A 126,147-nucleotide genomic window follows, 5' to 3' on the forward strand; every position below is an offset into this window, starting at 1 on the left:
GGCTATCTGTGACTCTAGACGGTTGCTTTTTAGTAAGTTTAGCTACAGTGTCAAAGAGAAATCTAGGATTATGTTTACTATTACTGATTAAGCAAGAGAAATGTGCTGCCCTCGCAGCAGATAAAGTACACTCGTATTTCAATAAACACTTGTACCAAGATAGCTAATTTCCAATTTTTTTCCAATTTTGATTTTCATCATTTCAATTCCAGTCTCCTGCAGGCCTGCTGGAGAGCATGTGTCTCTTCATTAAATCAGGGTGTAGACGTCTTCAGTTGCTTAGCGCTGGTAGTAAGAGGATCCAGGAGACCAGAGAGGGCCACATTTAAAACAACAGAGCCTGTCGACAGTGAAAGGAGCAAAGACTTCAGGCAACTGATGGCCAAATGCAGCTTTAGTAGATGGACCGATGTGGCGAGTGGTAAATATATTTGTATTAACAGGACAAGCCAATGATGCTTCAAATTTAATGATAACTTTTGATTACATTAAATGTTTGGTTCTGTAGATGATTAGGTGCTTTATTGCACCTTTCACCGCCACTAGTGGTAGGTGATAATTAGATGATTGCGATTCACAAATTTAGGGAAGGAGAGCCTGTAAGCAGCACAGTAAGGAAGGGAGACAGTCTCAATCCTATAAAGCAAGCTATCAGTCTGATAGTCTATGCTGTGAGAAATTCCCTGGCTAGACACATTAAGTAGATTAGCTGACTCCAGATCCGCAACGGCCTTAAACCTAGCAGGCTCTCTAATCACCTGCGACCTGCTGAATAATAAATTCCTGGAGTCAAACCAACGTGGACACCTGTCTATATTTCTAGATAAAAGAGCGGCACCGTTCCCAGTCGGGTGAAGGCTATTCATTTTCAGCAGGTAAATGCAGCCAGTTATCAACAAGCCAGATCCCTGCTCCTCACAGTGACGAGCCAGTCAGCATTTCATTGAGGTCAGCCTACTGTACATCTCATCATTACCCCTCATGGGAAAGGGACCAGAGACAATTAATCAATGCCGACACATCTTTCTAATAATAACGAGTATATTCGAAAAAAAAATGCTGCTGCACACTGCTGAACCGCAAATATTTCTTTAATAAATACTTACATTCTGCTGACTGTCACAGTTTGATTGACATGCATCTGCACACAACCCATTTCCTGTCAGTAAGAAATGGTAAAGAATATTGATTTCTTGTATGCTACTCACAAAAAAACAGTATAAAAATTATTATAAAGTGCTCACTGTATACAATTAGTGTATGTCGTATGAAATTTGTATGCAGCATTAGAAGAATAGTGAATCAGTGAATTGTAGAAATGACACTGTATCTGTCTACTTTGTAGCTTTCAGTAATTTGGAGGAAAAAGGAAAAACTGTTGGGCAATGGCCCAACATTTGTCCTGCTTCTCTCTCAACACTCCAGAGACCATTACACCATTAGTGGAAGAGAGAGAGAAAGAAGGAAAGTGTGCGTGTGTGCGTGTGTGTGTGCATGTGCGCGCGTGTGTGCACGTGCAGTGAGCTCTCTGGGCCCATTACAGTGGTAGTGCAGGGCGACTACCAGGAGAATAGACTGCAGAAACAAGTGGATTAGGACTTTCTAACGAGGACAGGCAATACCTCTTGATGGATGACAGCCTTCATATTGTACCGCTGTGCTTATAGGATGTGTGTGCTGAGGGGGCATTCGGTGTATATGCGCATGTTAGTGTGTGATTAGGTTTGCGTGTGTATGGCTGTGTGTTGTGGTTTGAATGTTACTGTCTGTGTCAACGTTTGTGTCTGAAGAAAACTGTGAAAATGATGTCCTTGAATTTCTCATCACTAAAATAAGGTTTCTCCCTTCTATTTTTTAAAAAATTTTGCATCAAGGCATCCTCATTTATCCCCCTAAGTGGCACAAAAGACCATCTCACGGATGTCAATATAAATATTTTCCATGCACTAACGCTCCAAGCCTATTGAAAAGAAAAAACCCACAAGATATGTGTTGAACAGGGCGCCTGTGTTCGTCCAGTATCATTGACACATTCACTTGGTAGTACAATAGAGCCCAAAGCGAGGAGGCATGGAAGTGTCGGCTGCTTGTGTAGTCAATGGGGCCCTTTTACAAGCTATTTAAGGGGATAAAAAGCATGTCCTTTTCAGCGCGACACCGGTGTCAGTGTGTTTCAAAGACGCTCCAGGGCCATTTAGGAGCAGTGGCAGCGCCGCCCGCTTTGATTAAAGCGCTACAGTGCAGAAAAGGAGAAAGGCAACACTCTGTTAAGTGAATATGGAAATGACCTCCGCCATCCTCTTTTGCTCCCACGCCAACCTCTCCAAACATACAGAGCAGCATATGAGATGAGCATGTCCTGTTTCTGTTTATGTGTCAGTGCGGTAAAGGAGCGTGTCTGTGCATTTCTAGTTAAGATATAGCACACAAGGGAGGTGTGTGTGTGTTTAAGTTGCAGAGGAAGAGGGAGAGATGAGAGGAGAGAGAGAGAGAGAGAGAGAAGGTGATGATATGATTGGCCCTGCGGAGTGGCTATGACCGGCTCAAGTGTCTGGGTTTTGATTAATTAATATACTTCCAACGACAGCGGCCCCCTGACAGACTGAGAGCACGGCCAGGACCTCGGCTCTCCTCTCCTCCTGGTGGAGCCACCAGCATTACACACCAGAGACTAATATAACTAATATTGAAAATACATACACACATAAATTATCTCTCTGACTCTGCTGTTCTCTCTATAAATATTTAGTTTAGGGCAATATATTCACGCATGGACAGCATGGGCAAGATATATGCATTCAACCCTAACCTATGCACCTATGAAATGGTGATAAATTACTGTGAAAGAAATAGTCCCTTTATCTATCTCTGCAAAACTGCAAAAGCATACCCATATACGCTGATCCTCATCCATAACACAGATCACATATTCTAACATGGCTGTGTCCTGTACTGAAGGTGAGCTCATTTGCATGTGCGCTCTGTTACGTGCCATTGGCCCTCAAATGGATGTGTCCCACCATAGAAGATTCCAGTAATTAACCCAGCACAACATAGTTGTCAGCCGGTAATTGACCTAATTGTTTGGCTTGTCAGCTCCCTTTCTACATATTAAGCATTAAATATGCTGGGTGTCATTAATCAAAGGATTATCATGTATTCAGGGGAGGGTAGATGTACTGTGTCTTGTTCCTGTTTAGCAGTGTGAGATGTTATAGTGTCCGCAAGGTGTTGTATAACCCTACTTTTCTCCTTGTATTTTAATCGCCATAACATTTTTTACAAGCTTTAAGCCTTTAATAGCTTGTGAAAGTACTTATTTTATAGCCCAACAACACTCCATCAAATTATCCGCAGGGTTTACAGTGTGCTGTCTTTGCCAGGTAAAGTGGGGTTCTTTGAAAATTGTGTGAAATTGAATTTTGTTTAGCCTGGGTAAATCGCAAATCAAAATCTGTTATTCCCAAAGCCATCATCCCATTACTGTAAAGCTCCCCACTCTGGCCTTAATGTACTATCTATGAGTGCCGACATCAGCTTACCAGCCCTGATACTTTTCTATAGGCCCTTATGGAGGTGTGTGTTCATGTTTGTGTGTGCATGCGTGTTTTTACGTATATGTGTGTGTGTGTGTGTGTATGCGCCAATCGGCAGATGGCTCAGGTCCAATTCACAGCTGATTCACAGCTGAGGCTTATGTATTTAGAAGCAGATTGCCTCCAGGTTCCTATAAAAGGTGTTGAGCTGCCACTTTTATTGGATTTTTAAAGTGAGGAGATTACATCCCGTATATGTCTAATGGTTCCCCACACACTGCTTATTCAGTTTGGGCTCTCTCCTCCTCTGGTCAGGTTTTTGTATTGTCTAGAGCAAACGAGGAGGGGTGCGCTCCTTTATGCCCTATGCACACACTCAGTGCATTAATAACAATAACAATAAAAAGGTAATCAAATCTGTAAAAACAATATGTACTTAATGTTGGCCCAGGATCCACCGCTAAAAGCCCACCTCATCAAACTGCAAATTAGTCTCGGCCGTAACTTTATTACGGCCTGGCCCGGAGACGGGCAGCCATAAATAATTCAACTGCACTGTCTCTGGAAGCAGTGAGATTTAATTCTACTGAATGGAAAGTGTGTGTGTGAATGTCTGCGTGTGCGTGAATGTGTGAGCACTTGCTTAGATGCATGCAGGCCTGTGAGGTTTTGTTTGTAGATAGTGTGTGTATGTATTTGTGAAATTAGATGATTCCCCCACACATCCACTCCACACACACACACATACACACACACACACACCTCCATTAGCAGGCTTCTGGCTTTAGCCTCCCATTGCAGAGCATTCCCCACCAGGTAGCACCATGGCAACGCACTCAGCCGCATCCATCAGCAAGCCAGACAGCGCCCCAACCCTCCCAGCTACAACCACCTAGAGAGAGAGAGACACACAGTGTCTGTGGAGTAAAGGATGGAGAAGAAACAGAAGGAGGGATAGAAAGAAGAAGCAAGGAATGGGGAAGGTATCAGACATGCGAAGATAGTAGAGGGTAAAACAGACTTTAGATTTAGCATCTTCTAAAGGATCATTACAGTTAATTACAACTTGTTATCATTCCTATTGTCCAGTTTTCCTATTCCTACAATATACAATAATAAAATTGAACACATGGGCCTTATAAAATCAGTGTCAGACTGCAAAATATCAATCTTTAGGCATGTCGAATTGTGTGCTGAATGCATGATGAATCATAGTGCTACGACAGAAAAAAGAATATGAAAGCAGAAGCACGTCATCGGCTCACGTATTCCATCTGCACCACTCATATGTTTTGAAAATTCAGCAAAGTCACACAAATCTGTTTTTGTTTCACCTCAGTCGTTTTGGTTTTTGTGTGCGATGGACGTATTAAGGAGAACAAGTGTTTTTTCCCCCTAAATTTTATATAAAAACTGTACTTTACGAAATGTCACGCTGGCCAGTGCGCTCTGTTTCATTTCATGTCGTATTCTGATTGGGGGTTTTTGTAGACGTGGGTCATAGCAGCAATCACACTGTGATAATTTGCTCTTAAATTTCTGGAACTGTCAGATTTTTGCCTCCAGCTGTCTTAAGTCACCAAAGCTCCAAATGAATTGTCAGTGAATGTGTCTAACAGTGTGATCTCGGGCCACCTAGATGGATTAATGACCAAAGATTTTACCACATTTCCCCGACAATCGTAAAGGTTCATTTCTTTCCCCTCGTTTTCTGTCCGCTCTCTGATAACTGTGTTAAAAAATACCCATGAAGTTTTAACCCAAACTGACCGTTATGCATATCTATCACAATTTACAATCTGACCTCCTTGTTCAACTCTGATCTGTTGTACTTATCACATAGTTTTTCCTGTGCAATGAGGGATTATTACCAACATTTCAGTTGCATCCACTCCAAGTAACGTAGTTAAGATAAACAGTTGCCTTGTTGGACGTCACTGTAGCATTGCCACATTGTATTTATACTTAATTTGGTAAGTAAATTGTCATCATAACTGATAGAAACAATGGCCAAAGTTGTAATAATAAAATGATCCTTTAATGACTATTAAAGGAGTTTGTTTGGGTTTTTTTTATAAGCTAAGGTGCCATGAAATCAATCAGGGCTGCGTAATCCATCAATGCCAGAAAACAATACCATAAAATCAACATGTCACACTTACAGACTTCTCCATCTGACAGCACTCATACCCCGAAATTCTCCACTAGCTGTTTCTCATTGTGTCCGAAACCATGGACTCGCCAAATCACCATGCGGACAGCCGCGGTATGGAAGCGATGCCTCAGGACAGATGAAGGCTGTCTGCTGTCCATGAAAATGTCATCGCTGTACCTGCGCTATATATCTTCATTAACACAGCACAGATAGGCATCAGGGGAAATGCCCCCAGTTTGATGGGAATGCTCCAGTGTAGTGCGTTAAGCTCAATATGGAGCACAGCAGGCAATTTGAATTCATTGTGTGTGCAGCATCAACCTATTAATGGCATTTAGGTTTCAGTAACGCAAAGTCTCCCCAGTATTGTCAGCCTGTCTGCTGTGTGTGTGTGTGTGTGTGTGTGTGTGTAGTGTGTGTGTGTGCGCTTGCAATTGTTTGTAAGAGTAAGTGACAACAAGAGACCTTAACGTGGTGATGCATGATGTGGTATAGCAGCGGAGCACATTACCAGGCTGCTGTATTCTCTGACATCTGCACCTTGTTTACTGAGAGTGAGGGACCCTATCCTCTGGGTGGGGGTGAGGGGGAGGGAGTGGGGGCGCAAGGGGAGTCCCGGGTCTCGCTCGTAATTGAGGAGTCGAATGAGAAAATGTGGATGGGAAAAGTGAAAATAGTCATAGAGGGAGAGGGGTGGGTGAAATGTGAAATGGTTTTTCCCTGCCCCTCCTCTGTGTGTGTGTGTGTGTGTGTGTGTTTGTGTGTGGTTGTGGATGCCTTAAGAGAGCTGGATGGCAGGCGATAGCAGTGGCTGCGCTGAGGGGAATGCAGACCGGTATGTGTATGTGTATATGTGGGTGAGTCTTGAGTGATGTAACAGCAAGGCAATATCAGTGGCAATATTGTTGGTCTAAGAAGAGGCTTGAGTGAGCAGGACCTGGGGGAGTTTGTTTCTCCCTCTCTCTCTCTCTATTTCCTCTCTCTCTGTATGTGTGTGTGTGTGTGTTTGTGTGTGTAATGGGGCAACAGCTCTGTGGCCGCAAAGCGCAATCAGTTCCACCAAGCTGACATTCCACCGGCACCTGCCTCGCCTCGCCTCGCCTCCCTCCACCGCCGCCGCCGCCACCGCCTCCCACCCTGTGGCTCGCTGAGTCTCGGCGTGGATGCAGTGGCGCGAGCAATAAGTCCAATATTACTTGGGGATAAAAGCAGAATTAGCTACCTGCTGTGAAAAACGGGCACCGCGAGCCTTGATGGAGAGCCAGGGGGGTTCAGGAGGGAGGGGGGGGGGGTGCAGGGCTTTACAGATTGTGTGAGAGTATATGTGTTTGTGTGTGTTTGGGGGCCATTCTGATAATATCGGATCGCTGTGAGAGAAATGGCCTTACAACATCCCTTCAGCTTGTCCTTCTATAGGCTCCCAGATATTGACCCTCACTGCTGCACATCTATTGCTCTTCATTTCTTCTTACCTGTCGCTCTCACAGTTAAAGGATATTTCTGGTTTATTAAAGCTCTGGTCTTATTTTTGGTCTTATTAACTTTATTTCTATAATTTATGATAAGACGATACTTACCAAAATAATTTAGATCTGGGATCGTGGTGACATTGCTACTAAGTAGTGCGATGGGGCACAAGACACATTTGGACAGTCTGTAAAAAAGCCAACAGTTTATTCAGATTATGTACCATTTCATTTGGAGGTAAACTCAAAAGTGAGCACACTTGTAATAATCAGATTATGCTCCATGGATGTATTAAATGGGACATAAGATGCTTTTTGTGATTTCCAGTCATTTATATTTTGTTATGATGTCGGATGTTAAACATGGTTGCTGCCTGCAAGTCAAAAGCCTTCAGGAGCTAAACCGGCCTGTTTCAGCCAGAGGCTGAACTGAGGCGCTGCATAAAGGACCAGTATAAGATATATAAGGAAGTTTTTGTACTGTAAATCATGCAAAATATTCCAGTAGAACAAAAATATAGACGTGGAAATATGCATGATACGTCTCCATCTTGAGAAAACTCTCTCTGATAGTGTTACTGGGGGCTATCTGTGTGCAGAACCTTGACAACAGTAGATCAAAGTTGAACCAAGAAGTCAGTCTGTAAATTATGGATATTTGAAACAGACAGTTTGGGCAATAATTGAACTGTTAGTCTTCATTTTTTTTTCTCTTCCAAATAAGTTTGGCTACCCTGTGGGCAAGTTTAAAACATTTATTATCGTGTGACTCGTGACCCAGTCTGACTTCTTTTTTACCATCATCGTACTCCAACTTAGTGAGTACACTGTTGTTATCACCAATAGGGATGATGGCCAGAAGTTAAGAGAGGAGAATGAAAAGAGGCATCAGAGGGAGGAGAGTGAGAAGGATAAAAAGGTGAGTTGTAAAACAAGCCAGGCTGATGGAATCCAAAGACGACAGCCCGAGGGGCCTTTTTATGGCTCAGCAGCAGTGTTAAAAAGGCCATCACTTTGTGCCGAGTCCCCAGAGATGGACTGTGTCCTCTCATATTGGACATACCTGTCGCTAAATTCAGGCTTAGTCTAAGACAATGTAGCCAAGCCTTCCCCCCTAAACACATAAAACACACACTTCAGTGAAACCCCATCTGCTGTTGCCCTCGTTCAGGTGTAACAGCTCGTTTTCTAAAACAAGCCGTGGCCTGAGGGGAGGGAGGTTGGAGGTGTGATGTGGCCTATCGTTGTCCAGATAAGGGTAAATACAGTATAAAGGAAAGGAGCTGAAATATTGATGAGGGCCCGACATGGAGCCTGCAGCTCTGTAGCCTGGCTACTGAGGTGCTTTATCATCCTCGGCTGTAATTGAGCAGTAGGAAAGAGAGAGGCCCTCAGGGCAGCTTGCAAGAACCAGAAGCTATATTTCTGCTTCAACCGAGGACCTCCCATGATGCCTCACGGACTGAAACCGAGAATTGTAGGGAATATACTTTTCCATCTCACATTAATTGGACATCATTTGTCCTCCAAATGCTCCTAAGTCCATCTCTACAGGGACAAATTGAAGCATTGTGTCTAGATAGAGCCCCTCCTACATGAAGGCTGTATTGTAGTTTTCTTTCATATGTACTAATATGATCAAATTTGGCCAGTGAGTGGGGCAGGCAAAGTTTTGATTTCAACCTCATTTCCTCTGAATATATGGCAACCAAATGGGTTTCATTCATTTCTTGCAGAAACAAAGAAATTGCCTGGGCTGAAAACCGCTGGTGGCAGGACTGTCTATGAAACAAAATTGTCAGTCGGGCAGATACATTTTATTTTATGGAAATGAGATCTCATTTCTGCACTTACCCATTATCCCATGGCTGTTGGCTCAGTTTGATTCTGAGATGTACCCCAGACTCTTCAAATTGTAATTTTTCACTTTCATCAACATCAGATGCTTTGACATCAGGACACAGCCAGCAGCTCTCTCCTCTTTCCCTCCTTGCACTGTGACACTTTCAACATTGCTCTCATTTACATATTTAGCGTAATCCCTCCCCGTGGAGCAGCCCATGATAATGACCATGTTGTGAAATGAGCGGCAGTGCCCGTGCCAACAAGCCATGTGGGCACGGGGACACGGTGGCTTGCCAGTTGGCAGGGCGAAGAGGCTGCATGGGCCGATAACTATAGTCAAATAAGTCAGCGGCGGTGTTGGAGGATAGAAGGGTTGAAGGAGGAAAGAGGGAAGAAGAGATGCAGCGAGGGATGAGTAAACAACAGAGGAAAAGTTAGGAGGGGCGAGATAGAGATGGGTACAATGAGGAGGTATTTTTTTTTAAACACGAGGCAGCTGAGGGACCAGAACCTGCGCCCTGTGTCACTCCACTACACACTACCATTTAAATCGGTTAATTAGCACGAGGCTACATTGAGGGAGATTGACGAGTACGTTGCCATGAGACGACTTGGCTTCTAATTAAGACGAGCTCTGGGAAGGAGGGGGATGACTGTGTGTGCGAGTATGAGTGAGCGCACGCTCGCATGAATAACCTTTTGCATAAATCTGAGTTTTTGTGCTCGTGTATCTGTGTGTATACTCACATGTTGTGTAAGTACATGCAAGCGTGTATGTGTTTAGGGAGTGCGGGGGGTTAACAGTTGCACAGGAGAGGAGGGGTTGATGGGGGTTGTTGTAATCTGTGGGGGTACCCGTGTGAAACAAGCACGGAAGGTGGAGAGGGAAAATCTGTTATTTTGTGTAATTACCTCATAATTGTGTCTCTGACTGTCAGTGATTGCTTTGTTTATTAGAGGGAGAGGGGTAAATGAACTCCTGGTGCTTTGACTCATACCGTCTCTGCTATTCCTGGTGTCTATATTTGTCATCAGGCATTTTCTCCTCTTGGTCCTGTTTGTCATAGAAGAGTTGTTGGTATATATAGTCAAGTGATAAGAACATTTTTCCCTCAGTCTGCTTGACAGTGTGTGGCAAAGTAGAAGACATTTGTAACTCAGTGGTGTGCTGTCACTGTCTCATAACAAGTCTATTCAGGTATACCTCTAGTTATTGCATGAATTGAACTGTGATGTTTTGAAGATGAAATCAAATGAGCTACAGTTGTATGCATAAAATTATTTTAAGCATTACAAATCCACAGTTGGATTTCTCAGGAAATAGTGTTGATTCACTACAAGCTATCTGGATCAAAATCCAAAAAGTACTCACCACATAGAGCTCAGGTACCACATCTCAGCATTTGCTGTTATAAATGGTACAGCTTACGTATGTACTGTATATGCTTTTATCATCCTACGTGTAGTTTCCTCATTTTCTCGCCCACAGAATTTTCCTTTTACAGAGGAGAGGCCTTCCATACTTCCAATCTCAATAGCTTACATTTTACAAATGACTCATTCTATCCCTGCAGCATTGAGTTGTAAGATATTGTGAGTACACAATACAGAAGTGGAATGATAGAAAATAAGTATTGAGAGTAAGATCAGTCCTTGTTGTGAATTTCCAGCATGTTCAAGGCATTTCAGCCATGAACATAATCATGTGCTGACAAATGGCTTCAGCAAACTTCACCTTCAGATCGCTGAAATGCATCTGTTGTCCTCATAGTCCTATGTAAACTGCAACAATGGAGCTCCATTTGGTTCGCTCAGGCAATTTAACAAAGCACCAGACATGAATATGTGCATTTCTAGTATGGATGGGTTACCTGGGAATGAGCCATTGTGTCAGCGCCACATTGTCTGTGGAGTTACAGTAGGCATACTGAGCTCTGAAAGGGCTTGGCTCATTAGAGTGTTCAGTTTATGATGACACACAATGTGTTGTTGCTCCAACATGGAACATCAACCACTGAGAGTGGTTCAGTATAGGAAGCAGTGCTCTTTTCAGTTATGTGATTTTGAAGTGTTAAATCATCATATTTTATGTGCACTTCTGTAAAAAGCCATTTATACTACAAGCACTGCATAAGCAGAATTTTGTCTTAAATTATGGAATCCATGTGACTTTCTCTTTATTCTCTCTCCCTCCCTTTCTCCATTTTTTTTTCTCTTTCACACATTCTGATATAGATATGCTCAAAGTGAAAGTACCAAATGACCTTCAGCTGTCTCTCTCCGCTTCTCCTCTTTCTGTTGTCTTCTAAAAATAGACCCCCACAATCATCAGAGGAGTGCTGCGGCTGGCCCTGTGGGCACAAGCTTTGGCAAGAGGGTGCCAGAGATGAGCCTAATTAACTCATTGAGAAGGAGAGAGCAAGGGAAGGAGAGGTGGACGAGGTGGGCGGGGGGGGGTGAGGTAGAAGGAGGGAGGTGAGGGGGTGATGGGTGGGGGGGGGGGTGAATAATGACAGAGATGTAGAGGGTGAAATATGGAGTGGTACAAGGAGGAAGATGAGGAGGAAGGGGGAGAAAGAGGAGGAGATAATGAGAAGGAGGGGTCAGAAACAGAGAGAAAAGAGGCGAAGCAAGGTCTCTGGGGCAAGGATATAGTAGTGAACAAGGCAGAGGGAGAATGATGGAGAGGAGCACTAATTAGACGTACGACCAAAGCCCCTTCTCACTTTACATGGCAGTAGAGGGGGAATGGAAGAAAGGAGGGATGGAGATAGATGGGTCAGGCAGGCTGCAGCGCCAAGATATGAAAAGGAAATATGTAATCTTCAATATAGACAGCGAACCCAGTGACGGCAATCTAGCCAACTCAATTAGCGCACGTCTATAAAACAAACTGCTCTTAATCGGCTCTGTCAGACACTCATAGGCAAATGAACCGGCTGCTTCCTGTGGGAGGGAGAGGAGAGGAGAGGGAGAGAGAGATAAAGGCAAAGATGGAGACACCACGTCACCACCACTCCACCTGTCCTAGCACTTATCTGACGTCCATTCAAGGTCCTTAAAAAACATGTTTTATCCGTTCTCGCCTGCTTCTCTGCTCAGTATATTCATTTAGTTCACCTTCTCCTACACATTACGCTGTCTATCGTTTCTCACCCTCCCTGCTCTACCTCCTTCAAGATAAACATTCACAGTGACTATCAATTTACCCCCCTCCATGTTTTCCTCCATATAAAAATACTCTGCTTTTATACAATTATAATTTATATAAAAGCAGAGTATAATTATAATTTGTGTCCGATATGGTTTTTCCTCAAAAAGTTGTCACAGTTGTGTAAGTTGCATAATGGACCACGATTGGCTCCAAACCTTACATTATCATGTAGCTCACAACCTAATGTTCTTAAAGGACCTGCCAGTGGATTTGCATGTTTTAGCTCATTTAATACAAACCACTTTATATCACAGCTAACCATATTGCAAACCATGATGCTGTATTTTGTCCATCATTCCAGGCGTCCATTGCTTTCCATTCATTTCCATATTATATCAAATCTATCAACGCCCCTGAAACCACGGCAGTGAACATCACGTCTGCATTCTTTCTAGTTATAGGTATATTATTGTAGTGATGTAATGCAGTGCAGGCTTTTAAAAATGAATCTGGCTTTAAACTGCATTATCAGGCAATGATAATTTTATGCAGATTTGATCTTCATGGTAATGGAAGTCAATGGCTCTCTGGAACCGTAGGAAAAATACATTAAAGAATCTCATGTATATGACCGAAAGGTCGCAGTTTGATCTGTGGAGTGGCAGGATCAATCTGGATATGCAAAGTGAAAGAGCAGCGCTTGCCCCTCCTTCATTACCACCACTGAGGTGCACTTCAGTAAGACCCTTAACCCCCATCAGATCAGACCAGCTTCCTGGTGTGAGTGTGTGAGTGTGAACAGAGCCTTCCTAAAGCTTCCCCGTCTAAATAAAGTTTTTGTTTCTTGTTTTATTTATTTATTTATTTTACTGAAAAGGTGATAAAACATGCAGATATGCTAGTATGCAACTTAGTAAGTTAAATGTTGTCTTTAGTTTTATCTGATCTTCCTGGCCAGTTTCTACCACTCTGCACTGCTCCATGATGCACGTAACACCCCGGCCATATGTCCCCATACTAACCCTGCCTGCACTGCCGTCTTGTGTTCAGTGGCCCCTGATGAGTGTCCCGGCCCAGGCTGATTGTAATTACCAAACAGGAGGAGCAAGTAGGCTAATTAACACATTAACGAGTAGCAGCCAGCCGACAAGGGCCTACAGCACAGCCAAGCAAGGGTCTGACAACTTCATCCCCCATCTGTCACCAGGCACACACACACACACACACACACACACAGACATGCACCTGTGTGTGTGAATTTGTATGTGTGTTTCACGGGATACATGGCGTCCACCCCCTCCTGTACAGAGGAGGTGAATAGAGATGTTGATGGAGAGCGGTGAAGTTAAGTGCCTTTTGTTCATGAGACTGTCAGTACCCTCCCGATGCCCCCGTCCCACTGTGCAGGGGGGCCCCTGCCAAAGCAACGCCATACATCACAGTTGGTATTAGCCAGGTGGTATGGCTCTGTGTGCCAGGCCGAGCCATGCTGTGCTGTGCCACACTACGGAGAGGCAGACCATCTCTTGGAAGTGTTTGTGTGTGGTTGGGTTTTGACCAAAATGTTTTTTAGGGAAAATAATGTTTTTGTTGAAATTTATACTTTAATTTTGTCAAATCTTCAATAATAAACTGCATTCAGACCACAATATAACACCAAAGATAAAATAATTTTATGGGTGACAGGTCCAACCACAAGTCAGAAACATAAAAACAAAAGAAATATAAACGCCTCCATGTAGCTGTGGTTATTCTCTTCCTCACATTCCTTTTGCCTCTTACATTGTTTTATTATAACAAGGAGAACTCTGAAGGGTAGAAGAAGAAGGAAGGAGGCTACAGCACCTGTATAGCATTTTAAACAGATTTACACAAACCTCACACATCTTACTCACTGTGTTGGACATTGTCTCTTATTCTGTAATTGAAAGGAGGAAGTATCTTTGACACAATCCAGGCTCAACTGGAAGTTCAACCGACTTCAAAGGAATTAGAGTTAATCCTATTTTTTTCATTGTGCTGAACAGGAGCGTGCTAACCAGGTGCGTATCCTTCGCTCTCTGCCAGGTTCAGCCAGCTGGACACTGCTTGTCACCCCGGATCCAGGGTTCATTCGGGACTGGTCTCCATAGTGTTGTTTGGTCCACACCTGAGTACAATTGCTGTGTTCAGTCCTGCCCAAACGAATCGCACCAAGAGGGAAAAAGAGTTCGATTCAATGGGACTAAACATGTCATTTCTGAAGAAGAATTGTCCATTATGTCCGTTTCAGTTCTATAACCCCTCGTCCCTGCCAGACTGTGCCAGCTGTGTCATGCCACAGCTCACTAGGGTTAACCAGCAGCAGCTAACATGGAACACTGTTAGCTGGCACAGATTCAGACAGCTCACCATTATCGTCAAATTACATAGAGATGAATGCGTCTAGACATGTTGTATTGGACAAACAAGCACTGGAGTGATGCTAACACTCTGCAGTCTGCTGCACAATAAAATACAGGACGGCCAACAAGCACATAAGATACTCTCAGTGAAATTCATGCTTTTTTTGGACTGCAGCTCAGACTAATGCCAGGGTTCATGTTGGTCATCAGATGATCAGGATATTAAGGCAATGAGGGATAATGGGGAACATTTTGGTGCATTGCTGATACCTCATTTAGCATTCTGGGAATGGCCGCTGGGGTGAATTCAGTGTAGATAACGTTATGGGCTGTATGAACAGTTTTGAGTCATCTCCATTGCTTCACGTTGCCATTGTGTCCTCTCCTGTAGGAAAGAAAAATTGCGGTGAATACTTCACAAAGGTTGATGTTGTGGCACTGATTTTGTGAGAGCTGGGTGGATTTAATGGGGTTGACGCAGTGCTTTTTCTGTCCATCCCTTCTCATGTCTCTCTTCTCCATCCACACTTAGAGTCCAGGGTGCTGCTCTTCTTCTGTTGTCAAGACAACCGCACACAGCGGCTCTGCCTGTGTGTCCATTTGTCTGTCTGCATGTACCTGCCTGCCTATTTTATTTGTCTGGTACTTTTTAAACATCCAAGTACTTTGCAGACTGAGAGCAATATTTGGTTGCAGCTTGGCAACAGCATCACCGTGACTGTGAGGCTGTGTCTGACTGATAAAACGGTAAATTTGGAGGATTATGCTGATGATTATATAAATAGAGTATATGAGTTTCTTTCATTCATAAGTTGCAAATGTAAACTTAAACGGCATTCTTTTCCATGACCCTGTTAGAGTGTTATTGTGTCTGTGCCGGGGGTCTGCAGTATCACACTGTCTCAGCAAACAGTACGTTCTCCCCAGCGGCACAGCTATGCTTCACATCCAATTGGTTTGATTTCCTACCCACCCCCACCCCCCCCCCCCCCCCCCAACACAGCCTTCTGAAGTGTGGCGGATAGTCTTTTCACGCAGTGTAGACCCAGCACTCTTCTCATTCATCAGCTTGTGTATTTGCATTTTCAATTAATTGCCAGCGTCACGCGCGGCGACTGCGAAAGCAGCCCCAGCTTTGTGTGCGACCCTTAATTGCAATCATTACGCAACGCAAGTAACCCGCCTTTGAGTGTTCAATTGTACACTGGGTTTAATTATGGGAACGGAGTTAAAAGCATTACTCAACACTCTAATAGACCAGATACTGGAGCCGTTCTCTCTAAAACTGAATGAAATGATGGTCGAATGCTGAACTGGTAATTACTCACAGTTGTGGTTGCTGATTTGCATAGCTGCATCATTTACAAAGAGGATGTGAGCATATTTGAAAACACAGACGCCACTAATACAGTTTAAAGGAATATTCCAACATTTTGCCAAATTTGTTTATTACGTCTCACCGAGCACTAGATGAGATTAATATCAGTTTCATTAGTGTCCTGTCAGTACAGAGGTACTGAGGGAGGCTAACTCTCCCTGCTTTGTGCTAAGCTAGGCTAAATGTGTCACATATCTCTGTATCGAACACACAAAGATGAGATGAACATTTATCTTTACATCTCATTCTTGGAAGGGCAGCGAATGCATGCATATGTATTACAATACAATACATTTCAAAATGGTGAAGTAGTCCTTTAAACTTGGACACATTCTGGGTCTCATATCCATGCAGGCACACATACTCACAGGCAGACAGACAGATAGACAGACAGACACACACACACGTATTTATTCATATGCATGCAGGCACACTCTTACTCACAAATAGATTTGACTTCTTGCATGTGAGTGGTTAAGAACAAAGAGGCGACGTGATGCAGGGGGATGGAGAAAAAAAAAAAAAGCAATTATTCTGCACGGGGCTCTGTACCTGGGGTTAGAGCCTCGCCTCTGGAGTAAATAAGTCACTGTGAGAGTGTGTGCTCACGTCGCAGATCTTAGGAAGACGCACATACACATGGCATGCACACACATACACACACACAGAAGTGCATACTCCCAGGAGCAGGAACACAAATTCAATCTTGCATCTTGCTACAAATGCAGAACACACACACACCCACACACACACACACACACACACACACACACACTCCCCATCCTGCATCCTGTCACACAGATAGCCCCTGCGCTTCAGTAATGAAGCTCTGTGTGTTGCGTTCACGCTCGGCCACTGAGCCAATAACACAAAGGCTGCAGCAGAGAACCCTCTCTGCTCTCCCATTGGTGCCTCCCCCTCACCCCCCCCCCACCCCCACCCTTTCCTCTTTTATTTCCCATTTCTTCTTGCCTCACTCCCTTACTTCCACCTTCTGGAGCCCTGATAAGAAATCGTCCTGTCAGTACCAGAGAAGGGAAGAGAGGGAGATAGAATTAGTGTGTTTCAGAAAAAGAAAGACAGGGAGAAGAGGGAGCAATTGTGTACTTGTCAGCGTACAACCGGAGTCTCTGATATAAATCTTAATATCCTATTTAAGGCTTTTCTTCATCACGGGCCCTGATTTATTAGCGGGGCTTCCCCTTCAATTTATCAAAATAAACTATGAGCTCACGGTCGCGGCCGGCAGGTCAAATTAAAGCAAACAGCAGACTGTGGTGGAGAGAGAAGACAGGGTTGTCATGCAGGGAGACACACACACACAAGCACACATAAATACCCATACATATGTCTCTCTTACTATTCCTTTCTTCACCTCTGTCCTCTTTCTGTCTCCATCAATGGCTTCATGACAGGTGAGCCATAAATGGTTAAGCTCCCCAATAGCCAGAGGTTTTTAACCAACAGAGAGAGAGAGAGAGAGAGGGAGAGAGGGTGGGGGGGGGGGGGGGGGGGGGGGGCATAGATCTAAGACACCAGGGAGAGCTTTGTGTAAAAGCTGGATAAATTTGTTTAGGGATCTCCAGTGTATCAGTTGTGAGGAAGTGAAATCTGAAATCCACTCAATTAGTTCTGTGTATTTCTGAAAGAGGGGTGTGTGTGTGTGTGTGTGTGTGTGTGTGTGTGTGTGTGTGTGTGTGTGTGTGTGTGTGTGTGTGTGTTGGAGAGAGAGAGAGCAAGAGAGAAGGGATGCATTTTAATCGATGTGTGTGTTTTTCCTTTCTAAAAGGCTTTATTGTATTCGGTTGCTGTATATGGCTGCATGTGATTATGCATACGGTTCTTGTCTTGTGTTTTTGTTTTGTCATCATGGTGGTAAAGGTGCTAAACGCTCATTGTTCTGGTGTTTCTGATCTGATCCGCTGCTGTGACGTCCTTCGTGCTGGATTTCCTGTTGATGATGTTTTGAGTTTTTTCGTTCGGTGTGTCTGTCGGTGCCACTTTGTGATCATTCCTTTAAACAGATTGAGACCAGTTAATGAAGCCTAATTCAGTGTTACGTGTGTTTATTTTTGTTTGTTTTTAATTTTCTCTGACAACTTTGAAGCTTTAGAGAGTCAGAGAGTGCTGTTCATTCATTCCAACAGTCAATGTTGGTTTCTTCTAAACGTTCCCGAAACTTAACCAAGTGGTTTTTTTAACCTAAACCTAAACTTAACTTCAGCCATTGTAGATTACTAAACAGTGATGTGAATCATTTTTGTAACATCATATGCATTTCAGATGTCGTCTTGCTAATAGAGCCCCAGATCAGAAAACACTAATACTGTATGAGTCGTTTTGGAAAATAATGACAAACAGTATATTTAGTTGTTTGCTTTGGGGGACTCTGTCCATTTAGAAAGCTTGTAACCCTCATATATACTGTAGATATATTTACAGAGACTACATTAAAAGAGACTGTCCTCTCAGGAAAAATGACACAATAGGTCATAATGTCAGTCGCCTGTAGACGAAATATAGTTATGTTTGAGTGACAGATGCCATCTAGCAGCTGTAGTAATTATGACCCGGGGCTGTGGCACAGCTGACATGACTGTATGAGTCTACAATTCATTCATTCAGAGGAGGTGGGGTGGTTGGAGTCATTAACCCAACAGTGGACTTTGCCACAGGAGACCATTGTTCATTCCCTGTTTCCAACTGCAAGTCTCACATTTTCAACCACAAGTCTGAACATTTTTAAAAAAACGATAACTACAATCATCCCCCAACCTTCACCCCGTGGTTATTATTGTAGCGGTGAAGGTTGCCTAACTTTAAGGAAGTAGTAACTTTAACCCACATCGCATGTTTCTGTAACCTTAACAAAGTGATCATTTTAAGCCAAACCACGATCTTTCCCTAAACCTAACCAGACCGAAACCATCCAGGAAGCTGGTCTTTGTGTGTGTTTGGCAAGCAAATGCACACATAGCACACCGAGAGGGTTAGTATGGGGATTAATGGACAAGCAATGAAAGAGAGCAACAGAACAAGCAGGAGGAGACTGAGATATGAGGGAGAACTGAAGAGCAGGAGAGAAAGGTAAGGGACTTAAATGATACACGCGTTGAAAAAAAAGGGTAAAAATGGAAGCAAGAGACTTACAAATGGATAAAGGAAAGAGATGAATAGAGTGAGAGAGATGTAAAGTGAGATCAGTCTTAAGTTTAAAGTTTGAGACATCTTTCCCTTCCCTACACTTTTAAATGTATGGGCGTAATGTATATTTTGTATTTCAAATCGTTGAAACCTTTTTAATCATCAATCTAACGTTGGATCTTTAATTTGTCTCCTTGTGGGACAGTTGTGATTTCATCAGCCGTGATTTCCCTGCGGGCGAGATGCAGCATCGACTTAACCCACCGGTCAATCAGCTGTGAGGTAGCTGATCACCATTCAATAGCGAGAAGGCCAGATGAGGTCATTGACCTTGTCACTCTTGACCTTGCTCCTCTGACCTCTGGGTCTGGTCCAGTGGGAGTCTGGCGTAGGGACGCCGGGTTAATCAATCAGCAGGGGCGGCGTGTAATAAAACAAGAACTCTCCAAGGAGGATCCCAAACAAACCACGTGTGTCCTGAATGGCTAAGCAGCCTGTCAATCAACCACTTTTGCGCGTGTACATTGTTACGCTTTTTAACAAGCTTGTCTGTTTCTATAAGCAGTGACAGAGGGGGGATTTGTACACAGAGGGGAGCAATTTTGTGACAGGAATGAACTCATAGATGGTTTTGCCCTCCTGCTGTTTGATTCTCATGAAATTTAATCCATTTTTAGCCGAGCTAACAGCATGACCCTACAGATAGCAAGGTTGGTCTGTCAGTAGGTCTGTCAGTCCACCACTTTGGGACAGACTCAAATATCTCAACAACAACTGATAGATTACCATGAAATTTTATATAAACATTCATGGTCCCCTGATGATAAATCCTACTGACTTTGGTGATCCGTCGTAGCACCAGCGTGAGGTTGACACTTTTGGTTTTCAGTGAATTAAATATCCCAAAAACTATGGGATGGATTTCCATTAAATTGCATGTATTTATGGTGCTTAGATGAGGAATCCTAATAACTTTGATGATCTCGTGACTTTTCCTCTGGGGCTACCATCACGTCAAGGTTTTTCACTTATCCAGTATAGTATAGTAGTATCTACTGGATAGATATGACTATCTACAACTATCGGATGGACTGCAATGACATTTGGTACACATAGAACTGCTGTAGACTCTTTCTTTCACTGATTAATCATTTTTACACCTTAAAACAGAAAACACAAGCACGTCAGCTTATCTGTTTAAAGTTGAATTATTCAGTTGAATCAGTGATATTTAATATAGGATTATTTATTTATTTTAGGTTGAAGCTATTAGGATAATCTCTTCATTCATGGTCCTACTGTTGTCTGTCTGTATAGCTTTGTATAGCTTCAGATTTTGGATTCATATGGAATTATTTCTTTTATCGATACACCCACACTGACTGTGCTACACCAAATGAAAGTGATGCTTGGCTTACAATGGCAAATCACAGCAGACTATTTTTCCTGCACCCACCCTTTCCCTATCAAATTACTGTTTCTAGGCAGATTTTTCTCCACACAGCCACTCTTTCTGTTCATCTCTCTGCTCTATGTTTTCACCAAAGAAGCAGTCCGGCTCTTTTCCTTTTCTTCTCTTGTCCTGATTAAACCAGGGGCCCAACCTTCCATCTCATCCTTCTCCTTCTCCGACCATCTCTCCATTCATCTGTCTTTTATCTCTGTTTCATCGAGGTCTCCAGTGGGAGCAGAGAGGTGACAGGCATGTGTCTGCTTGGCCCTGCTGTCTGCCTTTCTAATGAGCCTGAAACACAGGGGGTCAGCCTATTATGGAGATGAGGAGATCCAGGCAGGCCAAAAGGTGACGGACCTCACTAATAGGGGCCCTCTCTGTTCTTCCACCCCTCCTTTCTCCCTCTCCTATTCTTTCCTAACCCATTTCCTCCTTCCCTCTGTCTATTTATAAGTCTACCAGTCTGTCCTGTCTAATGAAGAGGCTCATATGCTAAAAAGGAATTTTGGCCTCCCCTCTTCTTCTTCATCCTTCTTTCCTTTTCCCTTTATCTTTTCATCCTGGAGGTTGTTTGAAGTTCCTCTCCCTCGCTGTTCGGATGGTTCAATCATCTCTCTCGGCCCAGGGCCACCTCTGTGTGTCTGCTCAGCCTCAGTGGGGTCTCTTTGTAGCTGGGCCCTGTGCTGGAGCTTACTGTTGCTTCCTCCAGTAGAGAAGTTTGTGCGTTTACATGCATGTACATGTGTGTGTGTGTATATGTGTGTGTGTGTGTGTACTGTATTTCTTCAGCCTGTCTTCAATCATATGCAGCCCTCCTCCTGCCTTTTCCATGGCCAGGCCTCAGTCAGCCAGGTCAGCTTTGAAATGCAGCCAGAGCCCTGCTACACAGGGACGACAGAAGACAGGGACGACAGTGTTTTCTCAGCTTTTAAAGATGTGTGTTTGAAGTTGGAGGAGGCAGACACACACAAAAACACATATACTGTACCTGAGCAGATGAACATCCTCTTTTTATTAATCATAAATTACCTGATACACACTCACCCCTCCTGTTCTCTTCTCCCTCTACATATTTTTTTTTTATTTTACCGCGCAATCTAGTTTATTTCTCATGAGGGCAAGACGGTAAATTAACCCTGGGTAAATACGTACCTTTGACTGTTTAATATTGAGTTGTAGCCTTGATGAATCTGCAGGGGCGCGTTCAATAGCCCCAGTGCAATGTGAAGCAGCGGGGTCACCCTCATTGGGCATCAGCTCATTAAAAAGTAAAAAAAAAGGCCCAGAAACCTGCCTCGTTAGCGCTTTCTTCCACATTTGATCTTCTGAGGTCTCGGGGATGTATTCTATTTTACTGTTTGCCATTCAAAAGCTCGCCGGGTGCTTTTGGTTGCTAGGTCAAATGGAATGATTAAACAGGAAGCGATTCATTGGTCAGATCAGGTGATATGCAGATTAGAGCTGCCTTGCTGTGCCAATGCCTGGCAAAGCTAATGCTCCAACACCACATGCTGGGAATATTCTGAGATGTTTGTTGCTAGGGGAAATTTTGAGGTGAGGGGAACCATGAGCTGTAAGGAATACACCTGTATCTCTTCAGCAGGTTTTGTGCATGCACTTCATACTTGCCTTTTTTTTTTTTGAAAGATTCAACCTTTTTCCTGAATCTAATAAAAACCTCATGCTTACACAGACATATTGGACCAGAAAAATACTCTACAATTATCAGTATTTGAGAATATTAATGATTTATAATGGTGACAAAAGGGATATTAGCACTTCTGAGGCCATTCAAGTGTCAAATCAATTCCCACACACCTCAGCTAGTTCAAATATTTGAGACAATTTATTGAAATTTTATTAATAAAATGCTCCGGGCTCCTGTAATTATCTGATTGCCAGTGCCTGAGGTTCCTGCCTCTGAGGGATATTTAGTGTCATAGCTGAACTCACTGTGAGAGGTGGTCCTGATGATTAGCCCCTGTTAGCGTCAGGTCTCATCCACTTCTCTGTGTTATCCCTTAGCATTAGTCTAATGGCCCAGGAAACACAGATAATGACTCTCAGCACAGATTAGCATCTGCCATTGCTGCTGCCGCCGCCGCTGCTGCTAGTCGGCACACACACACAAGCACACACACACACATATTGTCCACATGGACACTTGCAGACAGAGACTATGCGTTAGTACATAATCATCCCAGAGATTAAAATAAACACTGTTTATATCTGCTTTTCTGGTGAAACACAATCTCTCTATCTCTTTCTTTTCTTTGTTTCTTTCTCACGTCTCGTGAACTTATGTACATCTCAAACATCTCTCCATCTCAAGTAAAACTAAATTTTCCTCAAGTTTTTTAACTAAGTTATTTAAATATGTATATAAATGCTGGATCAAAAACAAAAATACACATAATAGCCATTTGAATGAAGTAAACCCACAAATTTTATTACTGAAATGTTATGCACATATCCTTAACTTCCTCTAAACCAATGGCCGCTGGCCAGGGCTGGCCCTGTTTTACCCCCCACCCCTGAAAAATTAAATAGATACATAAATTAATGCATGTGCAGCGATGGTTCTGAAGACACAAACGTGCCTTTCTTTTTTTTTTACTATACTTAATTTATTTAAATTTCATTTCATAAAATAAATCTAATTACAATTATAATATATCACTAAAACAAATCAAATCAAAATCAGCAACAAAAAAAAACCACAATAAAGACAAAACTCACACGAGGGAATCATAAATAGACAATATAGAAGTATAAATGTAATTTAAAGAGAACTTTAAACAGAACAGAAATGTGCTGATTGTTTGGAAACATAGAAAGGACATGCAAAAGATTCATGAATAATATCCAACATAAATACAAATACATATAGATTCCTTTGAAACAAATATATGACTAATAACTAAAACCTTTCACATGACATCAAAAAAACCCAAACATATAATGCTCTGGGCAGGAACTACAAAGGGCACCAGTGCAGTTGATAGGGGCACTGGGATCATGTTAGCTGTGCATAGTGAAATGGGCTTGTTATATCAGCCCCCCCCCCCCTGCCACTTGCACCACTATTGCTGCTGTGAATGTGACCATTACAGTGAGCTGTTACGCACTAGTAGATCACCAAAAAAACATAGTGTGTGGTTGTGCAAGTGAGTGCTTAGAGGAGGCCCAAGGCTTTGTCTGTGATGCGTTTTCTGAAGGAGTCATGTGTGGGGATACAATGCAAATGAGCATATGTGTGTGTGTGTTTCTAAACATTTCTCCGCCACTGTATGTGCGTGAATGTTTACAGCCGTGTGGGTAAATATCTTGTGTGTGTATCTGCCTTGTGCATGTATGCATGAATGCAGACCTCTGTGTGTATGTGTGGCAATCCCTCCTGCGGGGCAGTGGAGTGGGCTGGAGGGAGGAGGCTTTCTCTGTGCCGTCTGAAGTCTAGCCGTCTACAAAGAGGCCTCTTCACGTGCAGCGCGCTGGTGATAGATAGTCACTTATGCCACAGCTGACATCCAATCTGGCATCAGCGATTATAAAGCCCTCACCTCTTGATGTGCCCCTCTGTCACCATCGGACCCCCTCTGCTCAAACACAGAAATCCCATTTTGTGTCACAGGGCAGTGAAATGAGGTTGTGTCTGGGTGTGTGTGCCTGTGTTTTTTGGTGTGTCTGGGATTGCATGATGGTAGTGTGGGAGAGGCTGAGTGCATATGTGCCATTGTTCATCCTCTCATGATGTCTTTTTGAAGTATTTTGTGTATTTTTTTTTTTCTCTAATCCACTCTGAACTAAATGAAAATGATTCTGAGGCAAGTAAGTGGCCCTGCTTGACCATCTCCGGTTTTGGCTGTTTTCACAGAAAGGTGTCTGCTGATTTGGCAAGTGCTCTCTCTTCGTTTCTGTTTCCAGATTGAACAAAGTCTCCACTTAGTTTGGTTTTTATTCTCTCCCTCTCTTCCCTCTCTTTTACTTTACTTCTGTCTTCCTATCTTTGGCAATCTACCTCCGTCTCTCTTCTCCCTACAGTTATTTGTTCTCACCTGACCTGTCCTGTAGCTTCTTGATCACTAACTATCCCTCTGTGTGACAGAACCCACCACTGTGATCAAGACGTGATCAAGACACAGGCACACACTGGGTTGGCATTCACCGGGGAACTGTAAGCCCAGCATGGAGACTCCTTTGACACAACTACACAGAGATACATACAGGCTGTGTGATTAGACAGTGCCACAGGGTGGTGTGTGTGTCTTTGTATGTGTGTGTGTGTGTTTGATATGGTGCCTTTGTATGTGAGAATCAGAGGGCTGTATCCTCTGTGTTTTTGTGTTAGCTCCTTGCAACACCAATCTCACTTGATCCTGAGGGAGCCTGGTGCACCTTCAATAAGACTTTACTCACACAGAACAAATAGCTCCAGCTCGAGCCATTACACAAGAACACTAGTACAAACCCCCTCAGTCTGGCTCTGCACCATCTTGGGCCACTCATGTATGAGTCTGTGTGTGCACCACAAACCATAGGCACCATGGCCACCTCTTATGTTCTAGACCAGCAGCTCACTTCTACTACCAATCTGTATCTTAAACAATAGTTGCTTCATCAAAACATTTTCTTGAACAATGCAGAGAAAACTAAACTGTATTAAAGCTACACTAATCAATGTTTTATTTATATTAACAAAATATCACATGACCATGTGATGTGAAAGTGGTCACTGGTAATGATGGATCCAGCCAATTCTACAGTTCTTACAGAAGCCTTTTCAGGCCCACAAGACAGCTCTCATCAACCTTGCCACAGCGGGCAGCTGGTTTCAACAAAAAAGCTCTGATAAACCTACTTCATGCTACCTGATCAGCACCAAACAGCAGCCAGACAAAGTTAGCGACTTGCTGATGAACATAGTGCAGTAAGGAGTTGGTGGAGACTAAAGCAGAGCTAAAAGGAGAGTCAGATTCAACTCACATTCATGAGGTGTCTTCATGTCTGTAGGATGTGTAAATAGGCATGTCACTTGTGAACTTGTGAACAAGATCTCAAGATACTTGAACTCCTTCACTAGGGGCGGCAACTCACTCCCAACTGAGAGCCAACAGTCCACCTTCTTCCAGCAGAGCGCCATGGCCTCAGATTTGGAGGTGCTGACTATCATCCTGACCACTTCACATTCGGCTGCAAACCACCCCAGTGCCTGCTGGAGGTCATGGTGTGTTGAAGCTAACAGAACCACATCGTCTGCAAAAGGCAGAGAAGGAATCCTGAGGTCCCCAAACCAGGAACCCTCCTCCCCCCAGCTTTGCCTTAAGATCCTGTCCATGAAAATCACAGAATCAGTGAGAAGGGACAACCCTGGCGGAGCCCAACACCCACTGAGAACAAGTCTGACTTACTGCTGAGAATGTGGACACAGCTCTCACTGCAGTTATATACGGGCCGAATGGCTCGCAGCCATAGGCGCCCGTTTATGTATTAAAATGGGGGAGCAATACATAATTGGTAGGGGGTGTGGGGGTTCTCCCCCAGAAAAAATGTGATTTAAAAAAATCCTGCATTTCTACACTACCTAACCTCCTGGATTAAGAGACACAGCACAGCCACCTGCACTAGTCTAGATTAGTTAGATTGATGGTGCTATGAAAACCAGGAATGCATCAAGAACAGCTTATAATTGGGTGGATCAGGACAGGAAATGATTATTAGAAGAACGGCTGTTTCATATTTGAAAAGATATTCATATTCATATTCAAAAAAACATGAAAAACATAACTAAAATGTTAGTAGGTTGCAGGCTACTAGGCCATCTTCAAGGTAAAACAAGGACAAACAATGTATATAAATTAAATAGTTTTACAACACATCATCATATTATTTATATAATAAAACCTGATTAAACAATGTTAAACCTGAGGGTTGCTATTCTCAATACTCACAAGGCCGTCTTCAAAGTCTAACAATTGCAACAAAGTACAAACATTTTGGATGAATGAAATGACCTCACAACAACCATCTAATTCCAATCCCACACACAGGTTCTAGTGGTAGCTATTAGCACACAGGAATGAATAATCATAACTTCAAAAACAGATTATTTTAACCTACATTACCTCAAATCAAGGACTATTTTAATGCACAACTCAGAAGGTGATTTTTGCCCCTCAAGACTTAAAAGGGCCATTTCACTAGACCTGACTTCCTCTTAGAGTAAACTTGTATGAGAAAACGAGAGAATAATCATAATAATAAAAGCACAGCGCAGAGCAGCCGGATGAGAGATCATTACACGGAGTGATGGGTCATCACATTTAAAAATAATTCCATTCAAAGTCTGACTAAAACTGAAACTAAAGCAGAGTATTTTGTAGAAGTCTAAACAAGCCACTGCTAAACATTTAACTGTTTGTTAATTCAGACACTTTTTGTTAGTTGCTGAAAATATAAAAATGATCAATGATGTAGTCTGCTTAAATATAATCAACTGATTGCGGGGACTGTATGATGATAAGTTTATTTTTAAAAAGACAAAAAGTGGGGTAGAAAACCATAACTTTGCTCCCCTTAATTGAATAACAGAGATGCATTTGCTCCATTTGCTCCCAACATTCCCACAGCACCACCCACAAGGTGCCTGAGGGACTCGGTCGTAAGCTACGTAGGTCCACAAAGCACATGTAGACTGGATGTGCAAACTCCCATCACCCCTTAAGTATCCTTGCAAGGGTGAAGAGCTAGTAACAATGTCCATAGCCTTCAGCATCTCGGGGCGAATCTCATCCACACCCAGCGCCTTTCTACTGAGGAGCTTTTTGACTACCTCAGAGACCTCTGCCAGAAATATGAGTGAGGCTTCCCCTGATTTATCCAACTCTGACTCCTCCACAGAGGGCATGTCGGTCCAGTTTAGGAGATCCTTCCACCGCCCAGCAATGTCCCCAATCAAGGTCAGCAGTTCTCTACCCCTGCTGAAAACAGACTGGGCTGTTGGGCTCCACAGCTGAGGTGGCTGAATGAGCTGAACATGGCCCACTCAGTCTCCATGTCCCCAACCTCAACCACGATACAAGAGAAATTCCTCCGGAGGTGGGAGTTGAAGATTTCATGGACAGGGGCTTCTGCCAGATGTTCCCAGTCCTACCTCACACTATTTGGGTCTCCCTGTCCAGCAGCCTCCCCCACCACCTGATCCAGCTCACCACCAGGTGGTGATCAGTTGACAGCTCTGCCCCTCTCTTTACCTGAGTATCCAAGACATGCAGCCGCAGATCTGATGACACAACTACAAAGTCGATCATCAACCTTTGGCCATATGTGTTCTGGTACCAGGTACACTTATGAACAACCTGATGCTTGAACATGATCATGGCTAGAACAGAAGTCCAATAACAATGTACCACTCACATTCAGATGAGGCAATGTGTTCCTCCCAATCACCCCCCTCCAGGTATCTCCGTCATTGCCTACATGAGCATTGAAGTCCCCCAGCAGAAATATGAACTTGCTGGGCCACTCCCCCTCCAGGACCCCACCCAGAGACTCCAAGAAGGCCGGGTACTCTGAACTGCTGTTCAGCGTGTACACGCAAACAACAGAGTCTTCCTCTGGCGAGCCCAACTCTATCTATTCAGTACTGCTCCACCTCCCACAATAGCTCCGGCTCCTTCCCCACCAGGGAGGTGATGTTCAACGTCCCTAGAACCAGTTTCAATGCCTGAGATCAGTGTGACCAGGTCCCAGCCCCTGCCTGCTGCCCAATTGGCAACATACCCGACCCCAGTCTTTATCCCTGCAGGCAGTGGGCCCAAGGGACAGCGACTGCATGTTATGTCTTTGGGCTGTGCCCAGTCGAGGTCTATGAATGGTTCTTGGTCTGGACCCTCACCTGGGACCAGTTTGCCTTTGTAGCCCCTACTGGGGGCTATTACCCCCATCAACACATCTCCCAGGGTCATGATTCTTGGAGGAGTGATGCTTCTTGGGGGAGTTTAAATAAATCTTTAAATCTGTTTAAATCCGTTTCATTTCAAATGTCTCTGCCTATCTTGAATGTTTCTAGAGGCAAAACTAATGTGTTAGTGGATATTAGAGATTATACAAATGCCTGTATGCTAATGAATAAGTCAAATATATTTAACTAATTTTAATTGTTCTTGATGGTCAATCACATGATAACTGGAAAGTAAAAATAAATAAATAAGAGAACTGTAAGTGCAATAATGGGCCACTGTTGTTATACACATTAGTAATATGCTTGCTCATAAAAAATTCACAAGAAAATATATTTTGGAGCTTTGTTTCCTTCATCTAAGCTGTGATTTCTAACATGCTTGAGGTAAGGTCTATTAACTTTTGAGAAAAAAATACTAACATTTGGTTGTCAGTGGTGCCAAATAAACTGATAAATCAGTCAACAAAATTGTATTTATATAGCCCAAAATCACAAATATATCTCCAAGGGCATTACAATTTATGCAGTATATGAAAGCTTCTATTCTTAGACCCTTGATTCAGATAAGGGACAAACATTTTTTAAAACCCTTTAACGACGAAAAATAAACTTCAGCAAGACAAACAAAGGAGGGATCCCCCTATAGAGGCATGCAATAAAGGTTATGTCTGCAGAGTAAACAATGACATATAACAATAATAAAATTCCACTACTTAGAAAAAGAATGACAATATTAATTACATAGATTGAAAAATAAGAAGTAACTTTCAGATGTTACCAAAACAGATAGGGCCTAGGCTACATGACCTTCTCTATACTACTAATACCTGGAAAACGTATGGATCATACATACATGCAAGATGCAAAACTCAAGGACACCACTGACGAGAAGACTCTTCATCCTCCAAGAGACCCAGCTACACCTCAGCTAGGTCTCCTGGAGGATGAAGATCCAGATTGAGACGTCTAGAATTAGATGAGGATTTTAATTGTTGGTGTCTGTTTGGTTGTCAGTGGTGCCAAATAAGCTTGCAGCACCCTTAGGTCTGTAGTATTGTACTGTAAAAATGTCAATGTCTCTTTTTTTGTGTATCTGCGTGACTTTTTCTGTGTGTCTCTGTCTGATTCTGCCTGAGTAACTGAATTCTCAGGCTCTTGGTATCCCTCCATTTCAGACTTGTCAATTCCAATATTCCTCTGTGGGGCACTGATTGGAGCATACCAGAAACCGCTGCATAATACTCTACAAGCTCCCAAATATGTCTTGCCACAAAGACAACATGATTGCTAATGGAAGGACTTCATGGCATTTCAGCAGAAGAATGAAATGGCTTTTAAAATACCACACCTCCACTTTATCCATTAAAGAAAGCTCTCCTTCTCTAGTTTTCCTATTTCACATGGTATTTTGAGACTCACCTCGGAAAGAAAATGCCAAGGAGACAAAAAACTCAAAGCAGGAATATTGTATGCTTAAGCAGCTGGCGATAATGATGTGGCATTGAGTCACTAATGGATTTTCGAAAAAGCTCTTGTCTGCCAAGAAACAGCTTGACCCCTCTTTCGTTGTGCTTTTTATCATCAGAGGAAGGAAACAGCCAAAGTGCGTGGTGCATTCTTTCACATTTCCACAGTGTGACTACACTATCTGTGTCATTAGTATGATTAGACCAAGGATTCTGAGAAAAAAGTGATAGTTTCTTGGTAAATCTGAGAATTATTAAAATATGAAAATAGGTGGTCTCAGGTGGTTGTTACACATTGTGATAACGTGAGATCTTTCTTTTTTTAGAGAAGAGGCTCCTTCATTTTAGATGTACTTCATTCATTTTCAGTTGTATTAATGGTGTAGGCCACAAAGGCAATTGTCTATGGAGAAAGTAGAGTCAGAACTTTATAACTCAGTCAAATCTGAGCACACACAGACATGACACATACACACCGTGTATACAGGGATACCGTATTTCTGTTGTCCATTGCACATAAATGTCCATAAATATGTTTAGTAATACTAAAGAAGCATCTTTTTTTCATATGACTTCTGTATTTTCTTGCCGTATAATCATCAGGCGAATGCTGAATGAGAGTTAACTCATCATTTTATTGTAATTTATGGTTTTAAGTGTCGGAAAATTCTGAAAATGGCAGTCTCATAATTAAGGAGAAGACCGTCGCTCTGAGGAACTTTTAATTAAAAAAAATAGATGTACAATTGCGGTTTCAAGAGTGCAAGTTGCTGGGGCAATGAAAAATACACACACAAGCCTGTACATGCAAAGAAACAGTCTGTCTTTCATATACACACACACACACACATAAAGGGTACATCCTGTCCTGATGTTTGTGAAGGGACCAGTACAATAGCGCTGATTAATAAAATTAGATGCTGACTGTGAAGAGCTCATAAGGATCCTTGACCAAATGCATTCTCTTCTTCTGTCACTTTTCACCCCATCTGCCTCATCCCCATCTCAAGAGCTGTTTTTACCCTCCCTCCCTTTTTAAGTGGAAGTTGGAAGACAAGACGAGTAATGACGACAAATGGGTGGTTCGCAAGTGAGTGGTAATGCCTTTTGATGTTTTTTGGGTTTTTTTTGCATGTTTGTGTGCGTGTGAGTGTGTGTGTGTGATTTGAACATACGTTTAAATGTTGTTTTCAGAAAAATATACTTACTGTAAGAAATAACAGCAGGTAAATTACTACAAAATAAACTTTTATCTAAAATCTGTTTTCAATTCATCTTGATCTCTCTAATTAATGCTAAACTATTAAACCACATTAATACAAATGCCTGTCAATGCTGTACCGCCGTATTTCTGTCTAAAACAAGACTTTATTTTATTTTCGAGACTTTAATTTGTCAGTGTGCTGTCATATCATAATTGCTGAGATGAGAGACCTACACTTGTGGTATTTAATGTCAGACAGCCTGTTGTTTTTTGTCCCCTGTGGATGATTCCTGCCTTCTTTAATTAAAGCTTCTGTCATAATTGGTGTCACAAGTGCTGCAAACACACTGTGTTTATGTGAGCAATCAGCAAAAAGGAGTTTCACACAACAACCACTTGATTTAGTGAATCCTTCTGCAAAGATTATAATGCACACGTAAGCCATTTTTAGTTTTCAGTAATGAAGATAATACCATTTTAAAGCTGATGATCATGGATATTAGTCATCTAGAAATCTGGGGATGCTATATCACAGCCTTCTGTATGTATTCAGTGTATAGTGCTGCATATATAGGGATCATTATTTTCCTGTTTTACGTCGTAGAATTGATCAGCGCTTATTTTGAATATACAATAAAAAATCTAATAAAACAATGAATAATGCAAAATTCCAGAAGAAGAAGAAGAAGTGATTTGGAAAAACCCATTTCATCTGGCACATACTCAGCAGACAATTCATGTTTTCTCTTTATTTTTCTGTTCATTTTGTATTCCCGTAAGCCTCCTTTGAACTCGCTCACACTCAACTCTGAGGAATTCACTTTTGGATGTGTGGTGACATAAAATCTTTTGCTTCTTCTCAAAAATACAGGGTACTTTTTTTTGTGAAAATATGTTAAATACTGAAAAACAAGCTTTGTATGCATATGAGACCAGTATAAACCTATAAACAAGTTATTATGGAGAGACATAACCCCCTTGTTATAACAGTCTAGAGTCAAAATTTTTATGCAGAGTTTATGACATCAGTTACTGTTACTGTGCTAAATGGAAGCAGTTTACCTGCTTTATCTTACAATATGATGCGTTGACTGAAAAACAGCTTCACATCCTGTTATTGGTTCCCTGATTGTTACTGTAATGACAACGTCTGTCTGTCTGTCTGTGTTTGTGTTTGTGTTTGTGTTTGTGTTTGTGTTTGTGTTTGTTTTGGGGAAAGTATGGGTGTATGGGCACCAAAGCCCTCTCAGGTCTATGGTGTGTGAAATTGGGTTGCCCCATAAGGACCTAATCATTACACCACCTCAACTGTGTAAACAATCACACACACACACGGAAAGCAGAAAGACAGACAGACACACATATACAGATGTGCACACTCATACAAATAAATGCACACAGTCACACACACACACACACACACACAGAAACAAGCAAACACGCACAAAGAAGGAAGCTCCATATTTCCACTATCCCTCCTGTGATCACACACCAATTTTCAGGCCATCACGGCGGTGATAAAAAGACACCGGGCGCGGGGAGGAATCTCCTTAATGCGCTCTCCCCTCAGCGGGGTGCCGTGTGTTCCTGCCTGCTTCCTCTACCTGCTCACCGTCCCTCCACTCCTCTTCCCCTTAGGCCCGGTTAGATACATCCACACTAATTGGATTAGCTGTGACAGTAATGCACTACTGGGTGTCAGTAGCACAAACACACACTAATAAATTGCGCAAGAGAGAATTAGTGCTTTCACTATCATTTACGAGATTAAAGGAGATTATGAGTGGCAGAATTAAGTAAGTGTGAGAGCCCCTTGACGAGAGGAGGAGAAGGTTTCTGACCTTGGAGTTGTGGACCGCCACCATGCCTGGACAGTCAGACATAGTAATTAGCCTGCAGACTAAGTAGCACACCAGCAGACAGGCTAATAATAGTGTCATTGCTATTAATAATGAGAGTGATAACGGCGCTCGTAATTATGACAGTCATAATCATAATGATGTAAATCATGTTCCGAGTTAGCACTTTAATCGTTGTGTGTGTGTGTGTAACATCAAGGTGATAGATTATTTTGAGGGTGTGTTTATGATTTAATGTCTGTGTGTATCCATTGGATTATCATTTATGTAACACGTTTGTCAGACGGGTTATTGTAAAATGTCTGGGCTTTGTTTAGCGATCTATTACTCACTATTACTCATGTTTATTTCAATGAAAATAGGTCCTTTCCTCTTGCTCTCATTCTTTTTAAAACTATTTTTTTTGCACACACAAATACACACACACACACACACAAAACTCAATCTGGTTTTCACAAGGACAGAAAAAGAATGGGGGGAAAAAAGAACGAGCGCGTGCACTTACATGGAAACCGCATGATGGCTTCACACATGATGGCTTCACACTGGCTTCACACCTCACACTCATCTCAGCCCCTCATCGAGCCCTCATCAACTCTCTCGTTCTTTTCATCAGGCGTCAGTAGCCCTCTGTTCTCAGGTCTTCCACTTTGGTTAGAGAACATGCTGTTCCTGACTCCACTACATTATTTTGTTCACATCCAGTTCATTTTTACTGGTGCCAGCCGACCTTTTCCTAGTGCCTCTCCTCCTTGCTTCCCCTTGACCTTTTGCTGGTCGCTCTATCTGCTTTGTCCTTTTGTTTTGCCCCAAGGTAATATCTCACATTCGAGCTTGGTGATTTATTTACTGCCTTCCTTAGCACTGGGCATGAGCACATGCACACAAGCACACAAGCACACAAGCACACACACACACACACACACACACACACACACACACACACACAAGTGCATTTTGCTTCTTTCTATCAGTCTATGTTCCTTTCATAGCCTTTGTCTCAAAGGGACGCACACAGAAACACACATACACACTTCTGGGCGTGTGGACAGAATGAACTTTTGTGTGGCCAGAAGAACAGAAATGAATGTGCCTCTCTTTAAACTTAGAGAAAACCTTGGGCTCATTACTGCAGACAGAAAGATTAGTTTGTAAGATTTCATTCCCTCACATTCACATATCCACAAAATTAGTCCAACTTCTTCCACGGAGTACATAATCCCACAGGATCGGTGTGAGGTGAAGGGAATTTTACAAATGTTAGGATTTTATATGGAACAACTTACTAAATAAGTAACTCTTCAAATTTCACCTTGTTCAACTCTATTTCCCCTTTTAATCTGGTGACTCATGCCTCTGTTTTGACTGACTGACAGTCAGCCTAAGTAGCATATGATTGAGGTTTATTGCAGCAGATTTGGGAACCTCTGTTCGTATTTGCCAGAGGCTCTTTCTCTCTGCTGCTCTGTGTTGAGCTGAATTCATTACCAGGCACAGGCTTGGTAAATTTGCTGTAGGTGGCAGCATCTCTCATACAGTAGCTACTGCTCTGCCAAAGTAGAAGTTTGCCTCAGGGGCACAGTTCAATTTAAGACTTGCTTTACTTTGATTTCTGAGAGCATATTTGCTCTGCTGTTGACCCAGGCCTACTGTGCTCACTATCATATCTTAAATGTCAATCCTCCGTCAAGGGACTGTGCAAATGCTACTGAACAGACATGGTACAAAACTTTATTTTGACAAATAACTGGCTGCCAAAACCAATCCTTAAATCTCCTGATTATATTCATGAAAAAAAAATTAGCAAATAAATCCTGGGCTAGAGTAATGCATCCAGAACACATTGAAAATCAGTGTCTTTTGCTGAATTCTACATGGATTAAATGCATTTACAATTCATTTACCTTATAATTACTGCGCACACCAGTTGAAGGATTTAAACATGAGGAAAATCTCTTATACAATGACAATAGAGCCAAAGAAAAATTAAATATTATATCGGGGTGAAGCATCGGAGGAAGTCACATCAACTTCTAATTCACTTACTCACAAAAGAAAATAAAAAAAGCACTGATAAATTTGTTCAAGCATTCAGATAATCGTCTCAGTCAGGCTGTGTGACCAAGCAGAATGTCTGCATTATCAGTACTACAATACCCATAAGCCCTAGGGTTTACACTGTCAGCCAACCAATTAACTCCAAATGCTCCTGTCAACCAATTATGCTGAAATAATGATACTTTGGAATCCCCCAACCACCAGCACACACACACACACATATCCAGACACATAAACACACTCACACACACACAGAGATGCCACCCTACTTCATCAGCTTGCCAGCTACTTGGTATTGTGTGTGTGTGTGTGTGTACATGTGCACATGTGTGATGATGATGAAATAGCCATCTGCCACAGGCAGGCGTGTGTGAATCCTAAATGAAGACGAGTGGCTGGCTTCAAACAGCAGCAGCCTGTAAATTGTAAATGAACGGGGAGCATTTCTGCCTCCGGGCAACCCAACTTATACCTACCTACACAGCGCCGGCACCCCACACATTCCCTCAGATAAAGAAACACCGGTCAATTACTCCCTTTTCTTCAATTTAATCCCTTCTCGCCCCTTTTCTACTTCCTTTCCATTTTATTTTTTTTTCTCTCTCTCTCTCTTTGAAGATGATACCATCGGAAGTGGGTCAACAGAGAGCAATGTCAGCTGTTTGCTGATATTTGTAGAGTGCGATGTGCGGTGTGTGTACATTTATTGTGTGTTTGTGTGTGTGTGTGTGTGTGTGTTGGAGAAAGAGAGAGGGACATTGATTTACATTGTGTTTGATGTGAGGAAGCCTAGCGCTGTGTTCATTAAGGTGCTCTCTCAGGGTCGTGCACACTCATGATCAAATGATATGTTGATAACAGCCCAGCCCTAACAGTTGATAGCAATTTAAGCTCTTACTGACAATTTGTGCCTATTAGAGGTACTCCATAAAACTGAAGATCTACAACTGAAGTCAAATTGAACATTTTTTCCCATTACAAATGAAACCTTTGATTTCAATGAAATTGTTCCCTTAAAGATACTTCAATAGATTTTTTTTTTTTTTTTCATCTACTGGGGGGAAAATGATATAGTTGAAGCACCGAGCTAAAGTTCCATCTCTCACTATGAAAGAAATTTTGGCATGAAAAGGAATCTTACAATGAGATATAATTGTAATTGCTTGTATTTTCAGTCCATTTATGAAACCCTAATGTTGCTGATGTAATCATCTATATTTAGTCATACTGAACAATGAACATCACATAGCATTCTCGTGAAGCTGAATTGCAATTAGGAAAGTGAGCGACCGTGCCAACAATCCATATGGATACAAAAACTTTTCCTTGGTTTTTTGACTACGCAGAATAGATCAGAGAATGCGTCAGAGTCAAGCGAATGCATTCGAGACCACAAATGTTTGTGTGAGATCGCGTAGCTACAGTGTGACAGCAAAGGTGGAATGTCTCCCTTCAGAGCTTATCAGTGTCAATCACAGTCAGGCTGCTGCGTAGGTCCCATTATGCCTGTCATATCTGTGTGTGCACGTCTGCATGCATGTGTGTGCATACAGTATGTGAGGTAACATTGTTATAGGAGTGCATATGTGTGAACGGTCTATGTATGTGTGTTTTCACATCAGGCCGTATATATATGTACCCTGTCTTCCGTGCATTTATGTATGTGTATGTGTGGGAGTGTGTACGCTTGCCTGTGCAAATGCATTGGTGTAGACAAGCCCCACATGAGACCTCTCAGACACAAAGAGGGTAATATATGTATAGAAGGGCCTCTGTGTCCCAGTCTTATGGAAATACAGTCTAGCTCACTGTCTCCATGCTCCCTGGTAATGCCTGCTGCTAAGCCCCAAATGGACCATTATGTGTCTGCAGAGTGGGAGGGTCAAGAGACCTCCAGTTGAAATTGGTATGGGGGTAGGGACACATTAATTCAACTTAGGTCTAGTGATACACACTCAAATAGGATATGCCTATTCCATGGAGCGCGCACACACACACACACACACACACACAAACCTAGGAGATGCATACATCTACCTCAAAAGGCTAAATATGCACACATTCAAATAGGGTGGACACATGCACCATGCAGGATATGCATGCATGATTAACTGCACTGGATTTAAATGTATACACACAGGCAGGCACACACACGCACGTATACACACACTTATCTCGGGCTCCAAAGCCCAAGATGATGGACCTAACTCGGTCCCATAATCTACACTGGCCACATGCTTAGGAGATCAATGCAGTGATTACACCAGAATGGCTATAGCTCTGTCTAGCGTCTCCCCTCCCTCATCGCTCTGCTCTCCTCTCCTGTGCGACCTTATCTCCCAGGCTTAATCAAATTGCCAGTTAGAGGTAGAGGCTGGTGCTGAAGGTTGTGGATGGAAGATAGCCTGGGAGTGAGTGAGTGAGAGAGAGAAAGAGGGGAATAATGAACACAACCGTGCAGCTCCGCTCCGCCTCAGAAAGGGAAAGGTGTTATAATAGATGTGGACAGACGTTCTCTGTCAGCAGCCGGCGCTCAATTCAGCCTCTCATCTCCCGCATTAACACCCTCTCTCCATCCCTCCATCGCTCCTACCCCCCCCTTCCCTCCCCCTCTGACAGTCCTCCGTAACCTCTTGCTATCTTTGGTCGTCAACCATTCTCCCTCCCTCTTCCCATCTCTTTCTATCTTTGTCTCTGTCTCTTTTCCGGCTGCATTCTGACACAACACCTCCTTTTTATTTGCTTTTCTTCCCGCAACGTTCTTCATCGCCTCTTCCTCTTTTCCTTATTCCCCCTCTTCCCCTCTACCCCTCTATTTTCCTGCTCTTTCTCTCTCTCTCTCTCTGCAGCAGTCTCTCACTCAGATCTACATATCTTCAGCAGTAATTGACATTTTCCATTTGCCAGCCTCTTTTCCTATCGGCTGCCAGCCAGCGTCACCAAGGCAACTGCGATAGGCTCCTGTGCATGGCAAGAGAGAGACAAGGGGAAGAGGAGGGTGGGGGGGGGGGGTTGTTAGGTCTGCCTTTGCACCAGCTTCTCCTCTGCTCTGACACACACACATATACACACACACATATCCTTTGACCTGACAGGACCCTTGGCAGCCCACTTAGGGAATAGTTAATAAGCAAAAAAATAATCATGAAGGTGGCGTTCAATAAGGGCATTTAAGCTAATTTAAGGAATTAATGAGCATTTTATGAAACCCCCAGGGCAGAAAGGGTTGGCAAGAATGGTCATGCGCTCTATGTACACACATATAGTCTTTCAATATGTTGTGTCCATATGGATTATGATATATAGAGAGCTATTAAATATAATAGGCATTTCATGTCTTTGTTGGAAACATAAAAGCAGTGTAGCTAGTACATTCCCATGGACAGATGGTATATCGTCCTATTTATCTTTGATCTGTCTGTGCTTCTGTTTTTCTTCTTCTCTCTCTTTTTTTTTCTCAGTTCTCATGTGTGTATCTCTCTCTCTCTCTCTCTCTCTCTTTCTTCTAAAATATGTAAAGCAACTAATGTCCTCATTGAGATAATTTGTGATTTTAATTACCCCAGCGCTTCAGTCTGCTTCTTCTAGCCACATACCCAACTTCAGCTATTTCAGAGTAAAGACCATAAAGCATGTGGATCATTTTGAAGTAGATGTAGATGAAGAACTTTCACTTACCATGAGTTTTTTCTGTAGTTATTGTATTTGTGGGATTCTGCTGTTGTGTCTGCATCACATGTTTTCATAGTGACCCACATTGTGTGTTCCAGTGGTGAATGTTGGCAAATGAGATAAGATTAAAAATAAATAAATAAAAAGTATGTGTGACAAAGGAATAAAAGGAGAGTCAAAAGTTGCCTTAATTGATGACAAAATTGTCCGTTTACAACACCGCAAAAAAAAAAAAAAAGTTCTTTTTTCCTAATGATCTGCCAGCTGTTAGTGCCAACCAGTTTTCAAGTGGCACTGAACGTGAAGGCAGACAACCCAGAAGAAAGACAAAGATCACTATGAGCAGTGTGGTTTTGTACATTTGTGTTTTGTGTGTGTTGTGTGTGTGTGTGATAGTGTGTGTGTGTGCCGTCACCTCTCAGTGTATCCTGGGGCCTCGTAATGAGAGAGCAGAGTGGGAGGGGATCTGTCACCGTTCTCGTCTTTCAATAGTTTTTCTTTTCTTTTACTCATTATTTTGAGTTCCTTCCATTTTTTTTTTTGTGTGTGTGTCGCCACTTTTTAAATATATTCTCTGATATAGTTTAATAATATGGAGTCATGTTATTAATTACACACAAATAATTGTAATTTACTCTTGATTATTCATAGGTTTAGAAGTAATTGTTTACATTATATTCAGTCTCATTTAATTCAATAAAAAGTGGATGTATTGTGTTGCAATATGCCACCCGTTCATGAAAGTTGCCATCTCGGTGCATATGGGTTTTTTTTTTTCTCTCCCTAGTTTGCTTCGGGTCTTTACAGCTTGCTACACAAGGTTTAAAAATTCATAATACAAAGAGTAATAACCGGCATTGTGTGCTATTTGAAGTGTCCTGTAGTTTAACTGACATATCTTTTGTAATGGCAACCTACTGGGAAACTGCTTTTTGCACTAAAGAGGATTTTATAGTTGCTGTACTGCAATTGGCTACTGGATCAAATTTTTTGCAGCAGGGCTGACTCGCCTCCTCTTATCCATTTTACAAGTACAAAGTCCCCACTGCAGTGCCAAACCACTCTTTTGTAGCGATTAATTTTCAAACTCAACTTTGAACTCTGCAGTGGTATGTTCTGCTTCCAGTAAAGCATGCCTTCCAGTCTGAGTCAGACAGACGCTCCTCCTGGTTAGTTGCCTTCCCCCACCTACTCATGATTTCCATATGTTACCAAGCTAACTGCACACTGCTAGTGACCATGATACAACCATTACTCTTATTTTTGTGTAAACAAACTCTGTCCAGACTGCAGAAATTACTGCGATGAAGTGTTGCTTACTTTTAGCTGTGTGTGTTTGATGACACGTTTTCCCCTCCTGGCTTCCCATATCCATCAAACGACTGGGCTGAGAATGATCAGTAATACTGGTGAATGAGTGTACTGGAAACTTGATTTTCATGCTGCTGGTACTGGATCATTTCAGGTCTTCCTGTACAAACTCAGGTGCACCCTGCTGAGACCAACTGGTAATTCATGAAATGAGTGCTTCAGTGTATGTTCATATGATAGAACTTCATAGGAATTAGAAATGTCTTGCAGTGACAGACTGCATTTATCAAGTTGTGATATAGGAGACATTTCAGTTGCCTGTTTGTGAACTGACTAACGGTATTGCTGACTAGTTAATGTAAGTTTATAGTATAGCGATGTGTGTGAACATGTTTGTCTAGGCTCCACCCCCCTACACAGTTATGCTGTTTAGAAAATTATTGGATGTCAAATATTTTCTACTTATAGGCCTTTTTCACTTTTTGACATGTCACAGTAGAAAAAGGACACACGTAAATAATAAAATGAGTGATGAATGGATTCCATTTTGGCTTACTGGGACACTTGAATAGAACGGAGCCATTGTTAATGTTATTAGTAACACCTGTGCTTGTATTATGAATGTCTGCTGTAAAAAATGCTGATTTTCATTTCATGTTTAAATGCAGCATATAAATGTGTTTCCTATACTGTACATATGTACTCATTTATCACTAAATAGGACATAATGAATGTGCAGGGAAATATGTAGAAACAGCTCTACTGCTTGGACAATAATAGAGTCTAAACCCTTACTGAGACTTGACTCGGGCTTTTGAACATCTGTGACTCACAAATACAAGTCCATCCAGGATTGTTCATCTCCATTACAGTGAGACGATACAGCTGGTTCGGGTTCTCTTGCCTCTAGTGGGCTGATATGGAGAGGTGGGAGCTGGTGTGGGTTGGGGTTGGGGTGGGTGGGAGGGGGGGGGGGGGGAGGATTGAATAAGGAGATAAACAAGCGGACCACAGGGATGGCTAAATTGAAGAACAGTGAAGATTTCCGTCTGGACTGAGTTTAATACCGCAAACAGCTTGGATCCCAGTCACGAGTAGGGAGGGGATGTATGAGATATGCCTGGACTCTTCAATATGACACAGTAACACTCACACACACACACACACACACACACGTCATATCTATATCAGACACATCTCACACATATCTGGACTTGTTTGCTGTTAATAATACATCTGTCTGGTCACCATGTAAAGCAATGTCATAAATAGGCGGTTGGCATGGCGAAGGCAGAGCTAAGAATGACTTTTCCCTCCTCCATTCTGTGTAATAAGAGGGTCAGTCAGCGGCCTTAGGACTGTGCCAGTTTTTAGTATCTGCAGGGCACAGAGGAAAGACTCCTTCCAGGCAAGTTGCTCCATTACTTTCTTTGTCTGCATGTCTGTTTCCACACACACATTTCTCATCTCTCTCCTGTTTCCCCTCTCCGAGGCTTAGTCTTTTCTCCCTTAATGAGCAACTAAGTTATTTCAATTAAAGTGTCACCTGTCAGTCAGACAGCTCCAGGTGATGTTTTGTAATGTTGAGCCAGCATGAGAGATCCCCGAACCAAACTGCCAGCGGAATTCATTTCAATCATCTCTGCTGTGCGTGGTTGAACCCAGGGACTAAGACAATCCCCCAGCCTCCACGGATACGCACACCTCCTGTACTGTCTTACCTCCACCACCACCACCACCCCCTCCTCCTCCCTTCTCCCTCTCTCATTCACTCCCTCCACCCCTCCCTCGTCTCCTCACTTTAATTAGCTCCGTATTAAATTAAAAGCTATATGTTGGCGTTAATTGATTTATCTTGAGACAGGGTCTATAATTACAGGTTCTCAATGGAGAGATCTACGCTGTGATGCTAGAGGCTTCCCTCACTTCATTGTCTGGCTGTGTGTGCGTGTGTGTGTGTGTGTGTGTGTGTGAGAGAGTATGTGCACATGTGCATTTATGTGTTGCCTGTGTTTGTGTGTGATCACCACCGTAAGCATAATAAGCATTGTTTGAGCCAGTCAGAGGTTAGCAAGCAGGCACCACTCGATGAGCAAGGGAATAAAAGATGATGCAAATAGATGTCGTCTCGCCATAATGAAACACAATTACAGCTTTATTAGAAGATGTAATTGCTTTGTTGGAGCATCTCAATTTGTCCTTGTTGTGCGCCGTTTACTCTTGCCATTATACAATGCACATGCTCATCCATACTTGACCTGCTATGTAATATGTGACAGTCCCCTTCAGTTATTATTCTGCAAGCATGGAGAGTTGTCTTTATTGTCTTTATGGAGAGAAGTGGGCTTTCACTGGTGATGGGTGGTTTGCTGTGAACTACAATGAGGGAGCCTTAGGCTTTGGCTGTATCACTGGCAATTTGTATTCTGTGTCTTAACACACACATGCACACATAGTGTTAAATGTACAGACAGACAGATGCACACACACGCTCACTTTTTTCTCTATCTCTCTACCCAAACTCCTCTCGCCCGGCTCATCCAAATGGGGGAGAAAATTAACCTGCCGCACTTCAGTGTTCCTCTCCCCTCCTATTCTTCCCTCCAGTCACTGTATGCATCCCAATCAGGGCCAGCAGAGTGCAGAATACTGTCTGTCTGTCAGATGTAACATCACAGCCTGGCTGACTGGCTGGCATCAGGCCTAGAGGTGTGAAATGAGCCCACTGGGGGCTATAGTCTGGCTTGAGCACTAGTCAAACAGCTCTGGACATCATGAGAGAGGGAGAGAGAGAGAGAGAGAGAAGCAGCGTGGGGGCAGAATGAGAGCAGAAAATGGAAGAAAAAGACGATATAAAAGATTGCAAGTGAGAGAGAACAAAGGAGCGAGGGAGGAAGGAAAAGATGGAGATCAACTCATCTGGAGAACGAGGGAGAGAGGAAAAGAAGGGAAGAAGATGGATAGAGAGAGAGAGAATGAGAGATGTAGAGAGACATGGCTCATCTGCTTCTGCTCTCTGGCTGCTGCAAGATTGCAGGATTTCCTAGATCAGCCAACTGTAGAAGTGAATTTTTCCCCTGCTTGTCTCCTCTCACTCCCACTCTTCCTCCACCTCTCACTGGCACTTTCTCCCTCATCTTCTCTGTCCCACCTGTATCTTCCCTGTCACTGAGCAATGGATTAAACTCCTATTTCCTTTCCAGTGCTTTTGTGATATCAGATTATACTTCCTTATCCTCTGTCTGTGGTACCTGTCTGTCTTCTTATATCTACACTCATTTGTCACAATGTTCCACGTTTTTATAGTTAAAGCCGGAAATCAAACATGGTATCCTTTGAAAGGTAAGATAGATGCATGAAGGGCTAAGTTATATCCAGTTGGGCAATCTATAACCTCTAGTCTGGCATGAACAAAACCTACAAAATGACCAAACATAGGTCAACAATATTTTGGGAAAACCCTGCTTTTAGCCAACTATTGAGATGGGGCCTAAGGATGGTAATGGGTCAGTTGGGTGATCAGTTTACTGGCTGATGTGTCCATCTGCCCATGCAACACTTAAGGACAGAGCTCAGATATGTTAACAATAACTGGCCAAATTGGTGTGAGGTTTAGTTATATTGGGTAAAGCATTAATTAGAGGGGACAATCTAAGGTGTCAGTGTGTAGATGGAAAAACTGAATGGCAGAAAGAGTCTGACATACAGTACATTCACACATCCCCCAACTGAAACCGATATACCGTTAACTGACAAAGTTATTGGTTCCACAGATGTATGTATTTGGAGCCAGTTCTCGTTCCCAGGGCGTCAAATACTGGGGCGTTGACAAAGTGTCGGTATTTGACAACCTGGGATGAGAATGTGTTAGTCTTTGAGATATGGATTTTCCATGTGTCTGGGACAAAGGCTTCTCAGCAGTAGGTAGTTACATGTTTTTACATCCTTATTGAACTCAGTGCCATTCCGCGTGAAATCCATCAGCTAAGCCCCATTAGGAGGTGCAGCCAGGGTAATAAAAGTCTCTCCAAAACTCTCTCTAGCTTTTTCCACTGAGAGTGTGTGCTTCAGACAAGAATGACAATAACCAGGTTTCTCTCTGAGTCATGAAGTAGCCTGTATGAAGAGTTGTTTGTAAAAAAAAAAATACTGCAAGTTATTCTGTGTCCATGTGAAGGAAGTTTTCTGTTTTCCTAACAATTGAGGATCAATAGGTCACAGTTCAGCACCCGGGCCCATGTACTCCAGTTCTAAGGTCATTGGGCATCATGCAAGAATATTTTTTTTTTACTTTTTATCTGTGAGGTTTACTCATATCACTGGTCCGAGTCAGATTCAACAGACTTGTTGTGTAGCATCACAGTAAGTGATGTTACACTGTCGAGGGTGCAACAGAAGATGAGACTGGACAGAGACCTGCAAAAAGACACAGAGGCAGCTGTCGGAGTGAGAGAAGTCTCCTAGCAACTACTGTAATACTGCTCCAAAATATGACCAAATTCATTCAAGTTAAGACAATAAACTTCTGAGTCAGACAAGTTTTTCTCTCATTGTGAAGAAAGTCACTGTTCAGGAAAGAGAAAGAGAAAGTACAGAGAAAATTGATGAATGTCACAAATTTTCTTGTGCTTCTTAAGAACACATCTGCTTATATGAGTGGTTCTTGCACAAGGCCCATTGTCCTAACCCTTAAGGGCGATGGCAGGAGCATCGCGAACAGCCAACATACCTGGAAACCAGAGGAAACTCACATAGACGTTAGGAGAACATTCAAACTTTAGGTTAGAACCTCGGACCCTCTTGTTGTGAGGTTACATGAGGTGACTATTGACTCCGCCTGTCACCACCATGCCTCCCTGTAGCCCAGCAGAGCTCTATACATCAGTGATAACATTAAATAAAATAATATTGCTTTAAATTCCATGAAAAATGCTTATCTGTACTGTAATGGCAAGTACCCCGAGGGCCTGCTGAGTAAAGCTGTAAGCTAGTGACAAGTGGTTAGCCTCAACCATTCCATATCTGGCTAGCTGTCAAAAACCAAAGCCCAGCTCCCCATCTAGATTACAGTTTGCCAGCCTGCCTCCATCCATCTCTCTCTTCCTTTGGACAGATGGACAGCAGATTAGGCCTGCTTTCACACCAGTATGCTATACCCCATCCTGCGCTAAGTGACCTATGATTAATTGCACATTATTAACTTAACTGAGATTGTTCTCCAGATACGTAGGCGTCGATAATGTCTGATTCCCCTTTAATAGGCCACTTCTGACAGTATTCATAATGTGCCATTTGCTCTGATCCCTCCCTAATGTATTCCCGCTTTGTGAAAATTCCACTAATTTAGGGGTGGGGGAAATAGACCAAAGGGAACGGCGGATCAGGAATGGGATGATTCTCCCATCAGTTAGTTAGCCTAAAGGCACACGCTGATGCCTTTGGGGATAGAAGAAAAAAGCAAAGTTTGTTCATGTGTGAAACCCACATTTTGGGCTTTTTCTAAGAAGAAGATGGACAGAGATCAGTTATCCCTCAGTTTTACAGGATACAGTCTCACCAGATATTATGCAATGTATTTATAGATTCCTGCTAGAAACCCATTTCCCTTTTGTGCACTGTTTATTTTTCTGAATAAGGGCTTTTAATGACTTGGGGCGATATTCACACATCCAGTGATGCAGAACAGGTGGAAACAGAAGCTGTAATTTAAATGAAACAAATCCAGCATATTACAATACTCTTAATTAAAGCATTGTACTTAATAAATCTTTTCCCTTATCGTATCATGCATACTAATCATATCAGTTGAATAACAATAGGTGTGTGTTTCTTAGTTTGCGTCTAATCAACCTACTGTCGCCTACTTCTGTAACAATATATGAAATTGACAAGTTTTCTGCTGTTAGTTTGTCCAACCGTCTCTGTGACCAACCGTCCTTTTCCTCTATCTCACCCCAACCGCTCACCCCATCTCCAGATTGATGTGCTCGCTGCTGTCAAACACACTGCAGTGAAACACTCCAGTCAACCACCTTCTCCTCCATTTTTGCTAATCTTCCTCTCTCCAATCTGCTGTGGTCATAAACCCATACACTCTATATCTCCAGATGAGGTGTCCACACAAGGCTGAGTTCATTTCATGTCTGGTAGAACACCCAAGCTCCAACACACACACACACGAGACACACACATTTTGCCTCCCCGTCTGTCCACCACTACCTCTCTAATCCTCTTCTTTCTCTGTCAGGTGTGTTTGAGTTTGTGTGTGTCTCTGCGTGATTTTGTGTGTACACGTGTATGTATGTATGTGTGTTGCGAAAAGCAGCAGGGTTTATCTTCTGTGTCTGTGTGATGTGGCTCAAACAAAGGCAGCGTTCACGCGGCCCCAGCCTGCGCTGCAGCAGGACTGTAAACACTGTGCCACTACAAAGGGAAAACCCTCGCCGGCTGCCTGCCTGTGTAAATCCCATGCTTTCACCAATTAACACCAGGGAAAAAACTCACCACTTGTGTGCCGTCTGCTGGTGTTTACCAGTATAAAGAGACTGTCAGAGAGAGAGAGAGAGAGAGAGGAGCAGAGAGAGAGAAAAAACATATTGTTTATATAGCAACTGTGGTACAATATGCTGAAGCTGACGTTTATGACTGTTTAGATAGCCATAACCACAGCAGGCGGTGATGGTAATAATGCTGTGTTGACATTAGCCCAGGTGGGAATATGTCAGCATTGCGTCGCCACTGCTTAATTGCCACTTCTATTGTTGTGTAATTAATGCTTAATTAGGAAGCTTGCTTCAATCAGTGGTGGGGTCGTTAAGAGAGGTGTTGCACACGCTATAAACAAATGTTACCTTTACGAATGCAAATTGAGCTGTTTTTTTTTTCCTTATGCCCTCTTTTTGTCCTTGTGCCGCCAAGCATAAGGAGCGAGCGCACCGAGGCATCCATCTTGAGCTGGATGTGGGTGCTGAAGGATTGAACAGGAACAAGGTTTCTCTCATGCTGCTTTGCGCTGCTGCTGAGTTGCTATTTTGTCTCTTTGTCTCCCTTTTTTTTTTTCTTTCCAAGGCTGGTCCGATGTGGTTTATAATTTGTTCTGGGTTGTTATTTGGAGATGGATCCCCCATACCACCATGCTGTCACACGCCAACCTATGGAGGGAGGGTGGGAGAGGCAAGGAGGGACGGATCGGGTGGAGGTGGAGGTGGGGAGGGGAGGGGTTCAGTCTTTGGAGAGAGAGTTGTGTGTGTGTGTGTGTGTGTATAGGGGGTAAAGCGTAGTTGGGGGGAGGAGAGGCAGAGAGAAGAGGAGAGCATGCAGCGTGCAGCTGGAAGAGGCAGAGATGAGCGGAGGCGTGAAATTGGCACTGCACCGTCCACCACGCACAGCCACCCCCCCCCCCCCCCCCAGTCTCAACCTACCGCCTGTTTGCCCCCTCCACTCCTCTCCACCGAGGAAAGGACCATGTCTGCACCGACTACAGGAGTGTGTATGTATGTGCTTGTGTGTCTGTAAATGTGCCCAGTACCCCAGTAAGCTACGCGTGACACTGGGTGGTTGTATTTGCCATGCCCAAGTGATACATTCTCTCACTCCCTCCACTTATATATATATCACTTTGTTAACACACACACCCGTCCACACACACACACACACACACACACACACACACACACGTAAGCATTCTTCACCCCACCCTCCCTGCCCCTCCTATGGAGTGGTCATAACTCACCTTAATTGTATTTGGTAGGTGGTGCTCAGACATAAGAGTGCATGGTGAAATGTGGTTGAGACCGTGAGAGAGCAGTAATGGGAGTGGGGGCAAGGTACTGGAAGGAGGGAAACGATCGACCTATTGGCCCCTGAAAACACACATTATGCATGTAGGATGGCCACACGTACACACAGACTCACACTCAGCAAGCATGAAAACACACCTATGAATTTACGCAAATGCATAAACGTGAGCATTAAAAATGGCACAAACCCTGTATGGAAACACCAGCTGTATGCACTCTCTCAACGTCATACGCAGACATATACGTAGAGCACCTGTCTATGTGCACACATTATTACTCGCTCATGAACGCACATGTGCATGAACAAGTTATTGCACCCCTTCTCCTTTATTCAACCTTATCCTGGGCTGTTTGTGTATGCTGGAGACCTTGAGACGTCCCAGTCTGGACCACATGAAACTCTGGATGCACAATGAAAATGCTAATAACACATTCGCTCCTTGCATGCATTCATACTGCCAATACGACTTCAGACATATGAACAGACACAGTCATACTTTCAAACATGTGTCTGTACACGCGCGCACACTTGCACTTTTTCCCTCCCAGACAGCCTTGTTAATTAGTGTCATAGTAAATCAGAGACCTGGGGTGTGATTGTGGGGGCGGGGGGGCATAATAAGCTCATCTGGACGGTGAGAAGGTTCCCTCCGCTGCTGTGTTGACTGGTCTCAGGTAATTAAAGAAGCAGCCACAACTGTGCTGTCCAGTCCCCTGTTAGTCCTCCATTGTCACTCCATTAGCAACTAACCTGGACAACCTGTATTTGAGTTGACACACACCAAAGAAAGCCAGTATGAAGCTAATCAACTGCGCTGGGAGTCTATTGGAGGAACCATTATGTGGTATTTATCTGAGCATGTCCAAAGGGGGGAAGATAAAAAAAAGGGATGACACGCAACCGGTTAAAAGATATCTCCTCATGAATACACCTTGATAATCCTAAGAGAAAATGCAAAGGAAACAATACTGTAACTGCCCATCATCCACCCTTTGCTGAAGTGGACATTATATGAACACTGTTGTTAGGAGTATAATAAAGACATGTAAACCATGAAGGGAGAAATCAGGGGATTTCTTTGTTAATATTAAAGCTGCATAAATCAGATATTTTTATTTTACCATTGAGCCTCTTTTTGCTCATTGTTTTGATTTGATGCTCTGCACATTTACTGTATGGTTGAGTCTCATTCTCATAAACCTGGTTTGATTATTTCTCAAGAGAACAGAGCTAATTACTTTAATTTACTTTAAATGACCAGAAACGTGTCTCCTCCGGTATGATTCAGTATACGTGGGACATTGTTTGCTAACATGATATGGCTATAATAACTTAATAAGGCAAAAATATGTCAGTGTTATGTATCTAACAGTCTATTTTGATCTCATCTATGGTTTCCCTGTGTTTTTCTCCTCCCTCTCTCTCTCTCACTGAGCTGTACTCATCGCAAAAGGAAATCATTGTCTGTAACTTGGCAGTAGTCAGCCAAGAGGAAGCACAACAGCTAAATCCAGGTTAAAGTCTATTTTAATGATCAATTCCTTTTTTATTAAATCATATGGTGAAAATGGAAAATGGGTAAAAACCAAAAAAGGATGGGAGTTTATAACGGAACAACTCATGAACACAATGATATCACCCATGGCAATTTTCATTGGCACTTTCACTGATTCACAGCACTAAGCCCTGTATTCAAATAAAACTCATTTAAGTGTACTACCTCAACCAAAATTTCTGTGAGCTCCCAGTCACTCATTTACTGACAATGGACCAACTTTGAAAAGTGCTTGATAACGACGTCATTTAAAGTCTTTAGCTACGTTCCATCAAAACTTTTCTACAATTTTTAAGCAAATTTGGAAAATTTGTCTTGGTTGTTCTTTTTCATATGTTCTCTTTATTGGTTCACCAACTTCCCCTGAGCCCAAAGTTTGACTTATTTTTTTAATTGAAGATTTAACACGGGTGTGTTATATATATATATATTTGCATATATTCATATTGTCATCTAAAATCAATGGAATAGTACAATTCTGTCAAATACACTGCCCAAAGAAACTGAAGGCTATCTCAAAAGTTTGAAAACCTGAATGTATTTTTTATGGATGTATGTATATTTATGGCTCTAACTATGGATGGGTGTATAAATAATGTGTATGCATGTGTAATGAAGGCAGTATAAAGGACATACTGTAGATTTGCCTTTGAGATTTTCCCCCCATCACTAAGTGGGCTGTTGCAGGGGGGGGGTTAGTGGTGCCTCCATCAGATGAGGACTAGTAATGAGAAGCCAATTGACTTTCCACTGCAGCCTTCAACAGCCACGAAGAAAAAGAACAAACCTCTACATTTTTATCTCTTCCTCCTCCTCTTTCATCCCTCCCTCAATGGTCAAAAGAAGGAAGGTAATTCCAACCAGATCCTACCTCACACCTTCAATTTGTCTTTTGCTGCTCCTACCCCCTGCCCTCCCTCCTTCTCTCAATTTCTTTCTCCACTGCTACCCCCTCCTTCCCTTTCAATGTCTCCTTCTCTCCATCTATCTTTCTGTCTCTTTCTGTCACTCGCCCTCTCTCTCTCTCTTCTCCCTGTCTCTCCCTCTCTTTCTCTCGTTCCCTTTCTCCTGGTGCAAGGTGATGGAGGCGGGTGTGTGTGGGTCTCAGAGAGCACGCCTCAGGGATTATACAGCCCACTCGCATGAAAGATTCATGATGCTTGGGAGTGTGTGTGTGTGTGTGTATGTGTCCCTCACGCTCAGGCACTGACTGGAAAAAGGGAACAGGGAGAGACAGAGAAAAAAGGAAAGAAGGTGGGGGGATGGAGGTACAGAGTGTGAGACAAATTGACGGTGCACAGCAGGGCTAACTCTCCAGGCTGCGATTATACTACTGGCTTCTTTGCAACACGCTTGTAGACGCCATCTTGGTTAGGCCTGCCTTACAGAAATGACCGATGACAAAAGTTTGGAACATAAATGTGCATCATCAGTGTCCAGTGAAAACCATGTATCTCCAAATTTGGTGATTTTTTATTTTTTCAGATAAGCTGAAGCTAATGAAAAAGTTGAGATTTTGTCGATAGATCGTAGAGGTCCTCTCTATCCAGAAAAGACCTGTGGAAAATTTACCTGAATCTGATGTGCGTTAATCAATTTTCAGGAGAGACTTGATGCAAAATGGACCCGCCACAGTCAGACCCAATCCGACTAGACCAGAATAAAATTAGACCTAATCCAAAATGCAGTCTAACCGATTTAATATTTGTGAATAAAAAAATGGTCATTTAATCACATAAATCTAAAAAGTTACTAATTTCCTCATGTATTTTGTCCTACAGCAACCACATGATGAAGTCACACAGTACTCATTATGCTCAAATCCATTCAGATCCCCTTTGAGTATTTCACATATTGACATACAGACACCTGTGACAGTAAAACAAAAGCCCATCCAATCCAATTAGACTGAGTATAATTTGGAACTGGTCCGACTTGGGTCCCAGTTTGGCTGTCGTGGACTCGTGAAGATCTCTAATACACAGTTCATACAGGACAGCAACAATATGCAGCTGCCATGCAGTGCAAACATACACGTAAACCGACCTGTGTAAATCCAACCTCGAGTTACTTTTCATAGAAATAAGCAGGCATTCAGACAAATAATAGCACTGTGATAAAAATAGCAACGGGCTGCGTCAGTGTGGTCACGTTTCTACAGGTAATGCTGAGATGAAATTTGTGTGCCTGCATTCACGGATGGTTTTATATATATATATATATATATATATAATACATGCTTAGTGTCTCTGTTGGTACATGGCTTCATCTGCCATCAATTACTGTTCCCCAAACTTGTTCCTCCTCGCTGCAGACAATTGTTAGCGATGTACAGGAGGTGGCCATGTCAACACAAATGATCAGGTAGTTCAGCCAGCATGATAATACAGCACTGAAAAATAAACCTGTTTTGAAAAAGGTTTGCTGTCAGGAAAGGAAACTCTAAAAGTTGTCACAGTTAACCAGGTTGGCACACTCAAAACTATCACTTCTCCCTCTGTCCTCTCTCTCTCTCTCTCTCTCTCCCTCTCTCTCTCTGTAACTCCTCTCTTGCCAGGTTCATGCCAGGAAAGACCGGCTGGCACAATGAGTAGCATTTGCTATGGGCCTCTCAGCCAGAGGAAGTGTGTCATTGCCAAGTGTCTATTGGTGTAGGACAACTCTATTCATGTGCCTTCACCTTGGCTGTCGGTCTGTGAACAGAGGGAGGGGAGGAAGAGTGGTGCTGGTTGTGTGTGTTTGTGTGTGTGTGTAATGTGTAAGTGTTGATCTAAACCTCACTGGGTGCTCTAATAGCCCCTCGCAGGCCCGTTCCCCCTGCCTCTCTCCAGCGTCTTCAAACACATTGCATTATAGTTGCTTTTGATTGCATTTCAGATTAGAGAGCGGCGGTGGAGAAGAAGCAAAAGAGTCAGATAGACAGGGATAGCGAGGAAAGAGAAATGGTGGCAAAGAGAGAAAGAGATGGATGAGGATGAGAGATATATAGAACACAGGAAGAGCGAGGGGAAGGGCAGATGAAGGAGAGAGACAGACAGCTAGGGAGGATGAGAGAAAGAGTTTAAATGAGAGATAGAGAGAGAAAAGGGGAAACAGGAAAAACAGAGAGAAAGAGCCTCTGGGGGGAGCATATTATATGGCCGTTACCCCCCTCTGGTGCTGCAGCGAATGGGAGAGGCTGAGTACCCACTATTCCAGTGACCTTGGAGGTCAGTTGGAGGAAAGCAGCATTAATCAAACTGATGCCCAGGCTGAGGCGGATGATAGCAGGCAGCAATGCTCAGAACAACAACCACCCCTACACACACACACACACACACACCATCAGCAGCACCCCTCCAACCCTCCTCGCATACACATCTCCCTCCCTCCCCCTACATTTATTTGCATTCCTCTCCTTTTTCTATATTTGCTGTTTTTCTCTTTCTGTTGTCTATCTTGCTTTTTTTTTTTGCATACCATCCTCTTCTCTTTTTTCTCTTTCTTTCCGTCCTTCTCTCTCGCCTTCCTCCTCTCCGTATGCCCTAAACCATCTCTGGATCCCCAGCTACAAACAGTGAATTAACCCATCTCCACCCTGTGTTAATGGACTTCTAAATATCAGTCCTTGCCTGTGGATATGCCACCAACATTTACATTGGATGTGAGATTGAGTCAGTTGCCTTCTGGCCACTCGCAGACATCTAGATATCGATTTGCTTGTTTTGCTCTCTCTGCGGTGGCGCATATTTTGTGGGAATGGCTGGCTGGGAGGCAGATGTGGATACTTTGTTTAAAATTACAGTATGTGTGTATGTAATGAACGTGCAGAGGTATGTGAAAAATGACATGCGGTGTCAGACCTCAGATATTGGCTCACTCATGTGGCCTTTATCATGCCCTTTTCTCTAATGTCAAACATACATGTAAATACAGAAGTAATCATTATTTGTGCAACATTTGTGACCTACAGTCAGACGTAAGAATAAAAGTAATCCAGTCGTTTCAAAACTTTTTTCATCATAGGAGACATATCATGTTCTTTGTGATTTTCTGTTATTTATATACTGTTATGATGTTGGATATCTATGTTAAACATGGTTTCAAAACTCAAGGTTAACGTTCAGCCTGCTACAGTTTCTACAGTTGGGGGATACACAGTAGGGCTTCACTTCCCTACCCATCGACAGTATGCAATGCCAGTCAGCCAGTGAAAAATGAAGTCAACAAGCAAGTGTGTACATGCGGTGGTTCTGTGTGTCAGTCAATACAAACGAATCAATACACCCAGGGCCCTCACTGGATATGGTGTGTGTCTTGGTGTGTGTGTGTGTGTGTGTGTGTGTGTGAGAGAGAGAGACAGACAGAGAGAGAGAAAGTGAGAGCGTGTTTGAGTTGGGGGTGGTTATGGGGGGGCTGAGTTAATCTGTGACTGCTCGTCTGCACTGATGATAGTATTGATCTGGTGAAGATCATCTGAAGGTCAGGATATGTTGTCTCTGTTTGGACCGCCTTGATCTTAATACACTGTCTGTCCTTTCGCTGCTGGTATAGAAACAGGTTATATTATTTACTTTCTAATAGAAACATCAAATATCACAGCGGCGGACCTATCCTATAAAGCAGCAGACAGAAAAATACATCTCTGGCTTTAAGTTTTACGAGTATTAGTTTAAAGAGATGGGGGATGCTTCAGTGTTTTGAGTGATCGGCAGGTGAAACAATTTAGACGTTATTATTATAATCAGTTTTGAATAAGGCAGAAAAGCAGATCCTGTGATGTTAACGTTTTTTGATTGACAGTTCTGCTACCTTCCCTCTCTGTGGGTCATTATCATCATTCTGAAATGATGAAACAGAAACTAGGCTTGTTAGCACTTAATTATTCATTTGAATCCATAAAGGCAATCAATTAAGCTTAAGTGTGCAATAAATCTGATTAACCAGTCAGTTCCCAAAACACCATAAAATCCACGCAGGTCTTATACCCTGGTAATGAGTTTGCAAGTAGGGAGGGGGAAGGGGCTAATAAGTGAGGGTGCTCACCCACAAACACACGTGCACACACAAACCCTGGTATACAAACCACTGTTGTGGGTGCTGCCTTTTTTTTTGCGGGTGATAATTTGACGTATTAGCTATTGGGGATGAAAGATAAGCAAGGCTTAATGTATGCTAATATTATGGTCTGCAGCTTGTAACAAAATAAAGCAAGGTCATCAGGAAAAGGCGCACTTGTAATTAATAGATGAATTCATTACAAAAACAATGACTCAGTTCAGAAACAGCCATTAACGTGATAAGGCATTTGAAATGAAAATAGAAACGTTAATGTTAATGCGTTGACAATGAGAGCTAGGCTACTATATTCAACCTTGAGATGCTTTTAATGCATCTGCCGGCCTCTTTTCCGCCACCGCTGTATCATTCCTCATTATTCTCTGACACACTGGCTCGCTGCCTCTTTCCCTCCCTCCCTCTATTCTAGCATTCCTCTCTCCTTCTCTCCCTCCCTCCCTCTATCCTAGCTTTTCCTCTATCCCTCTCTGCCTCGCTCGCTGGCCTTTACCTGCTTGCTTGTCTCAGGGGAAATTACCACAGCTCAGAAACGCTGTCCTACTGCACTGCAACGCTCTGCTCTGCCTCCCTCCGCCCATACAGCACACACATATGGACACACGCAAATATACACACATACACACATATACTGTAGAGATGCACTCACACACAATCATGCATACCCCCCACCACCACGCACGCACACACAGCAGCTGCATAACCCTTCCTCACCCTAGCATTGCCCCTTTACCAGCCTGTTTCTTCTTGCTATTGTGCCTCCCCCATAATATATTATGTACAGCAGAGAGGCACAGCAGTATATGGAGGATTAGAGACATCTTGTTGCCAAGGTCTGCAATGCATTTGTGTGCAGGAAATGGTCTAACAGTAATTTCTGTATCTGTGTGCCATTATGAACAACATGTGTAACAGTAACTGCATCCATGTTTCTACGTGCATGCATGTGTGCTTTTGTGTATGGGAGTGTGTGTGTGTGAGTGTGTGTACTCTTCCTAATGGCTTTTATGTGTTGAGCCATCTTTGTTCAGGGTAATTTACTCTTTAGTCTTAATGAAAGTTAACAAAAAGGATCCCTCCTCTTCTGGACTACCATGCCTTCAGCTACTTGCAGTCTCTCTTATCTCTCATTGCAATGCTGCAGACCTTGGAGATGAGCAATGAGCAACTCAGCAGGGTTTTACTACTCTATGCACTATTATTCAATGGATAGGCACTTCAATCACTTTGCTAATCAGAGTAAGGAAAAACTCACAATGAATGTTTCAGCTCAACCACACAGCTTCTACTTGCAAATTTCGCCTTGAAGTAGCGGGACCGGGAGAGTCGCTGCGCAACATTTGTCTTTTATGTGCAGTTAGGAGAAGGTTTGATTTGGCTCCTTCCTCTGTCAGAATTATCATCATGACGGTCCTTTTGCATATGTCAAGTCATGCCTTTGGAAATGTCACTTTGAGCGAAGCAGCAGTAGCTCGCTGTCTGCATTTTGATTACTCACATGCATAAAGTCCAGACTGTGGAGGAGGATTGTGTATTCATAATCAATACCAAAATACTGACACCCCCGAATCATCAGTCACTCTGCATCACACAGCAAACTATAAATGTCTTCTTCTAGAATGCAGCGTCCGGGGAATGAGGCTTTAAAATCACGATCTGCTTCTGGGCTCAGTTCTGTCATGAAATGTTTGGCTACCCCTCAGATCATGTTTGTTTGTTTAATTCCACAAGATTAAATGTTAAGATGGTGCATGTGGAGTGGGGCTTTGTATTATGGAGTAAGGCAAAAAATAGATTTTGTCAAAATGTATTTGATGATCCTATGAGTTTAGTGGAATATATTTTGACTTCTGAAGCAAAAGATATAGGCTGTTGGGATTCTTTTAATGTAATTTGTCTGGAGATGTGTCTGCCTTTTATGAATGTGCATGGTTATTAATGTTTCTGGATGGAGATACTATCTCTCATGGGAAACATGTTTAAATGATGAAATGCAGCCACAGAGCACATGCATATATATGCACATGTAGCCTTAGTGTGTGTGTGTATTTGTGATGTGAGTGTAAAGTGTGTGTGTGTGCATGGTATGCATAAGACTCTGTGGTTTGGTGTATGCACATGCATTCTTGTGTGAATTTGTGCATGCGTGCGTGTGTGTCTGGCAGACTCCAACGGCAGGCTTGAAATTAAAACCTTATGCGGAACGCGGCTCATGATTGGGCTGGAATTAAAACAAAAGGCAGAGGATAACTGAAAAAATGGGAGAGAAAGGAGAGGAGAAAAAGAGAATGGGCGAAAGCAGCAGAAGGAGGAGAAGTGTATTGTCTGAGAGGGGAAGGAGTGAGCGATTGCCTCCGCTGCGGTCCTACAGCTCGTGTCTGGGCTGTTTCTTATCAGAATGTCAGGCGGACCTTTCCCATTGGCTCGCTTCTGTCAGCAGTCTGCTTAAATGTGAAAGCAATTAGGGAAATTGGTGGAGTCAAAGAAACATCTCAGAGACACCTAAAAGAATAGCAGTGATGAGATGTAGAGTGGATGAGCACAGTGAAGGATGTGCGCACACTCGTACATGTAAATACATGTGCATGACACACACACACACACACACACACACACACGCTCTCCTTGTCTTTTTTCTTTTCACCCACATTAGCGCACACATACCTAAGTAGTTCTCGCCTTTGATGGCTAAGATCATGTCAAACCACTATCGTTAATTCAAGTCTCAGTTGTCTTTTGTGGTGCATAGATTTCCATCTCACTATAACTCATGTGACTTTACAGGAAGGTGATTTAAGCTAAAAGTAATGTAGGTACTGAGAATGTAATCAATCACTGAACTGATGCCTCAAGTAGGCGCATTCAATTAACTCCGAGACTAAATGTTTACCGGGAACACAATTTATTTAGGTGGCATGAATGAACAGCAAATTCCTGCATACAGTTTAATAGTCTGTGAACTACATAGTGAACTACATATCCCTTTAGGCGTTTTTCTGAAGGCATTCCCCCTCTGCTCTCACCTCTCTTAACCCTGAGTATGGAACATCTGCTTTCTCCATTCAGTTGGCGCTTGCTGTTTTAATAGCTCTGGGCATCTTGCCTTGAAAAGGAGGAAAAAAAAACTTTTGGCCGGGGCCCCTGGCTTTCTCATTAGCAGTCTCTCCCAGTGATGTATAGGAGCCCAGAGCTTTGCTGAGAGAGTTCTCACTGGTCAGCCTTTCCCTTTGTGGACCGCAGCCTTGACCTGTTCCCACCGCACACTGTGTGTGTCTGTGTGTGTTTGTCTGCGCATGGAGCGGTCATTTCCATGAGAAAGGAGTGCAGAGAATGGACAGGGGCCGCATTTTCTTTCTCTGAGGCGGCTGCAGACGCGGCTCAGGGGCACAAGGGCGACCTCATCCATCATGTTGTGAATAGCCCGGAATTATCGGCCCATGTTTCTGGACATCATGTGATCAAGAGATTCTTGACAAAGGTCATATTGGGTAGAGGAACTTGGTGTTGGCCCTTTAAGATGCATTCAAATCTGCTAAATAAAGTTCCAAATTGTTTTTATTACTCGTATCTATTTCTGTACTCTTTCGCATAATTTCATCATGTGTCACATGAGGGCATGGTATTATGTTTCTATATTAGAGAATATGAATATGAATATGACAGTATCACAAGGAGCCAGTGTGGAAAATAACTAAGTATATTCACATAAGCACCGTACTTATGTACATTTTTGAGGTACTTCTTTACTTGAGAATTTCAGGGGTTTTTTTTGTATTTCAAATAGTTACATTTTGCTCCACTTAAACCAGCTAGAAAGACTGCAAAGCTGCATTGATTGACTTTTGGCCACCTGAGGGCAACACAACAAGCTATGAACACAACAGTCACATATTACCACCTTATGAAGTTGAAATGGCAGATGTGCAAAAGTAGAATCAATTTGGAGTCATGCCATCTGACCAATGTAAATCCCATATAGCAAACCTAAAAAAAAAAAATCTGTAAAACCAAAACAACGCGCTAAAAGACGCTAAAAAGGGAGCTGCAAAATTGGGTGATTATTCTCTGTGCATTCATCATTAATTGTTATTACAAAAAATACTAATTAGAAGACCTTTAAATCAAGGACCTAAATATTTCTTCCACGCTGCCAGGAGAAAAAGCGTGTTTGCAACATTAAAGTGACCATATATTTACTTGGTATTTATGTCTGACAGTTTTCAGTCATCCAGGTGATTATCCATGGAGGGTTGAATTGAGGGCAACTGGACTTGGCTGAAGATAATTGAAGACGTTTCCTCTCTTCACTTCTAACTGACTGTTGGGGAGTCCCAGGTATAAACCTCTGTGGGGTCGTTATCAAGGTCATTGATACCACTTGGTTCGTTAGTGCTCCTTGCCTTCTGTACAGTCTTTAAGAGTCGTGGTATTTAATTATGCTATATCTATTGCTTCTAACTACAATATTGCGACTGAATTTCATATATGGTTTACACTTGGCCCTTCTCACAACAGCATCCTCTCAAAATCTATAACAGCGTCACAGGCTGCATGCTTCAGCGACTGCCTTGGAAATATGAGCTGCCAGCCTGTCCGTCCTCTGTGGCAGCTTGGGTGTTTGGTGAACGGGGGAGGGCGGTCCGGAGGGCGGCGGGCGGAGTTAGCGTCTGGTGTTTTGGTTGGTCGGGAGTGACGTGTCTGGAGCCACTTCCTGGTCTGCCTGCTCTCTGGAGGAGGAGAGGGAGACTGCAGTGTTGTTAGTTTGAACAAAATGGCTGCGAGACCACTGTCAACGAGAGCTCACTGAACGCCTACCATGACTGTCCGCTCCGCTGTCTGGATCCACACAGAATGTATTCTCCCGGAGTCGTTTCTCACTTTGCATTCGCGGTAGCCAGCCCGTCGCTAGTCGTCCAGCTGGCGACCTAAACAACAACAACAACAACAACAACAAAAACAACAAAACCATTTCTTTTGCACTTTAAAACAAGTTGGCCGGCGATTTTTGACGAAAACTGCCTGATTTCTCTGGCTTGCTAAACCTCGCAACGGTCGACGACTTACAACGTCAACCAGCTAACGTTAGCTAACACAATTTAGCTGCTTTTACAAGTCATTTTTTTATTCGTATTCGTTTTTTTGTTTTTGCTGTTAGTTGTGCTTCATTCCCCCTCCCCGCCCCTCGCTATATCGTGACGTTTTAACAAACTATTTTTTTGGCGAGTGTAATTTCACGGCATGTTTTTTTTAAATGTTTTTGCTCAAAGCATAAATTACCGTATTTGCTGTGTGTTTATCTGGCTGAGTAGCCGTTGTTTACCTCGGTATCTTGTCACCAAGCTGCTTCAGCGGCAGTCGGCTTATCTGCCAAGTCTGACTTCAATTGCGACTGAATCTCTGCTCCATCTCTTAACGGGTAACTTTAGAAAAGACATCGGAGAATGCTTTTTTTCTGCATATTTTTTTCTGCCATGCACCGACTCTTCACTGAAAGCTGCCAAAGCTGTGGTTAACGCAAGGTAAGTTTGAAAATTGAACAGATTTTCTCCTGATTAATTGATGCCTGTCAATGCTGAATAGTGGGAACGGATCAAAATCGCAGCGGCAGGAGGAAAGTGGATAGAAGATAGCTGTAATGTCAAATAAATGCGCAGTATAATTAACTATATAGCGACATTATTTTTCAGAGCATGTCATGTGTATTCGGTAAATCTCAACCAGCTCACTTACTTAACTACAATGGTAATACCCCAGCAAGCAATGTCAAGTTTGGGTGTCACAGCATTATAACACCCATTAGCAATCATCATCTATGCTTACTTAATGTGCCACAATTTAGCTATTCACATTTTTTTTTCTACCAAAAAAAAAAAGGGATTTTTATGTTGATGTGAGACACATCATCCCCCCCAAGTGAGCACCCAAATACCCAAAGGGTTTTGTTCAATGGGGATCCCCGGCAAAATGATAATGTGATGTTGGACCGACAAGACAATCCTATAGGAACGACTGATTCCAGGTTTCAGTCTTCTCAGTTTAATCTTAACATAAATTATAATGAGCAATACAGACCTGGTTTCCATCATATTCTGTAAAAATGTATTTTCTGATGTGCTGCTTTCCGACATAAATAACGGGGTCGATGACTAGATTTAGTATGTGTTTATTTGAAGGCGCTTGCCATGAAAATGTTGGGAACTTTTGTGTTATATCACAGCTCTTTTATGATTGGCTGAGTGGGACTGGAACACACTCCGCACATGTGAGTGTGTAATGTGATGATTTCTTTGACTCACTGAGAGAATTGCCTTGCCTTTTGAAATCTTTGTTATTAGAAGGTAATAGGTTTGTTTCGATCGCACACTGCTACCTATAGGTTGTCGGTTGGCTTCTATCTTATGACAGCAGGACTTCATATTTGATGTTAAATATTTTGATTTGTGCCTGCACATCGCAGCTGCGGAGTTTTCTCATTGTGACGGAGGCATCACATTGAAAACCCATTTTCACTCCCCTTGAGTGTTTGGTTCGTTCTGTAGCTGTATCACATAATGTATCTTTGCGCGCTGTTGTACATTCCACTACACTAATTCCAAGTACATTATTAAACATAGCTGTCCTGTCTCTCTTCCTCCTTTCCTCCTCCACCCCCCCCCCCCCGGCTCGGCGAGAAAGCCGGGGATTCTGATTGAACTGTCGCCTTCCATTGCATCCCCCCTTCCTGCATCCTGTCCCCAGGCACTGGAGTATAGCTTTTAATGTCCTTGTGTCTTAATTGAAGTACATAATTTCCCGTTCAATTTCAAACCCTCCCTTCTATCCCCCCCCCCCCCCCCCTCCGACATCTCTGTCACCACCGTCTTATCTCTATCGTCACACACCAGTGAGATGATGAAATGAAAAAATGCGTGCGAGCAGCAGTGGCACACTTACACGTGTACACTCGCAGTGGGAGCGTGGAGACTGTTTTGAGCGTTTATTTGCGTGTATGCCTTCGCTCCTGTTGTGAGTATGACTGTGCCGTGTCTTGGAATGCTTGTGTGTTGCCCGCAAATGTTGTGTGTTTGTGTCTGGATCTGCCAGTGAATACACACGTGGAATGCCATGGGGAGTGTGTGACCATTTATGTCAAGCTCAAGGCCCTGGCAGTTGGTTAATGCCCTGCAGTTGTTAATCAGGTCATGAGGTGCCTCCTGCATGCCCTAGACACCCAGCTGATGAACAGACACACACACACACAGCCCTGTTCTCACCCAGGGTCAAGGGTCCTCCCTTCTATATACATGCCCAGTTTCTAAAAGGCTGATGAGTACGCAGTAAGGGGGTGGCTGTGAAAAGATGTTGCAGGGGCCCTCTGGTGTGTACGTAAAACTTGTGAATAGGAGAGAAGAAAGACCTAAAGCCTGGTAAGAGGAGGAGGGAGTCTGGTGTTTTTTTTTTTTTTTTTTAAGTCCCTCACAGTCGGACGTATCCTTTCCAGACACAACAGCTTTACCATAGATACCCCAACAGCCACAGCAGGTGTCTCATCTGGAGGGCACTAGGGCAAATTCAGGGTGTGTGGGGGTGTTAGGTCACCTGCATTGGGATACCCCGAAGGTATTTCATGTTGCAATTAAGATGTCAGTCCGGCTTCTCTTTCTTGAATGTTCTTACAAATGTTTGTAGTCAACGGCAGGGCTGGTTTATACGGTCAAAATGAAAAATACCTTGATATTGTAGTATTGTAGGGATCACTATCGGCGCTTTCACAAAATGTTTACACAATGAGATTTTTGATAAATAATCATCAGTAATGTGGATATAATGACTAAGCGGGTAAAATTATGCCATATCACGATTACAGTATCCAAAATGTGAGACGATATCTAGTCTGCTGAGTAGTATAAAAGGCTAGCCTTTGTTATTTTGGGCAAAGTAATTTGTAAATTATCCACTGGGAGAACATGGATAACCTTGATAGTCTATGGTGAACATGGATAGTCAATCAATCTACGCCAACATCTGCAAATCTACACGCAGACTTCGCTGTTGAAACATTTCAAAGTATAAATTAGCTCTATCCTGAGGCGTATAATTTGTTCTTTCCCAGTGCAAAAGCACCCAAAACGAGAAATTCAGTCTCTCACTGGGGCCCAGACTCAATGAATTATATTACTACTTTTGCTATTTTGGCAGCACACAAGCAGGAAACCCATAACCCATGTTGGCTCTGGATCTAACCAGGCTGTAGGCTGTTGGATTCTAGACATTGTTTTGATTAGAGTGTATTGTAACAAAGCCATGAGGACAAACCTTGGCAGTAACTCCATCTGCAGTCCCTTATCACTGAAGGGGCAGAATCATTTGTTTAAAAGGAAACCCAAGGCTTGCTTTGCCTTGTCTGACCCTTTACAGACAAAACATGCGCACCAACCTCGTCCTCAGGTTGCTGTCATCTGCCTCGTTTCCTCTACAGTACCAACCGGAATGGACTGGCTTCACCCTATGTCACTGCACCCCCCCCCATGCACGGTTTTAGCTCTTATATTCTGCATTTTTATTTCCATGTGGTAGTTAGCCGGTTTGCCTAAGAGTCTGCAAATTCAAATAAACAAAAAGTTCTTTCAGTCCCATGTCAGACATTTTGTGTTGGCCCCGGTAAATCCCACTTAGTCGTGCTTTGGAAAAGTGGCTTGTGTTGTCTATCCCTTTTCCCAGTCATTGACCTTAGCCCAGGCCTGACCGTGGTAGTCACTGAGCCTGTGATTATGAGGCTTTTCAAACAACTGGCACAGTCCTGATAGATAACGCGCTTAACACCACCACAGGGTGCTGCTCCAGTAGGGGGGCGTTGACAGTAAAATCAGCTGGATTCAATGGGAGACTGCCAAAAGCCATTACCCTCTTCCTCTGCTCTATGGATGGCTATTTTCAAGTCGAAGGGGGTTGAATAAAGACTTACCAGGCAGTTGTGTTTGGTGTGGCCATTGTACTAAATGAGGAGTGTTTGTATATGTGTGTGTGTGTGTGTGAGCCAGTGAGAGGGGGGGTTGTATTTTGACTGTGTTGTTCGCAGTAATAACAGCAGGTAGTCAGGAAGCCAAAAATAGTCGCCATATCTGTAGTTGAACGGGCATCACCCTGAAAGTAAACATAATCAATCTGTCGTTAACAAAGTGCCCAGTAAGACTTCATTCATGAGTTTTCAGGGAGTGGTTTAAGATGGTTTTTTGGCATTTCTCTCTTGAGAAATATTCCCCAGGAAAAACCCGGGGTTGCCATTGATGTCAATGGCTCAACACGGTTTACTCAACCGTGCATCTATACCTCTGTCTTGTCAAGGGTTCCCCACAAGTCTCAGACTGTTTAGCTGTTGTATGAGAGAATGATTTCATGTTAAGAGAGTCATAATCTTATATTCTAGACTCTCTGATCGCAGTGACACTTGGATGAGACGAGTCTGTAAGTTGTTACATTAACTTTTCATAAGGTGAAATAATAAATATTTTCCTAACGTTGGGTCTGAACTGCTGTAGCCACGGTTAGCTACCAGGTATTTGTTGTGACCAGCAGTCTTGCATAAAAAGACAGAACTGGGTTGAGCTTGTGTTCATTATTATGTCATACTCTTGGCTTTTGCGTGATAGAAGTATAGGAGGCTTAAAACAGATGAGTCCTGCGGGTGTTTGTGTGTGTGTGTGGGGGGGATTTGGGGGTCTGTTTAAGCAGCGTGTGTGCCAATGGAGGGGGCAGGGGCTTAGGGGGCCCACCAGGGGTAAGCCAGGTCAGAAACTGAAGCAGTGGGATGGGGGGAAGGGAAGCTGAAACCTGGCGAGCTGCTGCCTGTGAGTCTTGGCAGGGGTCCAGGGGAATGTTCAATGTGCTGAGATTTGGTAGGGGCCTCCTTCCCTCTCTCTCTGCTCCATGTCGGTTAATTGGAGAGACATGGAGAGATGGAGAGGGACATCACATGGAGGCTGACAGAGAATATGCAGGACATCCAATCTACAATGTTCCCTTTTACTTACTCATTATGTAACAGGACTAAGGCCCTACACCACTTCCAAAGCCCTCAGTTAAGGCTATGTAAATAGCACTCGCATGTGCTGCAGCTAATGCTAGTAAGCTCAAGTCATTTGTTTGCTGTAAGGACTGTTATATCGCCTTCATATCAACTTGAATACAGTCAATGAAACTCAAGTGATTACTGTGTATTTTGATTGTTAGAAAGATGTTTGACTAACCAAACTGCAGGAAATTATCAACAGAACAATTCTTGTGTCAATGTTTGAGTTGCAACCTGGTTAAGTTAAAAAAATATATCATTTATTGTAGGAAGATAATATTATGTCAAATTGTACCTTCTTTAATAAGGTTTTGATGCTGACATTTCTATATTTTTTTGTAGTATTCTTAGTATTTTAAGAACGCCGCCATGAGCTAAATGTATAAACACATTTCTGGTGGCTACAGCTGTTATTGTGAGCCTTGATCTCACAGTGACAGTTTTCATGCTAGGTACAGCAATTGGTATTTCTACATTTCCTCCATCATCCCTACAGCGTTATAGGAAGGGCTGTCACTTTCTCTCTCTCTTTCTTTCTTTTCTCTTCTTCCTTTCTGGCTTGCATCAGAGCAAGCTTTGTGTAAGCACAGCATTTATTTTCTGTCTCTCTTTTCAGGGTCTATGTTATTGCTTACACTGTTGACAGCCGGCGAATAGCTTACTGACATTTGTTGTGTCAAAGTAACCTTGAGGGGGAGTATAGCCCAGCCCATTATCTCGTTTGTCTTAGCCTGCATCATGTGTGTGTTTTGGTGTGTGTCCTTTGATTTAGTTTGCTTCTGCTGATTTTGACAGTTTGATGGTGGCAGTAAAGGCAAGCTGCGTAGCCTTTGAAACACCAGTAAAGGACCATTCTCAGACCCAGCTTATGTCTAAGTCCTCCTAATCTCCCAAACATAAATTAACAGATGCACAAAAGACAGCAGTTGCACTCCGCCAGTTTCCTGAACTCAAGAAGGGGTTCACCTTGAGGGTTCACTATGGGGTTCACTGCACCATACTGCTGTAATAACATACCAAATAACAATAAATAACAGTCTTTGCTGGTGGATGGTACAAACCTCCAAAAGTCCCAACCTGTATCTCACATGGTGGACACGGGCAACACGTCTATCCGTCCTTCGGTGTGTTGTGGTGCATTATTACGGCTCCTCGGTGCAGCGGCAAAAGAGATCTGACAAAGAAGAGAGAAGAGGGCAAAACAGGATCCCTGAGCTGCCAGACGGCCGCCTCGCCTCTAAAACAACCGACAGCTGCTTTCCGTTAATTTATCACCAGCACAAGGAGAGGGTAAAGAAAAGAGTGAGTGAGAGAGAGAGAGAGAGTCAGTGTGTTGTGCTGATTCTTGTCTCACTTGTGTTCTAAAATTCATCAGATTCAGTGCCCCATATCGCTATTTTCCAAGCTACACATAACACAGCCTCTACGCTTGGCTCAAACTGTTAACTGTTAACAGAATTAACGTTTCTCATTACTCAACACCAGACACCCATTGAACATACATGTGTCTACATGGTGCAGACACACGGACTCTGACGAGGACGCATCTGGATGCACTGGACCACTAAATGCTCTGCCGCGTGGGTGACGTATGCGAGCTGGGCGGCGTTTGGTTGTTGCTCTGCATTTTACTGAAGTATGTTTCTGAAAACATTTGAGGTGAGAAATAGGCAACGCAGTAACCCAATCTTGATTCATATTTGATCAGCACCGCCTAGTTTGACAGTTTGATCTGAGTTTCGTGAGCCGGCCGCGGTGCGCTGGAGGGACCTCATTTGCATCCAGGTGAGGTCGAGTCGTGATTATGCAAATTCAGATACGGCGGTTGGTCCGTCAGTCGGCTCTGCAGCTCTCCATAGAAAACGAACGGGATCCATCGACTTGACACCCGTCAACAGAATCGGTGCGTCTGCACCTTTAGGAGATAGCAGGCTAGCGGCGTGAGCATGGGGCGCCTAGCCAATCCTAGCTCTCGAACGCTACGCAGGGCGTGTCTTGCCAAGAAAAGCAGAGCGATCCATAACAACGCAGGCCTGCTTGGTCTTGTGCATTGTGCTGTTTTCCTATTTAATGAGCTGCCACCGTGTTAAAGTTTCATATCGACTTGGCAGAGGAAGCAGCCAGAGACACTGAGCTCTAAAATTCTGGAGGCAAACCTCAAAGCCGTTATTTATAGCACAGCTCTGACTCTCTCACTTTCTGATTCTTTGACTTTCTTTCTCCATTTTGCTTCCCCCTTCATCGCTGCTCTCCACCCACCCGTTCGCCCTCAGTCAGTCCCTCGTCAACAGATTCCACCAACCAAGAATATTACTGCCACAGTTCATTGAGCAAGTCCAGTCTAGTAGCAATAAAGTATGTTGTATATTTTCACAAGCCGCTCTCTCCACCTGCTGAAAGCAAAGCTGGTATGAGCAGAATGCTTACAAACCGAGCGGCCAGTGAGACTTTCAGTGTGACTAAAGGATAGAAACACACCAAACAACAACATTGTTATTACTGCTTATCAACTGTGGAATTTACAGGCTTGTTTTCCCTGAGACATTCAGGTTGAGTAAACACAGATGCACACCCACACACATTCATTGAGAGTTTAGAGTTCTGTAGCAGCAGTAACAGGTATTGAGGAATTATTCCCCAGGTAAGGGCTGTCCATGATAATGTCCCATGTAATAAGGCTCTGGAGAGCCCTGTGGCTTCTCTAATGCCACAGGAATGGCTGGTTGGCTGAATGGTAATAGTGGTGGAGAGTGGATTTACCACATTCTGTGGCCACGACCTAACCATATTACTTTTCTGCTGAGAAAGTCTCCTCTTCGTTTTTCTTCCTCCTGCGCCCCCCCTCTGTGATTGGTGTTGTGTCTGTGGTTGGTCTGACAGCCGTTCAGAACACGTGAAGCCGAGTGTTTTCCTTGTGGCTCTTTCCCTTTTTTAAGTTCTCTGTCTCTCTCTCTCTCTCTCTCTGCCTTTGTCTTCACACCGGTGCAGCTCTTTTTTACTCCCCTTTAATTCTCTTTTTCACTCTGCACGTTTCCCCCTCCTCACCTCACGTTTTTCTCCCTGCACCTCTAGCTACTTGTGGTCAAGGTGCATGGATATTTCAGTGCCCTTAATCCAGTTTTTTTTTTTTTTTTTCAAACTCCTCCATTTCTTCAGTGAGAATTCTTTCTGTCGTCCTCCTCTTCCAGCATAGTCTCTCTTCTTTCTCTCTGTGCCCTGTCTGCTTCTCCGGCGGCTGTCGTTCTTAATTGGTGTTGCTCTGTGTCTGCTTTCATCCTCCGCCTGTTTTTTCCCTCCTCTCCACCCCCCCCCCCCCCCCTCCTTCTCCACCCACCTCCCTCTCCTCTGCATCCCTGACGGAAAAAGACAGGCATCAGACAGACTTCCTCCTGCCTATGTACATCAAGCTTCCCCGTGTGTGTGTCTTGTGTGTTTTTATGTGACTGGGTTTGTGTGTGTGTGCTGTGAGTCTCTAGCCTCTTCATTCCTGTACAGCGTGTTCTTGTTGTCATAGCTCCTTCACTATAGCTTAGCCCTATAGTCCCAGGATATGGAGCTGTGTTGTGCAGCACAGGAAGAGAGGATTTTGCCTTGCTGCACAGAGGCCCCAGTTTGCTGAAACTTGGGATGTTTTCCTACTTAAAGAAATGCCACTAAGTCAGTGTGGGATCTCCTGTTAGGGCAAGCTTTAAGGTGGAGGAAGGAGCAGAGTTTGGGCCTTTATATGAGTATTGTGTATGTCATATGTGTATTCTGTTGGCTAAGGTGATCTAAGCCCTTTTAATGTCGGAGGAAATTGAATGACGGACCGTGGCCTTGTGGGTCAATAACCTCAAAACAGGACATATTTGCCTAATTGCAGTGTCATACTGCCAGCGATGGTAAACCTGATGCTGGAGGGTAGACGCTGCAGGGTCACTGCCGAGGAGATGCTGGTGTCAGCAGTACTGAGGGAGAGAGAGAGAGAGAGACAGGGAGAGGCAGGTAAGGATATATGTGGGAGCTAACAGAGGTCAGGAGGGAAGCTAACTTTGGCATCGACTACGTCAGCTCAAAAGACAACTGTCCCCTCTCTCACGTTTCATATGACAACAACTGTTCTTCTACCGCTGAGCTTCTAACATCTAATAACAAAGACAATCCTTCCATAGTGTGTTGACATATAGGAAATAAGATGAGGATAAATCTAGGTCAGCAACAATTAATCAACATAAAAATACTGTTTTGCTAATAAATTAATAATTTGTGAGTTCCAAATACTTTCTAGTCCCAGTCTCTTTGTCTAATGTGATATTTCATTCGATACGTTTTGAAGATGCTGCCTTGGGCTTAATGGTATTGTGATGGGCATCTTTCACAATTTTCTGACATGATATTGACCAAAACGATTGATCGATAAAGAAAATAACCGGCAAATTGATCTGTAATGAAAATAACTGTAGTAGTATTTGTTCTCCAGTGACCTGATTTCCCCAGCTCTCATTCCCTGTCATCCTCTGCAGCATCAGACATAGTAACTAGATGGGGTCTGGGGGTGGGGGGGTAAAAGGTGAGACTACCAGAATAACATGGTCAGCTGTAGTAGTGAGGCTATATCACAAGCAGCTGATGAGGAAAGAGAAATCTAGCACACAGAGTTAATAGCTAAAGCCGGTTTCTTCCCCCTCATATGTGGGTGGTTGTGGCTCAGGAGATAAAGTGGGTTGTCCACTAATTGCAGGGTTGGTGGTTCAGTCTCTGGCTCTCACTGCCCAGTTGTTCCCGATGGCAAATATATCCAGCTGCAGCCGCAGAACGAACATGCAGTATCTACATGACACACCCACTTTACTACATGATACACCCACTTGGTTAGGTTTAGGCATGGGGGGGTGGGGGTCTGTAGGGAAGTCTGCAAGACTACAGGTAGACCTGTCCTCAGACTATAGGTGTGTATGTTTGAATGGATGAATATAGGAACATAAGTACAGTCCATTTACCACATCCTCTGTCTCTTTCTCTGCTTGCTTGCTGTCACTGTGTCCCCGTCCGCAACCCTTCTCATCCTCTTCTTTTTAGTTTTTGGTGTGCAGTGTTTCGGGTGGCATGCTTAGAATTGGAGAGAGAGAGGAGGTATAGTTGTTGAAAGTGGTTGTCGCCATGGTCTGGGAACATATGAGACATACTGGTTTTGAAGTGCCTGTGGGAAGAATGAACATGTAAAAAGAGTCTGTCCATTCTTGATTAAAAGCTCTGTTTTCGCTGTCTACTTTTCTCTTTTTTAGAGCACGCCATGTGAAATTTCTTTTCTCTGACTCACTTTTCTCTCTGACTGTTTTCTCTCGTCTCGCCTTGTCTCTCTCCCCTGTGTGTGTGTGTGTGTGTGTGTGTGTGTGTGTATCTCACTCACTGACTCTAGCTGCACTACTTATCGGTATGCAGAGATTTTATTGGCCGAGTAGCATCATGTGAGATGATTTACAACACATACAATTGGTCTGCGAGTTTCCTGGACCGCTAAACCTGTGCCGTAAAGGTTAGAAAAGCTGCGCCGGTTAAAATAGAAACGCTCCATCAAAATGATCAGTTATAGGTCCTGGTCAGGATAGGACAGTCAGACAGGACGTCTGGGTCCGGACCTGGACTGTGGTCCCCCTATTAGTCAATAACTCAAAACAATTCCACGATAACGAAGGATGATAACGTAGGGTGTTATCATGAATATCATTAGTAGCCCATTGATATTAATGATCATGTGAAATTTTAGCAGCAACGCTCATAAGGGAAACACTGCTGCACATAATACACATACTGCATACAATTATCTGTGTGTTCACAAACGCACACACACCCACATCCACACATAACCGGTGCTCCTATTTATTACCTGAGGGCTGCCGTCCCCTAGCTGCTGAGGAAGCACAATAATACACACAGACTCCTGTGTGTATGAAAAATAGGACTGTGTAAGTTTGTGAACGTGTGTGTGAGATAGAGAGAGAGAGAGAGAGAGAGAGAGAGAGAGAGAGAGAGAGAGAGAGTGTTAGCAGGCATTCACATTGAAAGCAGCCCTGCATTATAACAATGCACGGTGTGTATTTTGCTGCAGGTGAGAAATAAAACACAATCCAGGAAGTCCACTTTGAGTAACAGATCCATGAGTTTGAAAGCTGATCAAACACCAAAACACGTCTCAGAGCTTTATAATACTGAGAGACAAGATTTTACAACTTTGGAAATTTCTTGCAGCAATTATATTTTCTTTTTGTTTTGACGATGGTGAGGTAAACAGTAGAAATCCAGAGTTCTTGTTACAAAGTGGTCTAATAAGTGCACTTGCGTTTGATTGACCAAAGCTGTGCCTTGCCGGATGATGTCACATTGCGTTGGCACCTCTACTGCATCACTGGACTGCGTCTTTCTCCACGCAGCGCTAAACTCAAACTATGTGAATGCGGCCTTAGGGAGCAATCAGAGGAGGAACAAAAAAAAAGGAGGAAGAGAAAATACAGATGGAGGAGAAAATAGCAATGTAGGGATATCTTCTTTCTTTCATTTTAGCCCTGCTGCCATGGCCACTAGTCTGGCAGTCTTCCCCAGGGTTTGGCTCTAGACTGACTGTTGACAACAGTGTTCGGTGTCCCCCCCCCCCCCCCCCACATCTCCTTCGCTGCCCATCTGTATGTCTGTCTAACCCTTGTCTACTTTCTCTTTTCCTTCCCTCCCTGACTGCCACAGAGACATTACTCCAGCGTCAGACTCTCTGTGAGGCCTCTCCTGTCTCTTTGATTGACAGCTCCGTCTCCCTGCCAGTGGGCAGTACAGTGGGAGGCAGGTCTTTCATTAATGTCCTGTTATGAGCTTCAGGATTCATTCATACATTTAGATTTTTGTTGGTGTCCAGGCCCTGTGTAGGAACATCAGGACTGTTTTCATTATCAGTTCATCTGCCATTTTTTTTTCAATTAACTGAATAAAGATTAGTCTTTAAAATGTCAGAAATGACTCAAAAACACCTATTACAATTCTCTCTTTGCTTGCTTTGTTTGATCAACTGTCCAGAATCCAAATATATGAATTTATAACAATACAGAACAGAAAAAAGCAGAACTTTCTCTTCTTCTTTAGGGGGGCTTGAACCAGTAAATGTTTGTTATTTTTGCTTGACAAATGACTTTTAATGGCGCTTAATCAGCCATCAGAATTATCAGACCACATTATGATGTCATCATTTAGCTTTTGCTCTCACAGTCCAACGTTATTAGCCAACATGATCAGCTAACAACGGGTTAAAAAGGACTCCCTAAAACAAATGACATGGTCAGGAGTCTTGCACACAATGTAGAAGCTTAGAAACAATGCAAGCCACAGAATTTGTCCAAATAATAACAGACTCCAACTCATAATATATGCCGTCATAGAATTCCATTCCTGTTTGGTTTCAATAGAAAAAGCTGAGTTGATCTAACACAGTCTTTTGCAGCGTTATGGTAGTGATTATTATTGTTAAAGTTCGTGTTGTCGAGTTTGTGCAAATTGAACATATTGCTTAAGCAGCGGTGCACTCTATGAAAGAAAGTTATGTCCTTCCGTTGAGGATGAAACACAATGGCTTATTGTACAAGTCAGCGTGTGCGTGCGTGCGTATGTATATGCACTTCTCACAGGATGGCAAGCAAACAGAAATAGGCCATTATTTTACACTGACATGGAGATGATTGATTTTACTTGTACGTTTTAGAGAGCAGTATAATTGATTTGATATGACATAGTGCTGTATTATAGATTAGTGTCCATTGCACTTAGCAAAGACTAAACACACACACATTTAGTCCTTACGGTCCAGCTCATGCCTCTAATAGTTTCCAGTCACTAAAGCTGAGCCAAAGGAAATACAGGCTGAAATGAAGCACTTAGTTTCCCTGGCCCTGGGGCTAGCTATGCAGCTAGTTTGACTCACGCCCACTGGAAACAGATCTTGGTAAAAAAAGGGCCTTGTGTCTTATTCTCTCTGTCTGTTGGCTTTTACGTTGTCTTCCTTTCAATCCTTTTAATCCATTGGCTTTTTATTTTCTTGCTGCTTCCTGCTGTCTTTTAAACCAGCCTTTTTTTAACACAGGCCTTCACTCTCTTATTGTTCGCTCTCTCTGTTTTTATCTCTCTCTCTCTCTTTAACTCACGCATGTGCCTTTTTTTTTTGTTAATTCAATTCAATTCAATCGGCTTTATTGGCATGAAAGTTTCAAGAACAATGTTTTCATTTTTCCCTTTTTTTTGTCCCCTTTAGTCTCCCCTTTACATCTTCTCCTTTTCAGTTTTCGTCCCATGAAGGAAAGTCTTCCTCAGACGTGCCTGCTGTGATTTATGTATGAATTGATGATTGTTGGTGGAAAAGTTTTTCCAGACACTTGGCTCTGACTTACACATGGATCAAAAGGAAAAGGGGGGCTGAAAGTTTATACGCTCAGTATATGTGTGTGTTCATTGCGATCGTGCCATACATGTGTAAAGTGTTTGACGCCGACGGGGTGTGCAAAGTCATGAAAAAGTAAAGGACAACTAAGCATTTGAGCTTCATGTTTTCACTCGTTTCTCTTTCCCTTTTCTGGTCGGACAGCTGAGAGAAGCTAGCAACAGAAGAAAGAGAACCATTTGATGGAAGAAAAGAAAAAGAAAAAACAAGAAGAAAAGACCAAGAAGGACGTCGCTCAGAAAAAGGTGAAAACTGATGCACATGCTCACACACACACACACACACTCATTAAAGATCCTCCTAATGAACAGCTTTCAATAAAAACAGCAGATTTGGCTGATTAGTGTGGATGTAGGCAGCGAACCACTAGCCAACAAACAATTGACCTATTCTGTCCAACGCTGACAGAAGAATGTATCCAGTAGTTCTTTTCCTGTTATATAATGCTCCTCAAGGTTTTCTCATTACATTTTTTTTGTATTATTATTGCAGTTTGAAAGATTGTTGAACATCGTCCTTGCTATATTTAGTTCAAGCATGTCCGTTTCTCTCTCTCTCTCTCCCCCTCTTGCAGGCTGCTGATCAGAAACCCAAAGGTGAGTGTCACCATCAAGTAAACTACAGTCTCTCATCTACTTCATTTTCAAAAAGTACACGCTACCCACTGATATGCATTAATCACTTCTGATTAACGCACACTGACCCATAAAGGCATATACACACATTATTCACGCCTTATACACATGTAGCATTTAGCGTTCTTGTACACAGATGGACACACACAGTTTGCACATGCATGCACAATTGTGCCGTTTGACTCACTGTGTCTCACACACACACGCACAAACACACACAAACACACACACACACACAGCAGAGCAAATACAGTGAAGTCAAATGCAGAGTGACGCCCAGTACGCCCGCAGCACCAGGCAGTGAAGCGTGAGTGTGCCCAGACAGCACACTGTGTTGTGTTTGGGTAGTGGATAGGGGGGGGGATGGGGTGAAGGGGGAAGGGAAGAGGAGGAGTGGAATAAAAGAAGGGCATGGAGTGCAGCTGAAACGCAGTGAGAGTGGAGCTGAAAGAACAGTGTCCTCACGTGCCCTTGGTGTTCTCTTAAGATGCTGAAACATGTTGTTTCTGTGTGTTGCTGTTACATCGGTTATAGATTCAGGTCACTGTAGAAGCAGAACAGCGGTTTCCGGCACAACTTCACCTACTTCCAAAGTGCCTGGAGAAGGGAAAAAGACTCCAGCAACACTTGTATATAGAACAACTTCATTGTTATAATTGGTTATGGCTTTCATCAGGGTCATCATGAAACTCATTACAAACATCATTTAAATAGGGAAGATATAAAGCCGAAAAAAAACTTCAAACAAACCGAAACGCATCGGTCTGACAATCAAGTTGTTCTATATACTAAAAGTATTACTGTAGTTTTGACTTCTTATAGTTTTAGATTGAAACTTTAACAAAATACTGAGTGTTGCTGCCGTCAGTTGTCCCAATGACAAGCTTGTGATTTGCAAGTACAAATATCTGCGTGGTGGTTTATTGTGTATACTTTCAGTTTATGGATAGATTATTAGAATCCAGTGTTAGGTTTGACATTAACACCACCTTCCCATTCCCCTGAATGAGGAAGTGTGTCCAAACCTTTCACTGGTACTGTATGTATAGTAACATGTTCCCACAGCAACAGCCTTTACTGTCTGATGCTTTTTCCGCCTTCAAAATAAGGAAAAGGTTGTGCCTCAACTGTGACCTTTCTAAATCTTAAATACATTTAAAATGAATGAATGATGGTGTGAGCGATTTAGCCGTGTTCCAAGCAGACGTACGAGGCCCTGTCTCCTCCGTCTTCGGCCCTTTCGTCATCTTATTGCCTCGTATTAGTCGAGCAGATCATCCTTTGTTTTATTTTTTTTAACCAGCACCAGTCTGGTGTGATTCCTGCATTTACAGTTGGTAATGATGCAATTAAAGTACCATTCTTGAAATAGGTTAGGAAGGGTAAAGACAGTACATTGATCTGAGCAATCCTCAGTGTGTCTTTTAGCGTGCTAGCCCCCCCCCCCCCCTCCAGTTTGAGCACCAGCGTGGCCATCTGGGTGTAACTGTCGGGCTTTAACAAAGGTCATCACAGCTTGCCTTAACGCTAACCCGCCTATATAATTGCCCTCCCTGTGTTCCACTGCCCTATCTGTGAGCTTGACCTTTTACCTATAAGTAAGTTCCAAAGGCCCCACACAACGCTAGCTTATCTTTCATTTGAATAAGCATTTAATGCCCCTCTTTTGCTCGAGTGATGTCATGGAAATGTGATTTTTTTTTTTCCGAGGAAGAATTTCTGACTCCCTGAGGTTGAATTTGAATTCAGTCTCCGATGTGTTTGATGTCTCTTTGTATAGAACTCAGATAAAACATACTTGTCATAAATAGTCTTTAGAGCGAGGAACAAAGAACATATGCACATATTAGGAGAGAACAAGCAGACTTTGTAATGCGCATATTACACAGAGCAGATTCACTGTTTCCATGAACATCCTGCTTCACGCTCACAGTGAACATCCACACCTGAAACCTGCCTTTTACAACCAGTCTTATCTGTCGGCCACTGAACAGCTTTACTGGACTAGTTGGTGCTTAAATTACCCACTTTGGGGCACTTTAGTGGTGGTAATAAAGAAAAGGTAAACTCTCCTTTGTAACTGTCCAACCAGGCTGTTGGCTGGTGAGCGTCTTTGCTACATATTTAAGAAACGCATGTTGGAATAGACACACTAGGAGTTAGTCACACTTCAGTTGAGGCTTTTTATATTGACAGTAGATGGACAGTGTTGGGGTTGGAGCCCCTTTTAAACATAAGGCCTCTAATTGTATTGCACTGAAAGTAACTGGACAAATAATATACTGCCTGTATTTGGATCGGGGTCAGGTGACTGACTCGGCCAGTCAAGAACATTCCTCATTGCTTGTCTTGTGCGTTTGTTTGTGCATTTCTCTAACATTTAGGCATGTTATAAACCTCAAATTCACATATTCATTGTTTCATTTACAAATTCAATTTGCCGTATTAAAGCCAAAACAATGAAAAGTCTTTGACAGCCTTAATACTCTCTGACTACACTGTATAATAAGTGAATGTGGGCTTTATCAAGTGTTACTGGCAGGAGTAACAAGGGAAATGCTCGGGGCAAGGAGGGAATTTTGATAACTCTGCCTGTGAGAGAGGCCCAGGGGCAGGGGAACGACTGAAGAGAAGGAGGTAGGAGGAAGGAAAGGGAGCAAAAATGAAGGAAGGAAAGAAAGTAATGAAGCAATGAGCACTTTAGACGAGTGCCAAAAATGACCATCGGGAGTCAATGACGGTGCTAATATAGAACGGGACTAATGACATGGACATTTATTTTATGATATGTTTAATGAGAGATAGAGAGAGAAACAGACAGAGAATGAGAAACTGATTGTGTGAATGTAGTGAGTCCTCATGCAGACAGAAAGATAAAGAAAGTAAGGAGAAAGAGGGCCTGTTTGGAGACTAATCGTTCAGTGAGCCATCAGGACCTCTGTGAGTTTGCTTATAACCTCCCATCTGCAATATCTCTTAGAAGGAAGGTGGCATCAACTGGAATGAGTTGAGTTTTCATGCGTGACACTAAATAATAGAGGTGTGTGTGTATATGGAGGAAGGTAGGAAATCAGTATGCGGCAGTGATTTGTGTCTTTCCATCCATATCAGTGAATTCTGCCTTCCTTATACACTCTCAGAAATTCATAGACACATACACATGCACACCACCTCCCCCATCCTCACCGCCTCTTTCTGCTTTCCTCTCTGCAGGCCTCCTTGGTCCCAGGCATTTCAATTTGTTTGCGGTAATCGATCTCGGCCTGGCGCGTTCATATGTATGAAAATGAGATAAAGCTTCAGCGCGGTGGAATTAACTTTTCTGCCCCCCATTAGGCATGGCGCTTCACGAACGCAGGGTTCCAGGAGGCAGTGTCCCACTGCCCCAACCCACCTCCCCCACACGCACAGGCTGGACCTCTGATGCAGCCTCCCCCCCCTCCACCCCTCCACCCCTCCACCCACCCTCCTTCTCCCCCGGTCCCCATTACCTCAGAGGGATGCTGATTATTCACCCCAGCACACGCGCAGCTTCATCACAATCTCTGCCACCACTGCAATCACACTCAGTCAGCTTGACTGCTACACATACCTACCAGCCTTGACAAAAACATGCACATGCAAAGACACACACACACACACACACAGTGCACATAGTGTACATATCAGTCAAGCTACAGATAATGTATCTGTAGCCACAGTCACATTAAAAGATGTGCACACTCCCTCGCTACAGGGACTTGGATCCTTTCAATCCATTCTCAGTGGTTGAAGCAAATGCATATAATGTGGAATTGCAGAAAAGAGCAAAAGCAATAGTATGCGAGCCATGGTGGCTCATGGTGGCGTACAGGTACTCACACACAAAGACTCATGAAGTCATGAGGAAACATGGCTCAAGCAGGAAGTTACACAAATACAATTCATGAAAAAGGTGGCTACACGCTGGCACAGAAAGCCACAGTAATATCACAGTGCGTCTGTTGCATTCCCTCACGCCGATAATCAGAAAATCTGCAATCTCCATTTTTGCTGCTCAGGCACTTTTCACTGCTGAAAGGTTAGAGAACAAATGTAACGCCTGTCGCCGCGTCGTCCCTCGCTCTCCCCCCTTTCCAACATAGTTTCCTGCGCCTGTTTCATTTCACCCTCACTACGCTCGGCCCTAGCGACCGCATCTGTGGAGAAACATATTTACACGGTGTCACCGCAGTGATAACAGCATTATATTTTTCAAAGTGGCGAGAGACGTACATAAACACAAGTGTGTCGTATAATTCTGTATTGGATTAATTTGCAATTTCACATGCTATTAATTGCGTCAACACTTTGAAAGGGAATTCCATGAATTGCAATCTAATTAGAGGCTAATTTACTTTAGCATTGGGGGCTGCTTTTCTCTTCTGTTAACCACATTTATAAACACTCAATGAATTAATAGTGAATAGCTTGTGAATTACGTCCTGTGGATTTATGACTGCCAAGCATAATTGTTTTTCCTCTACCCCCCGTGTACTCACCCGGCATGCATGTCAAACGCTGGAGGAGAGGGAGAGATGGAGGGAGAGAGAGAGAGGGGTCAGAGAGAAAGGAAACAAAAGAGGGGAGCGCAAACTTAAACAAGGCTTTCCTCTCTGTGTGTTCATGTTGTATGATCAGTCACAAGCTGCTGACAAGAGAGCCCGTTCGATGCCTTCTGCCCCTCCCGTATCATCTTCTCTCCCCCCCCCCCAGCAGTGAACTGCTTCATGTCAGATATGGGGCAGATTAATAGGATGTAGCTCAGCTGTTATGAATGACAGTTCAGTCTGTGCTTTTACGTGCATGTGTATATGGTTCAAAGACTGCCTGTATGGCTGCATAAGGGGCCCCTCTCACTCATCCCTCAGGCTGTTGTCAAACTGGAGTTAGACCACAGAGACTCCATAATATTCTGCCAGTATAGTTTGATTTGATGAGATTGCCTTTATTAATTGTATACAGTATGATATTACAATGCCTTTTCATTAGACTTGGCTTCTTAAATTGCACGTTTTAACCCAGCATGGGTTGTTGCTATCATTCCCGACGCTCTAATAACACCGCAGCTCAGACTGTGGGAGACCATGTTTCTTAAAGTTTAAGACACCTTGCATCATCCTACATATCTATCAAATTCAAAAGGGATTTAACCTCAGGCAGTCGTTTGCCCCGAGGCGCTGACCTCAGGTGGAAGTGCAGTATGATCTTGTTAAAGCTATATAGTCAGATAGTAGGTTAGCAACTGTTAGGGCTAAAAAAGCGCTCTCGGCATAACTCTGTCATAATCCTGACATGCAGGAGAGACACAGCTGAGATGAACAACCACAACTGGAGAGAGAGAGAGAGAGAGAGAGAGAGGGAAAAGGGAGGCTGGCATGGAGAGGGGGTGGGGGCAATAATGAGATGGAGAGGGTGGAAGAGGCGTGGCATGGGAAGAGGTCACAAGAGGCAAAATAGAGGTACGTTAGGCAACTGTCAGTCTCTATGGCAATGGGGCGTTATATAGGAAGGGTGAGGGGTGAGAAATTTTTCCTTTATTTTGTGTGTGAGTGAGGGAGTTTCTGTTTTTCTCTACTAATACTGACAGATGGGACCTCATAGAGACGCACCCACATGACCCTCCCTTGTGTGTGTAAACACTGTGACTAAAGCGTCCTCTTGGTTACCGCGTCAAAACAACCAAGTCGCATTTCTATGTGCTCCTGTTTACCAGTAACATATAACATAATGTTACAGAATTTTACTACCAAATGGATTCGTATCACTGTCTTCCATTCAAATATCTATTAATATTTGGAGAATATAGTCACCAAGTGTGAGGGTCATAGACCAAATGTAAAAGGTAAAAATGTTCAGTGTCATATAAAAAAAGATGGTCATGATCTGAGTCCAAACTCATGTTGTTTTCGGTTTTTGCACTTTCAAATTTCTTTTAACTTTCCAGTTTCTTGGACAAAACTTGTTTCACTAATTTCACATGGACCTTAGCTTGTTAACACACTCTAAGAGAACACACTGACACACACAACCGCACACCCATAAACTGTAAAACCCATGTAAACCCACTTTAAAACATGCTGTATTTCCTTACCTTCCCTACCTTTTAGCTCTTATTGGATTAGGGAAAGGCACCATTGTGTAGAGCATATAGGCCTGTGTGTTGTGTCCACCCCCCACCCCCCCCACCCCCCCACCCCCTTTGCTATAAACATGGCTGCATAATAAAGTGGCTCTGCAGACAATAGACAGAAGAGATGTGGGAACCTGCACTGCCTGGCACTATGCACAGTTGTTCTTACAATAACAGATAGATTTCTCTCTGCCTTGTGTGTGTGTGTGTGTGTGTGTTATTTTTTTTTTTTCCTTCATCTACGCTCACTTGCTCTCTTATTCTTAAAGCTATTGCTCTTTCTCTCACCCTCTCTCATTGTGTGTAATTAACCATTTAGTGTGAAGATGGGCTGTAATTAAAAGTTTGGTGCAAGGTTGCAGAGAGCGCCTCAGCTGGAGGGTTTAATGGAATTTACAGTGCACTTGTTACAAATGCTTATTTAATTGGCTCTCCTTTTCATCTTCAATTAGGGGTACTAAGGCCACCACCACATAAGTCTAAATTTGGTTTCCACAATACAACTCTCACTTGCACTGATTTCTGTATTTACCTCTTCCTACAAAGGGATATTTCCAACAGTATGTTTGCTTGTTTTTATCTGTATGCCTCATATACTGGTTGATAAGATCAAGATTATATCCAAAAGTTGGCTATGTTTAAAGTTGATAGGATTTTTGGCTCCGTCAGTGTAAAAACAAGGCGTAACAGAAGATTTTTTTTTATTTTGGTTCGCCACTGATATTCTATTTCCTGCCATTATCAAGTCAAAACTTCCTCTTCCCCAAAACTCACCCAACACTTTGGCTCTGTAACACAATTCAGAAATAGTCAGTAAAACTTTCAGTTTGTAGATATCTTTAAAAAAAAGCTAACTGTGACTAGATATTTATGTTTTTCTATGTATGATAGTAGAAGCTGCCAATTAGATAAAGTAGAAAAGGTCTCCATCACATTCCAGCCATAGGCCTCGCTCTGAGCAGCACTTAGATCCAATATCATCAAGGCAATGACCCAGTTTAACTCAGGTGTACAACAAACCGCATCCCTAACCTTAACCATGTCAATTAGTCATAAGAAGAAACGACATCAACAGCTGTTTCTTTGAAGCTGCTACTCATCCAGTTGAGTTCAGATGCAATAAGCTTGCAACCTCACCAATTTACTATGTGCATTTCATTCCCTTTCATTGGCAGGAAGTGTAACCAACATACTCTTCACTTTCCTCAATTAATCTTTTATAGACGCACTCTCATCTGAGGGATTTCCCCACTTTTCTCCATTGTTTTTTTTTTTTTTCCCTTTATAGTCCTTTTTATGTAAACCCCACCCCTTAAAAAGCACTCACAGATCCGTCATGGATTAAGAAAAGATCTCTCTTCCTCTAAATGAAAGATGTCTCTCTGTAAATGTGTTTCTTCAGGGCAAAGGGGAGCTGTGTCTCTCACCTCTTATACATTCAAACTGCCATTTTTGCTGTCTAATTTCCAGACGTGTGCACACACACACACACACCCTCCCGCTCAGGAGACCATTAATTCTCACTGATACACTTGTTAAATACAGATTATACAAAAGATGGTTACACATTACCCAGCTGGAGAGTGTTATAGCAACAGTTTTCCGTGAAAATGAGAGATTATTTTAGCTTTTTTTTTGCAAGCATAGAATAATGTAAATGAACAGGTTTGTGATTTTAAACACATCACGATTCATGTAGAGAGATGTATCACTGATTGTGCAAAGGAAATAAGATATGGTCATCAGCAACAACATAAGAAAGTCGTAGCATGGATACACTCTTGTTACTACAACAACACACAAACAGGCTGAATGAAGCTGTGTGTGTGTGTGTGTGTGCGTGTGCGTGTGTGTGAGAGAGTGAGGCATGCGTGAGCCAGGAAAGTTGTCTGTCTGTCTCTATCTTTCTTCTGGGTTCATGTGCTTCCTGTACCAGACTGGAAGCTATGATAAACGGTGAACTGACTGAGTAACACCCATATGGGGCTTTTTGACCAAATTGTCTAGGGAACTGAACTCATTTCCTTTTGTGTGTATGTGTGTGTGTGTAAGAACTGCAAAGATTTGGCCAATGTCATTTTTCTAGCCAGTGAGATATGAGGTTATTTTTTGACTGTGATGTTTGTTTGACTTGATGTCAGAAAGGAGACATGCAGAGGTGGAGTGGTTTAATGAAAATGACTCCAGAGCAGCAATCATCTGCTGCATTTATGTGGTTAATTTCCGCCTCGAGTACGTAACCGCAACGAAAAAGTTGAGTTTTGTTTCCATCACTGTCTTGCTTACAGACTAGTTGGAAAGTTGGCTTCGCAAATGTCATTTAAATTTCAAAAATGTTTTAACGTAGGCGATAAATTGATACTCGGAAAAAACCATTGTGTGATATTAGTCTTAATGAATTTGGCATTAGCGGTCGCCAGGCTTGTGTTTGAGCAGTCAGCAACACGAAGCAAGAACAAACTGCACCCTGAGGGGCAGAGAGACGCCAAAAAGTTTTCACTCGGTAGAAAAATTGGGTTGAGAGAGATGAAGTTGACGGAGTTAAGGGGGGAGAGATTTGGAGTGGAGAGACGGAAGATTAGAAAAAAGGGAGACGGAAACAAGACGGGGGGGAGGGAAGGGGGGAGGCAAAAACAAGAAATGAGGAATGAAGATGGATTAAAGCCCAGAGGGAGAATAGAACACCAGGTTGAGAGACAGGTAGGACATGGAGAAAGAAAGAGCAGTTGGGTTATGGAGCAGCCCGCTGATGGAAAGACAGAGGAGGAGGAGGAGGGAGGAGAGGGGAGGGGGGTTGATCTGAGTAGGAAGGATGGAGAGGAAAGGGGGCAGGGAAAGCATGTATTCACCGTCCTGCTGTCTGATTGGTCCAGGGAGCGTCAGGCGGGCTGAGCTGAATTTAATCAGAGATGTGCGTCACCAGCTGCAGTTCCAAGCCAACAGCCAGCCAGATACTGCTAGAGGGGGGCAGGCTCGCTCGCTCTCCCTCCCTCCCTCTTTCTGCATTTGACTAAAGTCTCATCAGAGGAAGGGGGTGCAGAGAACTATAAAAGTGTCTTTTTGCGTGTATATGTGGTGTGTAAAGTGCATTTTTATATTGTCTAGAAAGATACAAAGGCGTGTGTGTGTGTCTGTGAAGGACACGGATAGAAGAAAAGAGAGTACAACATATGTAGTTCTCTTCATGTAGAGGTGTCATATTTAGAATTTCTGTCCGTTTCTTCCTTATTGCTGCTCTTTCTGTGTGTCAGCAGGTAGGCAGCCATCTGGATTAGTGTTGCGCTCACTGAGAGGGCCTCTGTTTTTAGCTGTGCTCTTAGACAAGCTCTTGGCAGGCGCGGTGAATACCTCTGCGTTCTCAATTTACTTTAACCTCCAGTGTGGCAGCATTGGCCTCTATGTGTGTGTGTGTGTGTGTGTGTGTGTGTGTGTGTGTGTGTGCGTGTCACTGTGGTTACTTGCCAGAACTGCAGTACAGGACTGCTATGAGAGGAGTTCAGACTCCCACACTGGACAGACCGAAGCTTTAATTAACAAATTATTTCGAGCATATTCATTTCCCACTATCTCTCGGTTTAAAAAAAAAAAAAAAAAACATTCCTCCTCCTTTCTCCGTCTCTCTATCCCCTCCCTTTAGTGAAAGCAGTCTCAGCTGTTGTGTCGAACGTATCCGTCTAGGGACTACAGAAAACAACATCATCAAGTATTCATCATGCATTTACCCATGGACCAAGAAACTGTAATTCACAGCAGCACTTAGGTCACTAGCTATTGGCAGCCAGTATGAAAGCAGCTATTTCTGTGCAGCAGGTAGAATACTCACACCAACATCCTCCTCAGCTTCCTCAATAAGAAGTATTCAGTGTATAGGTCAGGAGTGTGTTTTTTTTTTTTCTTCAGTCTTGCAGCACCCTGGAGAGGAAACTTCAGCCAAGCCAATCTGTTTGGTTTCTAGCTATCCAGGTCCCGCTAATAATAACACCTTTCACGGTAACGCTCAATTAGACGGCTGGCTGGTCACCGGAACCACAGGGAAAGGGGTCAGGCTGAGGCCAGACCAGCAGGGAAAGGTGTGTGTGTGTGTGTGTGTAAAGAAAGTGCCGGAGAAGAGAGCGTAATGAAGAGGAAACGAAGTGTCTCCATGTGTTTGTGTGTGTCTGTGCTCAGTCAGCAGAAAAAAATATGACCTTTTCAGAGAGTGTGTGTCTAGGCCAGTAGCATATGTTCAACAACAGGCTGCATGAAACAGTCAACTTAAAGGGGTAGTGCATCGCCAAGATACAGCGCGGGGAGACAAATAGATGCAACTAAATGTCCTTTACCTCCACTCGCTGAGCACTAGTACAAGACACACAATTGAAATGACAGAGATCTCATGAGAACGTGTTGAAACTTCGAATGTGTGACGTTATGTTTTTTTGGAAAAGTCCTCTTGTTCTATCAAAGACTGCTGACATAACATATTGTCACATGTGCTGTTGAAAAAGACATTTTTGCTCTAACAAAGAATTGATTAAACTGGACTACCATCCAAGGAAACATCACTGTTGGCTGATTTCAATTTCGGGACTTCCTTGTAAAGAATAATTACAGCTCCACCCTATTGTCCGCTGGCGGAACTACCCAGACAAATATAATGTCTGTTACATAAAGGACTAATACTGAGTTAACCCCGACATTAATACCTTGCTACCTGCATGTGTCTTTCTGTGTGTGTGTGTGTATGCCTGTGTGCCTGTGTATTGTATCCATCCAGTGCCAGAGCCTGCTCCCACTAAGCCCAGTCCCGGCCCACCCTACCACCTCCACCCCGCCAGCCCCACGCTGCCCCTCTCCTCCTCCTCCTCCTCCTCCTCTTCTTCTGGCAATGGCAAGCGTGCCTCCTCCAATAGCCAGCTCCCGACTCAGACTCCCCCTCAGCAGCAGCAGCAGCAGCAGTGCCAGTCGTCCTCTGCCAGTGCTCGCTACCCGCCCAGAGAGGTGCCCCCGCGCTTCCGCCAGCAGGAGCACAAGCAGCTACTGAAGAGAGGCCAGCCACTGCCTGCAGGAGCCCTCAGCGCTCTCACCCTCTCCTCCTCCTCCTCCTCTTCTTCCTCCTCTGCGCCCTCGTCGTCTTACTCTTCTTCTTCTACGAGTACCAGCAGCGCTACCCCAAACTCTGCCGTGTCCGCTGTGGGCAAACGCCACCCAGGTTTGTGTGTAAAAACAAACAAAAAAAAATGCCCTGAAATAGACTTCTGATCATTTTTTTTTTAATTTGGATGTTTTGGTGGTGGCTGTTTGTGAATTATTTCATCTTTTTTTTTCGGTTTTTGTGCATGTTTGCTATATTTTGGCTACATTTCATTTTAACAAGCTCAGCAAATTTACCTTTTAAAATCTAACATTCTGATTCAATATCAACATATCTTGTTGTTATTGGAACACTAATTATCTATCATCCTGGCATATTGACAAATATAAGGATCCATCATTTAGCTTCATGTCAGTTTGTATTCTGTTTGCCTTGGAACAGATATGTGGTATGCAGAACAGTATTGGCTAATATACTGCACTGTAACCACAATGAATTATGATGATTATGGTCATTGTGATTTAACAGCACACTTTCACTTCCTGTCAGCATAAAACAAGCTACAACTCCCAAATTATGTGGGTAGGCTGACCAAAATAAAACCTAAGACTCAAGTCTCAGATGTTTTTAAATTGGCATTTCTGCTATCCCTGCTTTTCAGATGTTACTTTCTTTGGCCATCTGAAAGGATCTCTGATAGCTATATGCTTGTTCCCAAAGTAGGTCTGTGCTGTTAGACTGCGCAACTCTGGATTGTGGTGCTCACAAAACTGCCAATAATAACTCCGAATTCTTTCAAAGCCGAGGAAAACTGTGTTTAGATGTTTCAAGTGAGAAGAACATGGTTCCCGTTTTTTTACATACACACACACACACACAGTCAAACCTCCATAGCCAGTGGTAGCCTTTTAATGAACTCACCGGTGGCCACCCAAGATCACTAATATTGAACCTGCCTCGAGGAGCCCATTGTGCTTTAGATGGTGTGTATTTGAATGCAAGCATGTTGATAAAGAATGATCATACAGCTGTGGAAAGCACCTTATTTTTTTTTTTTATTTCCACACTCAAGATTTCCTGATTTTCGTTACTATTTCTGCTTTTCTTGTGTTTAAATAGCAACGGCAATCATAATCATCTGCTTGATAACGTACATACACACAAAGGATGGCAGCACCTCACGTCCTCTAACGTGAGAATAACTGTATTTCACCACACAATGTTTTTATGTTTAGGTTTTTCGAGGGGGAGCTAGCATGAGCGTCTGCTTGCATCTTTGTTAGAGTTTCTCTTCTCTGTTTGCTCCTTTGCTGTTCTGTGCTGCCTTTCATTACTGACTCAAATTTGCTGGGAGAACACCAGGCGCTCGGTAAACAAATCTGCAGCAGCTGTGGTTCATGGCTAGCTAGTCGGCAAACTACAGTCCCCCTGCATCACAGAGCCAACGGGTCCCTTTATGCTCTCTCTAGTCCATGTTGCTCTTGTACTCGGGCCTATACCACCGAGCACAGGAACAGTCAGTGAATGCCTACTTTTTGCAAGTTGTGCCTCATTTACTGGTACATATACAAACAGATTTTATGGGGGTATTTTAACTGTATTCCAGCATGAACTTGAACAATTGAGACCAGATTTGGTAATCCTGCATTGATTCTGCGTTATCCTTTTTATTGCTTATTAGCTCAGAAGCTGAGTTTTCTTTTTTTCTATTATATTTCCTCTCTGAGCTCAGCTGTTTAGCGCAGACTTTCCTCAGCTGTGGGCCAGGTTCTAAATTTGGCTGCTGGCTTAACTCACTCAAGAGAAGCAATACCTCTAAGCCTTTAGGAGATTAGATTTAAAAGAATATATTTCCCCTTTGTGCTCCAAACTAGTTAAGATCCCCCTGGTTGAGTGTATTAACCTATAATGTCCTAATTATTGTCCTAGTCTGAGTCCAGCAGTTGTTGTCCTGTTTGGCCTTTACCTCACCCTGATTTTCCCAGGGGCCTCTCAGTACAACACAGCCTGTGGCAGAGTAGCCATTGGCTAGGTTCCCACCTCTTTCCCCTCTTGTTCTTGTCCCAAGGGCTTCCCATCTCCAGCCTGTTCTGTCCCGTCTACTCGGCTAATAGCCTCAAGCTGGTGGCCCTGTGGTTGCAATGATTTTGGTATACATAATTTAAAAAGTTGAAGATATAAGCTTAAGCCTCTATTTATCCCAGGACATGAGTGCTTTTGTTGTAGAATAAGCTTGAGATATAACATGTTGTAAAATTAACGCAGATCAACATCGATGAAATACCTGAAAATCTGAACTGTTTTAACATTTGCAACTCTGTGTTTTGGACTTACTCAACCTGATCCTCAAGTAAAGAACTACGCACATCATCTTCATCATAGCTATGAAAATGATTTATAGAATTTCTAAAGTTGTCCAACTTTTCTCACAATCATCATGGTGTTACAGACACAAAGTTTCCTTTCTCAGTGTAACTATAAGTAAGGGATGAACTCTGATGTGAGGGCACTTTTCTGACCTCTCTGGTGAGGTCACCACGGCCCAAAGGAGTGTGATGATGTGAAGGCTCCTTCACACAGATACTCAAACATTTTTGTTGTTGTGCACATGCAAACACATGAACATAAATGTAGAGACTGTGCAGCAGTAAGAACACACTAGCCTGACCTAGTTGTGTCCTCTCAGATCTGTGTCTGCCTTGCAGGCCAGCTGGCTCAGAGTTTAAAGGGGAATTTATGCACACACACACACAAATACATGCATAGGATATACTGTATATATATATAGATACATAGATACACTGAATATAATTAACATACATCAATCTTAATGTTATCTCAATGCTATTTTGCTTCATTGACTCTTGATGCTTTGGCAATATTGTTGCGACATTCATGCCAATAAAGCAAATTTGAATTTATCAGACCAGGTCATAATAGGTTTGTGCAAACCGTGTGTGATGTAGAACATTCCTACAGGCTATCCACACACATCACTTCATCTTCAAAGTCTGAAAGGCGAAGCCCTCTAGATTCACGCCACTCCCGCATAACCTCCGCTTATCCCAACACCCGTTTAATTGTCCCCAACACCAGACAGAGACCCCTGTCCCTCCCACCCCTCCCTCCGTCGCACCCACCACATCCCCGTCTCTCCAGCTGACTGGGGACCATTAAGTAGTCCGGAGCAGCCAGCAGCCGTCCAGACTGGCTCCCCCAATAGCAGGTGCTGGAGTGGGGGTCTCTTAAGACTGTGGGAACTGCAGCCCAACAGCTGTTTGCTGGTCACCCAGACAGAGCATGTTGCCAGAAGGCGCACTGCTGGGTGCTGTTAACACACTTGGCTCTTTCATTTAGACCCTTTTGATATGTAGGTAAAGTGGTTGAAAGTGGGACAGTGTTATTTTTACTAAAAAATTGGTCGACTGAATGAGGCAGAAAAGATAGTGCATCTTTTTTTTTTCAAAGGCTTTGTAATGTAACTGTAATGTTAAAGCACCGTCTCATTCAAGTGTGCTTCTTCAAATACTCTGCCATTAAGATGTAAATTTAACAAATATTTAAATATGTTATTTGTATGTTTTTGAAATCATCAAATAATCACAAGACTACCTGGCCCCTAACGAAGCCAGGGAGGTATAGATCGCCCCATGTGCTCAGGCTGTGACTCACACACACACACACACACATACACACACATACAAGTGAGACAACCCCCCAGTGGCTTCATTAATCCAGCCTCTGTCAGGGAAACCAGAGAAGTCACCATCGCTCTTCTATTTTCTCTCTTCTCTCAGCAGAGGTAAACAGACATGAAGGATGAGCTTTTAAACCCTCCTGTGACCATTCTCTCATTCTTTCTTTTTTTCCTCCCTGCTTCCGGAAAAACAAGTGCTTGCCGTCTTTGATCCAAGTGGGCGTAAAGCTCCCCCCTCAAAGAGAAATGGTGGAGGTCTATTTGGGGACAAAAGACTACTAAACATCCCCTCCTGCTCTGGCTCTGGTTTATGTCAGCCCACAGTTTGCTCTGAGAAAACCGAGCTTAGTCTGAGCCTCACAGACAAACTCACACGAACTAAGGAATCCATTTATTGCCACACCATCTCTCCTATTCTGCTCATGCTTTCTCTCTCCTGTTCTTTTCCCTCGCCACTGCGAGTGCCAACCCCTCCCCCCCCCCCAGACTCTCCTCCATCTCTCCCTTCCACCCTCTCTCCCTATTTCTGTCACCCTGCTTTTCATTCAATTCAAAGGGGAGGGAGGCATTTAATTCTTGGCTACCTGCCCATTTATATGATGGCAGCTAGTCTCATTATCTTGGAGCTCATCTCTTGCTTATTTCTGCTTCAACTCTTGTCAAGCTGGAATCACACAGCTTCACTGCGACGTTGTCATTTTTTTTTTAGCACAAGCGCGGCCGGAGCGCTCATCATTAGGAAATGTTTGTTACTGTTTAGCGTCAGTCCAGGTTGTATGCAGAGAGCAGGCCCGTATTTGCACACGGACTTGCACATGCATGCACACAAACAGGCAGTCTTGTTCCCTTGCTAGAAGCACGGGGAGCCATAGAGGGCCTCTTTGTTTTTATTTTTGACCCTCTTCATTCACAAAGAGTAATCAGAGACTGCCCTCCTAATTGCAACCAGAATGAAAGCAGCCCTGCATTACTGTCACATGATTGCAAATGGAGGATGGAAATAATTGTCCCCTTTTCTTTGTTTTTCATGTTCAGCTTGCGTTAGTATTCCCCTCTGCCAAATTACTGCTTTGCCAAGAATCAGCAAGACCTTTCGGTTGGAATGTCTGGGGAGGGAGCTGAGAGGAACAATTGAGGCATGTTGAGGTGAAAAGGAAAAAGAGGCTGTTTTGCATTAGTCCACACATGCACACATGTATGTATTTACAATAACATGAACACCTATTCATTAGAATGCAATCTTACACAATAGTCTAATGATAAATACTTCTTTTGTGAAGCTCCTAATACAACATTTACTACACTGCACACACTTACTGCAGATAATGTAGGTCTAGGATACAGCTCAGGCACCCGGTAGCAGCAGGGAGAAGATTTTGTGGTTTGATTTGCAAACCTACTAAGACCATATCTACTGTTTTGCACTCTTGTGTGGATCTTTGTGAGCACTGTGGTGAGAGGTGCTAGTCTACCTGTTTTCTGGCAACACACATTCCACTCTCTCTCATTTTTGTTGTATGTGGGAGTTTTTTTGTTTGACATTTGGTTTGTTTGTAGTGTCTGAAGTGTGCAGTGTCTGAAGTGATTAAAAACATGGCTGCGTTCCAGATTTTGATTAACTTATCATGTAACCTATTTTTTTTGCTCTTCAGGAAACAAAATGTGCAAATGAGACTGTGAGACAAAGACAGAGAAAGGGAAAGGAAGATATGTCGGGTGGGTGAGGGGTTGAATGAAGAGAATGTTCCTGAGGCTGCAGCCTCGGAGCTTCGTGGCTGTGTTTCAGGTCTGATAAAATGGCACTCCTCTTTGCTCGGGAAGCTAGCATCGACAGAGCTGGGACTAAGAAGACAGGGAGTAACATCAGTGGCTTTAAGTATACTGTCCTGTATTTCTCTGTGTGTAGAAAAAAAAAAACCTCCTACAAGCCACTGAGAGCTACTAACTGAAAAAGGCAGCTGTTTGGGTTTTGTTTAATTCGTTTCTTTACAATTGAACTGGGTGGCAGGCCGGCATGCACCAAATCAATAGTTGTGAAATGCTGCCAAACCAGCTGTTTGTGAAACACAGACACTGTTTTGGATCTCAAAACCTCATTCAGTCTTTCAAGCGGTGTTATTTGATACCTACACATTTAAAAATGTATTTTTAACAAGGATAGATGTGGAGATAGATATTCACGGAGCTTTTCTAACCTCTTTTTGACTTCTGTTTAATGAATTACTGTGTACGTCACCGGCTGCTTTCACTATACAGTCCTTGGAATAGATTGGAAAGAATTGTCACAAAGAGTTGTCATAAAATGTGGTGATTGTAGCATTTAATGGTACTCATAGAAGAATAGACAGCAGATTTCTGTGTCATGATTGAACTGGCATGTGACTGTATACACTTCAGTGTGTGGTGTAGGAAAGGTTCTTTGGTGGTTGTGGTAATGACTAATAAAATATAAAACCACACAAAGATATAGTTTACCAAGATAAACACTGTAGTTTGGTTATTTGACATCTCTAGAATACTCTCTCTAATAATATCTCATTCCTCTATATGTAATCATACACATATACTGGAGTTGAAATCAGCGTCTTTGGAAATTATTCTTCAAACTGAGATTATGTCTCGGCCTTGACTCTCATTATCAACTTATTGTCAGGAGACAGAAATTCCACGGAGAGTCTAATTAAAAGCTTTCTAATTGAAGGCTAACATCTGGCTTGTTTTCAAGTTTGAACAACTTCTAACTTTCCTCAAAAAGAAACGGCACTTTCACATCAGTAGTGAGGGATCACTTTTGCTGTGATGTTTGAGGTTTTTTTTTTTCTGTGTACAACTGATTGCACACTGACTGCAGACTTTATGTGTGTGTGTGTGTGTGTATGTGTGTGTGTATGCCATCAGTCTGACGACCCTGTGTGATAAGGCTGCCTGGGGAGTGGAGATAAGTGTTTTGAGGCGAAAATTGCATTCATAGCCACTCTGCAGCGTGTTGCGCAGTATCTTAAAGCCACATATCTGCCAGTATTTATGTGTGTATGTGTGTGTGACCACACTCCTCAAACAAATGGACTTTTCCCTCATCTGACTGGATTGTTTTGACCACTGGGTCTTTATCTCATGATGGATAACTTCTAGCTATTATGGAAATCACTGCAATAATATGATGAAAGCTAATGGCAGAGTAATAGAAGGTAAGGCAGCTTAATTACCAAACAAGGCAAATATTTTACAAGCACTGCCTGGGTCTTATAATTAAAGGTTAGTAAGCCACTTTCACTGCAGCTGCTCAGTAGAGTAACCAGAAGTGTATTATTGTCTATTAGGGTACTCATGCTTGTTGAAAGTGGCATTACACTTTGTTCATATTTAATGTTACAGCCACTTTGTAAGCTTAGTTACAGTGTATATTTTAAAGTGTATATAAGGAATGTGGTGTTTACCACTAAACCTTCCACTTTTGTTTGACTTTATCTACACTTTTTGGCTTTTTAGTAATGTAATACACATTTTCTTTTCTCTCTTCATATGCTTGGTTGGCCTGTGTGCTAGTGAGATTCATAGCAGTAGTTCTCATTGGTTTTTTTAGACCATAACATGAGGAAGGATGGCTTGGTGGTTAGGATGTTTGCATGCTGGATCGATAGCTTCCCTGCTCTCGCCCACTAGCATTAATAAGATCATTGATTAGCTGCCTCCAACTGATTGATTACCCTTTTACAGCATCGAATCAGACTATTATTAGTTCCCCCTCTGAGGGGACGCTTTTGTGCCTAATGAAATTGCTTGTGTGCGATAAAATGTTGATTAGAGAATTTTTGGTAAAGCTCAGTTTTTTGATAACGTGCTACTGAATTTCTAGATCATGCTTAAAGGCCTGTAAGTAGTAGGATAAGTTTTACATGCAGTCCTTATTCCCCAGAATGTGATAAATCTAGAAGTACACACAATCAAATGCACACTAACACACACAACATTGTGTATATGCAAGTAGTCGAGAAGCCAGCAGACACATACATATATTCACACAAGCTTGGAGGAAGTGTTTTGTGGTTTCGATGTTCGGTGCAGTTAGGAGGAGGAGTAGGTCTGGTGGAGCGTAGGGAGTGATGGATGAGAAGCCGTCTTGGTTTCATTCCAATAAATGAGCGGCGTTCCACTTGGGCTTCCCTTCACAGCCCCAGCCAGCAGAGCCACGATGGAGACGGATGGGCCTCTCACTGCTGGGTGTTAGAAGAGAGCAGAGGGGAGAGAGGGAGAAATTAAAGGGTGAGGAAAGAGGTGGGTGCAGAAAGGGAGAGAGAGAGAGAGATGGGGGGATATAATAATGGATAAGGGCAGCTAGAGAGTGAGAAGGAAGAGGCAAAACAAGACAGCGAGGGAAGAGGAAACGAGTTGGAAAAAAAAGTGGAATAGGAAAAGTGGAATGAGAGAGGAAGGAAGGATGGGTAAAGGAAAGAAAGCGAAGGCTCCATCTCCCTGTTTCTGTTTGGCTGACTGCACCAGGGCAAGGATATATGGATATGCCATAGCTGATATGACATGTAGCACGCTTGGCTGTGCATTCTGATTATGTGTTGGATTGTGGAACGTGCAAGTGTGACCATCTCATCCTGCCAAGTCTGATAGCTAACATTAACCAACCAAGAAGATAAAATTGGTCCAGGGAACTAACAGGGGCTGTATTACACGATGTTCCTTAGTCTAACCTAATCTATTTTTTCTCCCCCCCACCTCTCCCCCTTTTTCCTCCCTTTTATGTCGTCTCTCTTTTTCACCTTTTTCTCTTCTGCGTTGTTATTCCATCTTTTCTTCATTTCTTGCTTTTTTCCATCTTCTGCCACTCACGTCCTCTTTTTGCCTCTGACTGAGTCATCTCCACCCAGCTCCTTGTGTTTTATTTGATTTGGTTTTATTCGTTTATTTAACAGGAACTATACAGATAAACATTGTTACACACAGAAAAGCAATGCAACTGATGTCACATATATATATATATGTATAGCCCCCATCTCTGGCTAGGCTTTTAAAACTAAGTTCAAGCTATTGTCTTCCTCTGTTCCCCTTTGTCTCAACCTCTCTTCCCTCTCTTTTTCTCTACAGACATATCCCTCCAGAGTGGCCCTGGTGCCCAGTATGAGACCTCTCATTGGGGCGCCTCTTTACCAGTTGACAGCCCCTCCAGTGCCAACAGCTGGGACAAAGTGATTATTGACGGAAGTGACACAGAAGCTTGGCCCTCCATCAGCCGCAGTAGTGACCCCAGCCACCCTGCAGCAACAGAATGCCCCTTGGGCTCAGCTAGTTCCAACCCAGACACCAGTGCTGTCACTACCACCAGTAGTAGTAGTTTTCTGAGTATGGCCACAGGTGCCACAGGCCAGCAGGCCCACTACGCCTCTCTCAAATCTAACAATAACATGATGACAGGACCTGGGTCAGCCAACACATTAGCTGGGAACAGAGGCTGGGTCTCAGATGCAAAACAAGATGGTATGAATGGTGGCCGTGTAGGAGCGCCCAGTAACTGGGGCTCTCCCAATTTTAACTTGAACCTCAATCCTAATGCCAACCCATCAGCTTGGCCTGTTCTGGGCCATGAGGGTGGTGGAGGTGGTGGTATTGGCCCTAATGGGGTGTCCAACTCATCATCCCTTCCACCAGGTATTAATGGCAATGGAAATATGGGAAATGGGACCCTGGGAGGTGCGGATACGAGTGGAGGAGGTTGGGGTGGCATGATAAGTGCTAATGAAAGTGATAAGCAGCACCCTTCAACCAACACAAGCTTGTCCTTCAATATGGAACCTGCTAACCTTAACACTGACGGACCAAACCACACTAAGCAACAGCAGCAAGCTCAGGAGCCTATGAGCCCTATCCATGGGTTAACTGGCTGGGGAGGCCAGTCACCCACTGAATCATCCCAGCTCAATGGGGACACAAAAGGCAGCTCTGTATGGGGTAGTGGAGAAAATAAGGCAGCTGACTCCCCCAAAGACTCAGGCTGGGACTCAGCTCCTTCTGGAGGCCTCTCTGCCTGGGGTCGCCAAGGCAGTGGTGGTGGTGGGAGTAGTGGAAGTGGTGGCTGGGGTGACTGGGGAAAATGCTCTGGTGGTGGTGGAGATACATCTAAAGGCTGGGACTCAGTAGATGCTGGTAGTTCTGGTTCAGGCCAAGAGCCGCAACTTAACTCATGGGGCCAGCAGCCTGGAACAGCCCCAGCAAGTGAGGGTAGTGGGGACAGCAGTGAAGGTCGATCCCACCACAGAGACAGGTCTTCAAGCATGGATTTTACCCCTGTGCTACCCCGACAGGACCTGGACCCAAGGGTGCTGAGTAACTCGGGTTGGGGACAGACCCCCATCCGACAGCACACCGTATGGGAGATGGAAGAAGCCAACTCTGATGATGTGAAGAGCAACAGCAGCTCGGACACCTTAGGAAGCTCAAGCTCTAATGGTGGACCATCAGCCACCAATGGAGGTACCATAAACCCTAACATTGGCCCCAGTCAGAGGCCTGGGTCTGGAGGAAAAAATGACAGTGAAGGATCATCATCCTCTGGCTGGGGAGCCCCTCCACTTCAGTCAATCCAGACTGGATCAGGATGGGGGGACCCCCCACAGTCACTCAACAAAGCCTCAAATGGCACCACCAGTGGCTGGGGCGACCCTTTGCCTACCAATGGTCCTAAAAGTGCAGGCACACCATCCTGGGGATCTGAGGACAAGTCACCCAACTGGGATGATGGTCTGACAAAAAGCCAGCCTACTAACTGGGGAGAGGGTCCCAAAAGCTCCCATGGTTGGGGCAACAGTAATGGGGGCTCCAATAGCTCCAGCACAAGGGACTGGGGAGAAGCAGAAGTCAAGAACAATGGGTCCTCCAGCAGCATGTGGGAAGGAGAAGGAGGAAATGGAGGAAGTGGTGGGTGGAAGGAAAGCCCCAGAGGAGGAACTAGAGGAGGAGGCTGGGGTAAGCCTGCTTCTGCTGTGAGTAATAGCAGCTGGGGGGAGACCCCACGTGCCAATGGCCCAGTGCAGGGAGGCTGGGGCTCCTCCAAGCCCCAGGAGAGCAGCAGCAGTAGCACCGGCAGTGGAGGAGGTGGCAGCATTGGTTCTTGGGGTGGTCCTGGTTCTGTGAAGCAGAACACCTCTAGCTGGAGCAGTGTCAACAAACAGGACCAGGGTATGGAGCCCACTGGCTGGGAAGAGCCCTCCCCTCCCTCCATCCGCAGGAAGATGGAGATTGACGATGGAACGTCCACCTGGGGCGATCCCAACGCCTACAACAAGACTGTCAACATGTGGGATCGCAACAATCCCTCTAGTAACCCAGGCAACAGCGGCCCACCTCCCAGTAAGAATGGTGGAATGATTATGCCCAACAATAACAACAACAATCACTCTGTCGGCCCTGGCAACAACAATCACTCTGTCGGCCCTGGCAACAACAATCACCATCATGCTCACCACATGCACCACCATCCCCATCATGGCCATCCCCCAACTCACCTGCAGCACCATGGAAACAACAATGGGTCACCCAACAATGGCGCTTCACACCCAGGTGCGGGCCCCCAGGGTAGACCCCCCCTCGCCAACTCAGGTAACATAGTATGGTTGTGCTGTTGTGTTCAAAATGTTTGTATGACTTGAAATTAAAGTAATATTTGATATACTGAAATGCTGAAAAAGGTATAATCTCAAAAACCAATGCAAAAGGCAGTGGAATGTTTAAAACTGTAGAATATGTCAGTCAGATCTTAAAAAATTATATACATATAAAACCTGATGTTTTTGAGACTCAGAGTTTTATCTGACAGCATAATTATGTTTTATTAATGGTATTAAGCTTTAGAGCTGGTCTTAATGAACTGAATGAAGTATGAAGATAAACAAAGCTTAAGTGGAGAGCTGTTTTTACTCATCAACACATAAAGTGACTAAATTACCAATAAAAGCGGCATCGGCATGGATTGTTATTCCATTCAAGGATTATTTCTTAAAAGAATTTTCTCACAGTGATTATTAAGTAGATAGTCTCAGAGGTATTGAGGACCTCTTAATGGTCATGCATACATAATTAAGACTGTACAGCAAGCTTGAGTGAGTGCTGCAGCCAGTTCAAACAAGTCTTTGTGAAGACAAAGGCCATGCATATAGATATGGCAGAGATTTAATGCTCAACACTCTCCTCTACTTTTGATTATGAATGAGACCATTGCCCCCTGCTGTCTGAAATTTGCAATACAAGCAAGGAGCATCATGGCCACCTTAAGACACAGTTTCACTGAATACAGAACATACAGAACAATACAAATTATGAATCAGTCATCTCTACTGAAACCAGTATAGATAAAGAGAGAAAGAGTGAACTAAGTAAGAGAAAGAATATGGCAAAGAGAGAAGAGATGGAGTGAAAGCCTTCTCAACATATAGGCAGCATGGCACTGCCTCAACTGTCAGTATACTCTCTTATTAACTTGTCATGCAGCTCATCATGAGAGCCTGAAAAGACAGAGAGTCTCAAGCAGTGCAGGGGGTGTCAGTTGCTTGAATGATCATAATATAGTTTTGGGTAAAAGACAGTTTAAGATCTGACTTGTGTATTGATATAATTTAGTTCTCAAACAGTCTTAAATTCGCATCCTTACTACTTGTGAAGGACTTAAAGCCTGGCCACACTAGCATTTAAAAAAATCAATGTATTCGCTTGTTGTTTTGCGGTGTGACTGCCGCCTTAAAGGGAGTAATGTATAATTGCAAGAATAAAATTGTTAGTGGTGAAGATTTTACTGCACTATATACTTATTTTATCATTTTTTTCTAAATCACCTCCCCTGTCTTCCAGGTTGGGGAGAGCTTCCCAATGTTCAGCCCAAATCGGAGCCTGCTTGGGGAGAACCAGCAACTCCAACAACTGTGGACAATGGCACTTCTGCCTGGGGCAAGCCCCCAGGGGGTGTAGGAGGATGGGGAGATGGTGGCCACGAGCCCTCTGGACCTTATGGCAGGGCCAACGGACCCCCGGGTCCTGCACCCTGCAAGCCAGGTAACACTCTTAGATAAATAATATATGCAGATGTAGTTATACATGATGTCAACCATAGAAAATCAGCATGGCCTAACATTGAAAATGCACCCCGTGTGCTTTATATACTACCCTAACAAAGTGCTACACAGAACAGACTAATTAAGTTAGTTTCAGGTGTAGTCGTATACAAGGCAATTTCACACAATCTAGAGAATACCACACATTGTAAATTGGACTGCAGATTGTGTGGCATTTGGAAGATTAGTGCAATGAAGAACAGCCTTTCAGAATGATTGTCACCTCAGGTGTTTAAGGTCCAGGTTGTATATGTGCACAAACACACTTAGTTAAGGAACAAAAACAGTAAGTTTCTTTAGACTTGTACCATTTGTGCCAATTCTAAAGATTTGCTACTGGAGAAATGCTGGGATTAAAGCAACTGCACACCTCAGTAGAGCTCAGTTATTGTGCTATTGGTTTAAAATGAAAATGTTAGAGGGTGTTGTTAAGGGGAACATGCAGCATGTTAATGGCAACAGTGGCACCAAGTGGTCAGGTTGGAAATTACAAGCTGCTCACACTGAAATGGCTCACGTATGGTGTATATCACACTTCAGATAACCAACTAGATTTTTATTTGTTGCTTTGATCTTAATCTTTCTCACCTCATCTCTCTCAGGCCCCAAACCTATGCAAGATGGCTGGGGAAACGGAGGAGAGGAAATGGGCATGTCTAGCAGCCAATGGGACACTGAGGATGGGGACATGTGGAACAGCCCCACCTCCCAGGAGAGCAGCTCTTCTTGCAATTCCTGGGGCAATGGACCCAAGAAGGGCCCGAGCAAGGTCAGAATGCATCTGACTTACATTATAATCATACTGGCAGATGGAGGGGATTATTTTCATATAAAGAAACTACATTATTGACAAATTAAATTACAAATATCCTGCTTGTGTGTTCTCAGGTGAAGATGGGCAACAAGCCAGACGAGGCCTGGATCATGAACCGTCTCATCAAACAGCTCACTGACATGGGTTTTCCGGTACGGAGGAGATATATTTAGAAAGAAGTTCTAACACTGACACGTAGCACTGATAAGCTTTCTTTAAGGCAGATCTTATTTTAATAAAGATAGCTCATTACAATGAACACAGTCAATTAAAGATGCAGGTAAACCATCCCATCTAAACTTGAGAAACTGTTAAATAAGGAAGATCATCTCCTGCAGTTAAACCATGGTCAGTGACACACCTGTGTTATGTATGTATTACAGAGAGACCCTGCTGAGGAGGCTTTGAAGAGCAACAACATGAACCTTGACCAGGCCATGAGTAAGTTTAACTTTTTGGACCCTACTGTATGACTGCACAAATTTGCAGCATTTTTTTAATTTCAAGTAAATAAGTTCACAATTCAACATTGTTGCTACATATCTTCATAAAAAGCATTAGGAACTAGAGGAAATACATAAAAACTACACTTCATAATACCTCATTCTGTCTTCCTCTCTGCTTCCAGGCGCCCTGTTGGAGAAGAAGACAGACCTGGACAAGCGTGGCATGGGCATGTCTGATTACAGCAATGGCCTGAACAAGCCCCTGGTGTGCCGGCCCTCTGCGCTCTCCAAAGACCCCTCCGACCGCAACACCTTTCTTGACAAGGTAAGACAATAAGCATCTGACCAGCTATCGGAACTGTTTTCAAACATATGTGGGAAATAATAAGTTTAAAAAACATAAATCTATGGTATTTATTCCTCTACTGATTTTATGCTACTTCATTTTTCTGGGTTTTTCCCTTTTTTATATATTTTACATTGTGTTCTATTTTGATGTGTGCTAAACTGAAAGATTATTGTTATAATTTTCTTTATCCGAGATTTCTTGTTGTCAGTAGTACAAATATTAGCATAATATCAATGATTATTGTGTGTAATATCTAATTATTAATTCTTTTTTCTCATCGCCCATTTTCCCCTCATCACCCGTTTATCTTGGTCTGCTCCAGGATGGTGTTCTGTCAGATGACGCCCCCCCATCACCGTTTCTGCCTTCCCCCAGCCTGAAGCTCCCCCTGGCCAACAGTAGCCTTCCTGGGCAGGGTCTGGGACAGGGCAACCCGGGGCTGGCCATGCAAAACTTGAACAACAGACAGGTAAGACATTCCCTGCACACAGTTCTACTATGCATCTGTTATTGAACTTAATTAGACAGTGAAAAACTGCTGTAAATATTGAACTGCTCTGCTCTTGTTAAGGTAACATTATTGGAATTTATTGACAGATTATACAGAACCTGCAAAATGGTAAATAGTTTTAAATCATGCGAGATGTAAGTGTATATGATGCAGTGAATGCAACAACAAATAAACTGACTTCATCTTACCCACATCTCCACTTTTCTATTGCTCACTTCTGTGTTTATGACCTTGCCTGAAGTGCCCATTGAAACCAGATAGTTATGTTCTATCAAATACCACCGCCAGAGGCAGCCATGGCCTAGAAAAACAACAATATGTCCTTGAAGCCCAAACAAAGGCACTGTAAGCGAGCCTTTTTTTTTTTTTTTGGCACTGAATAGAAAGACTTCTCCAACCACATGAAATTAGGAAATGTGGAGAGGGCTGCCTTTTCAGGCTAATTGTTTGGGGCCCTTTGAAAAATCAAAATAGTCACAATTTCATGATCTAAGAGCTAACTGCTCTCACGTAGTGTTCGGTATACGCTTTGGTGCACAAGGGTGTAGTGTGAAGTGTGAAGACCTTGAGGGTAAATGCTTTGAAAAATGTTTTTCGACATCGCTATGTGGGCTGGGAATATCATCGACTCAGGCTAAGCTTTTGAGTGCACTTTTTTTTTTTTCTTTTTCATCCAATTCAAGTGCACTCATTCGTGTACTGAATGAACCCATCTTCTTTTCCACAAAGGCGTGACAGCTGGATGCTCAACTCTTGACCTCACTCTTGAGGTTTTCTGTAGCTGTTTGCCGGAATGGTCAAGGCTACACACCATTCTTCCCAATTCAGTGGCTCAGCTCTTCGCTGCATAATGATGTGTGAAATGTGCTTGGGTAATTTGAATAAACATGGAAGTTTTGTAGAGAAGTTTAATTGTCTCCTCACGACTCCTGCTTCTAGATACCCAGTGGAATGTTTGGCAGTAGTGGAGCAGCACAAACCCGGGCCATGCAGCAGCAGCAGCAGCAGCAGCCTCCTCCTCAGCCACCAGTGCCACCTCTCAGCTCCTCCCAGCCTAGTCTACGTGCGCAAGTGCCTCAGTTTCTCTCCCCTCAGGTAGATAACCACACACAGAACACACAATAATGTACGTGTTTTATTTACGATATGCAGCTGTATCATTTCATAACATACAGGAACATGTAAATGTTAACATGTCTTGTGTGCATCATCCCAAGTTATTATTTGTGGACCCTATTGTGCCCACTTTGCTTAGCGAGACACAGCTCTACTTGCAGGCCCTCTCTCTCTCCTCTCTTTTCCTCCTTGCATGCATGTAGCAGTTACTAGTTTTGCCAGAAGCTGCTCATGTTCCGTTGTTGTGATTTGCGATGACTAACTTGTCATCTTTCCTTTTTTGCTCCCCCCTTTTCTTCCCTTCCCTCCAGGTCCAAGCACAGCTCTTGCAGTTTGCAGCAAAAAACATTGGTCTGAACCCTGCACTTTTAACCTCACCAATAAACCCTCAACAAATGACCCTGTTGTATCAACTTCAGCAACTGCAAATGGTGAGTCAGAGTCCCTCTCTCCTTGTGTATTCGTAGTGCAACTTTTACTCAGGGACCTGAGGCAGAGATGGTGTGTTGTGGACTTTTTCTAATCTAAATGGAAAGGAGATTAAAACAAGCACACAATACTAAAACATGTCGGACTTTTTGTAATGTCTTGATGTTAGTTTTTGATTTCATTGACTGATAAAAATCTAATGAACAACGAAAAATATGTCCATTTAAAAACACAAGTAAAAGTAGAGCTTATGTGGGTTAAGAATGTTTACTTTGCCAAAGGTCTCATTTATTATGTATGAAAAAGATCATCATTAATGTTTTTAATCCTTGTATTGTACATTCAGGCGTACCAGCGTTTACAAATCCAGCAGCAGATGATGCAGGCGCAACGCAATGTTTCCGGCCCCATTAGACAACAAGAGCAGCAAGTGAGTCAACAGATGCATCATTACACTCACAAAAAGGGTTAGGGTTATGATAATGATTGTTATTAATTTCATGAGTGACCTCATGTTAGCACTGATTCACAATACCTCAGTGCTCAGCTCCAACACTGTGACACAACATCATTTTTTCTCATGAAAAAAACATGTTGTTACGTCAATTGTTGCTCAAACTTCAAGAATATCTGCATGGGAATAGGTTACTTCTCGTTCAGCATGAACCAACTATTTGAGTTTGTTCTCTTTTTGTGGAAGTTCTGCTGCAAGATGAGGTCTGCTGAAAGAGGATATGCATGTGTGAACATGTTGTTGTTCCTTCTGCCGTTTCTCTCAACTTCACCTTGTTTTCTCAGCAATATCAAATCATTGAATTCATCTTAATTGTTCCTCCTCTCATGACTTGCTTGCTTGACATGCTTCTCCTTTATGATAATGCTTCTCTTTTCTCCCAGGTTGCACGTACAATCACCAACATGCAGCAGCAGATCCAGCAGCACCAGCGTCAGCTGTACCAGGCGCTGCTGATGAAGCAGCAGCAACTTCCCTCTCATTCCTCCTCCTCTTCCTCCTCCGCTGGTCTGCATCCCCCTGGTGGCCCAGCTGGAGGCCCTGGCTCCGGCAAATCAACCCTGGACCCTTTCACAGGCCCACACCAGGCTCCGGGCCTCGCCGACACACTGCACACCAAAGAGCCGCCGTCTTCGCCCAACGCCTACAGCACCTACCCTCTCTGTGAGTCTGGGATGGGGAATACACTGAATGGAGTCCACACAGTTTGAAACTCACAAAGAGTGTAAAAAGAGTGAACAGTAAACGGTGAAGCTGTTATTACTGAGATAAAATTGCTCTGGATTATTCCTTCCTGTGAATCCCTCAATCAGGAATGGTAGATGTAGCCACTCACAATTCATACATGCATTATGTTAACCACTAATAAATGTGTACAATCAAAAACACAGTCAGTCTATAGACATTTTTCTTTGAGAAATACATGCAGAATTATATTTAGGGTACTCCATCTTCTGACTATATATTAATACCTGCCCCATCTCTTAAACAAGGATCAATGAACAACTCATTTGTGGAATTCAATGTGTGTTTTTCTTTTGGGCTGTTTTCACTGGATTTTTGATAATGGATACAAAGCAGTGACTTGTATATGACAAATAAAGATTCTTGTGTTTTGTGCACAGCTGGACTGAATCCAAACATGAATGTAAACTGCATGGAGGTTGGGGGTCTGTCCCTGAAGGAGCCCCCTCAGCCCCAGTCCCGCCTGTCCCAGTGGACACACTCCAACTCCATGGACAGCCTCTCTGGCAACTCCTCAAACATGGAGAACAATCTCAATAAGCACGGTATGTTGAAGAAAGAACACAAGTAGTAGTAGTAGTAGTACACAAATGAAACCACCTGTACTATAAAGAGTTCACATGACCATATCCATAAAGTTAGAATTGTCAATCAATTTCAATGCCAAGTGGAACTTGGCAGCTAATATGTTGTGCAATACCAGTTAGTTTCTGTCAGTGTTTGCAAAATTGAAAATTTGCAAAATGTGGAAGTTTGAAGGTTCATAGTTAAGATTTATCTTAGCTACATGTGCAGATGAAAAACTCAACAGCTGTCACAAGCTTGTTGTCACTTAAGTGTCTCATTGCAACAGTTGAGGTGTCATCAGCCTTTTCCCTGTGCCTTTGTGTGTTGTCACACATTCTGACCGCAAGCTCAGCTAAGAATCACTGATCTTAAGGTGTGAGAAGGCCCCTCACCAACAGTGAGAGGTCACACAGTCACATCTCCTACACACCCTAAACATATTTATATACCCTGCTTTATTCACTTTTTTTAAATTCTATTTCTGTTTTCAAGCTCATTCTCAGATAAGAATCTATAAGCCAGAAACATTTATCTTGAAGTGTCGTCTTGAAGTGCATTTCCATCGCACAGGAAGGGGAAAGCCCCTTCCTGTGCGATGGAAAGGTAATCTCAGTTTTACTTTTGATATCACACCGATGACATTTTACACCTGAAAGGTCATAAATTCAGTATTTATAGTGTTCATGTTTCTCCTTTGGCAATGGTGTAAAGTACTTGAGGCTCATGTTATGCTGGACAGGAATGATTTGCACAATGTCTGAAACCAGTGCAAAAAAGAAAAACTCTACATTGTTGTTGTCTTTTTTTAGCTTAAGAGTAGTTTTCACATATTATGCTCCTTATTATACTTTCAAGTCAGATAAAGTAAAGTCTGTTATTTGTCTCTTTTCATATGCCTAGGTGCCATATCTGCTGCCTCTACCCTGGGCCCCCCTGGGAAGCCCCCCCAGCTGGAGGACTCATACAGCCCATACAATCTGATGTCCAGCTCTGAGTCCCCCACCAGCCCACTGGTGCCCCCAGACAGCTGGGGCCAGGGCAAGAGCCCCAACGAGAAGATCTCCAATGGGACCAACATTAACTGGCCCCCAGGTGAAGACCAGATACAAAAACAGAACTGTTAACGCTGCAAAGTTATAGTAGTGGATCCTTTTCTGTTTTTTGGTTTTAGTTTGAGTATTAGCAGTTCCCTCCACAGATCTGATCTGTTGTCTTGGTTTCCGTCTGAGATTTTAAATACACCATGAAAGCTTTAAGTAGTAGAGGCCAAAGGAACTGATGAATTCACGGAATATGTCCTGCAGCATTTGCATCAGTTTAAGAATAACTATGAAGGAAGCTGTGGCTTAGAGGCTTGTGTGACTTGTTAGAACAGATGAGAATCTTTTTCCAGATATCTGATCTTGTTGTTAAAATAACGCTTCATTCAGCGCTTAATTTCACTTCCTCAGAATTCTGCCCAGGTGTGCCATGGAAGGGCCTTCAGAACATCGACCCTGAGAATGACCCCAACATGACCCCTGGCAGCGTCCCCAGCGGTCCCACCATCAACACCAACATCCATGACGTCAACCGATACCTGCTGAGGGACAGGAATGGAGGTATGAACAGGAAATATATATTTAAAACACCCAGTAATCATACACAGAAAACATGCTGCGTCATTTCTCCACCTACACAAGCTGGTCCGTGTTCTCCGTTACACCACAGGCCCGAATCTTTTTCTGGTACTGATGCTTACATGAAGTGACTTGTTTGTTTTTTCTCTTTGTCCCCGGCAACAACACTGTTACCTCTACGACCATATAGCCTCTTCCCCAGCTCCTTCTCTTCAGAACGGCTCTCTGCCTTCAACCAGCAGTGACTGGCCTGTCAGTGGTTACTCTAACTCTTTCAGTCTGTCGTCCTCTGATGGAGACAGCTCAGGTACACGAACCGGAGTATCTACCCTCTATGTGTGGACCTGTCAAACCTATCCTCACAGAAAAGGGAGCCCTGACACCACGTTGTCTCGGGCTCCTACTTATCCTAAAACCTTACCCAAACCCTGACCTGTTTTTGTGACCCTTCTCGCTCCAAGTCACACCTAAACTTGTTCCCTCAGTGTTTTTAGACAACACTCTTTCCGTTACTAAGACAGTTACCTCACCTGAATGTCACCCTCAACCATCTGTGCTCTTTTACCCAAACCACGAAAAAACAAGCCTCACCCCTGCTGGTCATGACATCAGTACACACCCTGTGTGTGCCTCTTATGACAAGAATTCACAAAGAATTCAGAATTTATGAAGGTCATTTGTAATGTGAGTTTGTAAAATATGTAGACACTGTTTATTACATATTTTTTGCTTTTACAAAAAGATAAAGGGACTCAACAGGGACTTTACTTTAGTCTCCCAACTTAAAGCCTTAGTTGTAACGTTACATCTTCATCTGTAACTCGATGTTCTATCTCCCATCTTCTCTCCATGTGAAGGTAAACTGTCTGACATGAAGTCCACCTGGTCCCCAGGGCCTATTTCCCAGAGCCAAGCCTCTCTCTCCCACGAGCTATGGAAAGTCCCACAGGGGCCGCGCAGCACCACGGCCCCTTCCCGACCCCCACCAGGCCTCACCAACACCAAGCCCTCTTCCACCTGGGGTGGCAACTCTCTGGGCCTGGCCCAAGGCTGGAGTGGCTCCTACTCCTCTGGTGAGCACTCTCCTACAAGCCACAATGTTCTCATTTCATTTTTATTAGAAGCATCTGATGGTGCTCACTTGAAACAATCACAAACTCATGCACCGTTCCTTCAGACACGACAACCAAAGCCTGCATGGAAACTTTGCTAAGTGACTTCTTATCATATATGAACATCATTCCAGTCTTTAGTCCATTAACTTTTGAAGAAAGAAGCATGATGCTGCTGCTGCTAAGACTTTTTCTCAGATTGCAAAATTTAAAGCGATATACAAATTCTGTTGTTTACGTATAAATCAACAAACAATGTCTTATCAAAGGTAACGTTCATCAAAGTGATACAGAAAGCAGAAGATGCATAAGCGTAGCATAGTTCACAGCTGCCTCTTCTAGCTCACTATTTAAGGCCCGGGTAAACACACCCAACTGACATCTTGAGGTTTACTGGCTCTGTGGTAAACATGGTACACGTGACCTTATTTTGACATCGGGTTTATGTAGATCGAAGAGGAACGTCTTGTTAGTTGCGTAGACAAGAAATGTGTGTGGAAATAGTTCACAGTCTGAGGAAGGTGTCACTTTTTCTTTTTTTTTAAGTTTAACACATTGACGCAGAGCTGCACAGCCCTCTCGAAAAAACCAAGACAGCGGCTTAAAAAGAATCAACACAAACACATTTTGAAGACAACAGTTTCCATTTAAACTGTATTCTTAAGGTGTTGTTACTTGAAATGAGTTTGCCGCATATTTCCTTTGTACATAAATGCTTTTGAAGAGAAAAGCTGTCAAAGCTCTGTGTCGTGTGTTTGCTTTTCCACTAATGACAAAGGAATCACTGATAGTGACAAAACTGCAGAAAATGAACACACTGACAGCATTTTATCATAAAAATTGTTACTTGTTTCCAATAAAACACTTTCAAGTTAATATCATGTTGTTTGTATATACAGAATATATATAAAATGTATATTGTGTCTACATTTCTGTCACAGAGGGAACCACCTGGAGTACTGACAACTCCAACAGGACCAGCAGCTGGCTGGTGCTGAGGAATCTCACCCCACAGGTACGTAATCCTGCTCAAGTCAGCATGTAAATATTATTCATTAATTCAAAGATTTAAAAAAAAAAAAACAGTGGATTTGTCTGATGGCTTAGAGGAAGTCCTATAGTCCTATAATACTCAAAAAAGAAATGCAGACAATAATGGAATGAGTGAGAGAAATAAATAGTGACTACATTTACAGTGTAAAATAGATGAATAAACTCAGATATCAGTTGTAATTGCAACTTTTTTTCACTTTTATGTTCTTTTACTGCAGATTGATGGTTCAACTCTGCGGACCCTGTGCATGCAGCACGGCCCCCTGATCACATTCCACCTCAACCTGACCCAGGGGAACGCCGTGGTGCGCTACAGCTCCAAGGACGAGGCCGCCAAGGCCCAGAAGTCTCTGCACATGTAAGCCTCAGCAGAGAGATTCTTACATCAACCAAAGTGGGCTTAGCAAACTAAAAAATTGAGGACATTTGTTTTCAAATTCTTGCTTGTTGCTTCACGTCTTAGATTAAAGTGAAGCAGCTATTAGACAGGAAGGAAATGGGGAACACTCGGGGAGAAACCCTGTGTTCCTGGTTTCTAGTCGGTGTTTTCCCCGTCTGAGAGCAGTAAAGCATTTCTAATGAGTACAAAGCTATTTCAGTATCTGACCAGTCACATGGAGAAGGAGGCAGGTAGTCATGCTGTAGTCAGCTGTATTGTAATATTACAGTGAATGTTGTAATAATCACCATGAAATTAGGGAAATACCAGTGCCAAGTTTCTCCAGAGGCACATTTGCTGTGTCTAAGAGTTGTTCCTTATTTTTGTTTTTGCTAATAGTGGCAGCCACTGCAGCTGGTCGTCATGGAAACAAAACGCAAGATATTTGACATATTTTTCATGATCAGCAGCACGAAATGTGGTTACAGCAGTACAGGAAAAAAACAGCCCCTCCTAAACATCTACCCTTTGCTTAAAAAGAAGAATTTAAACGACCTTCAAATGAAAAAACAATCAGAACAAAAACTGTTTCCTGACTACTTCTTTGTCTTCCTGTTTTTGTAAGGTGTGTGCTTGGAAACACCACCATCCTGGCGGAGTTCGCCGGCGAGGAGGAGGTGAACCGCTTCTTTGCACAAGGCCAGTCGCTAGGGGCGAACACCACTAGTTGGCAGGCCAACCCAGGAACCAATCAAAACCGGATGGGCGGGGCAGCGCAGTCCCACTCAATTGGCCAGTGGAGCAGCAGCGGAGGAGGAAAGGCCAGCGGAGGCGACCTGCTGTGGGGAGGGGTGCCCCAGTACTCCAGCCTGTGGGGACCGCCGAGCGGAGAAGACGCCCGCGTGATCGGGAGCCCCACCCCCATTAACACCCTGCTGCCTGGAGATCTGCTGAGTGGGGAGTCCATGTAGGATGATGCCACAATACACTAACCAACCAAACCTGCCGCCACCGTGTCATGTAAGCCATCGGTGGAGGGTGGGATGGAGGAGGAAAAAAAAAAAAAAAAAAATTCAATATGAACAGGAGCAAAACCCAAGCAAATCATGTGGCGATAATCAGTATCAATTTGAACTGTTTTGAACTGTGAATTGTGAATCAGAAGGCCGGGGGTCCCCACCACACAGACTGCAGACTCCAGTCCTTCTGTTTTACCTTTTTTTTGTTAGGTTTACCTTTTTTTGGAGAAAAAAAAAAAAAAGCAAGTTTTTATTCCTTTTGGTATTTTTGAAATGCATCATATAAAACAAACTAAAACGAGACACAACACAAAGAAACCTTTTAAGTGTTTTTTTTAGTTTTTCCATAAGTATACATGACATTTTGTGTGAAGTGTTTTTAAGAGAAGCAATCAAAGCTGCCATCTGAGACTTTCCTTTTCCCTCCAAGAAAAAAAAAAAAGAATCATCCCAAAATAAGACTTAAAACGACCATTCCCAGCATGTCCATGGCCAATGATGTGGTTCAAAGACCTTTACTAGTTATGTTAATGTTTGTTTCTCAGCACTAATATTAGCCTTAAGTGCTCTCTGGCCCAGGTCCTTCCCAAGCCGCCTTTTTTTAGTTTGTTTTGTAACTGAAGAAATAGCTGAAATCTTGCACAGTTTAACCTCTGAGCCAGCAAGTGGTACAGGACACGACTGGTGACCAACTCTTGTCACTGGGCAGTAAGAAGGCCTGGCCACGTGACTGGCCCTACCAATCATCAGCTTAATTATTTTAATATGTCTTCTCAAAGGGATTGACACAGCTGTTAAATGTTCTTTTTTTGTAGGTCTAGATCCAAGCGCATTTTTTGATATCTATCACAACATAAGCTGAGAGAAGATTATCTTGTCAACCTGGCTGCGTGTCTCCGTTTCGTACACGAGTTATACGTGTGCACGGTGGCACCTAATCATTGACGTCTGCAAGCCCAGATCCTTCTGGTCACCTTCAACATGGAACCCAGTCGTTAACTGGTGCTTTGTCGAATTTTCTATTGTCCGATTTGTTATGAAGCCCAGCAGTCTGTATGGTCAGCCAGTTTTTCTGAGGAAAAAGTAAAAGAACACAATTTCACCTTCATGTGACAGTTACATTGTGCAATATACACCATAGATCTTTCTTCCGTCCATACTCGATGTCCACCGGAGCTGGATTCTCTTTTGTTTTTGGATTTTTTCTGTTTTTGATTGTTGCTGATCGCAACAAAAAAGACTTTGGAACTTCAAAAAAAAAAAAAAAACCTTACCCCCCTTTTCAAAACTTGGATTCCCTCCAGGCCACCAATTCCCTTGAAACTGTTGGGAAAACTCAGCAAAGAGGAAGAAGCAGCTGTTGAACTGTGCATGCAGCAGTCTTGTACTTCAAAGTGACACTGGGTACATAACAATGCACACTTCCTCTCTGCGTGCCACAGCCACACCCAACAGAAACTGAATCCACAGTGGGATTGGATGGTTCTGGGTATCTGGCACAATACCAAATAAGAGGGGTTTTTTTCCTAATGCAGTAGACCTACGAGTGTTCCTTGCGCGCTTGGTACTGTACAAACAGAAGAGACTAAGACTTTTAAAAATTCAAAGGGTTTTATCATAGCACTTATGAAGAGCAAATTGCTTCAACTGCAATCCAATAAATCAAAAAAAAGGAGCAGCAAAAACATTGAAAACGACAAAAAAAAAAAAAAAAACTGCTCTTTTATGTACTGTATCTATTCCTCGGAAATGTGTCTGGCGTTGTTCCTCTGGTAGCAGGATGAAGGGAAACAAAACTGAAATGTACCGTTGGACTTTGGGGGAAAAAACTGCAGTCCAAGAATTTTTTTTTTTTTTCCTTCTTTGAACAATATCAAAGTGAATATCACTGTTACTCCAAATGTTTAGCCTTGTTCTGTTTGGAGGCACTAGACTTGCAATGTCAGCTGTCTCTGACACCCCGCTGGCCAGCCAGCCTGCCTGCCAGCCTGCCAGTCAGTCAGTCGGTGGGTGAGTCGGAGTGGGGTGGGGAGGGGGAGTGTCCACTGAGTGCCTCTCTGCTGTGGTTCCTCTGGGTGTCAACGCGGCAGCCCCACAGCGCAGCACTTCCTCCTGGGCTCCACTCGACCCTCCCTTCATGTCTGGCAAAGAAAGCGGCTCCTCCGAGACTGGCCAATCACGGTTCTCCGCCGCCACACACGGCATCTCCAACGTTGGGGGGGGGGGGCCCCGCCACCGCTCGACCCTGCCGTCGTCCTGCCCTCCCCCCCCCATCTCTCAGTTCTTTGACACAAAGATCACTTTAGCTGGAAGATGTAATAGTCATATTTCTGGAATTTTTGCCAGTTGTACTTTTTATTTTTTTGAAAAGATCATTTGACTTGATTTTTTTTTTTTTTTCAATGTGTTATATTGTTATTTTTGTCTACATGCAGTGGTCTACAAATTACTGGCTGCTGAACTAGCCCTTCACTGTTCATATGCAGAAACACTTTGGTCAGAGGTGCCTCTGTATGTTCATCCTGTGTATTGAATGCAAAACAAGGATCAATACTACAGACCGTTATTGATTGTCTATTTGTTTTTAACTGATCATGCTTTTGTGTTTGACAGTATTCTGTAGTACTTCCAGGTAGTATCTTGAGATGTGTAAAAAAAATAGGGTGTCTCAGACGTGGGTGTGGGTGTTTGTCGCTCCAAGCTGCTCCGCCTGCCCGCAGGCTGTCCCCCCTTGCCCTTTGCCTAGCTGCTATGCTATAACCTCCTCCTCCTCCTCCTCCTCCTCCACCTCAACCAGACCCAGTAGCCCTCCCCTGACCAGGCACCAACAGGCCCTTGTATCTGTTTCTATGCAAAAGACTAGAGGCTGGGGCCCTTTACAGCACGCCAAAACCTGACTCGGGAACGAGCACTCCTCCCAGAGCTTGGCAAACCCTAACACTTGTCTCCCGTGCACTCCTGTCGGCACTTCAGAACGGCCGCCGTTTCTGTAAAGTCAGGCTAAGCCACCAGAACACTGTCACGTACTCCAGTCCAAACACTTTATTAAAAGGTCGGCCTTTTCTCTCTGCGCTGAAGACACTTTTGTCCAGCTTGATCTCAGGGTAGGGGAGTTGATGATACCAAGTATGAGATGCAGCTCTCCGTATCTGTCCTTTCTACTGTGAGAGCGTAGTCTTAAATTTAAAGGCCATCTGCGCAACAATATGTACAGACCTCATGCCTCGAAACTTAATCCTAATTGGAAGGGAAAAGGCTGGTATTGAATCCTTTTCTCCAAAGGTGGCCTATCGTTACTGTTTTTTGGGGGCCCATTATTGCATGTAAAAGATGCCAATGTAATGTGCCAATATAAATTTGCTGTGTCATACTGTATCTTTATAGAGAGCACTTCTGTTCCCCTGTCTGGAGGAGCTTTGATAACCTTTGCGGAGGGTGCAGCGGGGGACAGGAGGGATCAAACAAATGGGCGGCAGCATCACACCCTTCAATGACTGAGATTTTTTTTTTTTTTTAAATGCTTTTGTGGGGAACGCCCCACACTAAGGAGAAAATCTTTACTCAGTTGGGGGTTCCAGTTTGCTACAGTGCACAGTTGATGATGGGTAATCCCGGGTACATATTTTTTTAAAACCAAAAATGAAATCGCATTTTAACGTCATTTTTATGAAGTTTGACATAAAAATCTTAAAAATGCTTAAAAAATCTAAATGAAAAAAAAAAAAAAAAAGATCTATAATATGTTAAAGCTCTGCACTTCTAGCTGAAACGTCTCCGGCCGTCAGCCTCTACTACCACCATCTAAAGGAGTAGACTGGTAGCCGGGGTGCCTTTTTTTGTGGATGCTGTATTTATCTTGTTTTTATGTTTGTGTCCTGCTCAAAGCGGGCCCACTGAACTGTACATTTCCACAGACCCAGATGGCTTGGGCCCACTGTATCAGCCTCACTCTCCTCCTCACTCTGCATCAGCAGGAAGGGGGGTGGGAGGGGGAGGGGGGGGGCACATTTCAAGAGGTACAAAGTCTTAAAAACAAACAAACAAAAAAAAAAAAGTTTAAAAAAAATGTTTTAAAACAAGAAAACGGGAAAAGGCTACCTTTTCAGGACTTGCAGTCCTGCAGCACACAAGCAAAAATCACTATTGCCTGTTTCTGTAACTGCCTTGATCCAAGCTCAGACAGACCCAATAGCCGAGGACCTCCCAGCATCCTGTACTAACTGGAGAACCCTGACAGTGAAGGGGGTTTCCCATGCTGCACCAGCATCGAGAGGCTCTCCCTCTCTACAGCTCTGTTCTAGATAGCAGTATATATGTACACACTACATATATATATATATACTGGAAGGGAACGGCGTGTGGTATCACCTCTTCAGACTTCTTGGATCGTAACCTCTGAAACTTTTCATTTTTGTTTGAAAAGGTCTTGGTTTAACACACCTGAAAAATGAGCAATATGTATTTTCCCCGCAAATAAGTGATACGAAGGAAAGAATTTGGGTCGGATGTAAACTGATACTTGATTGATTGAAAGCGACGTCTTTCTCATACGGAGTTGGATATGCACGTTTTTGGTTTCGATGACATATTACAGTACTCTGAAGTGCTTGTACTGTACATATGTGTATTTGTTAATTAGCCCATCTAAAAGCCCAACCACCTGAATCACCTGGTTTGATGCATATTTACCCAGTTGATAAGAAAAAGAAAAAAAAATCACAAACATATCAAAACAAAAACAAAATATTGAACATAAATACTTGAATCATGGAGCGCCAATAACGAAATGTGAAGTCAGTAATTCTTTTTTTTTTTTTTTTTTGTTCTCTCTATCTGACAGGTACACTTAGGGGCTTTTAGAGAATATCAAAAATGTATTGCATTAAGTTACAAATACAAAATCTTTGAAAAAAAAAAAAATGCAAAAGTCATCTTAGATGTGTGCTTGAAAGTCAGATGTATGTATGAATGTGTGCGCAAGAAACTGTGTGTGTACAGGGCACATGGCCTGCTGTTATGTTCCACTCAGTATGTTCTATTTTGTGTCTGTTTTTATCTTTTTTTTTTGTTGTTGTTGTTGTTCTGTCAAAAACTATTCTGATAGACATTATTATCTTCTAACGTTGCACTGAGTGTCTTCTACCCCTCACTCAGCTAATCGTAGAGAAACGAGTCTAAGTACGGAGGGGAAGATGGTGACAATTCATGTGTACATGTTTACTCAAGGACTTAATGGATTTTTTTTTTTTTTTCATTCTATCTGTAAAAAGTTTATCTACCTTATAGTGGCTTTTATTGTGGAATAATCCAATACAAGGATTATCATTGAGTATTGCACCATTTTGTTCCGATTATACAAAAAAAAGATGAAAAAAAAAATCAAAAAAGTACAAAAGTAGCAAAAAAAAACTAAAAAACTAAAAAAAAGGGGTAAAAAAAAAAAAAAGAAAGAACTGTTGGCCATAGATAGCTGTAGAAGGACTAGTAATCCCGATGTTAACTTCATGGAGAAATGGAAAGGGATCAAGTGTGGGAGGTGAGTTTGTTACAAGACTCATTTCAGAGGTGCCTATCTTTTCTGTTCTTGTTTTGCAAAAAGCCACCTGTCGTTTACAAGCATTTCATTTGTCTGAAGTTCAAGGAAATAGGAATTTATAACAGGAATGTTAAAAAAAAACAAAAACAAAAAAAAAAAAAAAATCATCTTCCATCAAATATGGACATGAAAATCTTGCAAAATGAAGATTTATGCTACTTTCAGAACTCTGGGATTGATCAGTGTTGTCATATTTCAGTTTTTAATTTCTCTTTCCGTGTCGACAGACTATCTCTGTATGTATTGATTTGTGATTTTTTGTGTTTTTTCTGCAAGCGACGCAGTTTGCTCACTATCTTGCACACTCATAAAAAGATGTGGATTTTGTCTCAGGAAGGCCAGGGTTCCAGATACCAACTCCATCATTTCTAGGTTTAATGTTTGTGTGTGTGGGGGAGGGGGGAGGGGGGGGGGGGGGGGGGGGGGAGAAAAGGAAAAAAACAAAAACAAAAAAAAACAACAACAACTGAAAACAATTAAACTCCAAGCAAGCACTGAAGGTTATGAGTTTAACAGAATATAGAGTGCCATTTGTTTAAGACAACAAAAGAAAAATGTTCGTAGCAAGTTACATATTTACCAAATAAGACTGAGAATCAACTTTGAAAAAAGTGGAGTGCTTTACATGTGAAATCTAAGTAGAAATTGCTTTACATTTAAACTGATCAATGGTTTGACTGTCGGAGACGACAGCGACAGAAAATGCATTTTGTATGTTTTGACTTTTTAAGTTTCCATCCTGTCGTCGTTCAGGAGCATCGTGCAAGATGTTCGTGTTTTTTGTTTCAAATCATCTCTCCTGTCTGTTCACATGTCTGTTCCTGTGACAGGTATTTCAATAGCTGAGAGATTTTCTCGACATGTTTATTAAAAGGTTTTCAGAGGCAGGTTAGAAGTGGAGGAATAAAGCTGGTTTTTAAAGGATCATGATCTATGCACAAGTGGGAGGGAAGAGTCCGAGCCTCGCTGCTCGTCGACTAGACTCTGGGGTTCAGGGTTTGATGTAGGGTTGTTCTTGTTTTTGTCTCTTGCTCAAATTTCCTCCACTCTTACTTCCTTCCTACCCCTCCTCCTCCTCCTCCTTATTATCATCGTCATCTAATATTTTAGCAAGATTTTACATTGCGTCGCCATGCTGTGTAATCCTTAACCAATGAGCGCTTATCCTTCTGCTAAAGCACTGTGGGTAGTACTGAAAAAAAAAAAAAAAGCCCATGACTTTTAAGGCTGGCTGTTTTTTTTTTTTAAAGGGGAGGAGGGAGGGTGGGGGAATGGGGGGGGTCCTTTGCCTTTGCCTTTCTCTTTACTTTGAAAAAAAAAACATTAAGGAAAAATGTCTGTAACTGAAATACAAAGTTGTGGCTTTTAATGTTGTTCTTTTTTCTCCTCATAGAATGTGATTGTTAAGGACATGCACCGGAAAAAAATGTTTCCATGAATTATGGAGCTTCTTTCGGACTATATTAATAAATTACAAATTTTCTTGGCTGTTACTGGTTGTCTTGTCCTCTTTTCTTTTTTATTTTTTTAAATGGGCTCCACATAAGCTTCAGCTGTGATTTAAGGTAACTGTATTGTTTAAATGCATGTTGAATATAACTGCAGTAGAAGCAAGTTAATATTTAATATACAGGATATTGGGGGTGAGTGATCTGAATTTGTCATCTGGTTATTATCACTTGCTTGTTTTGGCCACTGTGATCAATGTTGCACATCGATGAGCAGGACTATATTGTGGAAATATTGATATGTATATGTGATAAGGGTATTTAAAGGTACCTTGTGGAGTTTTTGATGCCACGGCGCAATGTTTTAAAGAGGAGCTTGTTTTGTTGGTATCTTGTGTAGAAGTGTGATTCCACCTAGTTAGTAGTGATAATGTCAAGAAGTAGAGATGGCTAGCAGCTAGCAAACATAGATATAAAAAAACATTCCAATAATCAGTTTTGCAAATATTTAATAAGGACATTAATGCATTCAACATGTTGGTTAGCCCTTCAAGACCAACAGGTTTTGGTGAGAACTGTAAACTTTCTTTATACAAAAACTCCATCTTTAATTTGATTGATTAGCCGAATTGGCCCGTTAACAATTACTCAATTTTCCATATGCTCAGATGGAAGATTTTGTTCATATCACAATGGCAGCCAAAAACATTTACAAAGGCTCTGCAAAGGAAATGCAAAAATACAAGCATTCTTTCAAACTAGCAACAATCCAACATCATGAGATAAGAAAAATACTCTTGAGGAGAATTTGAGCTGTTTATCAGAGCAGATATTGTAGTCAGAGTTCATTCCAGTGAGTTTCAGGCAGCTGAGTTGATAAGTTTCTCTAGTTCATCATGCCAGCGATAATTCATCTCTTAAGACTCTCTCCTGGGGAAGAGGGCCCCGCTGGGGCTCTCATAGTGGTTATCAGAGCAAGATTTCTTCACAATGCAGTTTCGGTTCTCATGTTCCTTATCCTCCAGATGGCGGGGGGGAAATTTTCGAGGCTTCACACCAGCCATCTCCTCGTAGATGGGAGCCTGAGGGTGTGACCTGACACTCCGTCGTGTTTTGCACTGATAGTCACAGACAGGACGAAAAAACAAATCAGTGGAGGCAACAGAGAGTGCACGCTTCATTTCCTGTGTTAAAATCAGAGTGAGTGACTTCCAATCAAGGCAGCAGCCTTGATTGGAAGTCTTAACTGAATCTGATCCTCACTATGACGTGTTTCTACTGTCACTTGAAAAAAAAAATACTATAAAACTTGAGTACACATCATCTAATTAAAACTAAACTAAAAAGAAAAAGAACAGGGGTTTTACTACCTTCCTCATTGAATTTGAAAAAACATGCTGACAACTGGCAGCGAGAAGTTATGAAAGCTCTGTGGTTTTGTGGTCAGCTGTAGAGGAACTTCTTGACAAGCAGGTGCTGTTCGTGACAGCCGCCTCACACATCAGTAATATCTCCTTTCCCTTTACCCTTTTCCTGTACGTTATGTCAGAACAGCACTTTATGAGTTACAATTTGACTTACTAGATAAATCCCCACAAATCCAAGGAGGAGGAGGAGGGCGACCACGGCTGAGGACAGAACATAGAACAGAGTGGAGGAGCCGGAGCAGCTGCACTGACCTCCTGTATGAAGAAGCAAAGACAGGCGTCGTTATTGAACATAATTCAACTTCCCTGCTTTGCAGTGCTTTCCCGTCATGATGCTCAACTATGCAGATATGTTGCATGAGCTTGAAAACAAGCAGTCAGACGACTGTTAGCGGTTGAGACATCTCCAGTAAGACAGGTCCTGTGGCATTGCAGAAACCGCTGAGCCAAGCTTCCTTCCTAGTTCAGCTACAGTTTGAAGGAGGAATTTAAGAAGGTTTTGCATAAGGTAAAGGTTAACCGATAAACACTGCAAACTTTACAAGAATTACGGCGGTTATCATCAAACGGTGTGTCTGATTGGTCTGATATCATCGGAGGCTGTTTGGTTCGCTCGGTGGAAATGAAAGATTTCACCTCAAACACGAGACTCTCAATAGAATTTACATAATGTGAGTCACAGAGTTCAAACCTAAATTATACATTTGAAGTCTTTGGGCCTTCAACCGTGAGTGAAGACAATCTGCATCTATAAATGACTCCGCTAGACTTTTCATTTCACTATTTCAATTTTCACTTTTCGCTTGCTGAGTTCATTCCACTACTCTGAAGTAGTTGATTCATGTACAAACCACACACAAAAACATGTGTACATTTTTATTGTTACTAACAGGAGATTTGAATAGATGTTCAGTATCGATATGTATACATCACATCCTGCAGTCTGGCACCTTTTGATTGATTATTGTTCATTTTACTTCATACATTTATAAGATTCAAATGAAGTAGGAGAAAAATATGAATTTCATCTGTTATTGATGTCTGCTGTTGTCTGGTGTTGCTAGTTGTGTTCAGACATACAAGTAATGAAATAAGGGAACTTTTCTATTGTGAAACTGAACATCTGTTGCATGTGTTTAAGAGCCTGTAAGTGTCCCACAAAACCTAAATCAACTAAATACAAATCATTTGAAAAGAAATCACACACAGCAATAATAATAATAATGTAGATTTATTGCCATTATTAATATTATAAGTAGTAGTTGTGTTAGTGTGTGAAGGCTAATCTGAAGGAAACGCACAGGTGCAACAACAGGACAAAAAAAAGTTATAATGAAAATAAATGGTATTCTCATTTTCAAGAGCTAGGGGAACAAAAAAAAAGGAAGTTAGTCTGAGTGACCTGGTGATGATCGAGCCCCACTGTGATTTGACCCACCTTGCACAGAAACAAAGAACACTTGTCTCCCTAGACTGGTGCTGCTGTCAGGGTTGCCATGCTGGAGCAGCTGGCAGCTGTACCGGCCGCTGTCCTCTGGCTGCAGCTGCTGCAGGGTGAGGTTGTAGGTGATGCCGCTGGGGCCGGGCGCCGAGGTCAGGTGGAATCTCTCAGCGGGGAACTGGGATGAGGTCGGGGGCCCGTTGCTGTGGTGCCGCTTTGAGTGGTACAGCACCTCCATAGGCGCCCGGCCCCTCTGCCGCTTCAGACTCACCCCCTCCACGGCCAAGCCCTCCTGCTCAGGGAGGCAGGGGAGCACCACAGAGCCCCCAGCGCATGTCTCTAACCGCCCTCTGTCGACTGACCCGGACAAATCTCCGGAAGGGAAAGGGAATAAAACTTAGAATATGACCTCAGGTGTGTTTGGGCTGATGTGAAGGGCAAGTTTATACAGTGACATCATCACTGGCAGCCAATCACTGGATGTGTCCTGAGCTTCATCAAAGATGTTACTTTAAGCAGTAGAACTGACACAAATGAAGTAATTTATGGCCAAACTACTCTGACAACTGACAATGCTTAAACAAAGAATAATTGACAGTGGCAGCGAGTGACTCATCGGCAAATGTGTGTCAAACGAGGACAGACGAGCAGATCAGATGATCTGTTCTGTTTGCAGTTAAACTGTCGACGATACTTCAGGAACTGCTGAGAGACCACGTTAACTGTTTCATTCTGTTGTTTGAAACAGCTCCCAAAGAAAAAAAAAGACTCATCACACCGTTTTTAATAAGGCATAGTTTATATAGAAGCAGTAAAGCTTTATTTGTTTATTTATTCATGTTGATGAATCATTTATAAACTATTTGTCAGTAACATGTTATTGATAAAGGGAACTTTTAGGTTGCCAGGTTGTGAAAAATCCATTTTGTTGGTATAAATCCTTCTCTAGCATGAGATACTTTTTATTTTTAGCTCAGCAAGACCCATCAATTAATTAACAACATTTTCAACTGCATATATATATATATATATATGTAATCTCTTATAAAATATGCCTTATTAGAAGTGGTGTTTAGTAGGTGCACTAGTGCCGAGGAAGCAAAAGCACCAAACACCCACTCAGAATGTCAACCGCCTGCGGCTGAAAAACAAGTGAAAAGTGTGTGGAACAAAAAACAAAAAAAAAAAGAAACAAGAAACACTCACCAGCACCAACGAGAAGGAAGAATTCAGTCTTTCCCTTCACTCGTTCGTCTTCAGAAGAAGGGTTTTCCACCACAAATTCACAGTAGTAGCGGTCTGTGTCCCTGACTGTCAGCTTAGAGATGATCACTTCCACTGAGTGGCTGCTCGGGTCTCCCTTCACACTGGTGCGGTTTTTGTCTTGATCGTTGCCCACAGTGAACTCTTCCCCGGTGTGTTTGAACAGCATGTCATCCTGATTCAACCAGCTGCGCTTCAGGTAGACGCCGAACGGCGGTGGGTTTCTCTGCTCAGTCGTACAGGGAAAGAGCACAGAATCTCCTTCATCCTTCTTGATGAACTGAATCTCACTGCGTACTTAAAACAAAGGAGAAAAGAGTGAGACGGTTAGTGAAGAAAGAGATTATACATGTCTTAAAAAGAAGAGAAGCTTTCTACTTTAGAAAGATTTTGCAGCTAATTATTCTGCTTTAATGCAAAAAAATATATTATAAATCCAGTATGTAAATTATAATATTTCATCTAACTTCATGTTAGCATTTTAAAAATCATATTCTGTAATGATTTCCCACAATAAATGTGAGAAGAACAAAACAACAACAGCAACACCGCCAGAACTGATCTGATGGTCCCTCAATAAAAGATTACAAATTTCACAAATATTCTTATGTATTGTGAGGTGTTTCTGTTATTTTGTCCACCCCCCAGTAGAAGAAATTGACTCCCGTTGAGTCCCGCAATTCACACTGAAACAAGACAGCAAATGATCAAAACCCCCTGACAGGATAAATCTTACCAAACCCGCTCTGTGCAATGAGCAGAGTCCACAGACAGGCCAGGTACTGGACTCCACTCATCATTATTGTTCTGTTATAAAGACGCTAATTAAGATCCTGAGGGAGGTCAGTGATGTAAACCATGACAGCACACAACTGATGTCAAACATTTCCTTCACTGCAAATGAAACCAAGAGGGTTGGAGGGAGGGTGGAGCGCCTTAAACCTCAATGCGAAGAGGAAGCGGCTTCATGATGGATCAGATGAACGTTCCTTCTCAGGCGATTTAGTAAAAAAATATATGGTTATATATAAATATAACCATGCAGAGACAAAAAGGTCACGAAAGATCAAATTAAGAAGCATCTATCGAGGACTGGCTGCACAATTGCTCAGTTAGCTTAATTTACTCCTTTTTTAAAAAAAAATTCTAACATGTTTGAGAAAGACATTTTTTTTGCGTATCCTGGAGGACGTGATGATGCTGATGAACAGGATGTGTCTGTGTTGTGATGATTATTTGCAACACTGGACACAAAGGAAACTCCATAAAAGGCCTTCTGACTGAAGGCTCCTATGAAAAGATATTATGCACTTGTGTGACTTAATTCACAAAAATTGAACTTGAGGCTTGACCGCTCCGAGACTTGACGTAAGACTTAGAAACAAGAACATTCGAGTCTCTTGAAGTTGACTTTATTAGATTAAAAAAATGAACTGCATAGCTTTTATTAGGCCTGTACATGAAAAAGGACCTGATCTCAGCTATGAAACTAACTATTAAAGACTGTTAAGATATTCAGACAACATAGACGGGAGTAAAAAGATGTATCAGTAGTTTTTGATTTGAGACTTGCATTTTGACTTGGAAATCGTTTTTCAAGACATGACCTTGACCCTGAGACTTGATTTGAACTTCCACATACGTAAATTAAGAAAAGTGATTGAAAACACTCTTTCAAGAGGCGTCATCACTGACTGGTGGAGAGTCCCACGCACTTTAATTGTGCGTGGGACTGCAGCACAATTTGAATGCAGAGGAAGAAATAAAAATTAAAATTTGTCTTAAATTTAGACGCTCAAATATAGTTTCGTACTGATAAAGTGCAAGCCTGTGGCTTCATGTACTGTTTGGCCGACAGGAAACCACAATGTCAACAGTTAGTGGAAACTAACTGTTTACTACAGAAGAGGATAGAGGTCACATGTGAAATGTTTATTTTAGTATCTAGCTCGTGTCAGATTTTACTTTTATGAGTGCTACTACTGTGATGGTGTTTCCAGAGGCTGCAGCTCGAGGGTGTTCTCAATCACTTTTACACATCTGCCAGTTTTTTTTATTTTTTTATTATAAAGCAGGTCTAGGTGCTATATAAATAGTGTGAACGTATCAAACGTATTCACAGCACCGGTCAGAATGGAAACTCCTGCTGACTGAAGGCTCCTATGAAAAGATTTTATGCACTTGAGTCTAACTTAATTCACAAAAATTGAACATGAGGTTTGACTGCTCCAAAACTTGACTTGAGACTTTGAAGCAAGAACATTCAAGTCTCATGTGTTGACATGATTACATAAAAAATAAATAAACTGCATAGCTTTACAACTTCAGCATTTGATTATTAGGCCTGTGCATGAAAAAGGGTTTAGTGTTAGGGACCTGATCTCAGCTATGAAACTAACTATTAAAGGCTGTTAAGAAATTCAGACAACATAGACAGGAGTAAAAAAAATGTTAACTTATCCTTTTACACGGTTTTGAAGGGAAAATGTCTAAATGTCTCTAATTTGAGAGACATAAAAAGATTTGCATCTTGACTCTGTTTTTCAAGACTTGTGACATGAGTTTGATTTTCCCTTGAACTTGAGACTTGATCTGTTTTTCCAACAACAAGTTGTTGTTCCGAGAGGCATCATCACTGATTGGTGGAGAGTTTCATGCACTATAACCCTGTTCACTGCAGCACAATTTAAACGCTGAATAAGAAATGTCAAGAAAATAAAAAATAGTTTCGCACTCGTAGGTGCAAATCAGCGGTTTCATAAACAATGCACTGTTTGGCCAACAGGAAACCACAGTGTCTAACAGGTTGTTTTCAGTAACTGTTTACTGGGTGCTAGGTGACTAAGCTACGTTTAAAGGTGTTTCAAGAGGCCTCAGCTCGAGTGTCTTCTCTTTAAAATGCATTCAATCACTTTTACATATCAGCCAGTGGCTGCTGATTAATGCATTCCTTAAACTTTAAGGAGAAATATTATAGAAAAGGAGATTTTCATTTCTTTTTTATTATAAAGCAGGAAGATGCAATATAAATACTGTGAAAGTATCAAAATGCTCAGCCAGTATTCAGAAGCTGTGCCTTGAAACGAGCTGTTTGCACTTCCTTAAGGTTGTGATGTCACAACTGCGCACTCAGTGTTTGCCTTGGAGGAGCAGCCCGCCCCTCCTGAAAGAAACAAAATATGTTTATTTATGTTATTTACCTAAATAATGTGCACTCGTTTAATTTCAGCTCAGTGTGAGAGTCTCTACTAGGTTTTTCTGTATTTATGTTCGCATTAGACCCCATCCCAACCAGGCTGCTTAAGGAAGCTTTACCCTTAGTTAACGCTTCTTCAATAGATATTATCTGTCTTTAGTAACAGGTTATGAACTGCAGTCTTTTAAAGTAGCTGTAATTAAACCTCTTCTGAAGAAGCCTACTCTTGATTCAGGCATTTTAGCCAATTATAAAATTATATCTAACCTTCCATTTCTCTCTAAGATCCTTGAGAAAGCAGTTTCTAATCAAAGTTATGTGACTTTCTACATAACAATAGTTTATTTAAGGATTTTCAGTCAGGATTTAGAGGCATCATAGCACAGAGACATCACTGGTGAAAGTCACAAACGACCTCCAAACTGCATCGGACAAAGGATTCGCCTCCATACTTGTTCTGTTAGATCTTAGTGCCGCATGCGACACAATTGACCATCACATCCTATTACAGAGACTGGAACATTTAATTGGCATTAAAGGAACTGCATTAAGCTGGTTTAAGTCCTATTTATCAGACCGATTTCAGTTTGTACATGTTAACGATGAATCCTCCATGAAGGCAAAAGTTAAACATGGAGTTCCACAAGGTTCTGTACTTGGACCAATACTATTCACCTTGTATACGCTTCCTTTAGGTAATATTATTAGGAAACACTCCATAAATTTTCATTGTTATGCAGATGATACCCAATTATATTTATCAATGAAGCCTGATGAAACCAATCAGTTAAACAAACTCCAAGCATATCCATCCCAATTTACAAGTGAGTTCTAACCAGAGCCCTCTTTTACGTAGCTACAGGCTGGGCTACAGTCTGTAACCTGTGGTTGGCCTGGGCGTGCGTCACTCAGAAAACAGTCAGCCAATCAGAAGAGATGGACAGTGAGCAGACACCAGACAGACCGCTTCAGGCGGAGTGAGACCAGAAACTGTAAAAAATGCGACAAGAGGTCGGATTAATCAGACCACATTAGGAGGAAGTCTGGGCTGCATGTGTGTTGTAGTAGTGTGAAGGACCGCCTACTCTACTGACGTCCTCTATATTCCTGCAGACAGGCACGGGAAGTGCATTACTGCGTCCTCGTCCGAAGCTGCGTTCAACTTGCTTGATAACAGGATAAACAAATGCATTATGTTGTTTTTCCGTTTGTGAATTAAGTGTGAATTAAAAGAACGTAATCCATCTCCCGTTTTTTCCTGTTTTGTCGTTCCTCTGACCCATTTTCCTCATCAAATCGACAAGTGGAATAGAAATAAAACCAAAACCAGAAAATAACTTTTCCCTCGTCCGTCTGAAAAATATTTCAGAAAGCTAAACGTTGCTGGATAGTTTCCTCTGTCCTGTCAAGTTAATAACTTCAGTTTTTAGTTTTACTGCGCTGCTCGACGTAATGGATTTATGAGGAGGACGGCTGCTGTACACCAAACAGTACGAACCTGGACTGTGTGTGTGATGGATGTGTAGAAGAACACAGAATATTAATTAACATTAGATCCTGTCGGCGTGTCGGAGATTTAAATAATCAATGAAGTTATACCGCTGTGCCTCGTGCGTAAATGCGCGCAGCGTCTCTCAGTGTGGAGACATAATCCATAGTTTATTGATTATCCTGTTATCAAACACGTCGATCACACATTTGGACAGAAGGTACACGGTTAAAAACCAATTTGGTCTTTGCAAACGGAAATGATGCACGTGTTTATTTGCATCCCGATCACATGAAGGTTTGCATCCACAGCTTGTTCAGTTGTAACTTGGTGATTTTTGACCATAAAAACATGCAAATGTTTGTAAATAGACCAAAAAAATGAAAATATTAAACTGGGAGAGGGTCATAATATGGGCTCATTAACTTCCATGCTTTGATGAAGTCTGAAACTAGTGATGAATTAACACGTCCGCCCTCACTCTTGCTTCTAACCGCAAATTTATCTTTAAAACTAAATCCTGGTAGTGCATGCAAATAGACCACAAGAGGCAGAAACATACAATCAACATATGCAAGTGCATTTCCCATTTAGTATTTTATAAAGCTTATTTGATGTAATGCAAGATGATCATTAAGTATAAAAATAAATACAATATATATAATAATATATAATCCTATTCATAAATACAGAAAAATAGAAAATTGTAATTTAATAAACTTTTGGAACTCATATTTTCAGTTACCCATTTTATGGTACTAAAGTCATTATCAGTTATAACACGAGTAATAAACGCCTGAGCTAGTGGAGCCAATACATCCCCGTGATTCATCGGGGGGGGGGGGGGGGGGGGGGGGGGGCACAGTTATGCTTTTCTACCCCACTTTTTGTCTTTTTAAAAATAAACTTATCATCATACAGTCTCCGTAATCAGGTGATTATATTTAAGCAGCCTACATCATTGATCATTCAAAGCAATCATTTGAGTTGGTTCATTCTGAGAGAGAGAGAGAGAGAGAGAGAGAGCAGAGCAGAGCTTTTCCTCACAGCGCCAAAGTTTCTGAATTAAATGTTCTGCGGTGGAAAGTAGCTTGTTTAGACGCCCCGCTTAAGTTTCACTTTAAGTCAGACTTTGAATGGAATTATTTTTAAATGTGATGACCCATCACTCTGTGTTAAGATCTCTCATCCGGCTGCTCTGCGCTGTGCTTTCATTATGATGATTATTCTCTCATACAAGTTTCATCTAAGAGGAAGTCAGGTCTAGTCCTCAACTGAAATGGCTCTTTTAACTCTCGAGGAGCAAAAATCACCCTCTGAGTTGAGCATTAAAATAGTCCTTGATTTGACATAATGCAGGTTAAGATAATCTGTTTTTGAAGTTATGATAATATTGTATAATATTACAACTACATCATCTAGTGGTGCTAATAGCTCCCACTAGAACCTGTGTGAGGTCTTTCATTCATCCAAACTGTTTACTTTGTTGCAACTGTTCGACTTTGAAGACGCCTTGTGACTATTGAGAATAGCAACCCTCAGGTTTAACGTCGTTTAATCAGGTTTAATTATACAAATAATTAATTTATATAAATTGCTTGTCCTTGTTTAACCTTGAAGATGGCACATTGGAACATTTTAGGCTACATGTTTTTATGAATATCATTTCAAATATGAAACAGCTGTTCTTCTAATAATCATTTCCTGTCCTGATCCACCCAATTATAATTATTGTTCTTGATGCATTCCTGCTTTTCATGGCACCATCAATCTAACTAATCTAGACTAGAGGTTAGCTAGTGCAGAAATGCAGGAAACGTGTTTTAAATTACAATCCCTCACATGGCCTCAGCTCCGGCAGGTTGTTATAGGAGGACATTATATAATCTGATATTAACAGCTGCAGCAGCTACACTTAAACTGAGGCACAAGTCCCGTAAAAATGACCAATGATTGAATTTTCTATTATTTGGCTCCTTGGAAGTGATGAGAA

The 126,147-nt window shown here is 42.7% G+C and overlaps 2 protein-coding genes across 5 annotated transcripts; one reads left to right on the forward strand and one right to left on the reverse strand.

Moving 5' to 3' along the window:
- Positions 1–59,207: 59,207 nt before the first annotated feature.
- LOC121908274 (trinucleotide repeat-containing gene 6C protein-like) lies at positions 59,208–108,349 on the forward strand. 4 transcript variants are annotated; one of them, XM_042428188.1, is made up of 22 exons: positions 59,208–59,974; positions 73,091–73,200; positions 73,530–73,551; positions 84,498–84,932; positions 93,610–96,117; positions 97,363–97,563; positions 98,225–98,391; positions 98,511–98,588; positions 98,820–98,877; positions 99,065–99,207; positions 99,554–99,700; positions 100,682–100,837; positions 101,170–101,289; positions 101,634–101,717; positions 102,185–102,464; positions 102,926–103,090; positions 104,013–104,204; positions 104,564–104,713; positions 105,589–105,804; positions 106,785–106,858; positions 107,115–107,254; positions 107,901–108,349. In XM_042428188.1, exons 2-22 carry the CDS (start codon positions 73,138–73,140, stop codon positions 108,244–108,246), a joined length of 5,745 nt encoding a protein of 1,914 aa, XP_042284122.1. In that variant the 5' UTR covers positions 59,208–59,974; positions 73,091–73,137; the 3' UTR covers positions 108,247–108,349. The 4 variants fall into 4 exon arrangements, with proteins under 4 accessions (XP_042284122.1, XP_042284114.1, XP_042284130.1 ...); XM_042428180.1 differs by having other exon boundaries at positions 73,100–73,200; XM_042428196.1 differs by lacking the exon at positions 84,498–84,932 and having other exon boundaries at positions 73,100–73,200.
- A 7,481-nt stretch (positions 108,350–115,830) lies between these two features.
- Positions 115,831–120,942, reverse strand: cd7al (cd7 antigen-like). The gene is made up of 5 exons (XM_042429379.1): positions 120,206–120,942; positions 119,413–119,766; positions 118,204–118,578; positions 116,920–117,020; positions 115,831–116,456 (listed from the first exon to the last, which is right to left on the reverse strand). The coding sequence occupies exons 1-5, from the start codon at positions 120,267–120,269 to the stop codon at positions 116,256–116,258; spliced, it is 1,095 nt and encodes a 364-aa protein (XP_042285313.1). The 5' UTR covers positions 120,270–120,942; the 3' UTR covers positions 115,831–116,255.
- Positions 120,943–126,147: the final 5,205 nt, after the last annotated feature.

The sequence above is a fragment of the Thunnus maccoyii genome, chromosome 2 (genome assembly GCF_910596095.1).
Source record: "Thunnus maccoyii chromosome 2, fThuMac1.1, whole genome shotgun sequence".
Classification (NCBI taxonomy): Eukaryota; Metazoa; Chordata; class Actinopteri; order Scombriformes; family Scombridae; genus Thunnus; species Thunnus maccoyii.

What these genes read in the sequence shown, in the direction of transcription:
- LOC121908274 (XM_042428188.1), top strand. Translation starts at nt 73,138, where the DNA reads ATGGAAGAAAAGAAAAAGAAAAAACAAGAAGAAAAGACCAAGAAGGAC. An exon ending in TTAGACAACAAGAGCAGCAA is followed by an intron (nt 101,718 to 102,184) that starts GTGAGTCAACAG and finishes CTTTTCTCCCAG; the next exon opens with GTTGCACGTACAATCACCAA. An exon ending in GAGTGGCTCCTACTCCTCTG is followed by an intron (nt 105,805 to 106,784) that starts GTGAGCACTCTC and finishes TTTCTGTCACAG; the next exon opens with AGGGAACCACCTGGAGTACT.
- cd7al (XM_042429379.1), bottom strand. Translation starts at nt 120,269, where the DNA reads ATGATGAGTGGAGTCCAGTACCTGGCCTGTCTGTGGACTCTGCTCATT. An exon ending in CATTGCACAGAGCGGGTTTG is followed by an intron (nt 119,767 to 120,205) that starts GTAAGATTTATC and finishes CTTTGTTTTAAG; the next exon opens with TACGCAGTGAGATTCAGTTC. An exon ending in CTTCCTTCTCGTTGGTGCTG is followed by an intron (nt 118,579 to 119,412) that starts GTGAGTGTTTCT and finishes TCCCTTCCGGAG; the next exon opens with ATTTGTCCGGGTCAGTCGAC.